Source organism: Phyllostomus discolor, chromosome 2, assembly GCF_004126475.2.
Source record: "Phyllostomus discolor isolate MPI-MPIP mPhyDis1 chromosome 2, mPhyDis1.pri.v3, whole genome shotgun sequence".
Classification (NCBI taxonomy): Eukaryota; Metazoa; Chordata; class Mammalia; order Chiroptera; family Phyllostomidae; genus Phyllostomus; species Phyllostomus discolor.
Genome location: NC_040904.2, coordinates 105401899 through 105542202, shown reverse-complemented (window position 1 = coordinate 105542202; position 140304 = coordinate 105401899). Strand labels below are relative to the sequence as shown.

General features: G+C 44.8%; 1 protein-coding gene across 4 annotated transcripts; it reads left to right on the top strand.

Moving 5' to 3' along the window:
* Window positions 1-66167: 66167 nt before the first annotated feature.
* On the top strand, window positions 66168-139462 carry MUC4 (mucin 4, cell surface associated). 4 transcript variants are annotated; one of them, XM_028504950.2, is made up of 26 exons: window positions 107381-108407; window positions 109158-110186; window positions 113634-113762; window positions 114124-114276; window positions 115590-115723; window positions 116503-116667; window positions 117422-117580; window positions 118635-118765; window positions 120393-120481; window positions 122280-122459; window positions 122613-122738; window positions 123549-123668; window positions 124063-124271; window positions 124793-124871; window positions 125279-125446; window positions 126015-126116; window positions 126500-126721; window positions 129663-129803; window positions 131188-131369; window positions 132539-132698; window positions 133620-133799; window positions 134227-134300; window positions 135434-135498; window positions 135602-135840; window positions 137727-137889; window positions 138859-139462. In XM_028504950.2, exons 1-26 carry the CDS (start codon window positions 107600-107602, stop codon window positions 139049-139051), a joined length of 5400 nt encoding a protein of 1799 aa, XP_028360751.2. In that variant the 5' UTR covers window positions 107381-107599; the 3' UTR covers window positions 139052-139462. The 4 variants fall into 4 exon arrangements, with proteins under 4 accessions (XP_035874145.1, XP_028360751.2, XP_035874143.1 ...); XM_036018250.1 differs by lacking the exon at window positions 107381-108407 and having other exon boundaries at window positions 108515-110186; XM_036018252.1 differs by lacking the exons at window positions 107381-108407; window positions 109158-110186; window positions 113634-113762 and adding an exon at window positions 66168-66353.
* Window positions 139463-140304: the final 842 nt, after the last annotated feature.

The window sequence follows — 140304 nt, the reverse complement described above, 5'->3', positions numbered from 1 at the left end:
GCTCACAAATATGCAGATAAATTATATGCTCCAAATCCCAATGATGTAGAACTAGCAGCTCGGATGGTGTCTGACCAAGAGCCCAACTGGGACTATAACAGAGCAGGAGGGCACAGAAATTAAAACACCATGACACAGTGCTTATTGGCTGGAATAAAATTATATTAAGAGACCAGCAAATTATGATAAATTCAGAGAAATAACACAGGAAAAGGAGAACCGTGCTCTATTCCGCAGTCAACTAGTAGAGGCATTCCGGATATACCCTAATCTAGATCCACCCTCTCCAGAAGGCCAAGTATCAGTGGGAACACTATTAGCCAGCCAGCTCCAGATATTCTTAGAAAGCTTCAGAAATTACAAATGGGCCCACAAACTTCTATGGCCCAGCTGATAGACACTGCCTTCTCAGTCTTTAACAATTGCGATTTGGAGGAAAAGGAAGAGCAGGCCAACCTTCTAACACTGGCTGTTAGCGCCGTTGGCAATGTCCAGCCACCTCAAGGTAGCCTGGGAAAGCCACAGAAGGACCAAGGGCAAAAAAATCAAACTTGCTTTCAGTGCAAATGCCCTGGACACTGGACAAGGGGATAGCACTAGGTTAACCCCCAGGGCCACGGCCGACGTGCAAAGCTGCAAACCCTGACCCCAGCACTGGAAGGTGGACTTCCCCCATTCCCAGAGCAGAAAGGGGTTGTCACCTAAGGCCATGGCAGCACTTTAGGACTGAGGGTGCCCAGGGAACAGGTTGGCCCCAGCCTACAGCAGCATCTTCATTTCTGCTGAGGAACCCCGGGTGACCCTTGATGTGGCAGGTAAGAAAATTAATTTTCTTGTTAATATCAGGATCCCTTACTCTGTCCTCAACACTGGAACTCTCTCCTCTAACTCAATATTGTGGAGGTTGCAGGAAAATCTCAAACTTGTTTTTTCACGTCCCTCGTCACCTGTCAATGTGAAAGCCAATTTTTAAAACATATTTTCCTAATTTTTCCACAATGCCTTTACTGTTGCTAGGATGAGACCTCTTAGGGGCTGTTTTGCAGTTTCAGGAGGTCTCAGTTAAGATCCTTAAAATTATGTTAGCCAATGAAAATAAGAAATAAAATGGCATTCCAGAGCAAATTTTACAAAAAGTGGGTCCCCTAGTTTTGGACTCTGGGGTTTCTGGAAAAGCCAAGACGGTCCAACCAGTTCAAATTCACCTAAAGACTGGGACAGCCCATCCCCATAGAAAATAATACCCTATCAATCAGGAGGCCCTGTAGTGTCTGCAGCATATCATTGAAAAATTCATAACACACAGGCTGCTGGTGTCCTGTCAGTCCCCCTGCAGTGCTCCAGTCCTCCCCGATCTAATGAGGCTGTCATTCTCCTTCATCCCCTTGTGGTCAGCTCTTACACCATGCTAACTCAAGTTCTGGACTATACTCCAGGGTATACTGTTTTAGACTTAAAAGGTGTTTTGTTTTGCATCCCTTTAGACTTAAAAGATGCCTTGTTTTGCAGGATGCAAATTCCCAATATCTGTTTGCATTTGAGTGGACAGACTCCAAAACAATGACCCATCAACAATATACCTGGACGTTACCACAGTGGGTTAGAGACAGCCCCCATCTGTTTGTAAAAGCATTAGAAAAGGACCTAAGACATTGATAACTACAAGAAGGAGAAGTCTGACCATATGTACATGATATCCTAATCTGTAGCCCCTCAAAGGGATCCTCAGGTCGTAACAGTATCCAAATTCTGAACTTCCTTGGAGACTGGGGATGCTGAGTCTCTAAGAAAAAGGCCCAAATTACCAGAGAGAAAGTGAACTATTAGCCCTGGCTGGTGTAGCTCAGTGGATTGAGCACGGGCTGGGAACCAAAGTGTCCCAGGTTCGATTCCCAGCCAGGGTACATTCCTGGGTTGCAGGCCAGAACCCCCAGCAACCGCACATTGATGTCTCTCTCTCTCTCTCTATCTCTATCTCCCTCCCTTCCCTCTCTAAAAATAAATAAATAAAAATCTTAAAAAAAAAGTTAAAGTTAAAAAAAAAAAAAGAAAGTGAACTATTTAGGAGATATCCTAACCCCAGGATCTAGACAACCGTAGCCAGAGAGAATAAAAGCAATTACTGAGCTACCACCACCCACCGCCAAACAACAACCCTACTCTGTTTTGGAATGGCTGGATTGTGCAGAATTTGGATCCCAAGCTTTGGACTAGTTGCAAAGCCTTTATATGAGGCTACTAAGGGACCAGACACTGAACCCATTATATGGGAAAAGGAACATAATTAAGGCCTTTAATAAAATCAAGCACGCCCTAGCTGAGGTCCCTGCCCCAGTCATCCCTAACTTAAACAAGCCTTTCTCTTTATACATAGCAGAGAAGCAGGGAATAGCCCTCAGGGTCTTAGGCCAGTGACTAGGAAACAAACCTTGACAGGTTTCATGTTTCTCTAAGAAGCTGGACAGTGCAGCAACCCGGGAGGCCCCATGTCTAAGAGCAGTTGCAGCTACAACCATGTTAACTGGAGAAGCTGCTAAGTTAACTCTTGGACAAAAGTTAGAGGTTCTAACTCCACATCAAGTCCAAGGTGTATTAGAAATGAAAGGCCATTTCAGGTACACAAGAGAGAGATTAACTAGATAATAGGCCTTCCTGAACAATCTTGAAGCAACTGTAAAAACCTGTAGTACCTTAAATCCAGCCTTCTTAAATACAGAATCATCTCCAGACTTAACTCATTCCTGCTCAGAGATCATTTATCTTACCTATTCCAGTAGAACTGTCTTCTTGTTAGACCAAACCTTAGAAAGCCCTGACAAAGGTGATTCATCGATGAAAGCAGCTTTGCACAGAGTGGGCAGCAAAAGACTGTATATGCAGTAGCTAGTTTATGACACCATTAGGGCATGGCCCCTTCCACCCTGAACCTGTGCCCAAAAGGCCGAAGTTACAGTCCTTACCTGAGCTCTTATTCTAGGACAAGGAAAAAGGATTAACAACTATACAGATTCTACATATACCTTCCTTGTTCTGCACACTCATGCTGCCATCTGGAAAGAAAGGCAGGCGGGGCTTCCAATCAAGATGTCAGCATAGGTAGACATGGCTTGCCTCCTTGCACAGCCACATCAAAATTACAACTAAATTATAGAACAACCATCACTCAGAAACAGCATAAGTTGAGTTGAATGGTAATATGACAACAATGGGATTAAGGAAACCACATCCATCTAGACTGGTAGGAGGGATGGAAACATGGAACAGGCTAGTCCTACATCTACATGTGGTGGGTAAAAATTCAGGATGGATATCTCAGGAGTGAGGAGTTCCAGCCCCACACTAGGCCCCCCAGCTCAGGGTTCCAGTGTCAGGAAGATAAGTCCCCACAGTTTTTGGCTGCAAAAACCAGCAGGGGATTGAGTAGGTGGAAGAAACTTCTGTAGTCCCAAGCCATTCCTCTTAAAGAACCCACACACAAACTTACTCAGACTCACTCCCTTTGAGCTCCAGCACTGGGGTAGCAGCTTGAAAGTCACCAGTGGCATACGGGGAGAAACTAAAGTGTCTGGGATCAAGGTAGGAGCTGGGGAACAGCTTTTTCCCCAATAGAAAAGTGGCCAGAGCCACAGGACCTACAGAGGGGAGCCATATGTGAGACATGTGAGACTCCATCAACCTGGTTAACACTGTTTGCCCCACCCTGGAGGTCCCCTGAGGCTCCATCCCACCCAATTTACAGCTGTTAATGGTAGCTTTGCCATATGAATGGCTGGTCTTGGCTCATGCTTCACAATTTAGTAAACCCTTTCAAACAAGCAACAGCTGGCCTCAGTGAACCCCTAGCCCCCATATCTCTTGCTAAGTGGCCCCAGGCCTGGCACTAGGAGCAGCCACCCTGATTCACAGCTTGGCTTTGCCTGGGAATCTCCAAGCCCAGTACAAGTAGCAACTATCTCAGATTGATCTATAGCTCAGGCAGAGTGGCCCCGGGAAAAACAGGTGAGGGCTGACCTTGGCCTGCACCACCCAGGAAAACCCAGGGCCTGCACACCCAATGGACAGCTACAGACCATGCTGGAGCACCACCACCTCTGCACAGCTGATCCTCCATGGAGGTTGAAGGTTGGTGGTCAGTGGTCACAGTCAATCCTTGCAGCTGACTGGCCTGGGCAAATCCCTCCCAAACCATTACCCTGCCAACAGCAACTAAGGCTCAATGACAAGAGGAGGGTGTACTGTGCCCACATAGTTGGCACACCTCGAGTACCCAGCTTGGGTGATCTGGGAGGCTGTGCCACTGGACCCAACAGGACACCTACTACATTAGGCCACCGTCCCAAGACAGGGACTCATAGCAGCTCTATCTAATACATAGAAACAAACACAGGGAGCCTGCCAAAGCAAAAAGACAAAGAAACATGGCCCAAACGAAAGAACAGATCAAAACTCCAGGAAAAAAAAAAAACTAAACAAAATGGGGATAAGCACTCTATCAGATGCAGAGTTCAAAACACTGGTTATAAGGATGTTCAAGGAACTTAGTGAGGACCTCAACAACATAAAAATGATTCAGTTAGAAATGAAGGATGCACTTATTGAAATAAAGAACAACTTACACGGAAACAACAGTAGAGTGGATGAAGCTGAGAATCAAATCAATGATTTGGAACATAAACAAAAAGCAACCATGCAGATCAACAAGAAAAAAAAAAGAATCGCCCAGAATGAGAATAGTGTTAACAGCATCTGGGACAACTTCAAAAGGTCCAACATTCACATCATAGGGGTGCCAGAAGGAGAAGAGAAAGAGCAAGAAATTGGAACTCTACTTAAAAAATAATGAAAGAATACTTCCCTAATTTGGTGAAGAAAATAGTCATGCAAATCCAGGAAGCATGGAGAGTCCCTAACAAGATGGAAGCAAAGAGGCCCACTTCAAGGCACATCATAGTTAAAATGCCAAATGTTAAAGAGAGAATCTTATAAGCAGCAAGAGAAAAGCAGTTAGTTACCTACAGGGGGGTTCCCATAAAGCTGTCAGGTGATTTCTCAAAAGAAACTTTGCAGGCTGGAAGGGACTTGCAAGAAATATTTAAAGTCATAGAAAGCAGGGACCTACAGCCAAGTTTGCCTCTGGGACAACTACCCCACAAAGCTATCAATTAGAATTGAAGGGCAGATAAAGAGCTTCCCAGAGAAGAGAAAACTAAAGGAGTTCATCATCACCAAACCATTAGTATGTGAAATGTTAAAGGGACTTACTTAAGAAAAAGATCAAAACAGTGAACAATAAAACGACAATAAATATATACCTATCAACAACTGAATCTAAAAAATGAAGTAAGCAAATAAGAACAACAGAGACAGAATCATTGTTACAGAGAGTGCTTCGATGGTTGCCAGATGGGAGGGGAGTGGGGGAGAATGGGTGAAGAGAGGAGGAGATTAAGAAGTACAAACAGGTAGATGCAGAATAACCTTGGGGATGTAAAGTACAGTATGGGAAATGAAGAAGCCAAAGAACTGAAACTCATGATGTGAACAATGGTGTGGGGATTGCCTGTGGGAGTAGAGGGTACTGGGTAGAGGAGGGCAAAGGGGGGAAAATTGGGACAACTGTAGTAGCATAACCAATAAAATATAATTTAAAAAAGAAAGGGGGACCCTTACTAGAAGGAATTCCCCCATTAAACATAGACAGGAAATTTTAAGTTTTAGGAGCAGTTAAAATCCCTGAAGAAGTAGCATTGATACATTGTAGGGCCCACCAGAAGTGTATGTCCTCTCTTACCAAAGGAAATAGCAAGGCAGGTGAAGAAGCTAAGAAGGCAGCCCAGAGGCCTATCACAGAATTAGCCTTATTCCCATCTGTAGACAATTCTAACTGGAAGCTTGAGTGCACGTTTAAACGGATCTTGGGCTAGAGAGCAAGGGGGGTGTCCAGGAAGGGCCTGGCCAGTAACTTCTCCTTTCCCAGGCCTCTCAATGAAAAATTTTAAAGGCCCTGCATGACTCCTTCCACATAGGAAGGGATGCTATAACAACATTGGTTAACAAATTATTTGCAGGCAAAGGACTAACAACTGTAAAGAATATTCGACAGGCCTTTATTCTTTGTACCTACAACAACCCTGGGCAAAAGCCATCCCTTCCCTCATTGCTAAAACCTGTTTGGTGAAGGGGGACCTACCTGGGAGAAGACTTGGCAAATTGACTTTACCCAAATGACTCCCTGTGGAGGATATAAATCTCTGCTAGTCTTGATAGACACCTCCACTGGGTAGACTGAGGCCTTTCCAACAAGGATGAAGAAGTCCTTGGACTAAAGAGGATACTTTGGACCTTCATGGCCTTGCTATTTTAAATATTACCCATAGTTCAGGGGGGAAGACCATGGCCAGGAAAAAGAAAGCCTTCGGTCTAACATTGGCCATAGCTGCTGCCGTTCCGTGGGGAGGATTCACATGTCATGAAAATACATTACAAGAGCTCAATAAATCTGCAAGGATTCACTGGGCACCTCTGTGTTAAGCCCTGAAGAGGGGATGCAGTTGAACAGATAGTCTGTGCCCCAGCAGACTGAGACACTACAGCAAGATGATTTGTGCTCTCAGGTGATTATATGCCAGGTGTCTTGAGAGCAGAGGAGGTGGCTCCCTGGAGGAGGTGACATTGTGTTGACTTGATGGGGAAGAACCAGCATATGCCAGGAAGGTGAGGAGGCCTGAAAACGCTGCCGGTGGAGAGAGCTGCATGTGCGAAGCTATGGAGGTGCAAACTGGCTGAGTGCTGATGTTCGCAAGGCTAACAACCTTCTGTTTATGTTTCGGGGGTGATCCTGGGCAAGTGAGGCAGGCCTGGACCATGAAGCCACTGGTGTGAAATGCTGAGTTCTCTGATTTTGTAGACGAAGGAAGACAGCAGAGGAGAATAAGCAGGGATATGACCTGGTCAGATCTTTGTTTTTTAAGGGAGATGAATGCTTAAAAGTGGCTCGCTGCTCCACTGTAGCTACGACTGGAGGAAAGATAATGTATGTGTCTTGCTGCACACTGGGAGCAGAAACACATTCATAATTTGAAGGAAATTAATTGTTATAGAAATTTGACATTGGAGAATGAAGGAACCACCAATTCCTGGAATCCTTGTTTAGAGTGGCAATTCCTGAAGTCCACTCTGGGGCCAGTGCTAGTTGGGTCGAATTTTCACCTTGCCCTGGCTGGTGTGGCTCAGTGGATTGAGTTCCAGCCTGTGAGCCAAAAGGCCACTGGTTTGATTCTCAATCAGGGCACATGCCTGGATTTTGGGCTAGGTCCCCAGTAGAGGGCGAGTGAGAGGCAACCACACATTGATGTTTCTCTCCCTCTTTTTCTCCATCCCTTCCTCCCTCTCTAAAAATAAATAAATAGAATGTTGGGAGGTTCTAGCCAAGATAGAGGCATAGGTAGAAATGCTTCACTTCCTCACACAACCAAAAGAAGGATAACAACCAATTTAAAACCAAAAAATAGCCAGAACTGCCAGGAAATCAAACTGTATGGAAGTCCAACAATCAAGGAGTTAAAGAAGAAATATTCATCCAGATCAGTAGGAGGGGTGGAGACAGGCAGCCAGGGTGAAGAAGACTCCCAGCAAGGTGGCGACTGGAAGACTGGGCAGGTGATGTGGCAGCTGGCAGAGCAGGTGGTCCCACATTTGCGTGCGGATAACCCAGGAGGAACAACTGGGGAGCGAGAAAGATTGTGAAACCCAGTGTTCCAGCACAGGAAAAGAAAGCCTCAAAATCTCTGAATGAAAAAACCTGTGGGGGTTGTGGCAGCAGGGGAAACTCACAGTCTCACAGGAGAGTTCATTGGAGTGATCCACAGGGTCCTAAAATGTACACAAACCCACCCACCTGGGAATCAGCACCAGAAGGGCTGCATTTGCTTGTGGGTAGCAGAGGAAGTTACTGAAAGCTGGCTGAGAGCTGAGTAAGTGGCATTGTTCCCTCTCAGAGGGCACACAATGTAGCAATACAATGTAGCAATGTGGGTTGCCCCGCCCTGGTGAATACCCAAGGTGCTACCCCTTATTATGTAACAGGCACACTGAGACAAAAAAATATGGCCCAAATGAAAGAACAGATTAAAACTCCAGAAAAAAAATACAACTAAGTGATGAAGAGATAGCCAGCCTAACAGATACAGAGTTCAAAACACTGGTGATCAGGATGCACACAGAAATGGTTGAGTATGGTTGAAAAATAGAAGAAAAGGTGAAGGCTATGCAAAGTGAAATAAAGGAAAATGTAAAGGGAAACAAAAGTGAAGGGAAGGAAACTGGGACTCAAGTCAACAGTTTGGAGCAGAAATAAACATTCCATCAGAACAGAATGAAGAAACAAGGATTCAAAAAAATGATGAGCAGCTTAGGAACCTCTGGGACAACTTTAAATGTTCCAACATCCAAATCATAGGGGTGCCAGAAGGGGAAGAGGAAGAGCAAAAAATTGGAAACCTATTTGAACAAATAATGAAGGAGAACTTCCCCAATCTGGCAAAGCAAATAGACTTCCTGGAAGTCCAGGAAGCTCAGAGAGTCCCAAAGAAGTTGGGCCCAATGAGGAACACACCAAGGCACATAATATAATAATTACATTAGCCAAGATTAAAGATAAGGAGAGAATCCTAAAAGAAGCAAGAGGGAAGGAGACAGTTACCTGCAAAGGAGTTCTCATAAGACTATCAGCTGATTTTTCAAAAGAAACCTCATGGGCAAGAAGGGCTGGAAAGAAGTATTCAAAGTCATGAAAGGCAAAGACCTACATCCGAGATTATCTAGCAAAGCTATCATTTAGAATGGAAGGGCAGGTAAATTGCTTCCCAGATAAGGTCAAGTTCAAGGAGTTCATCATCACCAAGCCATTATTATATGAAATGTTAAATGGACTTATCTAAGACATTGAAGGAGATAAAAACTATGAACAGTAAAATGACAACAAATCACAACTATCAACAACTGAACCTAAAACAAACAAACCAACCAACCAAAAAACTAAACACTAACTAAGCAAACAACTAGAACAGGAATGGAATCACAGAAATGGAGATCACTTGGAGGGTTATCAGCGGGGAGGGAGAGAGGGAGAATGGGGGAAAAGGTACAGGGAATAAGTAGCATAAATGGTAGGTACAAAATAGACAAGGGGAGGGTAAGAATAGTATAGGAAATGTAGAGGCCAAAAAACTTCTATACGACCCGGGAACATGAACTAAGGGGGGTGGGGTGCTGGAGGGCAGGGGGTTCATGTCAGAGGGGGTATTAAGGGGAGAAAAGCATTGGGACAACTGTAATAGTATAATGAACAAAATATATTTAAAATATAAATAAATAAAATCTTTTTAAAAAGAATAAGAAGTATGCAAGTTTTTCTTAAAATGAAACCTATTCAATTTATTTAAAAAATATTTATTTATTTATAGAGAGAGGAAGGGAGGAAGAAAGAGAGGGAGAGAAACATCAATGAGAAAGAGAGAAATGCTGACCGAATCAAACTGGTGACTTTTTTTCTTTTTGGTGGGATGATGCCCAATCAACTGAGCCACACTGGTCAGGGCAAAACTATTAAATTTCTAGGACTGTCTATTTTGAGACTTTTGTCCACCTACATTTTTGGTGTTGAATGGCAATAGTAGGTGGTAAATTTGTCCCCATGCCCTTATGTAGTAATGCCATGTCCAGTAGCCATGCTATGTTTAGCAATTACTATTTTATTTATTTAATTTTTGAGAGAGGGAAGAGAGGGAGAGAAAGATTGGGGACCAGACCTGCAGCCCAGGATGTGCCTTTACCTGGAGCCAAACCTACAACCTTTCGGTCTACAGGATGATTCTCCAACCAGCTGAGCCACCCAGCAAGAGGAGGGCCAGCAATTACTATTTTAATGATCCCTGAAGTCTTATCTTCAGAACCTTTCGGCAAGAGTGCTTTTGAGTTAGGCAGCACCACCTATTGGCAACATGTGACATTGCCATCTCAGCCTGTTAGGGGAGGGCTAAGGTTGTGTAGTCATTGCCTATTAAATCAATTAAGTCCAAAAGCTGCTGGCTCAGGCCATGGGTGCTTAAAGAGACTCATTCCAGGGAACCTGGGAGGGAGGGAACACTATTGAAGCCAAGCAGAGGCCAGCTAGGACCTAATGCCAGGGAAAGGGACTACTAGATGGGGGGTTCTGAGGGAGGCCACCCCTAAACCAAGGGAAGAAACCCTGGATTACCTGGGAGGATGCTACAGACTAAGAGAGAGCATGCAGTCACTCGCCAGTGAAAAGGCCTGGGATGACATAGTGCCCTTTGGGAAGTCCTGCACTGCCACTGTTTTTTTCTTTTAATGTTGTTTTTATGATTGTCATATGTATTCATTGTTGAATTGGAAGGCTTGGGAAAGCACAATGAGAAAATTAAAATTACCCAGAAAGCCACTTGAAATTTTGAAGTATTTTCTTCCAGTTTTGTTCCTGTGCAGATATATATGTTGTGTGTATTATGCTTTTATAAAAATAAAGTCACCCAGCTTCTACTGTTTTGTCACCTGCCTTTTTTACTTAATATTGTGTACCACAAGCAGTTTTCTATATCTTTAAATTCATATTTTCAAAGGATATTTAGGTGCTGCATATTTTTCATTTTATAGAAATGAAAAATTCTGTTATTTAACACATTATTTTGTTAACATTTTTATTCAGTGACAAAATATTTTAACAGGTGTTGTTAAATGACTTTCCTGAAAGATCGGCCTCCTTTATTAAAGTAAAGCATATGTGCTTTTAAAGAGAGCACTTATATTTTGGAGATATGTTTTAAAGTATTTCTGAATGATCTATTGGGAATAGTCCAGATAGTTGGAGGAAAAGGCCATGAGTTGATAATTGTTGAAGCTGGTCATTGTACTCCTCAACTTAAGAGGACGAATGCACCTTTCCACAATAAAAAGTTAAACAAAAATACTCTTCAGGTGGGGAAATTCCCTCTGGTCCAGTCTTCTCTGAAGCTGCCCCTTTGGAGGTTTCTCACTTTGTTCCTGCTGCCACCACCAGGATGGCCCCCAGGGATGCATGGCTTCCCCCTTACATCAACTTTCTCGGCTCCTGAACAAGGTGGACAGAATCCCCTTTCTTTGCTGGCCTTTGTGAGATAGAAACAAGGTACAACTTTACAAACCACTGGACCAGATTCTGAGGGAAACATCTGCAGTAGTGTCACCACAGCCTCCTGTGTGCTCACCTTTCATCCTGGCATCTTGCTGCTGCTGCTGCTGCTGCTGCTGTTTCTCCTCTTCCTCCTCCTTCCCCTCTTTCTCTCCCCCCTCCTTCCCTTCCTCCTCCTCCTCCTCTTCTTTCTTTCTTTTTTAAATCTTCACCTGAGGATATATTTAATGATTTTTAGACAGAGGAAAAAACATCTATGTGTGAGAGAAACATCAATTGGTTGTTCCTGTACACGCCCCAACTGGACCAGGGATTGAACCTGGAACCTTGTTTGTTTGGGTTTTTTTCTTTCTTTCTTTTTTTTTTTGTACACAGGATGATGCTCCAACCATCTGAGCCACCAGGCCACAGCAGGTCTTGCTTCTTAAAGGGTGGTATGAGGTCAGGCAGCATCAGCATCACCTGCAAACCTGTGATAAATGCAGAACCCAGGCTCCATCCTGGATCTACTGACTAGCATCTTCATTCTACCAAGATTCCCCCAGGATTTGTGGATGCACTAAAATGGGTAAGATCTTGTAATAAGGCAGCTCTCGTCTAAGGTCTTGGCTCCTGGGAGCCACTGAACCTCTCCAGGCAGGAGTTTTGCTCTCTACTCACCTTCCCTGATGACCCATCCTAACTATCACCCTGTTTTTTTAAATAAAAAATTAATTTAGGACTTCCAGCCAAGATGGAGGTATAGGTAGACACACTGTGCCTTCTTGCACAACCAAAAGAAGAACAACAAATTTAAAAGCAAAAAACACCCAGAACTGCCTGAAAATTGAACCCTATGTAAGTTCAGCAACCAAGGAGTTAAGAAACATTCATCCAGACCGGTAGGAAGGGTGGAGACGGGCAGCCAAGCGGAGAGGACTCGAGGCAAGGTGGCTGCTGGTGGACCCGGTGAGGTGGCAGATTGCAGACTGGGCAGTCCCACATTCACATGCAGATAAACCAGGAGGAACAACTAGGGAGTGAGACAGTCTGAGCAACCCAGCATGGGGAAATAAAGCCTCAAACCTCTGACTGAAAACATCTGTGGGGGTTGAGGTGGCAGCAGGAAAAACTCCCAGCCTCACAGGAGAGTTTGTTGGAGAGACTCACAGAGTCTAGAATGTACACAAACCCACCCACTCAGGAATTAGCACCAGAAGGGCCCAATTTGCTTGCAGATAGTGAGGGAAGTGACTGAAAACTGGCAGAGAGTGGATCAAGCGCCATTGTTCCCTCTCAAACCCCTTCCCCACAAACAGCATCACAACACAGCAACGTGGGTTGTCCTGCCCTGGTAAACATCTAAGGCTCTGCCCCTTACTACATAACAGGTGCACCCAGACAAAAAAAATAGCTCAAATGAAAGAACAGATCAAAGCTCCAGAAAAATACAACTAAGCAATGAAGAGATAGCCAGTTTATCAGATGCACAGTTCAAAACACTGGCAATCAGGATGTTCACAGAATTGGTTGAATATGGTCACAAATTAGATGAAAAAAATGAAGGCTATGCTAAGTGAAATAAAGGAAAATGTACAGGGAACCAATAGTGATGGGAAGGAAACTGGGACTCAGATCAATGGTTTGGAAAAGAAGGAAGAAATAAACATTCAACCAGGAGAGAATGAAAAAACAAGAATTCCAAAAAATGAGGAGAGGCGTAGGAACTTCCAGGACATCTTTAAATGCCCCAACATCCAAATCATAGGGGTGCCAGAAGGAGAAGGGGAAGAGCAAAAAATTGAAAACATATTTGAACAAATAATGAAGGAGAACTTTCCCAAACTGGCAAAGGAAATAGACTTCCAGGAAGTTCAGGAAGCTCAGAGAGTCCCAAAGAAGTGGGACCCAAAGAGGAACACACCAAGGCACATCATAATTACATTAGCCAAGATTAAAGATAAGGAGAGAATCCTAGAAGCAGGAAGAGATAAGGAGACAGTTACCTACAAAGGAGTTCTCATAAGACTGTCAGCTGATTTCTTAAAAGAAACCCTGCAGGCAAGAAGGGGCTGGAAAGAAGTATTCAAAGTCATGAAAGGCAAGGACCTACATCCAACATTACTCTATCCAGCAAAGCTATCATTTAGAATGGAAAGGCTGATAAAGTGCTTCTCAGATAAGGTCAAGTTAAAGGAGTTCATCATCACTAAGCCCTTATTATATGAAATGTTAAAGGAACTTATCTAAGAAAAAGAAGATAAAAAAACAGGAACAGTAAAATGATAACAAAATCGCAGTTATTAACAACTGAACCTAAAACAAAAACAAACTAAACAAATAACTAGAACAAGAACAGAATCACAGAAATGGAGATCACATGGAGGGTTATCAGTGGGGGAGTGAGAGGGGGAGAACAGGGGAAAAAGTACAGAGAATAAGCAGCATAAATGGTAGGTAGAAGATAGACAAGGGGCAGTTAAGAACAGTATAGGCAATGTAGAAGTCAAGGAACTTATATATATGACCCATGGACATGAACTAAAGGGGGGAAATGTGGGTGGGAGAGGGTGTGCAGGGTGGAGGTGAATAAAGGGGGAGAAAATGGGACAACTGTAATAGTGTAATCAATAAAACATTTAAAATAAATAAATAATTAATTTAAAAATATACATTGAACTTAATCACAACAGTGTTTATAATAGTAAATAATCAGAGACCATTAAAATGTTCAATAATAGGGGATTGTTTAAATATACTTTATTTCATCCACAGAATAGGAAATAACACAGCAATCCAATCATCCTTAAAAGAGTTAATTAAAAGTCAATTAATATTAAAATACATTATTTCTGAGTGATGGGATTGCGCCTATTGAAAAGAAAAAGTAACTTCTGTATTCTGTAATATTGCAAAATGGCCTCCTGTCATACTTTTTATTTTCAACTTTTTAAAAATAGAAGCCCCCCTAATGAGCATGAGGTGGAATCTTGTGGGTTTTTGAATTGCATCTCCCCAATCATTAGTGATGTTGAGCATCTTGTTGCTTGCTGGTCATTTGTGTGTCTTCCATTTTTTAATTGGATTTTTTGTCATTCTAACTGCCTTCTTGCTGGACCCCATGACCTGGAGCCTCATCTCCCGCCATCTCGTTCTCTGGCTTTGGGAATCCTGCTTCTGCCTCTCTCTTCTCTCCAAGCAAAGGATGTGGGCCCGGCTCTCCCTCTGTGCACACCAGCACCTTCTATCCTGGCTGTTCCTTTTTTCAGGGTATTAGTGGCCTGCTCTTGGAGGAGAAGCACCTTGCATGTGGCTCTTCTCATCCCCACTAGCCTGGCTGTATACCAGGAGTTGCTGGCAGGCAGTCCTGCTGACGACCACCACCCTTGTGAAATGCTGCCTCCCCACGGTCTTCCCAGCCCCTCCAGCCCAGGCTGCCTCTTCCGTGTGCCCATGGCCAGCAGTCCACGGGTCATTTCTCAGTGGTCCCATATAGCTGTGCCAGTTATTGGCTCCCATGGGCTCACAGTGATGAGGGGAGATGGCCACACACACAGATCCTTACATGAGACCCAGCCAAGAGCTCTGACTGGGCAGACAGAGAAGAGGATCCCTGGCCACCCAATCAAAGAAATATATGGACTTTGAAGAATGAGCAGTTGCCAGGAAAAGAAGGGGGAAATTAGAAGGAGCAAAGGTGTGTGTGTTGAGGTTGGGCAGGGTTCAGGGAGGCAGGAGAGAGGCCCAAAGAAAAAGCTGTGAAGGTGGTTTCAGGGGATGGTTTTCTCTTGGTGATTAGGTTTTAAGTTCTAGAGAACAGACCTTAATTCTTTAAAGTTCTCTAGGAAAGTGTCAATTGATTTCCTGTTTGCTTTTGTCATTTTCCTGGTCAGCATTTTAGTTTCATTCCCCTTCCTTCTTTCTTCCTACTGTCCCTCATTCCCTCCCACCCTAAGTGGCCGTGTTGTGACTGAGCAGTACCTTTGGGTACTCAGAATACAGACATTTTATTCATGTAAGATACACTGTCTATGATGGTAAATCACTGCCTCCCCAGTCCCTCCCTCCCCTGTCAGAATCAGAGAGGCCTCTCAGGACAGTGAGCTTCTCCATCAGGGGCTGGCCTCTGGCGGCACACAGCCTGCAGCAAGGGCCCGCAGGTTTCTTCTTGGCCTGCCAGCCCATCTCTCTCATTTACTTGTTTCCCCTAAGACCCTCAGGTTTGTCATGGCATGGACGTAAGCAAAAGCTGGTTGGAGAAGGATGGCAGAGGTGCAGAGCATCAACATCAGGCCTATGTCTTGTCTATGCCTTGTCTATGACAACTGTTTTGGCTGTTGATAGCCCTGGGGTTATGAGCACTGTGTCATGTCTGGTCATTACACACTGTTTAACCACAGCCTGGTCACCAGGTAAGAAGGCTAACAGTTTCCTCTAATATGCAATTATTTTTCTTTGTCTCAATTACATAGTTCCTGTTTGAAATAATTCTTTAAAAAAAAAATCCTCACCTAAGGATATGTTTACTGATTTGAGAGAGAGAGAGAGAAACATCAATCTGTTGTCCCCTGTATACACCATGACCGAGGATCAAAACCACAACCACCTAGGTATGTGCCCTGACTGGGAACGGAATCAGCAGCCTTTTGGTGTATGGGACAACACTCCAATCAACTGGGCCACCTGGCCATGGCTAGAATAATTCTGATTTTCAACTCTTTATTTCTCTACTTGGTGTTTTTAAATTTCAAGTATTAAATACTTCTAAATATGTCACTCATCCATCCATCCATCCATCCATCCATTCATTTATTCATCAACAAATATTTCTGGCATTTTGATTGTACACCTGACAGTGAACTAGGAGGTAGAGATATAGCCATGAGCAAAATAGAAATGGGTTACCAGCCATGGAGTTTGCTTAGTGAGACAAACTATTGTTCCAGCTATTGTCCTCCCACCAAAATAAAAGAGTGGCTTCCCCCACCACCCACCGCTGACAAAATAAACCACTTTTCTTTTTTGTCAAAAGACATTCTCATTATAGAATTTCGTAACATAGGAAAATATAATCTTCAGCTCATCTGTAGCCTGGTACTTGAATACAAGCACTGTTTAACATCTTGATGTTTCTGTTTTGTTGAATTAATTAATTAACACTGTATTCACTTCATCATAGATTCATAAACATAGTCCATTAAGTACACATGCCAAAATATTCTTAATCATTCCCCTTTGGGTGACTATAGAAGTAGCTCCCACTTTTCTTCTCTAATTCTTATTATCAAAGCTAATTGTGCTAAATCTATTACTATTTAATCAGCTCCTCTCAGTGCTTAGCATTTAATCTGGAGCATTCCTTTAAAAAAATACCAAGTACCCATCATGCTATTTTAGCAAAATCTTTACTTTGGACATCTAGACATAAGAAACTTTTTTCTTGAACTGTGCACATTTTGGTAGAAAAGAAAAGAAAAGAAAAAAAGAGAAAAGAAAAGAAATCCTTAATAAAACTTCTAAAAATCTTATAGTACTTAATTCTTCACAAACAAAGAAAGTTCAGGAAAGCAGATATTTCTGTCTTTGGTTGCATGACTTTAGGTAAGTTCCTCTCCCTTCTTGGGCCTGAGTTTCATAGGCCACGAAGGAGAAAGCGCGTGTTGGACGAAGGTCCTTGCTGCCTGCCTCTCACACTCTGGTTTTTGTCCCTGGAAGGAGAGGGCTGGTGCTTTAATTCCTCCCACAGCTGCCATCTGCACTCCTCTCTCTACCTTGTTTCTCTTGTCTTCCCTGTTGAAAAGGCCCAAGGTTACAGGCAGAGCCCTGGTTTCAATCCTAGATCTGCTAAGCGCTCACAGCCTCATTCTCAACTTGCAATCTCTCAGGAGCATCAGTTTCAGACTGAGCAACTGTGAGAGCTCAGTGTGTCAGGACCTCCAGCTGTAAGATCTTATTACCTATTAACTTTTGCTGCTCTCCTACAGCACTAGTTGGAGGTGAGTCCTCAATTTGCTGGATCTTCTGTGCCTTCTGCTGTGTGTACAGCAGTTCTGAGACAGAAAACCACCAGTTCCTTCCCAAGGGAGCTTAACTGCCCTGCTTACCACACACTTCCCATGACTGCAATGGCCTCTGACCAAGCAGAGAGAATGGAGAGAGAGGGAGACAAGCAGTGGGATTTCCCTCATACTGTTGGGACCATGGATCCTCTGAGCAGAGAGAAAATCCTGTGGGGCTTTAGGTGCCTGTCCAGCTGTTGTCGCCACTGCTGCCGTAGGTTTGCTGGGGAATGGGTGTGGAAGTGAATGGACAAAACTACAACAAAAAACGTAGATTTCTTCCACTCACTTTAATCCCTAGGAAGCCCCTATTTTGCTCCTTTGACTGGAAATAGAGAGCTTCTTTTGGAGCTCTTTCTGTCTGCACTCAGACCACAATTCTAGGTTTCAGCTGTTTTTGAGTTCAGGATAGGAGATAGATGCCAGAGTGGGGAAAAAAAGAAAAACTCATTTCTGGCTTGATGATACTCCAGGCTCCAGTTTTCTGCTCCACACACCTGCCACAACTTACTTCCCAGAGTCTCAAACAGCAAGCCTCAGCCTAGAACAGAGATTTGCCTCCCAGGTTACTGCTCCTGAGGTATTCATGTAGGAGAAGGCTATAGGCCAATGGAGAATTTACCCCAATGTAGAAAACTTGGCCCTGCCACTTAATCAACATCGCCCTAGTGACTCCAGTCCCACTTACCTATAAACCCTAATAGCATTGGCTCAGAGGCCAATGCTAATTTTATTGAGCACCTACTAAGCAGCTGGCACATTCACAGACCTTGCCTCATATAATAACACACAGATTAGATTTTATTGGTCCCATTTTATAGACAAGGAAACTGAGAGTCAGAAAGGTTAAGTGAGTTTCCCAAAGTCAAGGAACAAGATGGCTCTGGAATACAAATTCAGATCTGGGTGATCCCAGCACCCACATAGCTGCCTGCTGCCTAAGCACCCAGTGTGACTTCCAAACTGGATTCTGGGACCCCAGCCATGAAGAGAGTCAGAGGACACTGAAGAAACCACATGACTTTTTGGAACTTCTAGTGACCAGAGCTCACCTGCAGGATGAGCCTGTGCATTATGGCTGCTCCACACAATCCCCTAGGAGGGTTCTTTCACCACCCTCTGTCTCCAGTGAGTGGGGTGACCATCCTCCCCTCCCATTTCTCTGGCACATTTCCGTTTATGCCTATTGCTCCTGGCTATTGCTACCAGCATCCCTTTGCACTCTCAGAAGTGTCCAAGTACAGCCCTGGCTGGTGTGGCTCAGTGGACTGACTGCCAGCCTGTGAACCAAAAGGCTGCCAGTTCGATTCCCAGTCAGGGCGCCTGCCTGGGTTGTGGGCCAGGTCCCCAGTAAGGGGTGCTAGAGAGACAACCACACACTGATATTTCTCTCCCTCTTTTTCTTCCTCCCTAAAAATAAATAAAATCTTGGGGAAAAAAGTGTCCTAGTACATACCCCACAACACAGGTGGCAAACACAAGGCCTGCAGGCCGAATCCGGCCCTCCACCTTGTTTTATCCAGCCCAGCATCTTGTTTCTACCTGGAGGCCATACTGAGCTCCTTGCCCCTAGTTAAGGAGTAGTTATATTTATACAGTCCTAAAATTACATTTGGCCCTTTGAAGGCAACCATGAGGCTGATGTGGACCCCGGTGAAAATGAGTTTGACATATCTGCCTTACAATATAACAGTCACCGCACCACTGGGGGATGCTTAGCCACATGGCTGGCCATATGCTCAGCCTTGTTCCCCAGACAGGACAGGCACTGGCCCTATCAAACCTCCACATGGACAGCAGATATTTCCTGAATCTTCCTCTCACCCTCTTCTCCAGCCTGGAAGATCCCTAAGGGCTCTGGCAGGCTGTCCACTGCTGTGGAAAGGGAATGAGCTTTGAAACCCAGAGACCTGTGTTCTCTTCTCACCACTTCTAGCAAACTATTTAGACTGTTTGAGCCTGAGTTTCCTTATCCATAAAATTGGCATGATAAAACACACATTTTAAGGTGGTTATAAGGATTTGACGAGGTAAAGAATGTATAGCACTTGGCTGAAATGGCAGATTCTCCTTTTGAAGCTGGGAGAAGCTAAGGGCTAGGGATGCAGAAGAAGGTGCCAGGAGAGGCAACTCACAGCTGTGGTGGAGCCCTAATCGGTGGACAGCAGCATTGCTGGAGCACGTGTTCCTTGAACGTATGCTAAGGTCTTAATAAAAACATAGCCATGATGGTAACGGCTACTGACAGCACTTCAGAGAAGAGAACCCGGATGTCATGTACCCTGAAGTTAGCAATGCCTGACCGTGGGTGGTGAAATTGTGGGAAATATTCAGTTATTTTATTTTTATGAGATTTTCAATGTTCTAAATCATATATGTGTGTGTGGGTGTTTTATACTCAGAAGAAATCAAACATAGAAATAGACCATTGCAATAACTGTGGTTTTTAGTGTGTCAGAAAATTATTTTGGGTTAATGGATCCTGACTCCCTAAGTAGTTGATGGAAGAGCCTGTATGGAAAGTCAGAAAAATGCAGAAAAGTGTGTGAGTATCCATTTGCACAGAAAATGACCACTCTGTTCCCCTACCTGGGCCCTTACCTGGCTTTCCTTGGGGCCCTGGGGCTGGGCTGAGCCTTGAGGACCCAGACTCTTGGGCAGAGGTGAAATTGCCCCAGGAAGGGGCTGGTACAACCAGAGGAGGACAAAGTTGCCATGGAAGGGCCCCTGGGGTCTCCCACTCAGGACCCACCCCACTTCTCCTCAACTGGGCTCCAGTCTCTGCACATCTCTTCGACAAATGAGTCAGTGAGGGCCTGGGTGCAGGGTGACATGGTGGAGGGGTGGCCACAGAGGGAAAGAGGCCCAGTGTGTGTTCAAGCACTCAGTAATAATTGAATGAATGAATGAATGAATGAGTGAAAGGACGGGCAAAAAATGACCATAATTGCCACCCAACTTCTTCCTCTGCCCCATGCTGCATTTCCCAGTCCTCATTGGTGTTTTCAAGAGCACACCCTAGTTCCCCACCTGCACAGAAATCTCCCTCCTGGAGTCTGTTTCCAGGGGAACTCACCCTAAGGCAATGTCCTGTCATACAAAAGGATGGATAGAAGAAGTGTAATATATAACAAAACATGTTCTGTAAGTGTCATTGCTCAGGTGTGACTGCACTAGGACCTGGCAGCATCTAGCTCTCCTGGAGGCTGGTGAGAAAGGCGTATCTCAGGCCCCACCTCAGACCTGCTGGAATTTGAATCTCTGCCTCAGTAAGGTCCCCAGGGGATGTGTGTGCACAGACAGCTTTAGAAGTGCCTCACCAAGAGATACCGCAAGGGTCAGATGTGACGTTACGAATGTGGATTGATGCACGGTTATCTCCCCGCCACTAAGTGGCAGTAATGTCAGTGATAAGATTTTCCAAATCAGTAAACAACTCTTGGTAAGAGAAAAACATCATGAAATTCCCTCAATTTATCCAGTATTTGTGTTCCTGGAAAATTCAGTGTGTCTTAAAATTGTGGAAAAACAAAAACCCTACTTTGCCATGTAGAGCAGAGGACTTGTCTTCATTGCATCTTATTGCTCTGCATTTACATTGTAGATCTCTGGTCCCTGCCTTTCACCCCAGTGACCACTAAAAATAACCCCAGGGTTTCCCAAACTTTCCACTAGGGGTCGTTACTGTCCTTGTCGAAAACCACTGGTCCCCTAAAGAAAACCGTGAGTGTGGAACTTTGCATGTTATTTATCTAATCCTCCAATAACCTTAGGAGTTCTGGGTTGTGATTTCTCTCCTTAGCTGAAAAAAATCAAGTTCAGAGAAGTTAAATAATGTGTCACATAGCTAGTAATTAGGGGAGCAAGAAAGATTTGAACCCAATTCTTCCTGCCACCAAAGCCTATGATTACCCCTGTGGGTTTCTTTGCAGGTGTTTGTAGTTTATTAAAAGTTTCCTGGTCACCAGGGTGTGGCCAGGTTTGTTTATACAGAAAAGAATAAAGTTTGAGGGCCCACCTTCTTTGTGGACACAGGGCAACTGTAGAAACTTGAGGCTGAGAGCCGCTGGGCTTCCCTGGGAACTCCCACCTTAACGGCCTGTAACCTTGGAGCTTAGTGGGCAGATGGCCCTCTTCCTCTGGTGGCACCTCAAGTAGCTGTTCACCCCCATATATCACAAACAGACCCCCAGAGAGACCAGCAGACCCAGATTCAGGAGGCACCAGTCAGTCTCTGCAGGCCCCTCCCACGCCCCTCACCCCCACACCTGGGCCCCAGATGGAGCAAAGAGTGTTCCAATATCTAGTTCAGATGCCATGCTGCTTCACCTTGAATTAACCTGGCCTTGAGTGAGGGTTAGAAGGGCAGCTAAGTTGGCAGGTGTAAGTGGGAGCCAACAAAGACATGGAGGTAGAGGCGGAGATGGGAGGACAGGGGAGCACATTCCCACCATGTTTCCCATGCCTCCCTGGACCTCATGGTAGGAGAGCTAAGGAGCCTGCTCCCTATGCTCCTACGCCCCCTGCTGGCAGAATCCTGCTCAACTTCGTCAATAAGTTGGGTTTGGTTGGGGCTGAGGGTGTGTGAAGATTTGCAGAGCCCAATGTTAGTCCAAATCCTCCAAGGAGCAGTCACCAATTTGGGAACAGTGTCAAGGATTTTATTTGGGGAAGTGACTGTGTGAAAGAAAATGCGAGGGATCCAGAGACCCTGGGAGAGCCTTCACTACCACACAAGTCTGAACCTGAGTGAGGGAGAGAAGGAGGGAAGGTTGAGTGGAGTGTCCTAAGGCCCCTGAGTAGTCTACAGAAGGTTTGGCAAAGCCGTCAGGAGTCCTGGAGCCTGTTTCTCTCAGGAGTGGGCAATATCCCTGCCACAATCATAGTTAGGGAGCCCTGGGGATTTTCTGCGCCAACCCCAACCCTCACTGCCCCACACACATTGGGCTTTGTAGACCCTTCTGTCAGCCCAGGGTCTTGGCTCTGTCAACTCTTACAACTCCTGGAGCTGATGAGGAAACTTTAGCAGGGGAGAGGTAGAAAAAAGACAGCCCTCCATGTGGAGCCTCAGAAAGGCACATCCACCAAACCAGGAAACCTTCCTTTTGTTGCTAACGATGGCTTCACAACTTTGGTGCACAATTTTGCTAAGAGCATCTCTATTTTCCCCTCCATTTTGCTAAAGAACCCATCCAAGGAAGAGTGTGAGGTGGGGTGAATGTGGTGTCTCTTATATTGTTCATGGATTAGTGGGAGAAACACCTGGGAAGGTATGTTTCCAGCCAACCCCAGAGGCCAAGGCAAAGTGTCATGCTGTTCAGCAAGAGTGGGGCACCACAGAGGGGCTCCTAGAGTTGGGGTGATCGGGGAGGAGGCTGTTGCAGGGAGCAGGACTGGGGCCAAGCAGGAAGCATGTTGATGTGTTGTCACACTTGAAAGAGAGGGAAGAGCCAGTGCGGGACTGGACACCCAGGGAAGCCAGTTATTTCTCTCCTCTGGGCGTGCGAGCCGCTCAGGCCAGTCACTGCTGGAACCCTACACCCAGTAACACTTCAGCTGGACTCACCACGGTCTGTGCTTTCCATTCTCTCAGGCAGGCTTGCCTTGGTCATTCAGAGCAGCCCAGAGTCTGTGAGACCCCGAGCTGAGTCCTTGCTCTGCAGGCCAGAACTTCTTCCCTGTCCTCCTGGTGACCTTGTTGTCTCTGCCACTCTTTTTTCTCTGAGCCAAGGGACTCATGCACAAAAATCTCCCCAGGAAGAGCAGAGACCAGGCTGAACTCTGCTGTGGGAATCAAGCCGAAAAGGGTGTGGTTGGCAAGCCTGGCAGCAACTTATCATTGTCCATGGGTGCCAGGAGAGAGGAAGGAGGGAGGTCAAGGGAAAGAAGAGAGGCAGGTGGGGGAAGTAGATGAGAAGGGATGGGGAGAGATTTCCCAACAGACTGGGAGCTTCATGAGAGCAGGAACCAGGCTTGGATCATGTCTCCACAGCCTGGCAAGCAACTGGCACACAGTAAGCACTCAGTGAACATTTGTTGATTGACTGATTTATTGTTTGATTTTGAACAAAATCACTAAGAGAAGCTATTTTACTTCTTAGGAGAGACACAGCTTCTGGGCAAAAATGTAGAATGGCGGTTCTTTGGAGATGTCTAAGCAAGGGCATGGGAAAGGTCTAGCGTGTGCACTCCAGGGAGGGACCTCCAACAATCCTGTGGCCCATGGTCAGTCACCAGTGTCCTATGGAGCATTCAAGAGGGAAAGATGACTGAGGACACAGGATGTGCTGTGCAGTCATTTCTTGACATGTGCTTGCTATTCACATCACGTTCAAGGGGGATGCCTGCAAGGTCCAGGATGGCAGCCACTAGCCACATGTGGTTCCTGAGCACTTGCAATGCAGCTAATCCCAAGTGAGATGTCCAGTAAATATAAAGTAACCTGGACTTACCAGACTTGGAGAAAAGCATTAAATATCTCATTAATACTTTTTCATATTTGTATGTTTGAAATTATATTATTTTTAGATATATTGGGTTACATAAATATATTGTTAAAATGAATTTCATCTTTCTTTCTTTCTCTCTGTCTTTCTTTCTTTTTACTTTTTCTTTTTACTTTTAATATGGCTACTGGAACATTTAAAATTACATGTGTGGCTTGCATTATATTTCTACTGGACAACACTGCCCTGAACATCTTTTTTTACCTAACATATTATGGAAATTGTTTCAAATCAACACACATGGAACTGTCTCATTCTTTTCAATGGTTGCACAGTATACAAGTATACAATTATGTGAAGATGCTATAATGAAGTTTTGACAGGGTGAGTTCATAGTGATTACAAAATCCCCAAGAGTTCATTGTTGGGAGCTGGGAGTCTTCCATCACACAGTTGAAAGGCACAGAGGGAATTCCAAGTGGGAGGTAGTGGGTTACAGGTGGTAGGAGGACTTAGGGTCAGATGTATGGACAGGTGAGCTGTCCATATAGTGACCCAGATGTCATCAAGGGGATATATTGTATGCTGAAGGAAAGAGCTAAGACTCGGGTCTTGGAGTGAGTTCACAATTGGGAGGGGAAGAAAGAGGAAGAGGAAAGAGGAAACAAGTAGACGAAGGACCAGTCAGAGAGTCAGAGAAGAGAACCAGGAAGGCCCAGGGCCAAACAGGTCAGGGAATGACCTTTTCTTAAGGACAATGAAGTCACGGAGAGGTGGACATTGCATTGATAGGGGGGTTTTAACTTCAACAAGGAGTCTTCAGATTTGTGACTTAAAAAATCATTATGTAGTGTCCCAGGTTCGATTCCCAGCCAGGGTACATTCCTGGGTTGCAGGCCATAACCCCCAGCCACCGCACATTAATGTTTCTCTCTCTCTCTCTTTCCCTCCCTCCCTTTCCTCTCTAAAAATAAATAAATAAAATCTTTAAAAAATCATTATGTGATTAAAAATACTGTTTTCACATTAAACATATATTAGTCATTGAATATATAGTTACTGAGCCCCTTCTGCGTGCCAGGCCTGTTCTGATGTGGAGGTTCTGAGGTAAATAAGACAGGCAAGATTCCTGCTCTCAGGAAGTTTATATTTTAGTGCAAGGAAATGAATAATAAACAAGCAAACAAATTAGTAAGATTTTAGGTACTTATAAGTGCTTCAAATGAAATATGATAGAGCAACTGGGGTGAGCAGTGGCCTGGCATTATCAAGGAAGGCCTCTCTGTAGGTGACACTGTGACACTGAGTGGAGATTTGAACAAGGAGAAGGAGTCAGCCACATGACCAACTGAGAGAGAGGTATGTATGAGTGTACCTCAGTGTTCTGCCACGGGCAGGCTCGTGTGGGGTCTAGTCCACTTTGGAAGGTGGGCAAGAGATGAAGAAGAATGTCAGGGGATTCCAAGGTGGCTGTAGAGTAGGTGGAAGCTACACTTACCTGCTCCTGGCACCAAACTAGATTTGCAGCTAAATTATAGAGCAATGAACTTGAATAACCAACTGATGGCTAGCTGAACTGAAATATTATAACCAAAAATTTACAGAAGAAGCCACATAGAGACTGCTAAGAAGGGCAAAGACACAGAAGGGGCCAGCCCCTGAACTCAGGTGTGGCAGTGGCTGAGAAGCCAGAGGGCTATCTCAGCTGCAATACTCCACACAGGGATCCCCAACCCAGAGTAACAGAGACAGAAGAGGAGCCTGCATAGCATCTGGTGGTGAAAATCAGAGGAGATTCAGTCTGTCTGGGAGAGAGGAGAGACTGCTAGAGAGCCAGAGGCCACCTTCTCAGGGTCGAGCACTCCTGTTGTTACAGCACCAGCCTGGGGAGTGCCCTGCTCGGTCCTCCAACTATTGGACTTTCCTGGGTCCCTTGGAGGGGTCAGTTGGCTGCACCTGGCAGGGACTTTTTGGGTGCTCTTTTTCTGGAGATGCTCTTGGCAGAGACTCACACAGTGTTTGAACTGTGTAGCTTTGGAAAGGGGGCCATTCTTCCCCATCTGGAGTGCTCACCTGGCACCCCCTTCCTGTCAAATCACTTGACCAGACCTGCCACTCTGTGGCCGTGCTCTGCTGAGTTCAGTTGTGCAGGAAGATCGGAGTGCTGTGCAGAGCTGAGAATTTTGAGTTTGTCACCTGGGTAGGATTTTGTCTGGGAATCAAGTGGGAGCTGGGTTATGTGACAACATTGTGGGGGGCTACTCCTATCTCCTCTGTGAGCTTAGCCTGAGCTATCCTGGGAAGGAGCAGAAGTACCTGCTTCCCATCCTATAGGCTTGCTCACAACACCCCCAACAAAAGACTGGATCTTCCCTCTCAAGTCCCAGTGGCCCCGCCCTGCTGAGCTCAGTTCCACAGAAGGAAGGGTGTCCTGCTTAGAGCTGGGATACTTGGAGTGTGTCTCCTACAGATATTATCATTTGGGACTGGGATGAAGTGCTTGGCCCCCACCTCTTGGCTCAGCCAGCACTACCCCCAGCAGGAGACTATTTTGATCAGTTCTCCTGAGCCCCAGTGGCTCTGCCCTGCTGCACTTGCTCCTGTAGAGCGGATGGCTGGCTGTACCCAACCTTAACCTGTGTGCTCCTCCTGGGAGAGCTGGAGTTGGAGGCTTTGGCAGAGACTGAGTGGTTTGGCTTTGGAGTACTAGCCACTTTGCCCTCAATAAGTGCTTGACCACATATCTCCCAAGTATAGGAACCACAGGCCGCGTCCCCTGACTGTGGTCACTCTGCCCTACCAAGGTTGTAACCTGTGGAAGGGACTGTGCATTGCGGTCAGCCTGGGCCCACTCTACAGTCTTTTTAAAAATATATACTTTATTGATTATGCTATTACAGTTGTCCCATTTCCCCCCTTCATTCACCTCCACCCTGCACACCCTCTCCCACCCACATTCCCCTCCTTTAGTTCATATCCATGTGTCATAAGTTCTTTAGCTTCTACATTTCCCATACTATTCTTACCCTCCCCCTGTCTATTTTCTACCTACCATCTATGCTACTGATTCTCTGTACCTTTTCCCCCTCTCTCCTCCTCCCACTCTCCTGTTGATAACCCTCCAATGTGATCTCCATTTTTGTGGTTTTGTTCCTGTTCTAGCTGTTTGCTTAGTTTGTTTTTGTTTTTGCTTTAGCTGTGGTTGTTAATAATTGTGAGTTTGCTGTCATTTTACTGTACATGTTTTCTTTTATCTTCTTTTTCTTAGATAAATCCCTTTAACATTTCATATAATAAGGGCTTGGTGGTGATGAACTCCTTTAACTTGACCTTATCTGAGAAGCACTTTATCAGCCCTTCCATTCTAAATGAAAGCTTTGCTGGATAGAGCAATCTTGGATGTAGGTCCTTGCTTTTCATGACTTGGAATACTTCTTTCCAGCCCCTTCTTGTCTGCAAGATCTCTTTTGAGAAATCAGCTGACAGTCTGATGGGAACTCCTTTGTAGGTAACTGTCTTCTTTTCTCTTGCTGCTTCTAGGATTCTCTCCTTCATTTTTACCTTGGCTAATGTAATTATGATGTGCCTTGGTGTGTTCCTCCTTGGGTCCAACTTCTTTGGGACTCTCTGAGCTTTCTGGACTTCCTGGAAGTGTACTTCCTTTGCCAGCTTGGGGAAGTTCTCCTTTATTATTTGTTCAAATAACTTTTCCACTTGTTGCTCTTCCTCTTCCCCTTCTGGTACCCCTATAATTCGAATGTTGGAACGTTTCAAGATGTCCTGGAGGTTCCTAAGCCTCTCCTCATTTTTTTGAATTCTTGTTTCTTCATTCTTTTCTGTTTGATTGTTTCTATCTTCCTTCTGGTCCACTCCATTGATTTGAGTCCCAGTTTCCTTCCCCTCACTACTGGTTCCCTGTGCATTTTCCTTCATTTCATTTAACATAGCCTTCATTTTTTCATCTAATTTGTGACCAAATTCAACCAATACTGTGAGCATCCTGATCACCAGTGCTTTGAACTGTGTATCTGTTAGGTTGGCTATCCCTTCGTCGCTTAGTTGTATTTTTTCTGGTGCTTTGATCTGTTCTTTTGTCTGGGCCATTTTTTGTATGTGTGTGTTGACGTGCCTGTTATGTAGTAAGGGGCGGAGCCTTAGGTGTTCACCAGGGCAGGTCAACCCAGTCTCTGGGCTGTGATGCTGTATGTGGGGCAGGGGTCAGAGAGGGAACAATGGTGCCTGCTCCCCTCTCTGCCCGATTTCAGTCCCTTCTGCCACTTCCCCCAAGAAAACTGAGTCCCTCTGGTGCTGATTTCCATGTGGGTGAGCTTGTGTACATTCTAGGACCCTGTGAGTCTCTCCAAAAAACTCTCCTGTGAGGTGGGAGTCTCTCCCTGCACCTCAACTCCCACAGGTGTTTTCAATTGGTGCTTTGAGGCTTTACTTCCCTGCACTGGAGCCCTGGGTTGTGCTGTCTGTCTCGCTCCCCTGTTTTGCCTGGTTTATCTGCATGTGAATGTGGGACTGCCCAGTCCGCCAGCTGCCTTGCGTGCTGTGGCCCCTCCGCCATCTGCCGCCTCTCTGGGTCTGCCCATTGCCACCTCGTGCCCAGGTCCTCCCACTGCCGTCTTGCACACTCGGGGTCTGCCAGCCACCACTTTTTTTTGCCATGATCCCTCTCTGCTTAGCCACTCAACTCCACCCCTCCTACCAGTCTGGATGAATGTGTCTATTTTAACTCCTTGATTGTCAGACTTCTATACAGTTCAATTTTCTGTCAGTACTGGTTGTGTTGTTTTTTTTTTTGTTTCTAAATTTTTGTTGTCTTTATTTTGGTTGTGTGAGGAGGCATAGTGTGTCTACTTATGCCTCCATCTTGGCCAGAAGTACACTCTACAGTCTTTATCAAAAGGCTCTGAAGGAAGACCAGGCGACCTCAGGGGGAGGCAGAGTAGTTGATGGGTGGAAGTGGGCCTTTTATAGATCTGTCCCTAGCTCTAGGCTGGAGGAAGCCTACCCTTGTACACAGGTTGGCCCATGTACACCCAAGCCCAGTAGATTCAGACATAAACATTGAATAGTGTGGTGGCTCCACACAGGTAGCCCAAGGCCAGTTATACACAATGTCTGGTATTGACCTGTACCTGAACCCTGCCCAAGTGGACCCAGAACCAACAAAACCAGTGATGGGCTTCAGACCACACCAGAGCTAGACTCAACTAGCCACATCTGCAGCACACGCTAAGGGGCATCCCAGCAGGCACCAGGCCCTCTAGGAACAACTCCATCTTGGGGACAGCCCCTAAAGAGTGACTCTTACATGATGATGAAGGTTTATGCTTATAGTCAGCCAGCCTGAAGGGTTAAGTCCACCTATGAAAGGGCCAATAGCATTCAAGACTCAACTACAACAGTAGGATGAACACAACCCTCAAGAAACATTCCTGGAACACTGAACTCAGGTGATCCAGAAGATTATGCCACTGAGCCCAACAAAACACCTACCTCATAAAGCCATCATAACAAGCTTGTAAGTCATAAAAGATATACTTAATACACAGAAATAAAATGGGGAGACAAAGAAATATGCCTCAAATGAAAGAACAAGAGAAAACCCCAGAAAAAGAATTAAATGGAATGGAAGCAACCAAGACACCAGATGTAGAGTTTAAAACAATGGTTATAAGAACGCTCAAGGATTACAGGGGAAGAATGGATCATCTCAGTGAGAAGTTAAACAAAAAGATAGTAAGCATTAAAGAGGACATAGAAACCATGAAAATAACTGGTTAGAAATTAAGAATACAATATCTTAAATGAAGAATACACCAGAATGAATCAACAGCAGGTTAGATGAAGCAGAGGATTGAATCAGTTACTTAGGGGACTAGAAAACAGTATGCACCCAAACAGAGCATCAAAAAGAAAAGAGAATTTTAAAAAATGAGAAAAGTACAAGGGACCTCTGGAACAACTTTAAGCATAACAATATCCTCATTTCAGGGGTATAGAAGAAGAGCAAGGGATCGACCACAAGTTTGAAGAAATAATGGCTGAAAACTTTTTTAACCTGGTGAAGGAAAAAGACACAAGTCCAGGAAGCATAGATAATCCTAATGAAGATGAACCTAAAGAAGCCCACATCAAGACACATCATAATTAAAATGATAAAGGTTAAAGACAAAGAGCGAATCTTAAAAACAGTGAGAGAGACAGGTATTTACCTACAAGGAAGCTTCCACAAGACCGTCAGTTGATTTCTCAACAGAACCACCTCAGGCCGTAAGGGATGGGCATGAAATATTCAAAGTGATGAAAAGAAAGGAATGACAACCAAGATTACTCTATCCAGCAATGCTATCATTTAAAATTGAAGGACAAATAAAGAGCTCCCAGATAAAACCAATTAAAAGAGTTTGTTACCACCAAACCAATGTTGCAAGATATATTCAAGGGCCTGCCAGAGGAAGAAGAAGAAGAAGAAGAAGAAGAAGAAGAAGAAGAAGAAGAAGGAGAAGGAGAAGGAGAAGGAGAAGAAGGGGGAGGGGGAGGGAGAGGAGGGAGAGGGGAAGGAGGAGGGGGAGGAGGGGAGGGGAGGGGTGGAGAAAGGGAGAGGGACATAGGTATAAAGAACAAAATGGTGATAAATAAGTGTCTATCAATAATGACTTTATTTTTTATTATATTCTTAAAATATATTTTATTGATTATGTTATCACAGTTGTCCCATTTCCCCCCTTTATTCACCTCCACCCTGCATACCCTGTCCCTCCCACATTCCCCCCACTTTAGTTCATGTCCATGTGTCATACTTATAAGTTCTTTACCTTCTACGTTTCCCACACTATTCTTACCCTCCCCCTGTCTATTTTCTACCTACCATCTATGCTACTTATTCTCTGTACCTTTTCCCCCTCTCTCCTCTCCCCTTAATGCTGATAACCCTCCATGTGATCTCATTTCTGTGATTCTGTTCCTGTTCTAGTGGTTCGCTTAGTTTGTGTTTGTTTTGGTTTTTAGGTTTGGTTGTTGATAGTTGTGAGTTTGATGCCATTTTACTGATCATATTTTTTATTATCTTCTTTTTCTTAGAGAAGTCCCTTTAACATTTTATATAATAAGGGCTTGGTGATGATGAGCTCCTTTCACTTGACTTTATCTGGAAGGCACTTTACTGCCCTTCCATTCTAAATGAAAGCTTTGCTGGATAGAGGAATCTTGGATGCAGGTCCTTGCCTTTCATGACTTGGAATACTTCTTTCCAGCCCCTTCTTGCCTGCAAGGTCTCTTTTGAGAAATCAGCTGACAGTCTGATGGGAACTCCTTTGTAGGTAACTGTCTCCTTTTCTCTTGCTGCTTTCAAGATTCTCCCCTTATCTTTAATCTTGGCTAATGTAATTATGTGCCTTGGTGTGTGCTTCCTTGGGTCCAACTTGTTTGGGACTCTCTGAGCTTCCTGGATTTCCTGGAAGTCTATTTCCTTTGCCAGATTAGGGAAGTTCTCCTGCATTATGTTTACAAGTAAGTTTTTTTATTTCTTGTTCTTTCTCTTCTCCTTCTGGCACTCCTATGATTCAGATGTTGGAATGTTTAAAGTTATCCCAGGGATTCCTAAGCCTCTCCTCATTTTTTTGAATTCTTGTTTCCTCATTCTGTTCTGGTTGAATGTTTATTTCTTCCTTCTGGTCCAAACCATTGATCTGAGTCCCAGTTTCCTTCCCATCACTGTTGGTTCCCTGTGCATTTTCCTTTATTTCACTTTTCATAGCCTCACTTTTTCCTCTATTTTGCTACCATACTCAACCAATTCTGTGAGCATTGTGATTGCCAGTGTTTCGAACTGTGTGTTGGGTAGGTTGGCTATCTCTTTGTTGTATAATTGTATTTTTTCTAGAGTTTTGATCTGTCCTTTCACTTGGGCCATATTTTTTTTTTTGTCTTCATGCACCTGTTACGTAGTAAGAGGTGGAGCCTTAGATATTCACTAGGGCAGGGCAACTCACTTCACTTTGTTGTGGCACTGTATATAGGGGAGGGGTCTAAGACAGAACAATGGCACGTGCTCAGATCTCCACCAGCTTTCAGTCACTTCTGCCACTACTCACAAGCAAATTGGGTCCTTCTGATGCTGATTCCCGGTTGGGTGGTTTTGTGTACGTTCTAGGACCCTGTTGGTCCCTCCAACAAACCTTCCTGTGAGGATGGGAATTTCTCCTGCCTGTTCAACCCCCACAGGTTTTTTCAGTCAGAGGTTTTGAGACTTTATTTACCTTCACTGGAACCTTGGGTTGCGTGGTCTTTCTTGCCCCCCAGTTGTTCCTCCTGGTTCACCCACATGCAAATGTGGGACCACCTGCTCCTCCAGTTGTCGCCTTGCCACATGTCCTCACCACCCCTGCTGCCCATCTCTGCCCCTCCAACTAGTCTTGTTGAATGTTTCTTCCTTAAGTCCTTATTTATCAGACTTCCATACAGTTTGATTTTTTGTCAGTTCTGGTTTTTTTTTTGTTTTTAAATTTGTTGTTGTCCTTCTTTTGGTTGTGCATGGAGGTAAAGTGTATCTACCTACACCTCCATCTTGGCTGGAAGTCTCAATAATGACTTTAAATGTAATGGATTAACTGCTCCAATCAAAAGACAAGGGGTAGCTGAATGGATAGAAAACATGACCCATATGGTCTACAGAAAACCAACCTCAGAACAAAAGATATTACAAACTGAAAGTGAAGGCATGAAAAAAAAATTCCATACAAATGGAATACCCTCCCCCCTGGGATAGCAATACTTATATCAGACAAAATAGACTTTAAAACAAAGGCCATAACAAGAGTCAAAGAAAGTCTTTAAAGTGATGGATCCAATAAGAGGATACAACATATGTGTTTGTAAACATATATGCACCCAATACAGGAGTACCTAAATATATGAAGAAAACGTTGGTGGGCACTAAGGGGGAGAATGACAGCAATATGGTCATAGCAGGGTATTTTAACACCCCACTGATATCAATGGATAGATTTTTTTTTAAACAAACAAACAAAAAACAAACAAGGAAACAGTGACCTTAAATGACACACAGGATTGGATGGATTTAACTGATATTTAAAGAACCTTCATCCCAAAGCAGCAGAATATTCATTATTTTTTTAAAAACATATATATAATGTATTTAAATATAAATATATATAAAATATATGTATATTTTATCCCTCTGAGCCACACAAGCCAGGATCACTGGTTGATTCTTTTTTTAAGGTCTATTTTATTCATCTTGCTATTACAGTGGTCCTAATTTTTTCCCGTTTGCCCCCTCTACCCAGTATCCCCCTTCCCTCCAGTAATCAACCCCCTTCATGTCCATGGGTAATACATATAAGCTCTTTGGAGTCCCCATTTCCCATACTATTCTTAACACCCCCTTGTCTGTTTTGTACCTACCAATTATGCTTCTTAATTCCTGTACCTTTTACGCCTGTCTCCCCATTCCTCCTTCCTGCTGATAACCCTCCATGTGATCCCCATTTCTGTAATTCTGTTCCTGTTCTGGTTGTTTGCTTAGTTTGTGTTTGTTTTTTAGGTTCAGTTATTGATAGTTGTGAATTTGTTGTCATTTTACTGTTTATAGTTTTGATCTTTTTCTTTTTCTTAAAAAAAATCCCTTTAACATTTCATATAGTGAGGTTGTGGTAATGATGAGACCTTTAGCTTTACCTTGTCTGGGAAGCACTTTATTTGCCATTCCATTCTAAATGATAGTGTTGCTGCATAGAGAAAACTTGGTGGCAGATCCTTGCTTTCCATCACTTTGAATACTCCTTTCCAGGTGTTTCTTGCCTGCAACGTTTCTTTTGAGAAGTCAGCTGATAGTCTTATGAGAGCTCCTTGGTAGGTAACCGCCTTCTTTTCTCTTGCTGCTTTTAAGGTTCTCTCTTTATCTTTAACCTTTGGCATTTTAATTATGATGTGTCTTGGTTTTGCCCTCTTTGGGTCCAATTTGTTTGGGACTCTCTGCTTCCTAGACTTGTATGCCTATTTCCTTCCCCAAATTAGGGACATTTTCTTTCATTATTTTTTCAAATAGATTTGCAATTTCTTGCTCTTCCTCTTCTCCTTCTGCCATCCTTATAATTCAGATGTTGACACATTTGGAGATGTCCAGAGTCTTCTTATTCTCTCCTCATTTTAAAAAATTCTTGTTTCTTCATTCTGTTCTGGTTGACTGTTTATTTCTTTCTTATGTTCCAAATAATTGATTTGAACCCTGGTTTCCTTCCCTTCGCCACTGGTTCCCTGTGGATTTTTCTTTATTTCACTTAGCGTAGCCTTAATTTCTTCCCTTATGCATTTGCCCTACTCAGTGAGATCTCTAAGCATCCTTATCACCAGTGTTTGGAACTCTGCATGGGATAGGTTGGCTATCTTCATTTCACTTAGTTCTTTTTCTGGAGTTTCGATCTGTTCTTTCATTTGGACCATATTTCTTTGTCTCCTCAATTTGGCAGCCTCCCTGTATTTGCTTGTGTATTAGGTAGAGCTGCTTTGACTCCATCTTGGTGCACTTATTAAGTTGTAAAGGGTGGAGCCTTAGGTATTTTCCAGGGTAGGGCAATCTGGTTCACTGCTTTGTGGTGTTTATGAGGGGGAGAGGTCAGAGAGGGAACAATGTCTCTTGCTTGGCTCTCACCATGTTTCTAGTCACTTCCCCCATTTCCTGTAAAGGACTGGTGCCCTTCCAGCTGCTGCTGTGGTGCTGAATCCCAGAGTGGGTGGGTTTGAGTACGTTCTGGGGCCATGTGGGTCCTTTCAATGGACTCTCTTGAGAGACTGGCAGTTTATTCTGCCACCCCAACCTGCACTGGTTTTTACAGCCAGAAGTTATGAGGCTTTATATTTCTGGCGCTGGAACCCTGGGATGCATGGTCTGGCCTGGGCCTGGGCCTGGGCCTGGGCCTGGGATGGCCCACTCCCCAGTTGTCCCAGTTTTTGGATAAAAACTACAGGTTAATGTGGTATTGCTTGTTCCACTGGCTGCCACTGCTGTTGCTTTACCGCTGCTACCACACTGCATCCTCTCCTCCCCGGCTCCACCCCTCCTACCTGTCTGGATGAATATTTCTCTTTAAATCCTTGGTTGTCAGACTTCCATACAGTTTGATTTTCTGGTAGTTCTGGCTATACTTTGTTTTGAGATTAGTTTTGATCCTTCTTATGGTTGTGCAAGGAGTCGAAGTGTGTCTACCTATGCCTCCATCTTGGCCAGAATCCCCTTATTTATTTATTTTTAGAGAGAGGTGGAGGGAGAAAAACAGAGAGGGAGAGAAACATCAATGTAGGAAACATCAATTTGTTGCCTCTCATTCATGCCCAGGGGGACCAAACCTGCAACCAGTCTTGTTCCTTGACTAGGAATTGAACCAGCGATCTTGTGGTTTGTGGGACAATGCCCAATCAATCGAGCCACAATGGTCAGGGATGAATATACATTAAGTACACATGGAACATTCTCTAAGATAGACTACATGTTAGGACACAAAAAAAGTCTTAATAAATTCAAGAAGATTGAAATCATATCACGCATCTTCTCTGACCACACTAGTATGAAACTAGAAATCAATTAGAATAAAAAAATGAAAAACATTCAACTTGAACAATGATTAAAATTAAAAAAAAAACCCATTCAAACACATGAAGGCTAAATAACATGTTATTAAGCAATGAATGGGTTAACAAAGAGATCAAGGAAGAAATCAAAAGTTACCTGGAGACAAATGAAAATGAACGCACAACAACAAACAAATCAATGGGACACAATGAAAGCAGTCCTGAGAGGGAAATTAATAGCATTGCAGGCCTACCTCAAGAAGCAAAAAAACCCTCAAATAAACAATCTAATCTTACACCTAAAAGAACTAGGAAAAAGAACAACAAACAAAGCCCAGAATAAGTAGAAGGAAGGAAATTATTAATAAAAAGTAGAAGGAAATAAATGACATGGAACTGAAAAGACAGTACAAAACGTCAATGAAACCAGGAGCTGGTTCTTTGAAAAAATAAACAAGATTGACAAACCTTTTACCAGCCCCATCAAGAAAAAGAGAGGACCCAAATAAATAAAATCAGAAGGGAAGGAGGAGCCCTGACTGGTGTGGCTCAGTGAGCTGGGCATCATCCTGTGAACCAAAAGATCACCAGTTTGATTTCAAGTTAGGGCACATGCCTGGATTATAAGCCAGATTCCTGGTTGGGGGTGGGCTAGAGGCAACCTGTTGATTGATATTTGTCTCACACATTGATGTTTCTCTTTCTCTCTTTCTTCTTCCCTTCCCCTTGCTCTGAAAATAAAAACTAAAAAAAAAAAAAAAAGTGAAAAAGGAGAAGTAACCACTAACACCACAGAAATACAAAGGCTTGTAAGAAAATACTACGAACAACTATGTGCCAACAAATTGGATAACTTGGGTGAAATGGATAAATTCCTAGAAACATACAGTTTTACAAAACTGAATTAGGAAGAATCATAAAACCTGAATAGACCAATTACAACTAATCAAATTGAAGCAGTAGCAAAAAACTCTCAGCAATCAAAAGTCCTGGACCGGATGACTTCACAGGTGAATTTTACCAAACATTCAAAAAAGAACTAACACCTATCCTCAAATTATTCCCAAAAACTCAAGACAAGGGAAGACCTCCCATCTTTTTTTTTTTTTTTTTTTACAAAGCCAGCATTATGCTAATTCCAAAACCAGATAAAGACACTACAAAGAAAGAAAATTACAGGCCAATATCCCTGATGAACACAGATGCTAAAATCCTCAGCAAAATATTAGTAAACCAGATCCAGCAGTACGTTAAAAAGATTATACATCATGATCAAGTGAGATTTATTCTGGAGATGTAAGGTTGGTACAATATTCTCAAATCAATGCACGTGATACATCATACAAACAAAATGAAAGATAAAAATCACATGATCATATTAATAGATGCAGAAAAAGAATTTGATAAAATCCACCACCCATTTATGATAAAAACTCTTAGCAGATCTGGAATAGAGGGATCATACCTCAACATAATTAAGATAATGTATGACAAACCCACAGCCAACATCATACTCCATGGGAAAAACTGAAAGCATTTCCTTTAAGATCAGGAATAAGACAGGATCTCTGCTTTCACCTCTCTTATTCAACATGGTACTGGAAGTCTTAGCCACAGCAATCAGACAAGAAGAAGAAATAAAAGACATCCAAATTGGAGAGGAAGAAGTAAAACTGTTATTATTTATAGATGGCATATTGTATGTAGAAAACCCTAAATACCCCATCAAAAAATTACTAGATCTAATAAATGAATTTGGCAAAGTAGTAGGATTGAAAATTAATATTCAGAAATTGGTGGCATTTTTATGTACCAATAAAGAACTATCAGAAAGAGAAATTTAAAAATAATTTCATTTATTATTGGAACAAAAAAAATAAGGTACCTAGGAACAAATTTAAACAAGGAGGTAAAAGACCTGTACTCAGAAAAATTTAAGATAGTGAAGAAAGAAACTGAGGAAGATACAAATAAGTAGAAGTATATGTTGTATTTATGAATAGGAAAAATGAACATCATTAAAATGTTCATACTACACAAAGTGACCTACAGATTCAATGCAATTCCTATTAAAATACCAATGGCATATCTCACAGATCTAGAAAAAACATTCCAAAAATTTGTATGGAACCACAAAAGACACCGAAGAGCCATAACAATCTTGAGAAGGAAAAATAAAGTTAGAGGTTTCACACAACCTGATATCAAACTATACTATAAGGTCATAGTAATCAAAACAGTGTAGTATTGGCACAAGAGCAGGCATATAGATCAATGGAAATAAAGAACACAGAAATAAACCAATGTCTTTATTGTCAATTAATATTTGACAAAGGAGGCAAGAATATACAATGGGTAAAGACAGTCTATTCAATAAATGGTGTTGGTAAAATTGGACGGACAAATGCAAAAAAATGAAACTAGACCATCTTCTTACACCATACAAGAAAAACTTGAAATAGATTGAAGACTTAGATATAAGTTGCAACATCATAAAAATCCTGGAAGACAAAATAGGCAGTAAAATTTCAAACACTTATTATAGCAATATTTTTGCCAATATATCTCCTTGGGCAAGAGAAACAAAGGAAAAAAATAAACAAATGGGATTATATCAAACAAAAAATCTTTTGCACAACCAAAGAAACCATTAACAAAATGAAAAGGAATCCACTGAATGGGAGAACATATTGGCCAATGATATATCTGATAAGGGGTTAATTTTCAAAATATATAGAGAACTTATACTACTGAACACCAAGAAGACAACCCAGTTTAAAATTGGGCAAAGGACCCGAATAGACACTTCTCTAAAGAGGACATACAGATGGCCAATAAACATGAAAAAATGCTCAATGTCACTAGTCATCAGAGAGATACAAATTAAAACCATGCCTGTCAGAATGACTACTATCAATAAATCAACAAACACCAAATGCTGACAAGGATGTGGAGAAAGAGAACCCTTGTGTACTGCTGGTGGGAATGCAGACTGGTGCAGCCACTGTGGAAAACAGCATGGCAGTTCCTCAAAAAATTAAAAATGGAACTGCCTTTTGACTCAGTGATCCCACTTCTGGGAATATATTTGAAGAAACATGAAATGTTAATTTAAAAGAATGTATGCACCCCTATGTTCATTGAAGTGTTATTTACAATAGCTAAGATCTGGAAACAGCCCAAGTGTCCCTCAGTAGATGAATGGATAAAAAAGTGGCACATTTACCCAATGGCATACTACTCAGCTATAAAAAAAAAAAACAAAAACAAAAAGAAAAAAGAAATCTTACCTTTTGCTACAGCATGCATGGAGATTATTATGGTAAGTGAAATCAGCTGGTCAGAGAAAAACAAATACCATATGATCTCACTTATATGTGGAATCTAGTGAACAAAATAAACTGAGGAACAAAATAGAAACAGAGACATTGACATGTGGAACAGACTGTCAGCTGTCAAAGGGGAGGGTGTTGGGGGTGCTGAATGAGAGAAGGTGAAGGGATTAAGCAAAAATCATATCACACACACACACACACACACACGTATGATGCATAGACACAGACAACAGTGTCGTGACAGCCAGAGGGAAGGAGGGGTAGGTGGAAGTGGGCAAACGGGCTGAAATGAGCACATGATGCAGTGTGCAGATAATGTTTTGTTGAGTTGTACACTTGAAACCTGTATGATTTTGTGAACCAATATCACCCTCAATAAATTCAATGAGAAAATAAAAAATGAACTGTCCCCATGAGTCTTGGTGGACAAGTCCCTACTTGTCATGGGGACAGCCTGGCTGGTCCAGGACAGAGCCTTCAGTAAGCTGAAGTGTGGAATGCAAGACGAGGCTGAGAGCCAGCCAGGGCACATGTCCTGGAGGGGTTTATAAGCCATGATGAGAAATGTGGACTTTATCCTGAGGGCACTGGGCAGACATTGGAGGGAAATCAGGATAGCAGGAAATTAAGGTAGATCACTGCCACCACAAAGAAGAGAACGGATGGAAGGGACAGGGCTGGAGGAAGGGTGACAGTCCAGGGGTTGGGCAGTCATCTAGGTGAGAGAGGAGTGTGTCCTGAACTAGAGGAGGGTCCGTGATGTTAGAGGACAGAAAAAGGGTGGGGAGGAGAGATTTAGAAGAGAATAGAACTGACAATACTTTTATCTTGTCTGAGGGGATTTTGAGGGTGAATGGTAGGAAAACGTCAAGAAAGACATCCCAAGACTTGGTTTGGAACACTGGATGAAGGGTGCTGCTCAGTAGATACAGAGACAGATGCTAGAGCAGGTTCAGGATAAACAAACAGTACTCTACCCATACAAGGAATATTATTTGACCTTAAAATGGAATGAAGTACTGATACATGCTACAACATGGATGAACTTGAAAACTTATGCTATGTGAAAGATGTCAGATGCAAAAGAGCAGATACTGCATGGTTCCATTTATATGGGATATTTAATGGGTATGATGATGTTTTGGGGGTGATCAAACTGTTCAGGAATAAACGGTGATGGTCACACTACTGAATTATACATTTTAAAATGGTTAAAATGATAAATTTTATGTCATGTGAATTTTATCTGAATAAAAGTTTTCATTGAAATTAAAGAGCAGTTTCATTATTCAATGACAAGGGGAGACCTGAAGTTGAAGTGTGTGAGACATCAAGTGGAATAGTCCAGTAGGTATTTATGGCATTTGACTCAGTGAAAGAGGCCTCCAATGGAGTTCTCAGTGAATACATGGAACCACACAGATGGCACCTCAGCCCCAGGCTTTCCCTGTCTTTCTTGTCCATTCTACCTTGGGAGCCCCTACTGGCTGCTTTAGGTCCGTGCCCATGGAGACAAAGATTAGGTCACTCTTTGTGTTAATTATTAGTCTTCTTTGTGGTGCAGATTTTGGAATTTTCATGTAAGGAAATGAGGTCGGCTTCATGTGCACACTGTATGATGAAAAGAGCTACCAAGGTAGACTCAGCCCAGCAAAGACTTACACTTCTTGTCACAGAGCATGACCTCAGAGTCAGTTCTTTGGGAATAGAATCCAGCTTTTCCCAGTGTCAACACTCAGAGTCACTCACTGGTTGGTTTCTCTGGGGTCATATATGTATATAATGAAAAATAGCTGTTTAATTCTCAGAAGTGGTAAAAATGCAAATTAAAATAATAGCATAACTTTTAAACTCTGAAACTATAGAAATGATTTTTCAAATACTTCCTAGGACTTGCAAAGATTTGTTTAAAGTGGTGCTATGCTGGTTAATTTTTTCCTTCATATAACTTGGATGGGCCACGGTGCTCATATATTTGTTCAAACATTATTCTGGATGTTTCTATGAAAGTGTTTTTTGGATAAGATTTACATTGAATTTATGGACTTTACATAAATTAGATTCCTCTTTATAATGTGGTGGGCCTCATCCAATCAGTTGAAGGTATAAGTAGAACAAAATTCTGACCTTGAGCAAGAGAGAATTGTCCAGCAGACTGCCTTTTGATTTCATCTGAACACTGACTCTTCCTGGTTTTCTAGAAGACTTCCTCTGAACTTGAACTGCAACTCTTCCCTGAGTCTCCAGCCTGCCAGCCTCCTTCATCAGATTTTGGACTTACCAAGACTCCACAATTGTGAGCCAATTCTTTCAAATCAACCTCTCTGTCTCTGTCTCTGTCTCTGTCTCTGTCTCTGTCTCTGTCTCTGTCTCTCTCTTTGTTTCCCTCTTGTCTGTTTCTCTTGAGAACCCTGACTAATACAGGTACTTGTACATTGCTAGGTACAACATTTCTGAAAAACAATTTGGCAGTAGGTATTAAGAGTCAATAAAGAATTTATGCACCTTAACTCAGTAATATCACCTCTGGGAATCTATTTTTTAATATATTTTATTGATTATGCTATTACAGTTGTCCCATTTCCCCCCCTTCATTCACCCCCACCCTGCACACCCTCTCCCACCCACATTCCCTCTCTTTAGTTCATGTCCATGTGTCATACTTATAAGTTTTTTACCTTCTACATTTCCCATACTATTCTTACCCTCCTTCTGTCTATTTTCTACCTACCATCTATGCTAATTATTCTCTGTACCTTTCCCCAGTCTCTCCTCCTCTCATTCCCCTGTTGATAACCCTCCAATGTGATCTCCATTTCTGTGGTCCTGTTCCTGTTCTAGTTGTTTGCTTAGTTTGTTTTTGTTTTAGCTGTGGTTGTTAATAATTGTGCGTTTGCTGTCATTTTACTATACATGTTTTTAATCTTCTTTTTCTTAGATAAGTCCCTTTAACATTTCATAAAATAAGGGCTTGGTGGTGATGAACTCCTTTAACTTGACCTTATCTGAGAAGCACTTTATCGGCCCTTCCATTCTAAATGAAAGCTTTGCTGGATAGAGCAATCTTGGATGTAGGTCCTTGCTTTTCATGACTTGGAATACTTCTTTCCAGCCCCTTCTTGTCTGCAAGATCTCTTTTGAGAAATCAGCTGACAGTCTGATGGGAACTCCTTTGTAGGTAACTGTCTTCTTTTCTCTTGCTGCTTCTAGGATTCTCTCCTTCATTTTTACCTTGGCTAATGTAATTATGATGTGCCTTGGTGTGTTCCTCCTTGGGTCCAACTTCTTTGGGACTCTCTGAGCTTTCTGGACTTCCTGGAAGTGTACTTCCTTTGCCAGCTTGGGGAAGTTCTCCTTTATTATTTGTTCAAATAACTTTTCCACTTGTTGCCCTTCCTCTTCCCCTTCTGGTACCCCTATAATTCGAATGTTGGAACGTTTCAAGATGTCCTGGAGGTTCCTAAGCCTCTCCTCATTTTTTTGAATTCTTGTTTCTTCATTCTTTTCTGTTTGATTGTTTCTATCTTCCTTCTGGCCCCCTCCATTGATTTGAGTCCCAGTTTTCTTCCCATCACTATTGGTTCCCTGTGCATTTTCCTTCATATGACTTAGCATAACCTTCACTTTTTCATCTAATTTGTGACCAAATTCAACCAATACTATGAACATCCTGATCACCAGTGCTTTGAACTGTGCATCTGATAGGTTGGCTATCTCTTAGTTGCTTAGTTGTATTTGCTGTGGAGTTTTGATCTGTTCTTCTGTTTGAGCCATTTTTTTTTTTCTTGTTGTGCCTGTTATGTATGAGGGGCAGAGCCTTATGTGATCACTAGGGCAGGTCAACCCAGTCTCTGGGTTGTGATGCTGTATGTGGGGGCAGGGTCTAAGAGGGAACAATGGTGCTTGCTCTATTCTCGGTGGGACTTCAGTCCCTTCTGCTGCTTCCCTCAAGCAAACTGGGCCTTTCTGGTGCTAATTCCCATGTAGGTGGGCTTGTGCATGTTCTAGGACCCCGTGGGTCTCTCCAGCAAACTCTGCTGTGAGGCTGGAAGTCTCTCCCTGCACCTCAACCCTCACAGGTGTTTTCAATCAGTGCCCTGAGGCTCTATTTCCCGGAGCTGGGACCCTGAGTTGCACCGTCTGTTTTTGCCTGGTTTATCTGCCCTTGAATGTGGCACCACCCAGTCAGCCAGCCACCTTGCACACAGTGCCTCGCTTCACAATCGCTGCCTTGCTGGGTCTTCCCATTGCCACCCTGCTCCTGGGGTCTGCCAGGTGTGATCTTGCATGCCTGGGGTGCCTTATGCTCTGGATCCCACCGCTCTTTGGGCCTCGGCCCCTCTCCACTGGCTGCCCGACTCCGCCCCTCCTACCAGTCTAGATGAATGTGTCTGTTTTAACTCCTTGGTTGTCTGACTTCCATACAGTTCAATTTTCTGTCAGTTCTGGTTGTTATTATATTTCTAAATTGTTGTTGTTCCTATCTTGGTTGTGCAAGGAGGCACAGTGTATCTACCTATGACTCCATCTTGGCCAGAAGTTCTGGGAATCTATTTTAAGTATATGATAACTGGAAGGAAAAGCTATTGGCATATTTATCATAGCATTATTTATAATAGTTAAACCAACCAACGAACAAAATACCTAAATATTCAACAATAGAAGAATAGTTAATTAGATTATGGTATAACTACTTGATGAAACTTTCCACTGAAATTATAGACACTGTATAATATTGAAGATACTTAATAAAGTAAAATAAAACAACTGATGCCAAAATTATATCTACAGTGTTGCTCCAGCCATGGTAAAAAAACATATATATATGGATGAGAAATTGGAAGAAAAAAATTATTAGGTTTATTTATGAAGAAGACGGGTTATATGTGATTTTCCACCCTCTAATGCTAGGGTTTGTATAACATTTATATATTGCATTTATTATTATTTTTTAAATAAAAGGAATAAAGGAAGAGAGGAAGGGGGAAAGTGAGAGGGACAGAGGGAGAGATGGGGAGGGAGAATGATTGAGAGGATACCTCCCAGTTACAAGTATTTTGGACACTGTTTTTGGTGGTGAGCACAGTTGTGCCTCCTACCTCTACCTCCCTCACAACTCCCTCCAGGAAGGAAGTGAACATGCTGCAGCTCCTGGAGGGGAGGGAAGAGTTGTGGTCTGGGCCTCCCTGTGCCAGCCACCTTTTCTTCCACACCTGGGTTCCTCCTCCACCTACTCCAGTCCTACTATCCTTCAATGCCTGCTCACATCTAATGATTTGATTGATTAGCCAGAGTCTCTCTGTTGTTCTCCCAATGGGAACAAAGCAGGGAAGCAGGGTTAGGCCCAGACTCTCCCACCCAAAGATCGGGGAGAATGGAAACTCCTGGGTGTTTGCATATGCTTCTCCCTTTGCCTAGTTAATTGCTATAGTCTTGAAAGACAGCTAAATCATTGCTTCCTGCAGGAAGCCTTCCTGGATACATACCTCCCTATAAGCCGGCTCAGGCTGGGAATACCAGGAGGACAAAGGGTGGCTTCCCAGACTCTGGTAGAGCTGAAACTTAAAAAATATTTGTCAACTGAAAATAATTACTTGTTTGTGATTGACTTGGTCCTTGGCCTCACGTCTCCCTGGGCCCACAATACCCTGCACCACATATGCTATCTTTCGAAGAACAGCTTCTTTGATTAAATTTATGAACAATAGAGAGTGGAGAGACACTTTGGTGTTGTGACAGCCAAAATACAGTGCTCAGCTCTCCTGCTGAAGGGAGCATAATTGACTGACACCCTAGCTATAGCCCCTCTGCATCCACTACAACCTTTTCCCAGAGGCCATGCTTCCCCTGGGCTGCTCCCAGCCAATGCCTGAGCATAGTGAAGGTATAATGCAGGCACATTCCAGCAAAACATGGTACTCCTCCAATGCATGACACTGGCTTGAGGACATCTTATTGGCCCACTGGAAATCTTCTTAGACTGGGCTGCAGTCTGGGATTCTTCCTATCCAGCCCTCCTTCCTTCCTCCTTTCCTTCTCACAGGTCATTGAGGTCTGAAGGTTCTGCTCACCTTTTCGGGCTTCTTTCCTGTGGTAGCCAGTTTCCAAGACGGCTCTTAATGGCCCCATCTCTTGCATTTATGTTCTTATGTAGCCTCCTCTACCAGTATTGGTCTGCATGATCAGTAGAATATGGCACAAGTGATAGTCACCTCTGAGATTGGGTTATAAAAAATACTGCACCCTCTCTCTCCCTCTCTCTCTCTCTCTCTCTCTCTCTCCCTCTCCTTCCCTCCCTCGCTCTCTCTTGGAAGGCAGCTGCCATGCTGGTGAGCAGCTCTAGACCACATGGTGAAGAGCTGAAACCTCCATTCAGCAGCCACATGCGTGAGCTTGGGAGCCTTTAGCCGACTGCAGTCCCTGCGGACAGCTCACTGCAACCCTCTAAGAGACCCTGAGTCAGGGCTACCTAGCTAAGCCTCTCCAGATCCTGATCCTCAGCAACTGGGTGCAATAATAAATGTTTGCTGTTTTAAGCCACTAAGTTTTAGAGTAATCCGCAATGCAGCAACAGATGATTAATACACACCCCTTTTCCTTCCGAGGCACTTCCTCCTGTCTGTTTTGTGCTTGACCTTGCCACGCCAACATTTCAGAGGATGGAAACAACAAAGGTGTCAGCAGATGGCCATAAAAACAGCTAAGCTTCATTGAACTTGTAGCAGGGGTAGACACTTTTAATCACCTATTAAATTAGCTAATCCTCACAACAATCCTATGTGATACTATGACTGTCTCCATTTTATAAGATGAAGAAAAAAAAGAGAAAAGAAAAAAGAAAAAAAGAGAAAAAATAAGATGAAGAAACCAAGACACAGAGATATTAACTCTTCCGACTGCGGAGAGAGAACCTAAAAGAGCAAAAAGAGCTGTGGTTACTGCAGGGGATTCTGATTCTGGCTCAGCTGTGTGACTTTGGACAAGCCATTTCACTCCTCTGGGCCTTAGTTTCTTCCATCTACGATGAAGATATGGAAATAACCCATCTCTGAGGCCCATTTTAAGGGCAACAATAAGATATCAGTAGGATTCCAAGAGTTAGACTAGTAAAACTAACATGTAAGAGATAAGATCACACATACACATACATGTGTGTTATATACAAAACTATAAGTGACTCAAATGTTAACTGGAGTCACCCTTTCCTTGGGGTCTAAGGAGAAGGTTGGATTAGATCCCAGCCTACCTCCTTTATCAAGTCCAGAGTTCCCACTAACACTGAGAATCCTCTGGTGATGAGTGGGGACGGTGAAGCTCTGTGCCACCCTCCCCGCTCAAAGCCCCCTTTACTGTCCTGTCTCCTGGTGTCTTGAACTCCACCCTGCACAAGGCTGTTCTGCTTTTTTTTCCCTGTCCCTGTGTCAACCCAAATGTGAGACATGGCCTTTTTCTCCTCAATTGCTGCCACCATGCCCCACCCCCAGGAGGCACCCATTTGAGCAGAACTCTGACTGTGCTCTCTGGGTCACTGGCCTCATTGCACGACCAACAGCTGCCCGTCACAGAGCAGCAGGCAGTCTTTCTGTCTCTCGCTTGGCCTGCCTCTCCCCACAGTCCCCTTACTCCAGCCACCCAGGTCTCCCCTCTTGCTGCTGCATAGGGTTGCCAGATAAAAGTACAGGATGATCAGTTAAGTTAGAATTTCACATAAACAACAATTACTTTTTAGTAAAAGTATGTCTCAAATATTGTATGGAATCTGTTATTTTAAAAATTACCTATTGTTTATGTGAAATTCAAATTTTAATAGACATTCCATATTTTTATTTGTTAAATCTGGCTTCCTCTCCTTTTCCAAGGCTTCTCCTTACCTTTGCAAGGTCGCCCCTGATGCTCAGATTATGTTTGCTGTGTAAGTCAGAACAATTCTGGTCTCCCCCAGATCTCATTGCCCAACTCAGCCCAGGTTCATGCCTGCATTTCTGAATCCCTCGAGGACATCTGCTCCTGTATTAGGTAGTGTACCCACAGTTTATAGATTGTTTTCTTGAATTCTTTTATCCTGTTCTTTCTAAACAGCACTTTTCTCCTCTGCTGCTGATGAAAGTCATCTCAAACACAAAAAGGCTTCCAGGGCTGACATGAGGGTATAGAAAGTCTGCCAATTGCTTATGCAATGCAATAACACTGATAAAGAATTTGCCAGCAGCGTTAGCCAGTTGGCTCAGTTGGGTGGGTTTTCATCCCATACACCAAAAGTTTGCTGGTTCGATTCCCAGTCAGGACACATATATCAGGTGTGGGTTCATTCCTCAGTAAGGGTGCATAAGGGAGGCAACCAATTACTGTTTCTCTTTCTCTCCCTGTCTCAAATCAATAAACATATTCTCAAGTGAGGATCAAAAGTTTTTTTGACAGCAGAGGCTAGGTGGCTGAAGTATGTGGGCAGAGGCCCTGGGTGTAGGGACACAGCTGCCCACTTCCAAGAAACCATCCCTGGTAGTAGCCATTCGAGAGTGTTAGGTAATAGAAGGGAAATGGTTTTGAGGTCAAATAAATTTGGAAAATTTCTGCTAAAGCTGTGCTCACTTCAGAGGCTTGAATAGACCGACACACATTGTGAATTTTCAGGAGGAGGTGAAGTATGCAGCCTTCTCCAAACTTAGTTGGTTTTAAGAATCCTTTTCCTGTTCATGCAAGAGTGTTCTGCTTTGGGAAATGTGGCCTTTCACTCCCCTCTCCCCTGATTCTGATTCCAGGCTCACCAAACTACCTAATTGAGTCTTGAGATACCCAGAAGTTGTGAAGGGGACACCCTGTCATCTAATCTTTGCAAAGGGACAGCCCCCACTGCAGACTAGTAGACTGGAACAGGGAAGAATAAATTGATAGGCATCATGCATTCGGCCAGTTTGAGAATTCTATCTTACATTTGCAGTTAAGAAACTGCATTCTGATTTATGTATCAGCTGAACTCATGGATTTGCTTAGCAGGAGTCACTTCCTCAAAGGCTGGGGTACTGACAAGATGGGTCTCTCGGTGGCTGGGCTGAAAGGACAGGCCCAGCCACAGTGATCACCAGGCTCCTTGTTCTTCCCCACAGAGCACCTTCCAACTCTAGAATGATGGGCTTTAGGAAATGTGTGCTTTTTTTTTTACAAATTTTTATTTCTTAATTATAGCTGACATTCGATATTATTTTATATTAGTTTCAGATGTACAGTATAGTGATCAGACAGTTACATACTTCACAAAGTGTTCCCCCCTATAATTCCAGTACTCACCTGACACCATGCATAGTTATTATGCACTATATTCCCTATGCTGTACTTTACATCCCTGTGACTATTGCGTAAGTACCAATTAGTACTTCTTAATCCCTTCATCTTTTTCACTTATCCCTGCTGTGGGTCTTTCATAAACGTTAAATTTTCTGAGGGCCAAAGGGGTCGCTGTGGGTCAGCCATCTCGGCAATGGACAAGAGACCAGTTAGTGGCCTGAAGTGCACGAGGAAGGAGAGACGTGAGCGAATGGGAAGTACAAAGAAGAGGAGACATGAGTCAAGGACGTGTGAGGTCAGACACGGGCAGGTTTGGCAAGTGCCCAGTACCGGAGGGCAGAGGGGACAGGAAAGTGTGGGAAATAGGAAGGCAGAGGAACCAGGCTGCTGTGGGCCTGGCTTCAGAGCAGTTTCGGGCTGAACCAGGAGAACCAGCCAGGAGGAGAGACGTGCCCTAGCTGGGGAGACAGGGGGGCAGCTGAAGGTCCGTGCTGCCATGGTGGGTTCTGCAGGGTGACCGAGCACGGAGGCCACCCCAGGGGGAGGCCCCTCTGGGGAGTTCTCACAGCTGGGGAGAAAGGGCCCACGGATGGCGAGGGCCTGACTGGGGTTCTTGGTGACAGCAAGAAAAGTCTGGAAACAGAGGACTCAAAGCCTCCCCTGTCCCATCTTCCCGTTGGACATCCCTTTCATCAACCAGTGCCCTAGTCCTGCTCTTCTGACCTACCCTGGTTGTGAGAGGAGGGGGAGCTCCTTGTGGATCTGTGGAGAGTGGTGGGACTCCCACCCTAGGTGATCCCCCGACACACCTCTGCCAGGATACCAGGGCAGCTGATTCCATTGCCTCCTCCTGGCTTGGGGCCAGAGCTCACAGCCACCTCCTCTCTGCCTAGTACATAGGAGCTGTGACAGCACCCCCTCCCCTCACCCCATTCCCCACCCAGTTCTCAGAAAAACTCAGATTGAATCTTATTTGAAACATTTTCTTACTTCCTTGTTCCTCTTGGCACCTGGGTCACTGTCGTTCTGGCCCAAAACACTCATTGTTCCAGCACCCTCTAGAACCAGGACCCACCCAGGCAAACTGAGTGCAACAGCGTCAGAGCTGGAACGACTTCCAGATTATAGTGACTGACTAGTCCAACCTCATTTCACAGAGGAGGAAACCAAGGCACAGAGTGGGCAGTAGCTGCCAAAGGTCACACAGCGGTGAGAGTGTTCAAGCTCTGAGATCTCCATGACCTCCCTAAAGCAAAGCAGTGCCCTCCCAGAGAGCCCTGGGGATCAAAGTCCAGAGGTCACTTTGTCTTGCCTCCTGCTTCCACAGGCCCATGACAAGAGGGGCTGCTGCTGTGTCACAACTTCTGGCAGGTGCAGGGACCACCCTGTCTACCCCTTGACAAGTCCAGCCTGGCTCCCTCCCACATTTTTGTATTCTCTGACTTAACACAGGCCGTTGAGTAAATGGCTTCACTTATTTGAGCCTCGGTGTATTCATCTGGAGAAGGGGAGAGTGATACCAGTAACTCTTCTTCTTCCCAGAGGTATTGTAAAGCCAAAATGGGATTCAGATGCAAAGCCTTGTGGTGGGGATGTGTGAGGTGCCTACAAGGTGATGGGAGAAGGACACTTGCACCTCTGCCCTTTGGCTCTGAGAAGGCCAGTGGCTCTGTGGCTGCCTGGCCCCACCCACCTCTGAGCCACTTGGAACCTGGCTTCACAGACACTGTTCCCTTGTCTGCAGGGTCCCTCCTCCAGTCCTCTTTGCACCCACCTGACACCACCTTCCTTTTAGAAGAGACAGTGTCCCTGTGGTCTGGAAGTCAGACAGAGTTGGATTCAAATGTACGCCAGTCAGCCTGCTGCACAGTTTGGGTCTCAACGGCTTTCCCTCTTCTTAGGAAAAGTCCCAGATCCTTGAAATGGTGGTAAGATCTAGGTCTGTATTCCTGAAAGTGCCCTCCTCCAGCCACCTAACTCAGCATCACTTGGGGAGACAGGTAAAACTGCAGGTTCTCTGGCTGGGGCTTGGGGGAGGGGGGACTCCAGAGCCGACACTGAGATCAGCTTCCCCAGAGGTTCTTATTCTCATAGGTGGTTTTAAAAACCTGAAGGATCCACCTCCTACCCAGCTCTCTAGCCTCATTTCACTCATCCCTCCCATCAACCCCAGTCCCTCTGGCCTTCTTCAGATCCCCGGCTAGGCAAAGTTTCTGTCCACCTTGGGGGCCTTAGCACATGCCAGTCCTCTGCTCACAGCCAGTCCTCTGTCTCATCCTACCTCCACCTGCAAGGCTGACTAGTGTTCCTCCTTTAGCCCAGCTTAGCCATCCTTCAGCCTGCCCCTCCACCTGACTAAAGTAAACGCTTTGCTGTTTTTCCCTGGAACACTTCCTGCTTTTCCTTCACAGCACTTATCACAACTGTAATTATTTGCTTGCCTGACCAGACTGATGAGGTCAGAAACTGGCAGTCTTGCTCTACACCGATGTTCAAGCCCCATATCTGGCACAGATAAGTACTCAATAAACATTATTTATACAATAAAACAACCCCTGTGTTTATTTTTCTCACTTGTAAAACACCTACTTCAAAACATTCCAGTGAATGATTAAAGATAATATGTCAAAATGCCAAACCCAGTGGATGCTCGACTCCTGGCAGCTTTAAAAAACAAAACAAAACAGCAAGTCAAATGCGATAACCGTCATGAAAGAGCCAGCATAGAGGTTTGTTGTTAGTGGCAAATAAATTTTCTGTAATGAATGGTAAGCTCAATTTTCTTTTTATTTTTTAAATTTAATTTATGTATTTTTAGAGAGAGGGGAAAGGAAGGAGAAAGAGAGGGAGAGAAATATCAAAGTGTGGTTGCCTCTTGTGTGCCCCCAACTGGGGACCTGGCCCACAACTCAGGCATGTGCCCTGACTGGGAATCGAACCTGTGACTCCCCGGTTCACAGGCCAGCGCTCAATCTACTGATCCATACCAGCCAGGGCAATTTGCTCAATTTTCTTACCTGTGCATGTGGTGGCACTGGTTACCAGCCTCTGGGGGTGGGGGGTGAATGGGAGAGGTCTGTGTGGCCTGGAGGTGCCTGCTGGAGGGGCAGGGCTATCCAGGAGCTGGTTGAGGCCCAGAGGAGTTGGAGGGCATGTGGCTGGCAATACGCAGGTCACAGAGCTGGCTTCTCTCTCCCCAAGCACAAGGGATGGTTGCAGGCTGTACACAAAGCCTGAGTGGATGTGGTTCCACCAGCCTTCATGGGCAACTTAGCTTAGTGGTGACAGAGATGACTCGCATCCACTCATCCTACCCTACCAGACCAGGGGCTCCTCAAGGCAAGTGGCTCAGCCTTTTTCATTCCCCAAATTGTCTTCCCTGAACCCAGCACAGAGCCAGACACAGAGTGGGCACTCAATAATTATTGAATCAATCTATGAATGAGTTAATGAGTGACATGACCTGGTATGGTGGCCTCAGTCCTGGGTGTGGGTGTGCATATGTGTGTGTCCCACATTAATGGACCAGGGGGCAGGAGAGAGGATGACTTCAGAAGAAGCAGTAGAAGGCAAGGGTCTGGGAATCTGAGAGTGGAAGGTGGTTATAGATCTGAGTAGAAAGAAGGGAAGGTAGGCCTTGACTTGGGGATTACATGGGGACTGCCTTCAAACGTCTGATGTGCTGCCCAGGGAGGAGGGCGCTGGAGTGGCCAGCAGGGTAAGTCGGAGTTTGTTAAACTTAAAAAAATATGTCTAGCAGTTCGTGCTGTCCAGAACCAGCACAAAATGTAGTGAGTTCCCCGTCACCAGAAGGGCTCAGCCAATGCCAGGGAGTGCTTGGTGAAGCTGCTATAGGCCAGCATGTCTCAAAATTTCTTTAAAAAACTACAGCCTACATAAAAATACATTTCATGTTGCAGTCCTGGGCACGCGCACACACAGCTGGCCCACACCATTGTCAGGAGGCCCCGCGGCTAGGTGCCCGGCACCAGCCTTGGGAAAACACTGCACCTGCCGGCCTGGAAGCCCCATCGGGCCCGGGCTTCCACAGATGTCTTGAGAAGACTCAGAGATGTCTTGAGTCCCTTGAGAGGGACTCAGACTCCTTTTCTCTAGAAAAAACTCATTTAGGAAGATGAATCGTTATTTAAAAAACTCACAAAATGTTTATCCTTTTAGTATGAAATAATATTTATTTTTGGAAGTTCCAACAAGCAATCTTCTTAAAAATTTTGGGGATCACATTGCATAAATCATTTTATAAAACATTTTCCTTCAGTGTTTTATTCACTTTTTCCTGATTGCTATATATTCTTCCACACGGTCATTTAAAATGAGTGCATTATATGCGGTTGTACAACTGCATCATACGAACTGAACTGACTTCAGCAGCCGTCCGTCAGGTAGTTTCCAGTTTTCGCCACAAACACGTCTTTGTGCACCTGGCCTGTGATTTCTTCTGGATAAATTCCTAGAAGTGAATTTTGAAGCATGGAAGTAAAATCTTGAGACTTTTGTTGTATATTAACAAATTACTTTCAAGAAATGTACCAATTTTTTATCCCAAGGACAATTATAAATACATGTTTCTCCACATGCCCATCAACTCTGGGTATTACCATTTATTTCAAATCTTGACACATGTGATTTTTTTTAAAAAAATGGTACCTTGTTTTAATTTATGTTTCTTTAAATACTAGTAGGATTGAAAATACCTTCAGGGTATTGCTTTGTTTATTCATGCCCTTTGCTCCCACTTTTATTTTATTTGAAAGTGTTATTATTAGTTTGCAAGGGCTCTTTATATAATTAAAGATATTATATCTTTCAATTATGTTGCAAATATTTTTCTTGAGTAATTTAAGATCTCCTTTCAAGTTTACATGCTTTTTGTTTTTACACATAGGGTTAACCTTCTTTCCAAATATTGCCAAATGCATTCAAAAACTAAAAATGATAATGTTTGGATTTTGCATGTTATTCTTCCCTCCTCCTCACTGCCCACCCCCTGCCCCCACCCCAACTCTTCCCTTCTCACGATGCCCACTCCAGAAGCAGACACTCAAGAGTTTCTTCAGGTTTGTGAGGCTTATCTCATTTTTCCATCTCTTATTTTCTCTGCCAATGACCAGGTCATAGATTACAACCATATAGTTAGTTAAACAGAAGGCTTATGGGGAGGGGGGAACAACTATGGATATTCTACATCCTGGATTATCCTTCCACATAATCCAAAACTGCAGCAATGTTGGTGGCTCTGGCCACGCATTCCTTCCCAGACACAGTCTTCCCAAAGGCTGGCATCCCATTCTGCCCATGTGGCCTGAGCTCCCTCCCCTTGGCACCTGCGCCCCCATTTCTGATGGGCTCGTCAGGAAGACTTCGGGGAGAAAAGACCCTTCGAAGCCCTGCTTCTTGTGCCAGGCACAGCCATTCCTCACCTCAGACCGGTCCTTTCATAAGCACTGACCTCTCCACTAGCACACCCTCTTTCACTCTGTGAAGAAATCACAGGCTCTTTCAGCTCTGGGGAAATTTAAGTAACAAGAGCAAAAAAGCTGTGGAGGAAGACAGACCTGCATTCTAATTCTGGCTCAGGCCCACTGTTAGCTCCATAATCCTGGACAATTTGCTTGGTCTCTGAGTTTAACATCTGAGGTGCTGCCTAGGGAAGAGGGAGTTGGGGGTGACTGGCCAGGGCTATTTCCTCTGAAGGCTCCTTTTCCCTGAAATAACAGCTTTCAAATTCTGGTTTCCATCCATCTTCTTCTCTCTCTCACTTCCCTCCATGAACTCAAGTCCTCCATTCCAGGTGGAAAGTGGGACATCCACTCCCAGGAAGCCCCCAAACACAACAACCCTCTGTTCAAAGTGCCACCCCCACCTCCGCCGCAGGGAACTGTTCTTCATGGCGTAGGGGGATGTAGCCCAGCCCCTAACTCAGAAAATCCAGTGGGGAGTGAGGTTCGGCACCCAGGACCCCTGCCCACGGATAGGTTCTCCCGTGGGAAATCAGGCCTTCATTGTACCTAGGCTGCTATAAGGCTCGCTTTTGCTGAAACTCCCTCACCCTGAACTGATGCAGCAAATACTTACTGCGTATTTTTTAAGTAATTTCTTAAAATCTGTGCTAAACCTCCCAAGTATGGAGTGTAACCAGTTCAGCCACTTTTCCCTTTGCATTTGCAAATATCCTCCTTCAGTGATATAATTAGCAGCAGTATCTCCTTCATTATCTGTAAAAACTAACCACCTACAGTAAACTTGTGCATAGTAAATGAGGACTATCTTCAATGTAATGTACCCAGAAAAGCAATAAAAGCCTGTCCAGGCAGGGGTCAGGGTCCTCTCTCAGAGAGTGGCCATGCTGTACCTTTTTCTCCACAGGACTTCTGTAGTCCGTGTGAATTTTTTCATCGCATCCACAACACATGGACTCCATGGGCCAGAGTCCACATCAACCCACCTCCCACCACACCTGCCAGCACAGTTGCTTCTTACAAAGCAGACCCATTGGGCTCTTTTCTGCAGTCTCCCTCCTTTTTGATGCTCTTCCACTCCAGGCAGGCATTCTGCATGCCAGCCAGGTACCCAAAAGGATCTCACCCACATTTAAGGGAGTTTGGGTGAGTCAGCCTAGCAGTACTTAATCACATTTCTCATGGCACCATGCAGGTTGGCAGCATTAAACCACTAGCACTCTGACAAAGGGGCTCTGGTTTCATGGCCTCATTTATTGTTGTTAACATTCCCTCCACCCTCACACCTGGGCTTCCTTCACAGGGGTGGACCCCTGCTTTCACCTCAGTCAAAATGACTCTTCCCATGTCCCAGGGACTCTGCCCACAGCAGCATTTTCCTGTTATTCAGTAGCTCAAGGACTGGCCTGGATGCCTGGATGAACCTGTAGATTTGCTCAGCACTCCCCTCTGGCCTCCCCATTTTCTCCTTGTCTTCTCCACACTCTGTATTCACCTGATGAAATGTCATATATAAGTTAGGCCCTGAGAAGGGTAGAAGTCATTGTTTTTTTAAAAATGCATTAGTCATTTATACAAAAATACAGACTCACAGATACAGATAAAAACATGAATGAATTTTTAATTTTGCCTCTCATTCTGCCCATGGCTAGTGAGGAGGCAAGGAGAGGCTTTAATCAAAGAACAAGAAGTTGAGTTTCATGTTTTTAAGACTTTAGGCAAAGTATAGTGGTCTTTACTTTGATGGCATGGGGTGAGGGTGGGGTCGGTCTTCCCATAGCCAGGGTCCTCCAAAAGCCAGGCCCTTGCACGTGTGGGCCTGTGTCTTGGCAGATGGGCAAACTAACCAAGGACGGTGGCCTCATTGTCTCAGAGCGGAGGGGGTCTGGCCACCCAGGTGCGTTAAAGGGAGTTAGATGTTCAGAGGCTCCCAGGCAGTAACAGTCATGAACCCTTTTCAAACATTTTTACAAAACAACCTCACATTTAAATTAGGCTAATAAAATAATTATGTGTAATTTATACTATTATGTTACATATCACAATACATTCATTATTATAAAATATAGTAATTACTATAATAAGATATTGAAGTCTATGTTTGGACTTCCAGTATACAATCAGGCTGCATCTAGGGCCTGCTGGCTTTCACTACTCTGTAAGATCGTCTAGTGTTAGAATACAAAAAGCCCTCAAATCACAAAATGTCCTTCCAGGACCACCTCATCCTTCCCTTCACATTATGCTTTTTAGTAGATTGATTCAATACTATTGCTTTTGATTCTCCAAACCTCATGTTCTCAAAGAGGCTCCTCTCCCTCAGCCTCTAAACCATAGTCTTTGAAGAAGTTACCAACCTGCATAATCATTGCATAAAATGAGTTTATCTGCACATGATTAATACCTGATCTAGCCAAGTGACCATCCCCCTGTTTACAGGACTGTGGTGGGGACACTAGCCTCCTGAGCCCAATAGCCTGGCCCAGCTGCTCATCTCCCTTCCAGGGCGCTTCACTCAGCAGGAGTCATATTCTAACCCCCTCACTTCCATGAGCAAGACCCTCCACCCAGAAAAACCCCAGACTCTCGCTCCAAACAATTCTTTGGCTCTCTTTCCATGTCCATCTAACCTAGGGGGTGGGGGAGAGGATAAACTAACACTGTTGAATACCTTCTATGTGCTAAGCTAATAGGAAATATGATTATTATTTCCATTTCACAGATGGAGAGTCTATGGTTCAGCTAGGAAGCAGCTTGCCCATAGTGACTCCAAAGCCCTTGCTCTTTCCCTGGAACATTCACTCTGCCTTCCGGGACTCAACAGCTGCCCTCTCGCACCCTCCTTCCTGAAGCACAGCAGGTGATGATTCCTCCCAGGCTCATCTCCTGGACCTGGCGCCAGGTCCTGGGCAGTTTATTCTGGACCTGGGACCTCACGGCTAAAGTAGCCACAAGACCGCAGAAGCTGAACTTTCATTTCAGTGAAAACTTCATCTTGGCAGTGATTGCATCGTTTTGGGACACAGGCTTATTCATTGACATCCTCTTGCCTCCTCCTGTCACCTGCACCTCCTCTCTCTGGGGCTCCAGTGAGTGTATGTGGGAGCCCAAGGCTGGGGAGTGAGGACATTCCAAGCATACCTCAAGTAGTGACAAGGGGCTGGGGCAAGGTGAGAAGTTGCCTTTTTTTCCTGTAAAAGGGGAGTCTGGAATTGTGGAGGCAAAAACGAACGTGTCTACTTCTTATTCTTCCCACCCTTAGAGAGTTGGTGGGGTGGGGGTCAGTTTGGGAGTGGGGAGTTGGAGACAAGTTCAGCTGTGGAAAGGGTGGGGTTAGTTTATTTTGAAATACGCTGGCCTGTTCCTCTCTCCTTGCCCATCCTGTTCTCTGGGTTCAGAGGGAAACCAGAAAGTAGCATATCTTCACTCAGCTGTAGCAACTTTACCTTTGAGAGAGCAGGGCTGAAGTGTGTGTGGGTGGGGCATGGGGAGCCTCGTGGTCAGCTCCAGCTGGGCTGTTTTCCCCACTTCTCTTCAGCTCCCCTGAGCCTGCCCAGCTTCCTGCCCTGGGACGTTTGATCAGGGACTAGTCCAGCCGTTACCTTTGGTCACCCAGACTGACTTGTGACACAGTGGTGACAAGGGCAATTATTCGGGGACCAAGGCCAGCTAAGGATGAAATGGGCTCACCTGCTGGATCTCCCTGGCAAGGTCGCTGTTATTGTAATGATTCATAACTTACCTTGCTTAAACTTTTTTCGGAGACATTGTACTGAGTTGGATAAGTATCCCCCCAATATTTATGTCACCAAAACTTCAGAATGTGACCATATTAAAAATAGAGGTTTTGCACATGTATCAGTGACTGGATTACCATGGGTACAACTCCAGTGATCCATGTCCTTAGAAGAAGAGAAAGCAGACACGGACACACAGGGAGAAGGCGACCATGTGCAGACGACAGAGGCAGGGGCTGGAGTGAACAAGCTGAGGATGCCTGCAACCAGCAGCTGTTGAAGGGGCAAGGAAGGATTCCTCCCTGGAGCCTTCAGAGGGCGCATGTTCCTAACACCACCAGACTTAGGACTTCTGGCCTCTAGAACTGTGTGAGAGAGAAAAATTTCTGCTGTTTTAAGCCAACGAGTTGGTGGTACTTTGTTATAGCAGCCCTAGAAAACTAATTCATAGATCCTGTTGGATTGCCCTCAATGAGCTTCCTCCATTGCCCAACACACACCCAGACTGCAGGGCCACAGGCTGAGGGCCTGTCATTAAACGCTCTTTTCCACATGGATAGATCCCTCTAGATTGTGACCCTACGAGGGCAGGGGCTGTGTCTTGCTCGTCTCAGCATTTCCTGTGCCAGGCACACAGGTTCAGGGAGTAAGTTGGCTCTTGAAGTACCAGGCTGACCCTCCATCTGAGTTCTGGTGCTGCCACCATACACAGGGTGTTGGGGCTTGCTGGGATGCCTGGCTCTGCTCCCCTTGGCTTTCCCCTGCAGCTTCAGCTGGTTCCTCTCCCTAGAGAGCCAGCCAGGCTTTGCTCCAGGACAACTTACATTCTCTCCTTCTCTAGTCCTCTGGCTAAATGCCTCCCCTCAACCCCTTATCTCTTTCAGATTCCTTCTGGATCACTTCTCTAGGATATTCACCTGGGCTATGTATCAGGACTCAGGCATTCAAATGCAAGGCCTGCCAGTTGGTCATGGATCATGGCTGGGACCCTACCCAGGGAGGCATCCTTCAGGGGCTCCACCTGTTTCCCAGTCCACCTGCAGAGTCCTTAATCTATCCATCATTTTCAGCTTACCTGAGTAATTACCTCATTTTAATGTTGGTTTTACCTCTACCATTAGACTGTCAGCATTAGAGATTTTAAATGGACCCCAGGTGTCTAAGAATACACCCACATCCTGTAGACTTAGCTAATTCATGCTCATTGACTTCCTGCTGTAGGAGAAAAAAGGTCAGAGCAACCTAACGAAAACACACCAGGCCCTGGTTCCAGCTTAAGGAAATGAGCCTAAATACACAAGGAGCTTCAGGAGCAAAGATTCTCATCTCTGAGTTACTTATAATAGGCGCAACTGTAAATAACCCAAGTATCAAGGGTCCAATATAGTTAAATGATTTATAGTGGCAGTCTACTTAGTGGAATATTATGCAGTCTTTAAAAATATGTGAATAAAATATTTGTAATAACAGGAAAAAAGTTTAAGTTCAAAGTTATGTGATAAAGCAGGAATTCAAATCTTGTCTATGATATGATAGATTAAAACTATGTATATAAGCTATTCATGGGGAAGAAACTAGAAATCTAATAGTATATCAAGAGGGGCTTTTCTTGGGTGAAGAAACATTGAGTATGTTTTTTCTTCTCTCTACTTGTATCTTCCATAACTGCTAAAATAAGCATGTATTACTTTTATAAATGGGAAAAACAACAACAACTAGTAAACTTTATTTTAAAAGACTATGTTAGGCATGGGCTGGGCTCTCTGTCAGAACCCTGTGTGGGCAATCTCTGCCAGGGTGGCGGCCACATCCAAGAGGACAGTCTGTCATCGTTCAGTGCCCAATACTCAGTAAAGGTTGTCACGACCCACAGAGCTTTAGACTAGGGGCAGTGGTTCTTTTTTTTTTTAAAAAAAATATATTTTCCTGACTATGCTATTATCGTTGTACCACTTTTTCTCTCTTTTATTCCCCTCCACCCTTTAACCCCCCTCCCACCTTTATTTGCCCACCTTAGTTCATGTATATGGGTCGTATATATAAGTACTTTGGCTTCTCCATTTCCTATACCATTCCCAACCTCCCCTGTCTATTTTATACCTAACATTTATGCTTCTTATTCCCTGTACTTTCCCCCCATTCTTCCCCATCAACCTCCCTGATGACAACCCTCCATGTAATCTCTATTTCTGTGAATCTGTTCCTGTTCTAGCTGTTTGCTTAGTTCATTTTTCTTTTTTCTTTTTGTTTTTGTTTTAGGTTTGGTTGTTGATAGTTGTGAACTTGTCATTTTACTGTTCATATTTTTTATCTTCTTTTTCTTAGATAAGTCCCTTTAACATTTTATACAATGAGGGCTTGGTGATGATGAACTTCTTTAACTTGACCTTATCTGAGAAGCACTTTATCTGCCCTTCTATTCTGAATTATAGCTTTGCTGGGTACAGTAAACTTGGATGTAGGTCCTAGTCTTTCATGACTTCGAATATTTCTTTCTAGACCCTTCTTGCCTGTAAGGTTTCTTTTGAGAAATCAGTTGATAGTTTTACAGAAACTCCTTTTTAGGTAACTGTCTCCTTTTCTCTCGCTGCTTTTAAGATTCTTCCTTACCTTTAATCTTGGCTGATGTAATTATGATGTGTCTTTGTGTGTGCTTCCTTGGGTCCAACTTCTTTGGGACTCTCTGAGCTTCCTGGACTTCCCAGAAGTCTATATCCTTTGCCAGGTTGGGGAAATTTTCCTTCATTATTTTTTCAAATAAGTTTTCAATTTCTTGCTATTCCTCTTCTCTTTCTGGCACCCCTATGATTTTTATGCGGGGATGTTTAAAGTTGTCCCACAGGTTCCTAAGCCTCTCCACATTTTTTTGAATTTTTGTTTCTTCATTCTGTTCTGGTTGAATGTTCATTTCTTCCTTCTTCTCCAAACCATTGATTTGAGTCCCAGTTTCCTTCCCTTTACTGTTGGTTCCCTGTACATTTTTCTTTATTTCACTTTGCATAGCCTTCACCTTTTCCTCTATTTTGTGACCATACTCAGCCACTTCTGTAAGCATCCAGGTTACCACTGTTTTGAACTCTGCATTGGATAGGTTGGCTATCTCTTCATTGCTCAGTTATATTTTTTCTGGAGCTTTGATCTGTTCTTTCACTTGGATCATATTTTTTTGTGTGCACCTGTTATGTAGTAAGGGGTGGAGCTTTAGGTATACACCAGCATGGGACAACCCACTTCACTGTGTTGTGGTGCTGTATGTAGGGGAGGGGTCTGAGAGGGAACAATGCCACTTGCTCAGCTCTTCACTGGCTTTCAGTGACTTCTACCGCTACCCACAAGCAAATTGGGCCCTTCTGGTGCTGATCCCTGGGTGGGTAGTTTTGTGTACGTTCTAGGACCCTGTGAGTCTCTCCCATGGACTTTCCTGTGAGGCTGGGAGTTTCTCCTGACTCCTCAGCCCCCATGGGTTTTTCAGTCAGAGGCGTTGAGGTTTTCTTTTCTTGCCCTGGAACCCTGGGTTGCAAGGTCTTTCTCGCTCCACAGTTGTTCCTCCTGGTTTACCTGCACACAAATGTGGGACCACCTGGTCTACCAGCTGCCACCTTGCCCAGTCCACCAGCCACTGCCTGACTATGTGTCCTCTCCATCTTGGCTGCCCATCCTCACCCCTTCTACTGGTCTGGATGAATCTTTCTTCTTGGTTGTCGGACTTCCATATAATTCGATTTTCTGGCAGTTCTGTTTTTTTTTTTTAATTTGTTGGCCTTCTTTTGGTTGTGTGAGGAGGCACAGTGTGTCTACCTACTCCTCCATCTTGACTAGAAGTCTGGGTCAGGGGTTCTGATTGGGGTGCTAGGAGTATGAAAAGACAACTTAACAAACATGGGAGGCAGAGCAGCAAAGCAGAAAAAGCACTGGAGACATGGGTTCAAGGCCTGCACCTGCCACTTACCACCTGAGTGAACTTGAACACTCCCTCTCTCTTTCTTGATAGAAAGAGGTGTGTGGACTATATGATTGCCAATGTCTCTTCAAGTTCTAAAATTATGTTTAGATTCTTTTTTTTTCTTTCAGAATTTAAAGAGGGAAGCCTAGCTGTAGAACACAGCAAATCTGGGCACCTGGATTCTGGGTTTTTGGCTTAATACTGTTGCTATGTCCCTGGCCTTAGTTTTCTTCTTAAAGTTGAGTGAATGGATACATTTAGATTCCTGGGTCACAAGTCAGTGCTTCCCTTTTATCCCCACCCATGCACTCAGTATGGCCCCTTCTTCACAAGGATTCTGTGCCCAGAAGGCATCACTTGGGTAGGAATTATATTCCCATCTGTGTCAGAGGTAAAGTGAGAAGGGAAATGAGCTAATTGGTGTGAAAATGCTCTGCACTTTTAGAAAGTGGCTAAGAAACCCAATCCTGGGAGAATGGTGGGGGATCTTCTCTGGCCCAAATGCCAGGGCTCCTGATTTCACCATGGCCTGGGAGCCAAGGCCTCAGGAGTGAGGCTTCCCCTTCACCACCTCAGCGCCCTCCTCTGCAGTAGCACTGATAGCAACATACAACACACTCCTAATGCAGGTCTAGTCACTAGCCCTGGTGTCAATTTCATTGGTCTGTATCTTTGCAGTATGAGAATCTTGTTTCATCAAGCAGATCATGTACTTCTCATGGACAGGGACTGTGCATGGCCAGGTGCCAGACCCACCAGGCCCACAGACCCTGTTGCTGAACAGTTGAGCATGGAGCAGTGGAAAGAGAACTTGGAGGTGTATAGATCTAAGTTTGGATCCCAGCTCAGAGGGTCAGTTTCTATATCTGTGAAATGGGCGTCCTCTTTCAAGTGAGTACTTCACATAGGTCCTTCTAGAAGCAAACACTGAGATGGAGTGAAATGAAAGGCTTGTTGGGAATAATACTTATGTTAGGAAAAGAAAGGAGGCAGAAGTGGGTAGGGGGACCCAACAGAGCTGACAAAGTCACAGGGTCCCTGCCAGCCTTATGGGGTGCTCTGGAGTGAAGACTGCCTGTTAGAGGAATCCCGTGAGGGTGGAAATAGCCAGGACCTTGCTCTATTGCCTTGCTTGATCATTGGCCCGAGGATAACCCCAAGAAGAGCTTGATGTTGGCTTGACAGCTGAGGCCACCCTGAAGGAACTAACAGCTGGAGGCTGTCAACTAACCACTCTTTCTTGCAGCTTGAACTGAATCCTTTTTAAAGGTGCATCTCCATGTCTGCCTTCAGAAAACAACATAGTTCAGCACAGAGTGAGTACTCAGTACATATCAATTTCTTTCTTTTGCTTTGCAGCCAGACACACCTAGTCTCGAATTCCAGATTTCTGACTTACTGTGTGGCCTGGGCAAACATGATCAAGGAAATTACCATCCTCCAGCTTTACTTGATTACCCAACCTGGATCATGACTCAGTGATGCTCACGTGTGAAATGGGGAGAATGATATGCACCTCACAGGGTAATGGGGGCATACACAGGACCTGGTACTCTAGTTACAAGTCTTTTTATTCAAGACTTAGTAAATCAAACTGAATAAATGTCTGCCTTCCTGCTCTGTCTCAGTCTAAATGCTTAAGTGTGACCAGAAGTAACTTTATTAGCATCATGAGGGTCTGTCAAGTTATAAATTATATGGAGGTAAGCGATTTTAACAGGCAGAGCACTCCCAAAATTGGTTAGCTTAAAAAAGAAATCTCCCTTTAAGATCTTTTTTTTTTTTTTCAGATTTTACTTAGTTTTTTTTTAAGAGGTAGGAAAGGGAGAAAGAAAGAGGGAGAGGAACATCAATCATTTGCCTCTTGCACACCCTCAGTGGGAACCTGGCCCACAACCCAGGCATGTCCCTGATGGGGAATCAAACTGGAGACCTTTAGGTTTGCAGGCCAGCACTCAGTCCACTGATCCAAACCAACCAGGGCTCCCTTTAAGGTCTTGACTTTGCCGTGCAGAACCCAAGCCATGTTTGTTCAAACAAAACCTGTGTCTTCCTTCCATGTGAAAAAGTTATAATATTATACTTGCTCCAATTTACTTATACCCCAAGTCCAGACTGAGTTATCTTGTCCCCCCAAACCCCCACCATGGAATGTCAACTTAGACTTGATTTTGGATCCCTGCCCCTGGGTAAACCCAGTCATCTGTGTTTCTAGGAGGTCTCCCCTAGAAAGAACCCAGAGAATCTACTTGTTTCTTCCCCTCCAATTCACCTCTCTCTGTCCTTATCAGATGCCTTGAGAGTGGAGCAGGAAGGAAAAATAGATAAAAAGAGAGGTATTTATCACAGAGACCTAAAAGCTTCTCAACTCTGGAAAATTTGCCAGTTAAGATGCAGTTGGGCTCCAAGGGAAACTGAGAAGGAAAATGGAGGTAGGCAATGAGAAGATGAATTAGGTTTGTATGTGCCAATGTAATAAAACCCAAAGGGGACACAGAAAAGACCTTGGTATGCAGATAGGCCTGGACATTCTTTTCCAGACTCTTCCTCCTCCTCCCTGTCTTCCCTTGTTTGTTTCTTTTTTTTTTTCTTCCAGAACTTTACAAATCTTTTTAGTTTTAATTTTTTACTGTATTTTTCCATCACCACTTAGTCTCCTTATACCCTTGCCCTGCCCCGAAATCACCACACTGTTGTCCACATCCATGAGTCCTTTTTCCTTTTTGCTCAATCCCTCTGCTCCCTAACCCCACTCCAGCTCCTTCACTGTCACCCTGCTCTCTATCTTCCCTCACTTGTTACACCCTGTCAGAATGAAACGGAGGAGCTGAGGAGCCAAGTGCCCTCTACAGGTGTCTTAACATTTGTGAAGCACTTTAACCATTACAGACTCTTTCTCTTCTCACAACCTTTTGGGTAGGTATTATTTGGCACAGATTCTCTGCTTGGTCAAACTTTAGTCAACTTCCTGAATTTTCTTCTAGGCCCATCTGTCTACTTCTTTGTAAAATCCAGTTTTAGCAATACCCATGCTAAGTCAGTTTAGCAGGAGTGTTCCCTCCTCAATATCTGGTCATCCAGAATGTCTGATCAGGTCCTTCATGCTCCACCATTCCCCAAGTGATGCCTGATCACTCTGGCCTGCCATCAGCAAAAAATCCTGTTAGGATGGTTTATCCAGAATTCCCCTCTTCCCTAACGTGTTCTCTTATTAATATTTTCTTCAATGATCCCCTACCTGCTCCTTTGCTATGAATTCCCACTTGCCCATGCTGTACTTGGGAATTGAGCCCAGTTTTATACTAGGTCTCTTTTCTCCTATTGCAGTAGTCCTGACTAAAATTCCCCTATGGCAATAATCCTGAATAAAAAATAGTCCTAAATAGCTTTTACCATTTCAACTACTGTCCACCTCTGGCTTTCCTTTGACATATTGCCCATATTTTATAAATGAGGAAAATAAGGCTCAAAGAGGCTGTGACTAGCCTTGGATGACAGAAGCCAGGTATCCTGGGTTGGTATTTTGGCCGCCACAATGGCCTCTGGAGAGTGCTCTGCACTTCTGGCCTTCCTTGTATTGAAGAGTGAGAGGTTATTTGTGTTAGGTCAACAAAACACCCCACTCTTACTTTGGTCTAATCTGGAGTGCTTTTTACTCCTCTTCTGTAGATGTGAAACTGAAGTCAAGAGAGTGTCACCAAACAAAACACATAGCAAACAAAATACACAGCAAGTTAATAGGAAAAATTCATGAGCAAGAACTGACACACACACACACAAATAATTAAGAAGACCAAGTTAGGCCTTGGTGTCTATGAAAATTCTCTTCAGTGATATCCTCCTCCTGTCCTGTCTGGGTGCTCTAGGCCTAAAATCTCTCTTCTCTTCTGTGAGTTTCTTGCTCCCAGGAAAGAATGAAGTCAACTCTCCATGCAGAGGTGGAAGGACTAATGGGGGCACCATGCCCCTTCTCTGTGGTATCTGCATTATAACTGGAAGGTCCAGTCTTTGGGCTTCAGTTATAATTGGACTTGGAACTTCAGAAATCAAGTAGCCAACAGGGTGGGGGTTCCTCATGGTCCTCTGAGATGGCACCAGAGTGTTGGGCATCTACTTCTCCTTGGGCAAGGCTACTACTGCCAAGGAATGTGGAAATGTCGACTCCTCGTCCTGAACTGCAGTGTCTGAGAGCCTGAGCTCCCTGCTCTGGCACCAGTCACTCCATGGACCCCACACTCAGAATCAAGTCTTCAGGAACCAGAAGCGGGGATTCTCACTGTGCCAAAGGGTGGGGGGAGGTCTCCGTTGTTTTCCTTTGCAGAGCTACACCAACTGCCTTCTCTTACCTCAGAACTCTGTTTGGCATGTTCTGCCAGGAATTCCTATTCCTTTTTTGGTGCCTGTGAATCCCGAAAAGTCAAAATGAAGTGACCTAAGGTCCAACATCTCCATTATACCCTCATTTTCTTGTGCAATCACAATTACTTCTACCCAGGTTCTACCCATCCCTGACCCCTCAAGCTACTTTCCCAGGTTGCCATGGCTCTCCAGACCCTGGACCTGTGCTCCCTTGAGAAACCTACCATCTGGCTAGGGTCTACCATGTGCCTAGCACTAAGCAGATATCCTAAGCCTAACACTCCTTCCCCAAAATCACATACAGGGTATTTCTGATTCCTGCCTCTCACCCCGCATTGTTGCCCCCGCTCTCCATGTTTCTTAGGGACTTCTCAAATCTCACTCCTTTTCCTATTCATACAGCCCCTTCCTTCCACATTCTCCTCTGCCCTGCTTCTGGAACAACCCAGCTGCCTCCCACTATAACAGTCCAAAGCTCCAGCAGCATAGGGGTAGCCCTTAGGGAAGCAGAAGAGGGCCCAGGACCCCATGCCAGAGGGTGGACCACTCATTCCTAGTGTTCCCTGGTTTCTATTTCTTCAGTCCCTCCTCCTACTTGGCTCAGGCTGACCAGGAGCAGAGCAGTGAGTACATAGGTTTTTTTTCCTGGTGGGGGAAGGGGGTGGAGATTGAAGAAAGAAAAGACGGCAAGGATGATTGGTATGGGGCCCCACCTTCTTTTGTCCTCTTCCCGTGGTACTCTGGTCCCTCAGGGAAATACACCTGTTTCAGGCCAGCAGCTAGTGGGGACAGGTTCACCTCTGCTTCTCACACCACTGCTCCTGCTCAGTCCTGGGGGAACCTGAAGGGCTTTTCTGAAGCTATGAGGGGAGCAAACTGGAGCAGGGTCCCCTCAGTATTCCTGAGTTGCTTATGTTCCTGCCTCCTTTGGCCAGTGGTCCCAGGTAAGTGGTGCCCTTGGAACAACACTCTAAGGGGAAGGGAGCCCATCGGGGAAGCTGGGGCCAGTCAAAAACAAGGGGTGGAATGAGAGAGAGAGCAAAAGAGAAAGAGGTGTGAATGGATGAACAGAGAGGGGCAAGATGAGAGAGAGAGAGGGGAAGAATGCTAGAGAGAGAAAGAACAGATGGAGACTGAACTAAGCAGAGAGCTGTCTCAGAGGCAGGAGCGCCCTGGTTTGGGGAAAACCACATTGGGGAGCTAGCACTTCTTTTGAAGAGAGAAAAAGACAGGCAGAGCTATAGAAAGATGAAGAAAGGGTTGAAGAGAGAAACTGATGCCGAAAAAAACAGGAAAGCTAAGTAACAGAACCAGGAGAGAAAATTATACAAAGATGTAGAGACAGAGGAACAGATGGATGAGAAACAGATGAATCAAAACAACGTAGACACAGAGAGGAAAAAAATCAGAGGAGACAGGCAGAACTGAAAGGAAGGGGCAGCCTGGCTGGGAGAAACAAGGCGGGGAGTAGAGGGCCGCTGAGATGAGGGCAGTCAGCTTCTTGTCTCCGACATCTTCTTGGGTAATGTCTTTAGGGCAGGGCTCTTAGCCCTGGTGTTGACCTGGGCCTCCCCCACACCCCGACCTCCCCTGTGTGTGTGGAGCTAGTGTGGAAGCAAGGCCTTTTGCAGAAGCTTCCCCAGGGTCCCCCACAGTCCTCTCCTCACCACGTCCTAAGCTGCCCCTCTGGCTCTAGGGCCAGGTTTCATTCTGTATTCTGGATATCCCAGTCTTCTGAGGATCTGGGGCTCAGGGGATTGTGAGGGGTCAGGAGATCAAACCAAAGATATAATCACAGCTCCTTCGTTTTGCTCAAGAAGCCTGGAGAGGCTTCCACCCAATGAATCATTTCTTGGGGAGCAGGCCAGAAGGAACAGGCTCTCTTACAGATAGTAAGAGACACAATCCTGGTGAAGGGGAATAGTCTGCCTTTTCTGAAATGTTTAAAGGCTTAGCTAAAAACAGACATCCCCACCCATTCCCCACCAAGCCTCTTCCTCATTCAGCATACAGAAAACAGCAGCCAGAAGGAACTTTCAGAACCTAGCCACTAAGAGTCCTGTCCTAGGGGTAAAATAGATGGACGTGGAAGAAGGTGTGTCCATGGGTCATGACTATGGGTAATGGGAAGAAGGTGGCATAGAGTTAGGGGCCCTGGGACCCAGTCTGGGCTTTGCCACTAACTGATCTGGTTCCTGTGACCAGGTCCTATTGTATCTCTCTCTAGGCTTCAGTTTCCCAACATAAAAAGTGAGATGGTGATTTCCTGTGATTTAAAGTCAACACAAGAAGTGGTACCAGCTCCACACTTAGTCCTGTGTTAGAGCCATCAAGCTCAGGAGAATCCAGGAAGTCTGTGGAGAGGAGCCCAAAAGGGCAAAAACAGGAGTGGGATTGGACAGGAAACTGAGGTGGGGAGCAGTGGGGTGTGAGGGGTAGAAGGATTGTGAAAGGAGAAGGGAGTCCCTGTGATAACCCTGGAGAAGTGCGGGTATGCCCTGCAGTGCTGAGCCCTGTGCTTAGTTGAAGGGGACAAAATGGAGAAGGGCCAGAAAAGGAGGGGTTGTGAGGTGGGAGGAGGCACCCCAGGCATCTGATTGAGCACCAAGAGGATGTTGGAAGGAAAAGTAGTCTCCACAGTCTGACCAGTTAGCCGCCCATGTCTTCTAGTGGGAGCTTCTGGGAGGATAGAAAATAGTTGGTACCATTATCTTGGATCCCTGAGGGAACTTGTGGGTGATTTGACTATATTTAAGTCTAAGCTCTATCTCCACACTTACTTACCAACACCCTTGCCCAGGCCAAAGGGAGAAACCCCAGAGTTTCCACAAATGCGCCACAGTGCTAAGGGTGTCCTTAACGAAAAGCCCTGACTCTAGAATATGAAAGGAGAAAAAAGGGTGAATATAGGTGGGCTGGGCAAGTAGCCAAAGGAACTCAGTGGCTACTGGTGGCTCTCAGCAAGAATGACTCAGACAAAAGCCTGGCAACCCTGATTCCATACCCTACAGTGATAAAACTGACTCAAAATAAGCCTCAGTCTCTAATACTATCAGTGACCCAGTAACCAAGGAGCCACCACCCTATGGGGCCACTGGGAGGTTATATGGGACTGTTACAAGTATAGGACAGGGGAGATCCATGGTCATGGGGCCCCAGAGGGAAGGGTCTCCTGCTCTCCCTTTCCCAGAGAACCCCCAATCTGTCTGTTGGTCTGACAGAGGCTCACCCAACTTGCCACCAAGGCCACCAAAACCCCCCACAAGCCATCTGCAACTACCCTTCCCCAAACTGTCACTGTGCTTGGGGACACCCAAAAGGAGAGAGTTTCTGAACAAGAGATGCTCACAAGAAAACTGAGCAAATTTAGGCCAGTTGTTCAGCAAAATGTACAGCAAAGAGCAGGAACTTCAAATCAGAAAATTCCATGTCAGGGTCACCACCTACCAGCCCAGGGTACTTGAGAAAGTTCCCTTTAATTCACTGTTTCCATTGGCAAGTTGAGTCAAATGGGAAGAGGCTGTAGAGAGGATAAAACAAAGTATAAAGTGGAAGAGCCATGAAACCTAGTTTGAGAGAGGAACTGCTCCATTTTAGAGCTGGGAGATTGGGAGTGAGGAGGGTGATGGAACCAGGAATGGAATGGGCACTCTGTCAGCCCAGAGGCATTTCCATTCATCCAAGGATCCGTGAGTCTCTAAAAATGAACCCCATCTTTCCTGTGGGTTTGCAAAGGTCAGAAGGTGGCTCATTTTATGAACTGAATGAACACCAGGTCTTCCGTCAGTCAGAGGCCCTGCTCTGGCTGACACCACTGCTTCACGGTTTCTTGCCTGGCAACTCCTCCACACCCGTGGTTTCTGGGCTCAGCTCCGGAGGCAGAGGCTGTATTGTCTGTGTTTTATGTATGAGTGATTTATGTCTTCCTCGCCAGGAGAGGCCAAAAAGCAGTTGCTTTTTATGTGCTCAAACAACTGGGTTTGCTACTGTGTCTGTTCTCTGGTTTTGTGGAACTGCTGTGCTTCAGAGAGGCATATAATGTAGCCCTCAGAGCCACTTCTCTAAAGACCAGGACTGAGGGCATTATAGGCTGTCTCTCCTCCTAGTTCCAACCTTTTGCCCCTAATGTTCATCTTCCTTCCTACTAAACTGAATTCATGGCAAGCAGACACTCAGTCATTATTGTATCCCCATTCCCCAGCATGGTGGTGAGGTGTTGATTTGAAGTGAACTCAATTCATTGGCACTTTATAGAGGTTTAAATACTATGCTTTTTCCTTGAGACTCTAAACAGGTCCCAGGAACTGGGCATCTGTGTGCGTGTGGCCTCTATAACCATGGCCTTGCTCACATGGAGGGCGCTGGCTTGTGCTGTAGGTGGCTCACTACTCCACATGGACATTTTTAAGGTCTATATGACATATACTCTCTATTTAGGTACCCTCAGCCAGAGTGGCAGTTTGAGTTCTAAAAGTCCTGTTGGTGAGTTTGGGGGAATTCAGAATAGGAAAGAGTCTGGAGTTATTCATTTGCTGACCTTTTACTTGTGCCAAGTATTCTGGACACAAAAATGAATAAGTTCAGACCTCCAAATCTTGTTTAAGGTCACATAGCTCATAAAAGGGGAAACTGGGACTAGAATTCAGCCTGCTGAATCCTTATTCACTGGGTTTGCACTACAGCTCACAACCCCTTACAAACAAACCTCCAAATCAGCTCAGTCCATCAGTGGAGGAAGAACAGAAGCATTTACTACCCCTGCTGATGTATTCATTTGTTCACTCATTCATGCATTCATTCATCCATATATTTGTTTTTTAAGTATATTTTATTGATTATGCCAGTACAGTTGTTCCATTCTTTTTTTCTCCCTTTTTCCCCCTCCACCCTGCACCCCCCTCCCACTAGCATTCCCTGCCCCCCTTAGTTCATGTCCATGGGTTTTACATATAAATTCTTTGGCTTCCCCATTTCCTATACTATTCTTAACTTCCACCTATCTATTTTGTATCTACCAATTACACCTTTTATTCCCTGTGCTTTCCCCTCCATTCTTCCCCCATCCCCCTTCTCACTGATAACCTTCCATGTGATCTCCATTTCTGTGATTCTGTTCCTGGTCTAGTTGTTTGCTTAGTTTGTTTTTGTTTTCGTTTTTAGGTTCAGTTATTGATAGTTGTGAGTTTGTTGTCATTTTCCTACATTTGTTAATTAAACTACTATTTAAACAGTACCTACCATGCACCTGACATTGTTCTAGGGCAGCACTGTGTCTGTACACAGAGAGAAATGGAACAGACAAGGCCCAGCCTCTTGGATATAAGATCTACAGAGAGATATAAAATATTTACAGAAAAATTCCCACCTACAAATGTCATGTTATAAGTATTGAATAAAAATTATGACAGTAAACTAGGGAGACTTTGTTTAGATTAGTAAATCTAGGAAGGCCTCTCTGAGGAAGTGCTGTACATATGAACTGAGTCCTGAAGGCTAAGTAGTAAGCCAGATGGAGGGGTGGGGTGGAGCAGCATGAGCTAGGCAGGGGGAAGGCACCCTGAGTCAAGAAAGAGTTTGAAGCCCTGGCTGGCATAGCTCAGTGGATTGAGCGCGGGCTGGGAACCAAAGTGTCCCAGGTTCGATTCCCAGCCAGGCTACATGCCTGGGTTGCAGGCCATAACCCCCAGCAACCGCACATTGAAGTTTCTCTGTCTCTCTCTCTCTCTCTATCTCCCTCCCTTCCCTCTCTAAAAATAAATAAATAAATAAAATCTAAAAAAAAAAAAAAGAAAGAGTTTGACCCTTTGGAGGACTTGAAAGAGGTAAGCAGGTGCTAGATCATGCAGGACCTTATAAACTATGGAGTGGGTTGTGAATTTAAGGAACTAAAGTGGACAGACAGGGATGGATTTTAGGTAAAGGTAAAGCATGATTGGATTAGATCCTTGGAATAATTGCTCTGGACACGGTGGAGGGAAACGGATTGGAAGAGGGCAAGAGTGAAATGGCAGACCAGGTAGGAGATGGCTGCAGGAGTTCAGGCAGAAGATGCTGTGGTTTGGCCTTCTCGTAGCAGTGGAGATCTGGAAAGGGAATGAACACATATAAAAATAATAGTAAGTGGAAGTTCTCCCTTAATAAGGACACAGTCTCAAGGGTAGCTGCCTCTGCCAGAATCCCAGAAATTTATGAAGACCAAGATAATAGGCAGCACAGAATGCCATTTATTGAGCTTAGGTACTGAGCTAAGCACTTTACATACATTACTCCATTGGTATTACCATTATCTACTATCATCTCACTTTTATAGATAAGGATCCCAAGCCTCAGAGAGGTCAAGCAACTGGCCCCAGTTGCATGGTGAATGTTGGTCAGTTTAAATCTAGAACCCATGGCCTTGTCAGATTTTGCTGGTACTAGTCCATCTCAGACTCAGAAAGGACCTTGTTTGTTAGGTGGTGTCAGAAAGTACCATGTGTGTCAGGTATCACCAAACCACAATAGTTACTACAATACAGCTTTCCTGCTTCATTTCCTCCTCTCCCAAGTCAAGGACCAGCTGACCTGTGTTCTGAGGCAACAGGGATATCAGAAAAGTCACTGACATCATTATAGCTTTCTTGAGTATCCCCTTCCTTTTTTATTGGTAGATGGAGCCACCTCCTTTGAACTGACCTCAATAACACTGTTATTAGGTCATTGACACTGTTATTAGGTCAATAACACTGAGGAAAATAATTTAGAATCCACCCTTTACAGTTGGCTCCAAGGCAAGAATCTTATCTCTTCTTTCCAGCTATACCACTGAAATCACACCTCAAACAATAACTATCAACAAGTTTTTTCACCTTGGATATTGCCATGGGCCATTTGACTTAATTTCTCTCAGTCTCTGGTGTGACAAGCACCAAGGTTACTCCTGGAATAACCCCAGAAGCTCCAGAACCAAGCCAACAAGTGTCAAAACCCAGCTTTGACCATATGCTCACCAGCACAGCCCCAATTTTCTCTTCCCCCACACCTTTCCCTCCTCAGAAGTTCAGTCTCTAGCCTCCACCATCTTGGTTTTGGAGCTCACCTCTCCCTAGCTCCATCCAAGAGAGGCACACCCTCCTAGCCTAGGGCTGCCCACAGAAGTTTGGCTGCCTTCTGACACCATGCTGGTCACACCTCCCAGGCCACAACCATCAGGTTGGTCTCCTCCTGGCTTGGGACCACTGTGACAGGCAAAGGAAAAACAGGTACAACCTCAAATTCTCTCCAACCTCAGCTAAAGGAACCAAAGAGATGGGACATGTGACTTCACTGATTCAACAGAGGTCTATGAAGTAATTCCTGTGTGCCAGGCACTGTTCCAGGTACTGGGGATAGGGCACTTTGAGGTAGCTTCTCTTCTCATCTTGGTTTCTAAGAACAATGGAGGAAAAATGCCCCACAATCCCAACACTGGTCAGTTTCTGTTTCCACTAAGATAACAGCAGGAACACAAACCTCTGTCACCTGTCACAGTCCTCAAACCCTGACCACAAAGGGGCAGAAGCCTTAAATCACCTACAACCTCAGAACTTCTTGGAAATTTCAATATTTGGACAGAGAATCTTCATCCTTGATCCTGGGAAGTGCCAATTTGTGTATAACAGTTTCCATGGCCTGCTTCCTCCACTATGAGAGGGGCTGAGGCTGCATCCAGACACGATGTGGGGAGGGGTGTTGTGCCGATTCTAAAGCTAAGACACACACACACAAGTGGCCGTGGGCTCCCTACATGGGACAACAAGGCTGGTGGTTCTGCCTCCTTCCTCCAACTTCCTCACACCTTTCAGGGCACCCACCACCCATCTCAGAGTCAGTTTTCTCTTCAAAGCTATGCTTGCAATTCTGGGCTTTCCTGGGCTCTATACTGTCCTAGGCACAGCCTGGTGAAGAGCCTCACAAATCAGGAAATAACAGCAGGAAAGTGAAACTTTGTGAGTGAAATGGCTAATGGGTTCCTCATCTCAAGTTCCAGGAATAACTTAAGACAAACAAATCAGGCACTATAAATAAGCCTCTGCCCACAACACAGGCACACAAGACACAAGCTTTGTTTCCTCTTCAGGGAGGGACTTCATCACTCTGAGGGAATGTTATCTCCCACCATCATCACCATTTCTGCCACCACTCCTTTACCTAATAGCACACCCATCACCTCATCATCCCTGTGGGCCACACAGGAGAAATGCCTATTAATACCATCGACCTTGTCACCCCTGCAACCCTAGAAGACTAGGACAACTGCTAGACATCTCCCAGCAGACATAGTTCAAGGAGGGAAAAACCACCTTGCAGAGGTAGCAGAGAAATCCATGAGGGCTCCAGGAGTCACAGTGAGGAATGCCACATCTCAGTGCTGGCTCCAGTGCCCTCACTGTCCCATAGAGAACTTATTTAAAATGATCAATTTTAGGTGATATCACACTCATGTCTTCTGACAACAGTCTTGTTCCTCCAGGGGTCAAGAGCCATCACAGCTCACTCTGATATCATCACAGAAGAGGAGGCAATAGGAAAACTGGCAGAAATATCCTGGAATCATATCACTGGCCCCTGAAAATGTGCCAGACTCATCCCCAGGGTCAGATCACTGCACATGTGGCAGGCCAGGAACTCAGGGCAGGTAGTCATCATTTCTCCACTTCTCACATCAGCTCTTTGGAGGAAGGGTTAGAAGAGCCCAACTGTGGTGAGGCCATGCACTCAGTGACAGTCCCACTGCTGAGCCACAGATCATACCTTCCAAGTCTTTACTCTTATCTGTGAGCCCCAGCCCTGTCCCTTACAAGTTATGTAATGTTGGACAAGTCACTTAGCCTCTCCAAATCTCATTTTCCTCATCTATTATGTGGGGGTACTATTAACTAAGAGTAACTATAAAGAACTATACAAATATATGGTATGAATACAACTATACAAGTTGTAAATCCCCAGTCAGTTGATACTCAAGGACTCAAAATGAAGACACCTTCCACAGAAACTGCCTGTGGGGTGGAAATGCCTTGGAAGTGGGCATTCCTCATTACAGAAATTATTCTATAGTGCAAACAGACCCGCTGACAAGACTCTTTAAAAATTTTTTTAAAATTTATTTTTAGAGAGAGGGGAAGGGAGGGAGAAAGAGAGGAAGAAAAACATTTAACCCATAATCCAGGGATGTGCCCTGACCAGAATCGAACCGACGACCTTTCACTTTGCGGGTTCACTTTGCAGGACCTTTCACAACCCAGACATGCCAGTCAGGGCCATTGACAAGACTTGAACACCTGAACACTTCTCAGACACAATCAAAGGAAGGCTAGCCAATTCCAAATGTCCTCCCTTTGAGGACACATGCTTCAGGGCCTTGGTTTTCTTATCACGGTTGTGAGAGAACTATACTAACAATTCCAATCACCATTCTTCATGGCTCTGATAAGACACTTAGATCCTCGCCCCCAGGATCCAAGCAGCTGCTTCCTGGGCAGGCAGTACAGGCCTTTTCTAAAGTGATCTGTGCTAAGAAAATGATATAAGAAACTCTTTTTCCTGGTCCCCATAGCTGAAGATCAATTCAGCAATGATGTGATGAAAGCTAAGAGTCAAAGTAGGGAATGGAGGAGTCAGGAGGAGCAGTTAGGAGGCTGTGGCAATAGAGCCATGAGAGTGACACAGCAAAGTGAACAAGAAACCATGATGGGAGACATAATTTGGAGGAATAATAGTTGGTGCCAAACTATGATGTTGGGGACAAGGAAGAAGAAGGAACCAAAGGTGACTCAGGGGGTTCTGGCCCCAATATCTGGGAGACTGATGTTACAATTAACATAAGGAAGGAAAATAGAAGAAACAGTTCAAGGAAACGTTCAATTTAAGCATGTTGCATTTGACAGACCAGCCAGGAAACCCCTGGGAATGTGAGTCTGGAAAATGGACGTGAAGTCCGTGTAGTATTATAGATTTGTAAGGCATGAAAATAGGTGAAATTTAGCCAGAAAAAAAAAAGTGTGGAAAGAGAGGGGAAGGACTGGAGATAGCACCCAGAAGACTGACTTCATCAGGGATCTGATAAGAAGAGTAACAGCAAAGAACAGAAGGAACAGGGAAAATGTTGGGTGGAGAAGAATTGTCCAGCTTCAAGGAGGGCAAGTCTGTGCAAACACCAAGGGACACTGTTCAAGAAGGGAATGTTGAGGTAGATGTTCAATGAATATTTGTTGAATGAATGAATAAATGGATGGCACCAAATTTTACAGAAACTAATGGGAACTGAGAAGAAATTGTTTTTGGTGACTAGAAAGGAGTTTCTTGGTAACTTTTGAGGAAAGTGTTTTCAGTGAGGGGATTCAGGTGGAGGGCCCATTTTGAGAAGCAGATGATGAAAAAGAAGTGAAGCTCATGGGTGAAACAAAAGAGGGGGACAAGGAGAAAATAAGACATATGAAAGACTTTTATTTTAGGTCAAGAGAGACGTAAATGTGATTGTCAGCCAAAGAGAAGGAGCAATGCAGAAAGAGGCTCTTGGACAGAGAAATGTGATGGACTAAGCCATCCAAGGAGGGAAGAGGGGAGCAGACAGGGCTGTGTGTGTGTGTGTGTGTGTGTGTGTGTGTGTGTGTGTGTGTAGCCTTTCAGTGGAGATTTAGCCTCTCTTTTGGTTTGAGATAAGGGACCTGGTGAAGGCAGAGACATTTTCTAGTGGAGAGGGTTCTAGGACATTAAAGGAGATCAAATAAAATGGTTTTGGTCTTTTCAGTGAAGTAGAAGATAAAGTGTCATAGAGAAAGGAGGGAGAGGAGAGGAGAGGACAGACCAGGAAAGGACAGGAGAGGGGAGGAGAAACCTATTTCTCTCAGATACCGATTCTTCATAGTCAAAACCCTAGCTCTCTGTCCTGCAAATGTTATGTATTTGGCCAGGGTAAGAAAAACAGGCTTTGGCTGTCCAACACACTAATGGGAACTGAGGAGCCTGACTTGCATTCTGGTAAAAGACTAAGTCAGTTCATTCCAGCAAAGCTTGAGCAACAAGAAGTAAGTCTGGGAATGTTCTTTAGAATAAGGCTTAATCACTATATTCCTGTACCTTACAACCACAGTAAGGTGGTTTTAGTGTATAATAAATGTTAGGAGAAGATACTGTCATTTTATTTTAAGAATAATATTTCTTTTCCTTAAATTTGTTTTTGTTGTTGTTGGAGGATAGTGTTTCTTAAAATGTAGTTCATAACTGCCTATATCAGAATCACCTTAGGTGCATATTAAAGTGCAGATCCCTGGATTCTACCCCATATATAGGGCCTTGGACTCTGGTCATGGGCTCCAGAATACATTTTTACAGGCTCTCCCAGAGATTCAGATGCACCCTAACCTTTAAGAATCACTTTCTTGACAAAAAGAACTTTTCTGTAGCAACCTACCCCCGCCCCCAGCCCACTAGAATTACTAGCCTAAGAATAACCTACTCAAGTTTAGTAGATTCGGTTACCTGAAAACTGTTCTCCTAAATAGATGAATAACCCATTAAAGGAGTGGCTTAAGATTTATTGTTTAAACGGTGGTGAAAGACAAATACAACACTGTGGTTTTCATGTAACCAATGCTAATCTCTTCCTTCTAGCAACAAGCCCAAGAGATTTAGAGTCTTGTTAAGACTGCACCTCCTTCCCTCCTTAGACAATAAAACTGTCATCAACATGAAGGGGCTCACCTTGCTATATGCTAGAGAAGGAGACTCCAATCAACTCGGCCCATGACTAGCGAGTTCTTTTAATAAAGATTCAAAACACAGGCACACCCCTGTTTGATGAGATTTAAAATTGGTATTACCAAAGATTTCTTCAAAGGGAGAGGGTATTAGGCAACAGGTACCCTCTCATACACTGCTAATGAAACTAAATTGACATGACTTTTCTGCAAAGTATGTATTAATGACATGAAAATTTTATAACAGCATTAACCAATAATTTCTCCTAGAGCAATTTATGTTAAGGAAGCAAGCTGAAATAATGAAAACAAAACCAAATATTTATACGCAAAGATAGTCATCAAAACTTTACATATAAAAGCAACACACTGAAAACAGTAAGTTAATTATGTGCTACCCTTATGATGGAATATTATTTCATGTATAAAGGTAATGTCCAATGTTCCATAAGGGGCATGGACACACACACTATCACACATACATATTAACAACATGATGGAACAAACATAAAGTAAATTTTCTTTTTTAAAATATATTTTATTGATTATGCTATTACAGTTGTCCCATTCCCCCCTTCATTCGCCTCCACCCTGCACACCCTCTCCCACCCACATTCCCCATCTTTAGTTCATGTCCATGTGTCATAAGTTCTTTAGCTTCTACATTTCCCATACTATTCTTACCCTCCCCTGTCTATTTTTTATCTACCATCTATGCTACTTATTCTCTGTACCTTTCACCCCTCTCTCCTCCTCCCACTCCCCTGTTGCTAACCCTCCATGTGATCTCCATTTCTGTGGTCCTGTTCCTGTTCCAGTTGTTTGCTTAGTTTGTTTTGTTTTTGTTTTAGCTGTGGTTGTTAATAATTGTGAGTTTGGTGTCATTTTACTGTACATATTTTCTTTTATCTTCTTTTTCTTAGATAAATCCCTTTAACATTTCATATAATAAGGGCTTAGTGATGATGAGCTCCTTTAACTTGACCTTCTCTGAGAAGCACTTTATCAGCCCTTCCATTCTAAATGAAAGCTTTGCTAGATAGAGAAATTTTGGATGCAGGTCCTTGCCTTTCATGTCTTGGAATACTTCTTTCTAACCCCTTCTTGTCTGCAAGGTCTCTTTTGAGAAATCAGCTGACAGTCTGATGGGAACTCCTTTGTAGGTTACTGTCCCCTTATCTCTTGATGCTTCTAGAATTCTCTCCTTCATTTTAATCTTGGGTAATGTAATTATGATGTGCCTTGGTGTGTTCCTCCTTGGGTCCAACTTCTTTGGGACTCTCTGAGCTTTCTGGACTTCCTGGAAGTCTATTTCCTTTGCCAGATTGGAAAAGTTCTCCTTTATTATTTGTTCAAATAACTTTTCCACTTGTTGCTCTTCCTCTTCCCCTTCTTGTACCCTTAATTCGAATGTTGGAACGTTTCAAGATGTCCTGGAGGCTCCTAAGCCTCTCCTCGTTTTTTTGAATTCTTATTTCTCCATTCTTTTCTGTTTGGTTGTTTCTATCTTCCTTCTGGTCCACTCCATTGATTTGAGTCCCAGTTTCCTTCCCCTCACTACTGGTTCCCTGTGCATTTTCCTTCATTTCATTTAACATAGCCTTCATTTTTTCATCTAATTCGTGACCAAATTCAGCCAATTCTGTGAGCATCCTGATCACCAGTGCTTTGAACTGTGTATCTGTTAGGTTGGCTATCACTTTGTCATTTAAAATTATTTGCTGTGAGGCTTTGATCTGTTCTTTCATTTGGGCCATTTTTTTTTCTTTCTGCACCTGTTACGCATGAGGGGCAGAGCCTTAGGTGTTCACCAGGGTGGGTCAACCCAGTCTCTGGGTTGTGATGCTCTATGTGGGGGCTGGGTCTGAGAGAGAACAATGGCGCTTGCTCCTTTGTGTGTTGGATTTCAGTCCCTTCCACCACTTCCCCCAAGCTAACTGGCCCTTTCTGGTGCTAATTGCCGTGTTGGGGGGCGTGTGTGTACATTCTAGGACCCTGTGGGTCTCTCCAATGCACTCTCCTGTGAGGCGGGGAGTCTCTTCCTGCGCTGCAACCCCCCACAGGTGTTTTCAATCAGTGTCAGGAGGTTCTATTTCCCGGTGCTGGGACCCTGGGTTGCACGGTTTGTCTCACTGCCCAATTTCACCTGGTTTATCTGTGTGCGAATGTGGGATCGCCCCAACAGCCAGGCACCTTGTGGCGCAGTGCCTGGCTTCAAAGTTGCCGCCTCTCTGGGTCTGCAGCCACCTGTGCACCCAGGGCCCACCCACTGCATTCTTGCATTCAGGATGCCTTATGAACCTGGTGCCACCACTTTTTGTGCCTCGACCCCTCTCCACCCAGCAGCCTGACTCCGCCCCTCCTACCAGTCTGGATGAATGTGTATATTTTAACTCTTTGGTTGTCCGACTTCCATACAGTTCAATTTTCTGTAAGAGCTGGTTGTTATCTTGTTTCTAAATTGTTGCTGACCTTATTTGGTTGTGTGAGGAGGCACAGTGTGTTTACCTATGCCTCCATCTTGGCTGGAAGTCCCATAAAGTAAATTTTCTTAAGGAAAATATGACAAGAAATTGAGAAGCAATATGCTTCTCAATTTCTGAGCTCTCATCAAGTCACAGATAGGTGGGTATAGCTGGACACATTCAGGAAGTGCTCCTGGAGAGAGAAATCCACCCCTGTGCTGCTGCTATTTATAGGGAAATGGGAACAGTAACAAAGAAAAGATTCCAGGGGAGGGAATACCTTTTTTGGAAAGGGGTCCTCCAGAGCTCAGCAAAGGATGTTGATATGGAACACCTAAGATCTTGCTGTTGGGCTTAGCTGCTCAGTCCCCCTGAGCTACCTCCTCCATGCTTCCAAAAGAGGGAAGAGAAAAAAACTACCATCCAAGACATAAAATATTTGTCTATCTTCAGGCTATGTGTACAAAAAATAAAAACGTGAAGAAACTCTCATGATATCAGCTAAAGTTTAAAAACAGGATATAAGCCCTGGCTGGTTGATTGACTACTGGCCTACAAACCAAAGTGTCACTGGTTTGATTCCCAGTCAGGGCACATGCCTGGGTTGCAGGCCACCTCCCCAGTAGGGGGCACATGATGGCAACCACACTTTGATGTTTCTCTCCCTCTCTTTCTCCCTCCCTTCTCCTCTCTAAAAATAAATAAATAAAATCTTAAAATATATATACATAATTCATGCTTAAAAATAAAAAAAATAGGATATAAAGTTATAAATTCTGTAACTGAAAAAACTGTGTTTTTTTAAAGTGTAGGAAAAAATCCTGGAAAGACACATAACAATGTTGTTGTTTGGGTAGTGAAATTACAGGTTTTTGGTTTCTCAGTTATCTATATTTGGCAATTCTTATTTGATGAGTATGTTTTCTTTAATATATTTCATGCTGTATAATTCTTTTAATATGCTACAGAACTTGATTTGTGGCTATTTTATTGAATATTTTTGCATTAATGCTCATAAGGAATATGGGTCATAGCGGATATAGTATTTCTTCTTATAGGATCTGTGTCTGCGTTTGGTATTAGAATAATGCTTGTCTAAGAAAATTAGTTAGGAAGTGTTTCTTTCTCTTCAATTTATTGGACAACTTTGAGAAGGATTGGCATTAGCTCTTCTTCAAATGTTTGCTAGAATTCATCATTGAATCCATTAGGTCCAGGGTTTTTCTTTTTGGGGAACTTTTTAAATTGGTAATTCAATCTCTTTACAAGTTATGGGTTTATTCAGATTTTCTATTTATTCATCATTTTAAAAATTATTAAGAATACTTTATTTTTTACCGTTTTGATGTTTTATTTCTTTTAAAAATTATATAGTATTTTATTGTTTATGCTATTACTGTTGTCCCAATTTTTCCCCCTTTACACTCCTCTGACCAAGCCTCCCCACCCACTCCCTCAGGCAATCCCCACTCTGTTGTACATGTCCATGGGTTATACATATATGTTCTTTGGCTACTCTATTTCCAATGCTATACTTTACATCCCCATGACTATTCTATAACTACCAATTTGTACTTCTTAATCCCTTCACCACTTCACCTATTGCCCCATACCCCTTCCCATCTGGCAATCAAATATTCTCTGTGTTTATAATTCTGTTTCCACTACATTTGTTTGTTTATTTTGGGTTTTTAGATTCAATTTTTGATAGATGTACTTATTGCCAACTTATTATTCACATTTTTAATCTTCTTCTTAAGCAAGACCCTTTAACATTTCACATAATACTGGTTTGGTGGTGATGTACTCCTTTAGGTTTTTCTTGTCTGGGAAGCTCTTTATCTGTCCTTCAATTCTAAATGATAGCTTTGCTGTCTTCTGGAGGTATAGGTAGATATACTTTGCTTCCTCCCACAACCAAAAGAAGGATAACAACAAATCTAAAAACAAAAACAACCAGTACTTCCAGAAAAATCAAACTATGGAAATCCAACAACCAATGAGTTAAAAAAGAAACATTCATCCAGACTGGTAGGAGGGGTGGAGACAGGCAGCTGGGGCAGAGAGGATGAGTGGCAAGGTGGCAGCTGGCAGACTGGACAGGTGAGGCAGTGTCTGGAAGTCCCACATTCGTGTGCAGATAACCAGGAGGAACAACTGGGGAGCGAGACAGACTGTGCAACCCAGGGTTCCAGTGCAGGAAAAGAAAGCTACAAAACCTCTGGCTGTAAAAACCTGTGGGGGTAGTGGTAGTGTGAAAAACTGCCAGTCTCACAGGAGAGTCCATTGAAGGGATCTGTAGGGTCCTAAAATGTACACAAACTCACCCACCCACACAGAAATTAGCACCAGGGCAGCATCTCAAAGGGCTCAATTCAATTGTGGGTAGTAGGGGACATGACTGAAAGTGGGGAAATAGCTGAGCAAGCAGCATTGTTCCCTCTCTGACCTCTTCCTCACATACAGCACCACAATGCAGCAAAATGGGTCACACAACCCTGGCAAATACCTAAGGCTCCACTCCTTACAATATAACAGGTGTGCTGAGACAAAGAAATATGGCCCAAATGAAAGAAAGATCAAAGCTCCAGAAAAAGAGCTAAACAACCAGGAGATAGCCAAACTGTCAGATGCATAATTCAAAACACTGGTAATCAGGATGCTTACAGAAATGATTGAGTAAAAACACAAAATAGAGGAAAAAATGAAGGTTATAAAAAGTGAAGTGAAAAATATACAGGGAACTAACAGTGAAGGGAAGGAAACTGGGACTCAAACAAAGATTTTGAACAGAGGGGAAAGAAATACTTAACTAGAAGAGAATGAAGAAACCAGAATTCGAAAAAATAAGGATCGGGTTAGGAAACTCAGGACACCTTTAAGTGTTTTAACATCAAAATCATAGGTGTGCCAGAAGGAAAAGAGAAAGAACAAGAAATTGAAAAGTTATTTGAACAAATAATGAAGGAAAACTTTCCCAACCTGGTGAAGGAAATAGACATGCAAACCCAGGAAGCTCAGGGAGTCTGAAAGAAGTTGGACTCAAGGAGGAACACACCAAGACACATCATAATTAAGGTACACAAGATTAAAAATAAAGAAAGAATCTAAAAGCAGCAAGATAAAAGGAGACAGTTACCTACAAAGGAGTGCCCATAAAACTACCAGCTGATTGAATTTTCAAAAGAAGCCTTGCAGGCAAGAAGGGGCTGGAAGGAAGTATTCAAAGTCATGAAAGGCAAGGACATACATCCAAGATTACTCTGCCTAGTAAAGCTATCACTTAGAATGGAAGGGCAGATAAAGTGATTCCCAGGATAAGGTAAAATTGAAAGAGTTCATTACCACCAAGACTTTATTATATGAAATGTTAAAGGGACTTATCTAAGAAAAAGAAGACCAAAACTATGAACAGTAAAATGACAACAAACTCGCACTATCAACAACTGAACCTAAAACAAAAACAAATACAAACTAAGCAAAGAACTAGAACAGGAACAGAATCACAGAAATGAAGATCACACGGAGGATTATCAGCAGGGCAGGACAAGGGGAGAATGGGGAAAAGGTACAGGGAATAAGAAGCATAACTGGTAGCTACAAAACAGATAGGGGGAGGTTAAGAATAGTATAGGAAATGTAGAAGCCAAAGAACTTATATGTACCACCCATGGACATGAACTAAGGGGGGCAGGGAATGCTGGATAGAGTAGGGTTACAGGGTGGAGGGAGATAAAGGGGTGAAAAAATGGGGCTACTGTAATAGCATAATCAATACAATCTACTTAAAATAAAAGAAATAAATGATAATTTTTCTGGTTAGAGTAATATTGGTTGTAGGTAAACTTCTCATCACTCTGAATATTTCTTGCCAATCCCTTCTGGCCTGCAAAATTTCTTTTGAGAAGTCAACTGACTGAATTATGGGAGCTACCTTGTAGGTAACTATATGCTTTTCTTTTTTTTTTTTTAAGTATATTCTATTGACTATGTAATTACAGTTTTCCCAATTTCTCCTTCTTTATCCTCCCTCTGCCCTGAACCCCCAACCCTCTGGCATTCCCCCCACTTAGTTCATGTCCATGGGTTGTACATATAATCCATGTACAGAGTTCTTTGAATTCTCTGTTTACTATACTGTTGTTAACCTCTTCCTGTCTATTTTATGCCTTCCAATTACGTTTCTTATTCCCTGTACCTTCCCCCCATATTCCTCCCCTTCCCCGAAAACCCTCCATGTGGTGTCCATTTCTCTGATTCTGTTCCTGTTCTAGTTGTCTGCTTAGTTTTTGTTTCCATTGTTTTTCTCCTCCCTCTCCCTCTCCCTCTCCTTCTTCTTCTTTTCAGTTGTTGGTAGTTGTGATTTGTTGTCATTTACTGTTCATAGGTTTTGATTTTCTTCAATTTCTTAGATAAGTCCCTTTAACATTTCATATAATAAGGGCTTGGTGATGATGAACTCCTTGAACTTGACCTTATCTGAGAAGCACTTTATCTGCCCTTCCATTCTAAATGAAAGGTTTGCTGGGGACAGTAATCTTGGATGTAGGTCCTTGTCTTTCATGACTTCAAATACTTCTTTCCAGCCCCTTCTTGCCTGTAAGATTTCTTTTGAGAAATCAGATGATAGTCTAATTGGAACTCCTTTGTAGGTAACTGTCTCCTTTTCTCTTGCTGCTTTTAGGATTCTCTATTTATCTTTTATCTTGGGTAACTTAATGATGATGTGCCTTGGTGTGTTCCTCTTTGGGTCCAATTTATTTAGGACCCTCTGAGCTTCATGGACTTGCATGTCTAGTTCCTTCTCCAGATTGGGGAAATTTTCTTTCAATTATTTGTTCAAATAAGTTCAATTTCTTGCTCTTGTTCTTCTCCTTCTGGAACCCCTATGATTCAGATATTGGAACATTTAAAGTTGTCCCAGAGGTTCCTAAGCCTCTCTTCATTTTTTCAAATTCTTGTTTCTTCATTATGTTCCAGCTGGATATTTATTTCTTTCTTTTGTTCCAGATTGTTGATCTGAGTCCTGGTTTCCTTCCTGTCACTGTCGGTTCCCTAAATATTTTGCTTTATGTCATTTTGGGTATCCTTCATTTGTTTTTTCATCTCTCAACCAAGATCAATCAGTTCTGTGAGTATTTTGATTACCAGGGCTTTAAATTCTCCATCAGATAGGTTGACTATCTCTTCATTGCTTAGCTCTCTTTCTGGAGTTTCAAACTGTTCTTTCATTTGGACATATTTCTTTCTTGGGGCACATCTGTTGAGTTGTAAGGGGGCGGGGCCTTAGGTATTCACCAGGGTGGGCAACCCTCTTTGCTGCTTTTTGGTGCTGTCGGTGGGGTAGGGGTCAGAGAGGGAACCATGCAGCTCACCTGCTCGGCTCTAGCCCACTTTCCAATGAACTCTCATGTGAGACTGGGAGATTCTCCCACCAGGTCAACCCCCACTGTAGTCCACAGTCAGCTCTGAGTTTTAATTTCCTATTCAGTCAGCCCCACCTGTGTGGTCCACCACCTTGCCACAGGTCTTCTCCACCCATCTGGCTGCCTGACTCCTTCCTACCAGTCTGGTTGAATGTGTCTTTAATTCCTTCATTGTTGGAGTTCCATGCAGTTTGATTTTCTGGCACTTCTGGTTGTTTATTATTTTTAGATTGGTTGTTATCCTCCTTTTGGTTGTGAAAGGAAGCAAAGGGTTTCTACCTATGCTTTCATCTTGGCCTGAACCTCCTAACTGCTTTTCTTTTGCGGCTTTTAGGATTCTCTTTGTCTTTAACCTTTGGCATTTTAATTATGATTTGTCTTTGGGTGGGCCTCTTTTGGGTTCATTTTGTTTGGGACTCTATATTTTCTGAATTTCTATGTCTATTTCCTTCACCAAGTTAGAAAATTTTTGTCATTGTTTTTTTCAAAAAGGTCCCCAATTTCTTGCTCTCTCTCATCTCCTTCCAGCACTCCCCTGATGCAAATGTTGGAACACGTGAAGTTGTCCCGGAGGCTCTTTGCACTATCGTTTTTTTCTGGATTTCTTTTTCCTTTTGCTGTTCTTATTGGTTGTTTTTTCACTTCCTTACTCATTCTTGGCTTTATCCACTCTCTTGTTGATTCCCTGTAAATTTTTCTTTGTTTCAATTAGTGTATCCTTCATTTCTTACTGGATCTTTTTTATGCTGTTGAGGTTCTCATTAAGTTTAGTGAGCATCATTATAACCACTGTTTTTCAACTCTGCACCTGACAGATTGCTTGTCTCCATCTTGTTTACTTTTTCTGGGGTTTTGTTCTTTTCTTTCATTTTTGTCATGTTTCTTTGTCTCTTCATTTTGGCAGCCTCCCTGTGTTTGTTCCCATGTATTAGGTAGAGTAGCTATGTCTCCTAAGCTTGGTAGCATGGCCTAATGTAGTAGGGGTCCTATCCAGTCCAGTGGCATAGCCTCACCTCTCACCCAAGCTGGGTGCTCAAGGTGTTCACCCAAGCTTGGTGTCCACTGTATCACCTGTTATAGTTGAGCCTTGATTGATGTTGGCATGTTCAAGGTCAGCCACCACGTGTGTTCTTTCTGGGGACACACAGCATAAAGTTACAAAGTGATCTGCAGGTGGCTGGAGTCTCAGAAATGGTGCTGCCTGCCAGCTCTGGCTCTGTGGGGGGTGGGTTCAAAACAGGAACAATGACCTCTGCCAGCACTTCTGTTTGGGAGAAAGCTACCCCCAAGCTCTTGCCCTGATGCTAAACAATTCAGTTCCTATTCATATTTCTCTGATTCCTTTTAGTCTGTTGCCTCCAGGCCAGATCTCAGAGGGAGTAAGTTCAAGTAAGTCTGTGCATGGGCCCTTTAAGAGGAACTGCCTGGGACTCCAGAAGTTTCTGTCTTCCACAGCTTCATTACTTGTTGGTTTTTATTTTTTTTAATTAAAAAAAATTTTAATTGTTAAGTACAGTTTTCTGCCTTTTAGCAGCCACCCTCTCCCTGTTGGTTTTTACAACCAGAAGTTATGGAAGCTTATCTTCCTGGCACTGGAACCTTGGGTTGAGATGTCTGATGTGGGACCCCTCACTCCTGAGATACCCTCCTGATTTTTAAGCACCACATGTGGGTATGGAACCAGCCTGTTTCTCATCTTTGCCCCTCCTACCAGTCTCTATGTGTTTTCTTCTTTAATTCCATAGTTGTTAGGACTTCCATTCAGCTCAGTTTCTGACAGTTCTGAATGATTGCTGTTGTTCAAGGAGGTGAGTTGTGTTTACCAATGCTGCCATATCAATCAGAAGTCCTTCTGTTTTTCTAGAGATTTTATTTTTAGACAGAGGGGAAGGGGGTTACACCAGCTAGAGCCAGAAGTCCTTCTATCTATTCTTGGTTTAGTCTTGATAGGTTTTGTGTTTCTGATATAAACATTGACCATTTCAGCTAGGTTACCCAATATTTTGATGTATAATTATTCATTGTCCTGTCTTATAATCCTTTATATTTCAGCAGAATTTGTAGTATGTCTCCATTTTCATGTTTGATTTTAGTCTCTCTTTTTTTTCCTTATTCCATCTAGCTAAAATTTTGTCAATTTTGTTGATCTTTTCAAAGAACTGATTTTTGGTTTCATTGATTTTCTCCATTGCTTTTTCTCACCTCTATTCATTTATCTCTGCTCTAATCTTTATCTCTTTCCTTCCTTCCTTCCTTTTTTTTCCTTTCTCTCTTTTTTTAAGATTGTATTTATTTATTTTTAGAGAGGGAAGGGAAGGAGAAAGAGAGAGAGAGAGGAACATCAATGTGCGGTTGCTGGGGGCTGTGGCCTGCAACCCAGGCATGTGCCCTGACTGGGACCTGCGATGCTTTGGTTTGCAGCCCACGCTCAATCCACTGAACTACGCCAGCCAGGGCCCTTTCTCTTTTTCTTAATTAACCTTGCCAGAGCTGTCTATTTTATCTTCAAAGAACCAACTTTTGATTTTATTAATTTTATTTTCAATTGTTTTTATATTATTAACTTCAGTTCTTTTCTTAATTAGGTCCTTCATTCATCTATCTTTTTCTTATTTCTTCCTGATGTTTCTAGCTTACCTTGTCACTGAGGGTTTCAGCTTTATGCAGAAAATATTCAATTCATAGTGTTCTGGTTTAAGGTCAGTGTTTCCTTTCCCCATGTAGTCCTTAAAACTCTAAACACTAAATCTCAGAAATCTGCAAATCCTGTGAGAGCACTAACTTACCATCTTAGTTTTCAACTCCTTCAGGTCTGCATGTTTCCCTTTCTTCTTATCTCAGCTCTACATTTAGAAAACATTTGTTGTACATTATCTGGCATTTGCAGGTTTTGTAGTTAAAGGCTTATCTCTTCTCTCATATTGCCAGAAAATAGAGCTGTATTACTTTTATAAACAAACAAAAGCCTTTACTTAAAAAATTGGACTGTGCTCTCAAGAAAATTTTGCTGCTGATATAGATTTTTACAGAGTTGATGTAGGCTCTGAAAAGATGCTACTTGCCAAGAATCTATAATAGTTTAGTATATTTGGCATGTCAGTAGCTTTTGTCTGGTAACTCAAATACAGATGATAGACCATTGCTCCTATTTATCTTCTGAAGAGAATGAAATAAGGTTAATAATAATTGCATAGTGAATGTTTTCCAATCTAAACTTTATCTGGAGAAACTGTTTTGAAACTTTATTGAGTAGAGGGTAGGCCCAAAATTTGCTATCCCCTAAACAAAGCTACTCATTATTCCAAATAAAGGAAGTTCCTGTCAGGAACTGTAAAGGACACATGGACAAAAACCAAGGGAGAGGGTGGAAACAAGGGAGGGAGGTGGGTTTGGCTGGGGTTGGCGGAGAGCAGTGGAGGGAAAAAGCAGACAAGTGTAATTGAACAACAATAAAATAATTTTTTTTTAAAAAAGGAAGTTCCCTTTAAAGTTGAAACAAAGTCATTTTGGGTTAAGTAGGGACCAAGTTTCTCCTAACACACTCTGAAGCTCAAACCATGCATTTGTGCACACCAGCTGAGGAGTATGTCACCTATAGTTAGTAACTATTAATTGAGTTTGGAAGTAAGGCGAAGATCTAAGATGGCGTCGGAGTAGGAAGGAGCAGATTTGGCTTTCCTCTGCTCAGGGGAGAAAATCCTGACCAATCTATGGAGTAGAAAGGCAAGCAACCAACATATTTCAGCATTTTTGAAAACAGAGGACCAAGGATTGTGGCAGAACCGAAAGAACAAAGAACAGATCCTAAGGGGAGTGCTACAACAAGAAGAACCAGCTTCAACACAACCTGCCCTCGCCAGCACAGCAAAATACAGAAGGTGGTGGACAGAGTGACCCACATTTAACCAGCTGGCGGGAAGGAACCACCAAAGAAAGACTCAACAACAATCAAAACCCAAAGGCAAACACAAAGCCAACTTAAACGACAGCCCAAGATCAGCGAGTGTGGGGGGTCAAGGAAACAGCACCACTGAAACTCACTGCTACTCTACTAAAGAAGTTCACATCATAAACCCAGGGAGCCAGAACAGATCAATATAAGAAGCTGAGACGAACAAGAAGAGTCTCACAAACAATGGGGAGACAAAGAAATAATCCCCAAATGAAAGGAAAGGAGGAAGCCTCAAAAAGAATGCTAAATGAAACAGAGGCAATTCAACTATCAGATATTGAATTCAAAGCAGTGATTGTCAGGAAGCTCAATGAGCTCACAATGAGCTACGAGAGTCTACAGGGAAGCTACAATGAACTCAATGAAAACTACATCAGCATAAAAAAGGAAATAGAAACTCTCAACAAGGGCCAAGAGGAAATGAAGAATACAATTTCTGAACTGAAGAACACAGTAGAAGGAATGAAAAGCAGGATCGATGAAGCAGAAGATCGGATCAGCGAGCTAGAGGACAAAATAGAAGAAAACACCCAGAAAGAGCAAGAAAAGGAAAAGAGGCTCAGAAAAAATGAAGAGGGATTAAGAGAAATGCAAGACAATATGAAACGTAATAATATCCGCATAATAGGGATACCAGAAGGAGAAGAAGAAGAACAAGGGATAGAAAACCTAGTTGAACAAGTGATGATGGAAAACTTCCCTAATTTGATGAGACAAAAAGTCACACAAATACAGGAAACACAGAGAGTCCCAATCAAGAGGAACCCAAAGAGGCCCACCTCAAGACACATCATAATTAAAATGGCAAAATTTCAAGACAAAGAGAGAATCTTAAAGGCAGCAAGGGAGAAAAAGGAAGTAACATACAAGGGGGCCCCAATAAGGCTAACAGCTGACTTCTCAATGGAAACACTCCAAGCCAGAAGAGAATGGCAAGAAATAATCCAAGTAATGAGAACCAGAGGCCTGCAACCACGACTACTTTACCCAGCAAGGCTCTCAATTAAGATAGAAGGCCAAATAAGAAGCTTATCAGACAAAAGAAGTCTAAAAGAATACACCTCCACTAAACCAGCTCTGCAAGAGATGCTGAAGGGACTGCTTTAAGGAAAGAAAAGAAAAGAGAGAGTCAGAGAGGATCACACGTACATAAAAGGAATGAATAAGTACCTATCAATAATAACCTTAAATGTAAACGGATTAAACACTCCAATCAAAAGACATAGAATAGCTGATTGGATAAGAAAACATGACCCACACATATGCTGTCTACAAGAGACCCACCTCAGGATAAAAGATCTGCACAGGTTGAAAGTGAAGGGCTGGAAACAAATTTTCCAAGCAAATGGACAGGAAAAAAAAGCCGGGGTAGCAATACTCATATCTGACAAAATAGACTTCCAAAGAAGGTCCATAAAGAGAGACCCAAAAGGTCATTTCATAATACTCAAGGGAAGAATTCACCAAGAAGACATAAGTATTGTAAATATATATGCACCCAACATAGGAGCACCCAAATATATAAAGAAAATCTTAGAGGACTTCAAGAAAGATATGGACAGCAACACAATTATTGTGGGGGATTTTAACACCCCTCTATCAAAAATGGACAGATCTTCCAAACAAAATATCAACAAAGATATTGAGGCATTGAACAATACACTAGACGAACTGGGCTTTACCGATATTTACAGAACCCTCCATCCCAAAGAAGCCAAATACACATTTTTTTCAAATGTACATGGAACCTTTTCAAAGATTGACCACATGATAGGACACAAAACAAGCCTCAACAATTTCAAAAAAATTGAAATCATACCAAGCAATTTCTCGGATCACAAGGGACTGAAACTAGAAACCAACCCCAAGGAAAAAAAACCCAAAACACTCAAATTCATGGAGATTAAACAGCATGCTATTAAACAATGAATGGGTGAAGAATGATATTAGGGAAGAAATCAAACGGTTTTTGGAAACAAATGAAAATGAACTCACAACAACCCAAAACTTATGGGACACAGCCAAGGCAGTCCTGAGAGGGAAGTTCATAGCGATACAGGCCCACCTAAAAAAGTTAGAAACATTTCAAACAAACAGCCTAACCCTATGTCTACAAGAACTCGAGGAACAACAACAAAGACAGCCCAGAGCAAGCAGAAGGAAGGAAATAACCAAGATCAGAGCAGAATTAAATGACATAGAGACTAAAAGCACAATTCTAAAGATCAATGAATCCAAGAGCTGGTTCTTTGAAAAGATAAACAAAATTGACAAGCCTTTAAGCAGACTCATCAAGAAAAAAAGAGAGAAAACCCAAATAAACACAATCAGAAATGAAAGAGGAGAGATTACAACAGATACCACAGAAATACAAAGGATTGTAACAAATTACTACAAAGAGCTGTATGCCAAGAAATTTGAAAACCTAGATGAAATGGACAAATTTCTAGAAAAATATAACCTCCCAAAACTCAACAAAATGGAAGCAGAAAGCCTGAACAAACCAATAACAGCAAAAGAAATTGAAGCAGTAATCAAAAAACTCCCAACACACAAAAGCCCTGGACCAGATGGTTTCACAGGAGAATTCTACAAAGCATTTAAGGAAGAACTAACACCTATCCTTCACAGACTATTTCAAAAAATCCAAAAAGATGGAAGACTCCCAAACTCTTTTTATGAGGCCAACATCATCTTAATTCCAAAACCAGATAAAGACACAACAAAGAAAGAAAACTACAGGCCAATATCGCTGATGAACATTGACGCTAAAATCCTCAACAAGATACTGGCAAACCGCATCCAACAGTACATTAAGAAGATCATACACCATGACCAAGTGGGATTCATTCCTGGTATGCAAGGATGGTACAATATTCGCAAATCAGTAAATGTAATACATCACATAAACAAAAGCAAAGACAAAAACCACATGATCATATCAATAGATGCAGAAAATCATTTGATAAGGTACAGCACCCATTTATGATAAAAACACTCAGTAAAGTGGGAATAGAGGGAGCATTCCTCAACATAATAAAGGCCATATATGAGAAACCTACAGCCAACATTATACTCAATGGGCAAAAATTAAAATCTTTCCACTAAGAACAGGAACAAGACAAGGATGTCCACTTTCACCACTTCTATTCAATATAGTACTGGAAGTTCTAGCCACAGCAATCAGACAAGAAAAAGAAATAAAAGGAATCCAAATTGGAAAGGAGGAAACAAAACTGTCACTGTTCGCAGATGACATGATAGTGTACATAGAAAATCCTATAGACTCCACCAAAAAACTGCTTGACCTAATAAATGAATTTGGTAAAACAGCGGGATACAAAGTCAATATCCAGAAATCAAAGGCATTTCTGTACACCAACAATGAAACAGCAGAAGCAGAAATCAAGAAAAAAATTCCATTTGAAATAGCAAAAAGAAAAATAAAATACCTAGGAATAAACCTAACCAAAGAGGTAAAAGACCTGTATTCAGAAAACTACATAACACTGAGGAGAGAAATCAAGGAAGACACAAACAAATGGAAACATATACCATGTTCATGGATTGGAAGAATTAATATCATTAAAATGTCCATACTACCAAAAGCAATTTACACATCAATGCAATACCTATTAAAGTTCCAATGGCATATTTCACAGACATAGAACAAACACTTCAACAATTTATATGGAACCATAAACAGCCCCGAATAGCTGCTGCAATTTTGAGAAAGAAGAGTAAAGTAGGAGGAATCACAATACCTGACACTAAACTATACTACAAGGCCACTGTAATCAAAACAGCCTGGTACTGGCATAAAAACAGGCACATAGACCAATGGAACAGAACAGAGACCCCAGAAATAAACCCAAGCCTCTATGGTCAATTAATATTTGACAAAGGAAGCAGCAACATAAAATGGAATAAAAATAGCTCTTCAACAAATGGTGTTGGGAGAACTGGACAGCTACGTGCAAAAAAATGAAACTCGAGCACCAACTTACACCTTATACAAAAATAGATTCAAGGTGGATAAAAGACTTAAATATAAAACGTGACACCATTAAAGTCCTAGAAGAGAACATAGGTAGGAAAATCTCAGATATTTTACGCAGAAACTTTTTCACTGACTTGTCTCCTAGAGCAAGGGACATAAAGGAAAGAATAAACAAATGGGACCTCATCAAAATTAAAAGCTTTTGCACAGCTAAGGAAAACAGTATCAAAATAAAAAGAGAACCAACTGTATGGGAAAACATATTTGCCAATGATACCTCAGACAAGGGTTTAATCTCCAAAATATATAAAGAACTTACACGACTCTACTCTAAGAAGAGAAATAACCCAATTAAAAAGTGGGCAAAGGACTTGAACAGACACTTCTCCAAGGAGGACATACAGAAAATCCAAAGACACATGAAGCGATGCTCAATATCGCTAGCCATCAGAGAGATGCAGATTAAAACCACAATGAGATACCACTTCACACCAGTCAGAATGGCCATCATAAACAAAGCAACAAACAACAAGTGTTGGAGAGGATGTGGAGAAAGGGGGTCCCTAGTGCACTGTTGGTGGACTGCAGACTGGTACAACCACTATGGAAAGCAGTTTGGAACTTCCTCAGAAAACTAAAAATGGATCTGCCTTTTGACCCAGCAATTCCATTGCTGGGACTCTATCCTAAGAACACTAAAACACCAATACAAAAGAACCTTTGCACCCCGATGTTCATAGCAGCACAATTTACAATAGCTAGGTATTGGAAGCAACCTAGATGCCCATCAGTAAATGAATGGATCAAAAAACTATGGTACATTTACACAATGGAATTCTATGCAGCAGAAAGAAAGAAGGAACTCCTACCCTTTGCAACAGCATGGATGGAGCTGGAAAGCATTATGCTAAGCGAAACAAGCCAGGCAGTGAAAGACAAATACCACATGATATCACCTTTAACAGGAATCTAAACAACAAAACAAAACAAAACAAAAACTAGCAAAATATAACCAAAGACACTGAAATAGGGGATAGTCTGACAGTGGCCAGAGGGGAGAGAAGAGGGAATTTCAGTGGGGAATGGGTAGGGATTACAGGAACAAATTTGGAGGACACATGGACAAAAACTAGGGGTGGGGAGTAATGGGGGGAAGGGGGGAGGGTTGGGTGGGTGGGCTGGAATGGGAGTAGGGGGGAGAAAACTGTACTTGAACAATGATAAAAATAAAAAAAAAAGAAAGAAAAAGGAAGTAAGGCACTTATTTTTAATAAATTAGAGGTGGCTCAGGCTTTGTCTGTAGCTAGTTTGAGTGCACTCAAACATTTTAAACAAAACACGTTGGTATTTAAATATTCTGCCTGGAAAATAAATTGGAAAAAATGATCAATTAAATTAACATCATGTTATGATGTTACCAGGGCTAGAGTTTGTGTACCTACTTAGGTTTCTGCTAGATTGGGACAAATGGTAGAAATGGAAAAAAAAGAAAAGGTGGGGAGGTAGAAACTGAATTGACTTTTTTAAAAATGCTATGATTCAGGTTGAAAGAGTTAACATTTCCTCCTACCACAGAGTTTTAAATGGTCTGATCAGCTTTGTAGTCTAACCTGGACTTCTTCCTCACAAGAAAGACAACCATGAGTTGTTATATTCCTGGATTTTTTTTTTTAATTTGAAGCAACCCTGATCAGGCACCTCATGCTTTGAAAATCCTGCACTCCCACCCCTTAGTCTTTCTTTGTTGTTAATTTATTGATTCTTTTTTTAAATTTTATTTTAATTATTGTTCAAGTACAATTTTCTATCTTTTACTCCCATCTCGACCCACCCACCCAGCCCTCCCCACCTCCCTCCCATTTCCACCCACCCCTAGTTTTTGTCCATGTGTCCTTTATACTTGTTCCTGTAAACCCTTCCCCTTTTCCCCTGAAATTCCCTCCCCTCTCCCCTCTGAACACTGTCAGCCTGTTCTCTATTTCAGTGTCTTTGATTATATTTTGCTTGTTTCTTTGTTTTGCTGATTAGGTTCCTTTTAAAGGTGAGATCATATGGTATTTGTCTTTAACTGCTTGGCTTATTTCGCTTAGCATAATGCTTTCCAGTTGCATCCATGCTGTCCCAAAAGGTAGGAGCTCCTTCTTTCTTTCTGCTACATAGAATTCCATTGTGTAAATGTGTAAATTTATTGATTCTTAATGAGAGAGAGAGAGGGAAAATACTAATTTGCTGTTCCACCCACTTATGCATTCATTGGTAGATTCTTATATGTGTCCTGACCTAGGATTGAATCCACAATCTTGTTGTATCAGGATAACACTATAACCCAGAGGTATCCAACCTTTTTGGTGCCAGGGACTGGCTTCATGGAAAACAATTTTTCCCTTCATGGAATATAGAGGGTCAGAGTTTGGGGAGACAGGAGGTTATGTGAGCAAAGAATAACTCAATTGCTACTGCTCACCTCATGCTGTGCGGCCCGGTTCCTAACAGGCCAGGAACTGGTACCAGTCTGTGGCTCAGGGACTGGGTACCTTTGCTCTGACCAATTAAGCTACGTAGCCAAGGCCTAGTACTTAAAAAATTTTTTTTCAATTACAGTTGACATTCAATATTATATTAGTTTCAGGTGTACAGCATAGTGGTTAGACATTTATATAACTTAGGAAGTGATCCCCCAGATAATTCTAGTACCCACCTGACACCATACATACTTACAATATTATTGACTATATTCCCTATGCTGTACTTTACTTTCCTGTGACTATTTTGTAACTGCCAGTTTGTACTTTATAATTCCTTCACCTTTTTGACCCACCCTACCAACCCCCTCCCTCCTGGCGACCATCAGTTTGTTGTCTGTATCTATGAGTCTGTTTCTGTTTGTTCATTTATTTTGTTTCTTAGATTCCACATATGATTGAAATCATATGGTATTTGTCTTTCTCTGATTTATTTCACTTAGCATAATACCTTCTAGGTCTACCCATGTTGTCACAAATAGTAAGATTTCATTCTTTTTATGGCTGAGTGATAGTCCATTATATATACATGCCATTTTGTTTATCCAGTCATCTATCAATGGACACTTAGGTTGCTTCCATATATTGGCTACTATAAATAATGCTGCAATGAACACAAAGGAGCATATTTCTTTTTGAATTTTCCACCTCTTAGTCTTTATTGCAGAATTTTTCCTTTAGGCTTTCCTCCAGGCATGTCTAAACTTTGCACCTAGAGCAGATTTTTATTTTTTATTATCATCATTGTTATTTTTAATTCTCCCCCAAATGTATGTTTTCACTGATTTTTTAAAAAGATTTTATTCATTTATTTTTTTTAGAGAGGGAAGGGAGGGAGAAAGAGAGAGAGAGAGAAACATCAATGTGCGGTTGCTGGGGGTTATGGCCTGCAACCCAGGATTGTACCCTGGCTGGGAATCGAACCTGGGACACTTTGGTTCCCAGCCCGTGATTTTTTTTTTTATAGAGAGAGAAAGTAGAGTGGGGGAGAGAAAGAGAGAGAGACAGACAAACATCTATGTGAGAGAGGAACATCCATCAGTTGCCTCCCACACACACCCCAGATGGGAGGTTGAACCCAATCTTTTGGTGTACAGGATGATGCTCCACTAACTAGCTACCTGGCCAGGGTCACATTATAGGATATTAAAAAAATTAGAGTATGTAGTTGACAAGTTTACTTTTGAGTCCTAAATGTATGCACCAGAACCTTCAAACACCAGAGAAGCAGTTTCTACTAAATATTAACCTTATTAATGTTCTGAATATTTGAATTTGACTAATTATGAAAAATCTCCCTCTTCCATTTAAGTATTTTTAAACCTTTCAGAAAAAAAGCTGTCTTCAAAAAAAAAAAAGGAGCAGTGTCTTAGCCTTGATGTTCATAATTATTTTTTTTAATTTTAAAAGATTTTGTTCATTTATTTCTAGAGAGTGGAAAAGGGAGGGAGAGAGGGAAAGAAACATCAATGTGTGGTTGCCTATCACACAGCCCCCACAGGGGACCTGGCCCTCAACCCAGCATGTACCCCAAGTGGGAATTGAACCAGTGACCCCTTTGTTCACAGGCCCGCACTCAATCTACTGAGCTACATCAGCCATGGCTTGATGTTCATAACTCTTGAGAGAATATCTCTTGACAAGCAGAAAAAAGTTTTTAGTAAAGAACCACATATTACAAATTTCTTAAAACTGGATTCATTGCTATATTTCAATAACTGTAAGGGGGAAACTTTAGCATTGACATAAGGGGTGAGTCAAAAAATTGGCTCTGGTTTTAAATAAACCTTTTCAGAAGGTAAATATAGTTTTGGGGAAAATCAAAACAAAGTACACAAACTAATGTGAAATATAAAACAATTAGATTGTGGTCAGTGAACTTATACTGTTAAGTCTTTTTTAATTGAGCTATAATTGACACTTAATGTTATACTAGTTTCAAATGTACAATGTAATGATTTGATGTTTGTATATCTGTATCTTTATTAATGTGTCCAAACTCCTGTTTAGGCGATCTGGCAAGAGGGCTACACAATGCCTTCCATGGAACCTAGGTACTTTTGCTTTTTTAGGCCCCTTTCTTTGGTAAAAAAAAAAATTTAAATTATGTTTTATGATTGTGTTGGACTAAAGACAATGCAATCAAGGCTGGATTCATTATTACATGTTCATTATTATTACGCTATTTTTTTTCCTTCTGATTGTGAAAGAAATGAACGTAAAAACGGTTTTGTGGGATTCTAAAAGTAGCTTGGGCCACCGGCTCTGTCGGTTCTGCATATCACCTATTCATGGTTTTGCTGAAAATTGCTAGGTGGTGGTGTCCTGAGAAATTGTAACCTTGCTGAGGTTTGTAAAAAGCAGATGGTCCTGACATAAGTTCCTCAAATGATTCTGAAAAGTAAATAGAATTTACTCTTAATAAAAAGAAAAAATGACATAGGAAAGGAAAGTTCTGGATTGTAGGTAGAGGGACTACCACAGAGAAAGTCCACAGGGGAAGTAAAAAGAAATAAAAATAACTACATATCTTAATGTCAGACAAGGTATATGCCCCTCAAAGAAACCCCACATTATTCCAGAGAAAACTGATTCACTTTAATTTGAGTCCTTATAAATTTCTTGTATTATTGGGTACACCCCAAAATGCTTTAAATTGAAAACAAAGTTGATTATGACACTACAAATTGTTCATATGTACTATAAAAAATGCATGTATTTTGGTATGCTGGGCATTGAAATATACAGTTCACCACATCCCCCCTCTCTGTGTTCAGAGAAGGTCCTAATACTCTAAAAAGTTTCAGGGCATTGCAAGTGCAATAGTAGAGAGAAATTAAGGACAAAATGTCACAAGATTATCAATAGAAGTAAAAACTGGAAGATTTTGGGGAATGATATGACAAGACAAACAAAAAAAAAACCTGGCAGAAATAGAAAGTGGAATAAAGATAAGAACGAAAAATCTCTATGGAAAGAGAGAGAGAGAGAAAGCTGCTTGTCCCCATTATAGTATTAAAGAAATGTGTGTAGATGATATGTAAAATGTTTTTAATTTTCTTGATCACATGAAATACATGTGTATTATAATTTAAACACCATTCTGAGACTGAAGCATATGCTCTTGGCTATTAATGCCTTATATGGGAAAATTAGGAGATACTCTAAAAATGTTTTCGTTATTATCCTTCTAAAATAATTGGTAATGCAGACAAAAACTTACTGCAAAAATATTCACTGCAAAATTACTTATGATTAGCTCCCACTTTTGTTACTAGAAATATTAGCTTTGGTTAAATAGCTGAATCCTTACATCCATACAATCTGGAGCAAAACAATAAAGAATGATTAAGGGGCAAAATAATTGAGTCATAAACTACCCAGTTACACAAAAGTAATGTCTCATGTGTCTTTATCTCCTAATTTAAAGGAAATGGCAACTCAACACCTCAAACTACAAGGAATGTTCCTCACCACACATCTCCTTTTAGTGTGACCAATATAACTGCAGTCACAGCATATTTGTCCAATGCACCTACCTCAACAGACACCAATGAAAACAAATCAGAGAGTTTCCTCACGGCTTCTTCACAGAGCCACTTCACTGAGAGCAGAGAGACCTCCCAGAAAGCAGAAACCAGCACCGTCCCAGGAGTGAGCACATCAGCTCCTTCATCCTCACCGAGTGGAACCATTGCCAATTCCCATGGTGCTCAGGAGACACCCTATTCAGCTGCGACCACCACTTCACCCAACCCTAGTGTCAGCCACACATATCTGTCAACATCACAAATGACCACAGCCCCCCCTTCAACATCCACTGCTCTTGGGAAAAGAGAGGACAGTTCACTGTCTGGAGCTACAACTCCTACCGCAGTCACCACAGCAGTCTCACAGACAACTGAGGGAAATGGAAACACAACAGCATCCTCTTTCAGCACCTCCACTCAGGATACACCAGCTTCTTCACAGAGCCACTTCACTGAGAGCAGAGAGACCTCCCAGAAAGCAGAAACCAGCACCGTCCCAGGAGTGAGCACATCAGCTCCTTCATCCTCACCGAGTGGAACCATTGCCAATTCCCATGGTGCTCAGGAGACACCCTATTCAGCTGCGACCACCACTTCACCCAACCCTAGTGTCAGCCACACATATCTGTCAACATCACAAATGACCACAGCCCCCCCTTCAACATCCACTGCTCTTGGGAAAACAGAGGACAGTTCACTGTCTGGAGCTACAACTCCTACCGCAGTCACCACAGCAGTCTCACAGACAACTGAGGGAAATGGAAACACAACAGCATCCTCTTTCAGCACCTCCACTCAGGATACACCAGCTTCTTCACAGAGCCACTTCACTGAGAGCAGAGAGACCTCCCAGAAAGCAGAAACCAGCACCGTCCCAGGAGTGAGCACATCAGCTCCTTCATCCTCACCGAGTGGAACCATTGCCAATTCCCATGGTGCTCAGGAGACACCCTATTCAGCTGCGACCACCACTTCACCCAACCCTAGTGTCAGCCACACATATCTGTCAACATCACAAATGACCACAGCCCCCCCTTCAACATCCACTGCTCTTGGGAAAACAGAGGACAGTTCACTGTCTGGAGCTACAACTCCTACCGCAGTCACCACAGCAGTCTCACAGACAACTGAGGGAAATGGAAACACAACAGCATCCTCTTTCAGCACCTCCACTCAGGATACACCAGCTTCTTCACAGAGCCACTTCACTGAGAGCAGAGAGACCTCCCAGAAAGCAGAAACCAGCACCGTCCCAGGAGTGAGCACATCAGCTCCTTCATCCTCACCGAGTGGAACCATTGCCAATTCCCATGGTGCTCAGGAGACACCCTATTCAGCTGCGACCACCACTTCACCCAACCCTAGTGTCAGCCACACATATCTGTCAACATCACAAATGACCACAGCCCCCCCTTCAACATCCACTGCTCTTGGGAAAACAGAGGACAGTTCACTGTCTGGAGCTACAACTCCTACCGCAGTCACCACAGCAGTCTCACAGACAACTGAGGGAAATGGAAACACAACAGCATCCTCTTTCAGCACCTCCACTCAGGATACACCAGCTTCTTCACAGAGCCACTTCACTGAGAGCAGAGAGACCTCCCAGAAAGCAGAAACCAGCACCGTCCCAGGAGTGAGCACATCAGCTCCTTCATCCTCACCGAGTGGAACCATTGCCAATTCCCATGGTGCTCAGGAGACACCCTATTCAGCTGCGACCACCACTTCACCCAACCCTAGTGTCAGCCACACATATCTGTCAACATCACAAATGACCACAGCCCCCCCTTCAACATCCACTGCTCTTGGGAAAACAGAGGACAGTTCACTGTCTGGAGCTACAACTCCTACCGCAGTCACCACAGCAGTCTCACAGACAACTGAGGGAAATGGAAACACAACAGCATCCTCTTTCAGCACCTCCACTCAGGATACACCAGCTTCTTCACAGAGCCACTTCACTGAGAGCAGAGAGACCTCCCAGAAAGCAGAAACCAGCACCGTCCCAGGAGTGAGCACATCAGCTCCTTCATCCTCACCGAGTGGAACCATCATTACTTCACATGGTCCTCAGGAGACACCCTATTCAGCTGCGACCACCACTTCACCCAACCCTAGTGTCAGCCACACATATCTGTCAACATCACAAATGACCACAGCCCCCCCTTCAACATCCACTGCTCTTGGGAAACAGAGGACAGTTCACTGTCTGGAGCTACAACTCCTACCGCAGTCACCACAGCAGTCTCACAGACAACTGAGGGAAATGGAAACACAACAGCATCCTCTTTCAGCACCTCCACTCAGGATACACCAGCTTCTTCACAGAGCCACTTCACTGAGAGCAGAGAGACCTCCCAGAAAGCAGAAACCAGCACCGTCCCAGGAGTGAGCACATCAGCTCCTTCATCCTCACCGAGTGGAACCATTGCCAATTCCCATGGTGCTCAGGAGACACCCTATTCAGCTGCGACCACCACTTCACCCAACCCTAGTGTCAGCCACACATATCTGTCAACATCACAAATGACCACAGCCCCCCCCTTCAACATCCACTGCTCTTGGGAAAACAGAGGACAGTTCACTGTCTGGAGCTACAACTCCTACCGCAGTCACCACAGCAGTCTCACAGACAACTGAGGGAAATGGAAACACAACAGCATCCTCTTTCAGCACCTCCACTCAGGATACACCAGCTTCTTCACAGAGCCACTTCACTGAGAGCAGAGAGACCTCCCAGAAAGCAGAAACCAGCACCGTCCCAGGAGTGAGCACATCAGCTCCTTCATCCTCACCGAGTGGAACCATCATTACTTCACATGGTCCTCAGGAGACACCCTATTCAGCTGCGACCACCACTTCACCCAACCCTAGTGTCAGCCACACATATCTGTCAACATCACAAATGACCACAGCCCCCCCTTCAACATCCACTGCTCTTGGGAAAACAGAGGACAGTTCACTGTCTGGAGCTACAACTCCTACCGCAGTCACCACAGCAGTCTCACAGACAACTGAGGGAAATGGAAACACAACAGCATCCTCTTTCAGCACCTCCACTCAGGATACACCAGCTTCTTCACAGAGCCACTTCACTGAGAGCAGAGAGACCTCCCAGAAAGCAGAAACCAGCACCGTCCCAGGAGTGAGCACATCAGCTCCTTCATCCTCACCGAGTGGAACCATTGCCAATTCCCATGGTGCTCAGGAGACACCCTATTCAGCTGCGACCACCACTTCACCCAACCCTAGTGTCAGCCACACATATCTGTCAACATCACAAATGACCACAGCCCCCCCTTCAACATCCACTGCTCTTGGGAAAACAGAGGACAGTTCACTGTCTGGAGCTACAACTCCTACCGCAGTCACCACAGCAGTCTCACAGACAACTGAGGGAAATGGAAACACAACAGCATCCTCTTTCAGCACCTCCACTCAGGATACACCAGCTTCTTCACAGAGCCACTTCACTGAGAGCAGAGAGACCTCCCAGAAAGCAGAAACCAGCACCGTCCCAGGAGTGAGCACATCAGCTCCTTCATCCTCACCGAGTGGAACCATTGCCAATTCCCATGGTGCTCAGGAGACACCCTATTCAGCTGCGACCACCACTTCACCCAACCCTAGTGTCAGCCACACATATCTGTCAACATCACAAATGACCACAGCCCCCCCTTCAACATCCACTGCTCTTGGGAAAACAGAGGACAGTTCACTGTCTGGAGCTACAACTCCTACCGCAGTCACCACAGCAGTCTCACAGACAACTGAGGGAAATGGAAACACAACAGCATCCTCTTTCAGCACCTCCACTCAGGATACACCAGCTTCTTCACAGAGCCACTTCACTGAGAGCAGAGAGACCTCCCAGAAAGCAGAAACCAGCACCGTCCCAGGAGTGAGCACATCAGCTCCTTCATCCTCACCGAGTGGAACCATTGCCAATTCCCATGGTGCTCAGGAGACACCCTATTCAGCTGCGACCACCACTTCACCCAACCCTAGTGTCAGCCACACATATCTGTCAACATCACAAATGACCACAGCCCCCCCTTCAACATCCACTGCTCTTGGGAAAACAGAGGACAGTTCACTGTCTGGAGCTACAACTCCTACCGCAGTCACCACAGCAGTCTCACAGACAACTGAGGGAAATGGAAACACAACAGCATCCTCTTTCAGCACCTCCACTCAGGATACACCAGCTTCTTCACAGAGCCACTTCACTGAGAGCAGAGAGACCTCCCAGAAAGCAGAAACCAGCACCGTCCCAGGAGTGAGCACATCAGCTCCTTCATCCTCACCGAGTGGAACCATTGCCAATTCCCATGGTGCTCAGGAGACACCCTATTCAGCTGCGACCACCACTTCACCCAACCCTAGTGTCAGCCACACATATCTGTCAACATCACAAATGACCACAGCCCCCCCCTTCAACATCCACTGCTCTTGGGAAAACAGAGGACAGTTCACTGTCTGGAGCTACAACTCCTACCGCAGTCACCACAGCAGTCTCACAGACAACTGAGGGAAATGGAAACACAACAGCATCCTCTTTCAGCACCTCCACTCAGGATACACCAGCTTCTTCACAGAGCCACTTCACTGAGAGCAGAGAGACCTCCCAGAAAGCAGAAACCAGCACCGTCCCAGGAGTGAGCACATCAGCTCCTTCATCCTCACCGAGTGGAACCATCATTACTTCACATGGTCCTCAGGAGACACCCTATTCAGCTGCGACCACCACTTCACCCAACCCTAGTGTCAGCCACACATATCTGTCAACATCACAAATGACCACAGCCCCCCCTTCAACATCCACTGCTCTTGGGAAAACAGAGGACAGTTCACTGTCTGGAGCTACAACTCCTACCGCAGTCACCACAGCAGTCTCACAGACAACTGAGGGAAATGGAAACACAACAGCATCCTCTTTCAGCACCTCCACTCAGGATACACCAGCTTCTTCACAGAGCCACTTCACTGAGAGCAGAGAGACCTCCCAGAAAGCAGAAACCAGCACCGTCCCAGGAGTGAGCACATCAGCTCCTTCATCCTCACCGAGTGGAACCATCATTACTTCACATGGTCCTCAGGAGACACCCTATTCAGCTGCGACCACCACTTCACCCAACCCTAGTGTCAGCCACACATATCTGTCAACATCACAAATGACCACAGCCCCCCCTTCAACATCCACTGCTCTTGGGAAAACAGAGGACAGTTCACTGTCTGGAGCTACAACTCCTACCGCAGTCACCACAGCAGTCTCACAGACAACTGAGGGAAATGGAAACACAACAGCATCCTCTTTCAGCACCTCCACTCAGGATACACCAGCTTCTTCACAGAGCCACTTCACTGAGAGCAGAGAGACCTCCCAGAAAGCAGAAACCAGCACCGTCCCAGGAGTGAGCACATCAGCTCCTTCATCCTCACCGAGTGGAACCATTGCCAATTCCCATGGTGCTCAGGAGACACCCTATTCAGCTGCGACCACCACTTCACCCAACCCTAGTGTCAGCCACACATATCTGTCAACATCACAAATGACCACAGCCCCCCCTTCAACATCCACTGCTCTTGGGAAAACAGAGGACAGTTCACTGTCTGGAGCTACAACTCCTACCGCAGTCACCACAGCAGTCTCACAGACAACTGAGGGAAATGGAAACACAACAGCATCCTCTTTCAGCACCTCCACTCAGGATACACCAGCTTCTTCACAGAGCCACTTCACTGAGAGCAGAGAGACCTCCCAGAAAGCAGAAACCAGCACCGTCCCAGGAGTGAGCACATCAGCTCCTTCATCCTCACCGAGTGGAACCATCATTACTTCACATGGTCCTCAGGAGACACCCTATTCAGCTGCGACCACCACTTCACCCAACCCTAGTGTCAGCCACACATATCTGTCAACATCACAAATGACCACAGCCCCCCCTTCAACATCCACTGCTCTTGGGAAAACAGAGGACAGTTCACTGTCTGGAGCTACAACTCCTACCGCAGTCACCACAGCAGTCTCACAGACAACTGAGGGAAATGGAAACACAACAGCATCCTCTTTCAGCACCTCCACTCAGGATACACCAGCTTCTTCACAGAGCCACTTCACTGAGAGCAGAGAGACCTCCCAGAAAGCAGAAACCAGCACCGTCCCAGGAGTGAGCACATCAGCTCCTTCATCCTCACCGAGTGGAACCATTGCCAATTCCCATGGTGCTCAGGAGACACCCTATTCAGCTGCGACCACCACTTCACCCAACCCTAGTGTCAGCCACACATATCTGTCAACATCACAAATGACCACAGCCCCCCCTTCAACATCCACTGCTCTTGGGAAAACAGAGGACAGTTCACTGTCTGGAGCTACAACTCCTACCGCAGTCACCACAGCAGTCTCACAGACAACTGAGGGAAATGGAAACACAACAGCATCCTCTTTCAGCACCTCCACTCAGGATACACCAGCTTCTTCACAGAGCCACTTCACTGAGAGCAGAGAGACCTCCCAGAAAGCAGAAACCAGCACCGTCCCAGGAGTGAGCACATCAGCTCCTTCATCCTCACCGAGTGGAACCATCATTACTTCACATGGTCCTCAGGAGACACCCTATTCAGCTGCGACCACCACTTCACCCAACCCTAGTGTCAGCCACACATATCTGTCAACATCACAAATGACCACAGCCCCCCCTTCAACATCCACTGCTCTTGGGAAAACAGAGGACAGTTCACTGTCTGGAGCTACAACTCCTACCGCAGTCACCACAGCAGTCTCACAGACAACTGAGGGAAATGGAAACACAACAGCATCCTCTTTCAGCACCTCCACTCAGGATACACCAGCTTCTTCACAGAGCCACTTCACTGAGAGCAGAGAGACCTCCCAGAAAGCAGAAACCAGCACCGTCCCAGGAGTGAGCACATCAGCTCCTTCATCCTCACCGAGTGGAACCATTGCCAATTCCCATGGTGCTCAGGAGACACCCTATTCAGCTGCGACCACCACTTCACCCAACCCTAGTGTCAGCCACACATATCTGTCAACATCACAAATGACCACAGCCCCCCCTTCAACATCCACTGCTCTTGGGAAAACAGAGGACAGTTCACTGTCTGGAGCTACAACTCCTACCGCAGTCACCACAGCAGTCTCACAGACAACTGAGGGAAATGGAAACACAACAGCATCCTCTTTCAGCACCTCCACTCAGGATACACCAGCTTCTTCACAGAGCCACTTCACTGAGAGCAGAGAGACCTCCCAGAAAGCAGAAACCAGCACCGTCCCAGGAGTGAGCACATCAGCTCCTTCATCCTCACCGAGTGGAACCATTGCCAATTCCCATGGTGCTCAGGAGACACCCTATTCAGCTGCGACCACCACTTCACCCAACCCTAGTGTCAGCCACACATATCTGTCAACATCACAAATGACCACAGCCCCCCCTTCAACATCCACTGCTCTTGGAAAACAGAGGACAGTTCACTGTCTGGAGCTACAACTCCTACCGCAGTCACCACAGCAGTCTCACAGACAACTGAGGGAAATGGAAACACAACAGCATCCTCTTTCAGCACCTCCACTCAGGATACACCAGCTTCTTCACAGAGCCACTTCACTGAGAGCAGAGAGACCTCCCAGAAAGCAGAAACCAGCACCGTCCCAGGAGTGAGCACATCAGCTCCTTCATCCTCACCGAGTGGAACCATTGCCAATTCCCATGGTGCTCAGGAGACACCCTATTCAGCTGCGACCACCACTTCACCCAACCCTAGTGTCAGCCACACATATCTGTCAACATCACAAATGACCACAGCCCCCCCTTCAACATCCACTGCTCTTGGGAAAACAGAGGACAGTTCACTGTCTGGAGCTACAACTCCTACCGCAGTCACCACAGCAGTCTCACAGACAACTGAGGGAAATGGAAACACAACAGCATCCTCTTTCAGCACCTCCACTCAGGATACACCAGCTTCTTCACAGAGCCACTTCACTGAGAGCAGAGAGACCTCCCAGAAAGCAGAAACCAGCACCGTCCCAGGAGTGAGCACATCAGCTCCTTCATCCTCACCGAGTGGAACCATTGCCAATTCCCATGGTGCTCAGGAGACACCCTATTCAGCTGCGACCACCACTTCACCCAACCCTAGTGTCAGCCACACATATCTGTCAACATCACAAATGACCACAGCCCCCCCTTCAACATCCACTGCTCTTGGGAAAACAGAGGACAGTTCACTGTCTGGAGCTACAACTCCTACCGCAGTCACCACAGCAGTCTCACAGACAACTGAGGGAAATGGAAACACAACAGCATCCTCTTTCAGCACCTCCACTCAGGATACACCAGCTTCTTCACAGAGCCACTTCACTGAGAGCAGAGAGACCTCCCAGAAAGCAGAAACCAGCACCGTCCCAGGAGTGAGCACATCAGCTCCTTCATCCTCACCGAGTGGAACCATCATTACTTCACATGGTCCTCAGGAGACACCCTATTCAGCTGCGACCACCACTTCACCCAACCCTAGTGTCAGCCACACATATCTGTCAACATCACAAATGACCACAGCCCCCCCTTCAACATCCACTGCTCTTGGGAAAACAGAGGACAGTTCACTGTCTGGAGCTACAACTCCTACCGCAGTCACCACAGCAGTCTCACAGACAACTGAGGGAAATGGAAACACAACAGCATCCTCTTTCAGCACCTCCACTCAGGATACACCAGCTTCTTCACAGAGCTACTTCACTGAGAGCAGAGAGACCTCCCAGAAAGCAGAAACCAGCACCGTCCCAGGAGTGAGCACATCAGCTCCTTCATCCTCACCGAGTGGAACCATTGCCAATTCCCATGGTGCTCAGGAGACACCCTATTCAGCTGCGACCACCACTTCACCCAACCCTAGTGTCAGCCACACATATCTGTCAACATCACAAATGACCACAGCCCCCCCTTCAACATCCACTGCTCTTGGGAAAACAGAGGACAGTTCACTGTCTGGAGCTACAACTCCTACCGCAGTCACCACAGCAGTCTCACAGACAACTGAGGGAAATGGAAACACAACAGCATCCTCTTTCAGCACCTCCACTCAGGATACACCAGCTTCTTCACAGAGCCACTTCACTGAGAGCAGAGAGACCTCCCAGAAAGCAGAAACCAGCACCGTCCCAGGAGTGAGCACATCAGCTCCTTCATCCTCACCGAGTGGAACCATCATTACTTCACATGGTCCTCAGGAGACACCCTATTCAGCTGCGACCACCACTTCACCCAACCCTAGTGTCAGCCACACATATCTGTCAACATCACAAATGACCACAGCCCCCCCTTCAACATCCACTGCTCTTGGGAAAACAGAGGACAGTTCACTGTCTGGAGCTACAACTCCTACCGCAGTCACCACAGCAGTCTCACAGACAACTGAGGGAAATGGAAACACAACAGCATCCTCTTTCAGCACCTCCACTCAGGATACACCAGCTTCTTCACAGAGCCACTTCACTGAGAGCAGAGAGACCTCCCAGAAAGCAGAAACCAGCACCGTCCCAGGAGTGAGCACATCAGCTCCTTCATCCTCACCGAGTGGAACCATTGCCAATTCCCATGGTGCTCAGGAGACACCCTATTCAGCTGCGACCACCACTTCACCCAACCCTAGTGTCAGCCACACATATCTGTCAACATCACAAATGACCACAGCCCCCCCTTCAACATCCACTGCTCTTGGGAAAACAGAGGACAGTTCACTGTCTGGAGCTACAACTCCTACCGCAGTCACCACAGCAGTCTCACAGACAACTGAGGGAAATGGAAACACAACAGCATCCTCTTTCAGCACCTCCACTCAGGATACACCAGCTTCTTCACAGAGCCACTTCACTGAGAGCAGAGAGACCTCCCAGAAAGCAGAAACCAGCACCGTCCCAGGAGTGAGCACATCAGCTCCTTCATCCTCACCGAGTGGAACCATTGCCAATTCCCATGGTGCTCAGGAGACACCCTATTCAGCTGCGACCACCACTTCACCCAACCCTAGTGTCAGCCACACATATCTGTCAACATCACAAATGACCACAGCCCCCCCTTCAACATCCACTGCTCTTGGGAAAACAGAGGACAGTTCACTGTCTGGAGCTACAACTCCTACCGCAGTCACCACAGCAGTCTCACAGACAACTGAGGGAAATGGAAACACAACAGCATCCTCTTTCAGCACCTCCACTCAGGATACACCAGCTTCTTCACAGAGCCACTTCACTGAGAGCAGAGAGACCTCCCAGAAAGCAGAAACCAGCACCGTCCCAGGAGTGAGCACATCAGCTCCTTCATCCTCACCGAGTGGAACCATCATTACTTCACATGGTCCTCAGGAGACACCCTATTCAGCTGCGACCACCACTTCACCCAACCCTAGTGTCAGCCACACATATCTGTCAACATCACAAATGACCACAGCCCCCCCTTCAACATCCACTGCTCTTGGGAAAACAGAGGACAGTTCACTGTCTGGAGCTACAACCCCTACCGCAGTCACCACAGCAGTCTCACAGACAACTGAGGGAAATGGAAACACAACAGCATCCTCTTTCAGCACCTCCACTCAGGATACACCAGCTTCTTCACAGAGCCACTTCACTGAGAGCAGAGAGACCTCCCAGAAAGCAGAAGCCAGCACCGTCCCAGGAGTGAGCACATCAGCTCCTTCATCCTCACCGAGTGGAACCATCATTACTTCACATGGTCCTCAGGAGACACCCTATTCAGCTGCGACCACCACTTCACCCAACCCTAGTGTCAGCCACACATATCTGTCAACATCACAAATGACCACAGCCCCCCCTTCAACATCCACTGGTCTTGGGAAAACAGAGGACAGTTCACTGTCTGGAGCTACAACTCCTACCGCAGTCACCACAGCAGTCTCACAGACAACTGAGGGAAATGGAAACACAACAGCATCCTCTTTCAGCACCTCCACTCAGGATACCCCAGCTTCTTCACAGAGCCACTTCACTGAGAGCAGAGAGACCTCTAAGAAAGGGGACACCAGTATGGTGACAGGAGTCAGCACAATAGCCCCTTCATCCTCACCCAGCGGAAACAATGTTACTTTACCTGTTACTCAGGGGACCTCCTATTCAGGTGAGACAACATCTTCCTCCCATTTTAGTGTCAGCCACACATATCTCATATATCTGAAATGATGAAAGTCTCAAACTCAGCACACATGTGTTTTGGGAAAACAGAGGCTATGTCACTGTCTTTTTACTATGACATCTAGTTCAGTCACCCTAGCAGTGTCAGAGACAACTGAAGTAGATGGAAACCCAGCAGCACCATCTTTCAGCACTTCTGCTCAGGACGCAGCTACATTGTTGCAGATCCCCCACCATGAGCACAATGAGCCCACCAAAGAATCACAAATCAGTATCATCCCAGATATGAACACTTGAGCCTCTTCTTCTTCATCTAGTGGAAACATGTTACTCAGGTGTCATTCAATTCAGATGAGAAGATCACTGCATCCCATTCTCATGTCAGCCACACACCACTGACAACTTCTCTAATGGTGGGAACACCAGCCTCAGCACACACCAGTTTTGGCAAAACAGAGGGCACATCACTCTCTGTAGCTACAGCTTCCACTCCAGTCACCTCAGTCGTCTCAGTGAACACTGCTGTAACTGAACTAGCAACAGCATCCTCTTTCAGTGCCTCTAGTCTGTACACATCAGCATCTTTTCATGACCGTCAGACTCAGAATGGGGATCAACAGGCGATCTCCAACCAGTGGTATCTCAGCAGTTAGCACTCCTTTATTTTCCACAAGTGAACACACTTACAGAAGGCATTTCTCAGGAGAGAGTCATCATTGATCAAACAAGCACTTTATTTGTTTTCAGTGTCAGCATTCATCTCTGACATTATCAGATATTTGAACAGTGGCAATTTCAACTTATACTTCTCTAAGAAACAAAATGGGCATGCCACTACCTGAAAGTAAAAGTATTAGTACAGTCACCTTAGCAGTATCAGTGACAACTGGACTAGAGGGACAACCCAAAACTTCCTCCTTCAGTACATTTACTCAGGACACACCCGCATCTTCTCAGAACTACCAGACTGAGGTCATGGAAACCACTGTGGAACCTGAAGTCAGTGAAATCACAGTAGTGAGCACATCAACTCCTTTCTTTTTACCAAGTGAACATACTCTGTCTGGGAGCATTTCTCTGGCAACCTCCTCTTCTGGTGAAACAACTCCTTCATCTTCTTTCGGTGTCAGCAACAGCTCTGCCAACATCTGAAATGCTGACAGCACCAATCTCAAAATACACCATGGTAGGTAATACCAGGGAGACATCACTATCTGAATCTAGAAGTTTTCTTCCATTCACTTCTAAAGTTTCTACAACATGGGAGTCAGATGTACCATCAATACCACTCTCTATCAGTTCTTCAGCTCCACACCCACCAGAACAAAGGCACAAAGACAATGGTATGGCCACATAAAAGCAACTTATACTTTACAGATATTTCTCATGAAACATTCACTCCCAGTGAAACAACAACCCTAACTTCTTCATCCATTGATAGTCATGTCACTCAGTCACAAAAAGAAGTGTTGTCAACACCAATAGCTGCCACTATAGTGGTCACAGAAAACATATCTACTTCTACAGCTAGCACAGTTTCCTGGGTTACTTCTAAAATCTTAACAATAGATGAATGGGGAGATCTGACTACATACCCCTATCTGAGCATATCTCTTCAGGAAACAACCATAGCACTTTCCCAGACTCACTGGTCACAAGGCCCAGGGACAACTGCAGATACTCCTGCCAGAAGCACAAGCTCCAGAGTGACCCAAACCACCAAAACAGTCAAATCTGCATCTTCTTCATCCATACCAAGTAGACACACATCTCAACAATATGTAACAGTAGGCCCAACAAGACTGTTAGCACCACTCTCTACCACCACCTCACCTCAAGAATCATCAATTACTCCCCAGATAAATCACACTCAAGGCACACAGACCACACAAAAATCACAAACCACAAGTTTAGTCTCTCCCATGACAAACACAATCAAGACAGTCAAATCTGTAATTTCTTCATTCAAACCAACTGGACATTCATTCTCAGAAAATGTTCCTCAGGATACATCCAAGCAGGTGAAGTTACAACATTCACCCCAACACCCTTCAGGGAAAGTCACACAACTCAAGTCACTACTACTACTACTACAGAACTGTGGACAGCACCAACCAGCCCTGACACCACCCTGGGAACCTCAGGAGACATATCATTACCTATAACAAGCACCATTCCTCAGTCCACCTCTGTAGTGTCGACACTGACAAGACCAGGAGGACCATCAACATTTCCTGTTACCAGCACCTCAGCTGACACAACATCAACCATTTTCCAGACCCACCAGTCAAGACATGGTGACAATTAGGGAACTGCTCGCCAGCCCAATGGCCTCTTTGGTGATGGAAACCACCAGGCATAGCTACAGCTTCTTCCTCTATTGCAAGTAGCCAAACAACTTCAGGAAGTGCTTCTTCAGAAACATCCATCTCAGATAAGATCAAGAGTTTCTCTCCAACTTCCTCCAGAGAAAGCTACACAACTCAGTCTACAATTGAATTGTTGTCCACTGCAACCAGTCATGAGACTACTCCAGGAACCATGGGAATCACACCCACTATTGTCCCCTACACCATTTCAACTATCATCTCTGAGGTCTCAACAACAGGGAGACTAACAAGACAGTCAACCCTAACTTCTCCTCAGGGAACATCAGCTATTTCCAAGATAGCTCAGATTCAACGTACAGGAACCACTGGTGGATCTGAAACTGTCAGTTCCATCCCCCAGGTGACTAACACCTTCTCAACAGTCATATTTCCATTCACACCAAATGTGCACACATCTCCAAAAACTGTTATCCATACTCTGTAACCTTCAAGGACCAGCACAACAATCATCTCAAACCCAGTCAGAGGCAGCCACAGGACCCAAACAGCAATGCCAGCTTTGTCATCTTGGGCAACTGAAGGGCTAACTACAGTCAGTTCTACCACCCTGAGTGATGCAGCCTCTTGTTCTCCTTTTACTACTTTGTCCAGAAGTAGAGAAGTTCTGACAACAACCACAAAAACATGACCACAGTGGTCATTCCCACTGTGGATTCTGGCAGTAATTCCTTGACAAATACCATGCAAGTACTGAAATCCTCAGTGAGCAAGTCAAGCACACCCACCCCTGAGCATCCTGCAACTGTTCAAATGGTAGCCTCCACTACCGACTCTACAACAAGGCCAACATATATGAGTTCTACGAGTAATCACAATAGCATAGCTGGATCCACACTGACTTTATCATTTCCATGTACAACTTACCCTTTAACCAAGGCCACCCCGATACTTCTTCAGCATCTAAGTATTCTGAGAGTACATTGCTTACACTACAGCCATTAACAGGCTATGCTTTCTCTGACTCCACTTCTGGTAATGTGAGCAAAGCCCAGACCATACTGAGTTTCTACACTTCAACCATAATTCTTTATTCTCTCAAGCAGCCCCTGGCCCTGTAGTCACCTGGAACTCCACCACCACATTCACAGATCATCCCACACTCCTGTCTGATATCAGCACTTTCTCACCATCCACAGTACGCTCAAGCTCCACTGTGAAGACTGAGACATCAGGTAGGAGGGGACCCCAGTGTCTTGGCCTCTTACTCAGTCTGGCCCCATTTGCTCATTCTGGCCTAGAAGAGTGCTTGAGAGAGGATGGTGAGTTAACAATACCAGGTTATTGTTAACCTGGTTAGGACTGAGGTAAGGTCCACAAGAGGATAAAGTGAATGGGGATGTGGATTTGTGACAAAGTCACATTTTCTCTGCCCCACCAGACAACTGCTTACCTTCAGGAGGTGGTTTGGGTGCGATCAGAAGAGAGACAAAAGGGTTTCTAGTTTTCTCTTCCAGCTCCTTAAGTCTATGACTTTTTGACTCTGCTACTATGTGACTGTAAGACCCAATCCAGTCTTCTATCCCTGCATGCCAGGAGCAATCACAACCTCACTGAGGACAGACAGTGAGAGAAGCACAGCAACATCACTACCCTCAACAACTTCCCAGACCCTTATAACCTCAACTCCCAGCACATCCACAGGCACACACTCAACAGTTACCCCAGTCCCTATCAATTCTGAGAAAGGTAAGTGGTGCCATAGAGCTGGGACTTTTTGGCCCTGATATGGAGAGGATTTAGCTAGATGTGGAGCTTGTAGTTGTGGCAGATGGATTGGAGCTACCAATGAAGGCCCTTGTGGTAAGTTCTGTGGATATCTTCACTGCCCTTTTTGGGCCACGGAAAGTCAAGCTTCTCCCCATGTCTTCTTTATAGGATGATGTAATTGAATGCTCAGTCTCAGCCTGCTTGCTCATAGATTCTGCTCTTTCATGTCAGAAGGGCCTCACAGGGAACAATCAGACAGCATCAGAGTTGGGTGCTGAGGGCTGGCTTTGTACATGGCACAGCAGTAGGAGGTGAAGACAGAAAAATGATCAAGGTGCTGTCCAGCAAGAGACAGGTCTGCTGCCTCAGTAGGTGTAATTACAGGAATAAGCCCAGAGTATTAGGCACACACAATGAAAGGCCCCTAAGGGATGTGGGAGTGGGTTCAAGGTGATGAGGAGGCTTCCTAGAAAGAATTAATAGGAGCTGGGGGAGAGGAAAGACTCCAAGCCAGCAGGAGGGCCTGAACAGCTGGAATAAAGGTATAGATATGAAAAGCAGTCTCAGTATAGCATGGGGAGAAGATCCCCAAAGCATGGGCATGTTGCTGGAAGTAAGGTGAAGAGTATTGAGAACTGAGGCTGTGATGTAAGGGAGTCTTGTGGATAATGGGAACTAGGGAGTACGTGGCTAGATTTGCATTTACAAATGGTGCTATGGTGGCTGGGGTGGAGGATGGATTCACAGGCTAGGAGAGCAGTGTGGAGATGGCTGTGAATTCCAAGCAACACCAGGTGAGTATGGAAAGGAGACCCATTTGAGAAATGTTTAGGACAGAGTTTCTCAAACCACCCAAGGACTTCTAGAGGGTCCTAGGACAAATTCTAGGGTGTCTTCAAGTTTATCTAGAGAAATACCATCTCAGGAAATGTCTCATTCTATGAAGTGATCTTTTGAGTACTCAACTTCACTATATTGGAGGAGTTTTGTCTTTTCCCCTTTGAAACAATTATGAGCGCCATAAGAGATGCAGAATAATTTGTTGGTATTCTGATAGCAGGACTTGATTTTCTGCAAGCTGGGGAAGAATGACAATACCAGTTTAAAGGGTAAAATGAGGAGATGGGTTGAACACAAGTGGAAAAGTGGAGAGAGGACAACTTGATGGCTCCTAGTTAGGGGAACAGAAGACAGGGTAGAGGAGCAGCTGGGGAAACTCTCTGGGGATCCCTGTCAGCCTGAATAAAGTGGGAGCCCATGAGGACTTTCTGTTCTTCTTTCTTCTGGCCCAGGTGTTTCCCTCTTCCCCTATGGGCCACATGTTGGAGACCAGGAGTTTGTCAGGAGGAGAGCAGACTTCACCTCGCCGCTCTTCAAGCCCCAGATTGGCTTCCCTTTTGGCTCCTCTCTCCGAGATTTCCTCTACGTGAGTCCCCGGCTGCAGCCCAAAGGGCAGGACTTGAAACCTGTGTTCCCTGGGCTCTGGTTCACTTTCCAGAGCTCCAAGATGGCCCTGTGACTGTGACCATGATCCTGATGGAAAGGAAGGGAGAATGAAAGCAACACTTGTTGGGCACCTACTGTATCTCTGCCTCTGGCTCAGTTTGCATTCAGAGTCTTTAATATCAGAGTGTCAGCCAAGGCAGGCAGGGAGTTAGGCAAGGCTCGCCTAGCCACATGAGCAAAAGTGTCTTTACCACAGTAAAGAGATCCCGGGGCCCAGTAAGCTCTCTACCATTTCTGCAGGGCCCTTTTTATGAACAGAAAGCTCCATTTGGGAAACAACTGTTTGGTGCTGTTTACATGGTCTGTAATCCTATGAAAGTGATGGGGTGAGGGTTGCAGTCATTTAGCTCCATCTGATATGACACCAGCTTCAGGATGGGGCCGAGGGGATTTACCCAGATGAGTCTGCTCTGTGACAGTCTGGTCTATAGATGGTGCTGCTGTTGAAGCCGGACAAAACCTAGCACCTTAGGAAGGACTTGAGGAGGAATGTCCTGAGGGTAAAGCGTATTTGTGTGAGAACTAGGAAAAGGGGCTCTCCCAGAAGGCAGGGAGATGGATGATGTGACCTCCCAGAGGCTGTTGACACATCTGAAGTGCTACCCAGAGAGTCCCTTGGGGGTTGTACTTCTGAGGAGCTGTTCCTAGGCTGCTCTGCCTCCCTCCCTGAATACTAACTGGAAGAACCTTTGTGCTCAGTTCACAGATAATGGTCAGATCATTTTCCCGGAATCAGAGTACCAGATTTTCGCCTACCCCATCCCTCCCCTTAGAGGTTTCACACACAGGGACAAGCTGGCCATTGTGGCTCCATTCTGGGACGATGCTGATTTCTCCAACCACAAGGGAACCATATTTTACCAGGTGGGCCTTTCAAAGCATGGCATTCAGGATCCCCCAGAAGCTAGCAAGGAGAGACAAAGGGTTATGTGGAAGGTGGTGCACAAGTTACTGCTGTCAGAGCCGGTATTTGGGTAGGGATTGGTGCTTAAATATGAGGGTGGGGAGGAAGCAGATTAGGACTATTATACAAACTCAGGAGAAGGTCTGCAGGTGACAGGGATGGGGGTTGGCAATCCAGGGTTTTAGTTTAGAATAAGGTTGTAGGGGTCTTACCTACCAAGCCTGAGTCAAGCAGGGCCCCTGCGTGAGCTCCCGGATCGGATTCCAATCAGTGGGAGCAGGTAACAAAAAGCTCCTGCAGGGGAATGTAGGCTGTGTGCCTGCCTTAGACAAAGCACGGGAGAAGGTTCAAAGATGGAGAAACACATTCCTGTCCTCAAGGAGCCTTCAGTTGGACCTGGGCAAGTTCAAATAGGCACAGGTGGTTAGCGCTGTCAGAGCCAGTTAGTACTAAGAGATGAGTGAGTTCAGGTCCATAAGACTTGGGTTCCTGGGCTTTGACTCTCCACTCCACACACCCCAGGCTTCCCTGCTGCCCAATATGAATTGATCTTAAGGTCCAAGGAGCTACCTGAAAATGTAGGTCTGGAGGAGGGAAGGATGCCATATGTGGGTGGACTAAGGTGATCAGCATCACCATGTAGAAAGTGGGGGCCTTTGGGAGTGTTGAGCTGGGCCCCTCATTTCCTTGTCCTTATCTGCCTGCCTTTCCTAGGAATATGAGACTCTCTATGATGACTACAAACCACTTGTAGTCCAGCAGGTGGAATCTTGGATTGAAAAGTTTACAAACACCTGGAACTACAAAGCCAGGTGGACCCTAAAGGTCACATGGGTCAATGCCTCTGCCTATCCTGCCCAGTGGACCTATGGGGTGAGTGGACTGATAAACAGCTCCCTATGAAGCATCTGGAAGTCAGACAGGGCCCAGACCTCCAAAACCCTCTCTAACTCAAGGACAGATTGCTGATTATAGCACTCCTGCCCACCCCCACCTTGATGCTGAGCACTTACCATGCACCAGGCTGCCCTAACACTTTACTTTTATGAACTCAGCAGCCCAGATCACTGGATATCAGGAGGCTGAAATTTAGGAAATGGATTTTTTGTAAGTCAAAATGGTTAGCTATTGGCAATTTTATATGGCTCAACCTGATAATACTATCCATATTTTAGAGATGAGAAAGATGATATTTAGAGATGTTAAGCAACTTACACAAGGTCACCCAGCTAGCAAATAACAAAGCCAGGCCCAGAACCAAGGTTTTTCTGACCTCAAACGCTGGCTCTCAACCGTAAGCCCTCCAATGGAAATGGGCACACCACATAATCCCCCTAGTCTTCCCTCTGGGGATGCACAGCTCTTACAGTCAGAAGTTCTTCCTTGTGTCTGGTCTAAAGTCACTTGTCTCTTCACTGGTTCAACAAGTTCATTGATTACCTACTGCATACAAGCACAGTGCTTGGCATTCACCTTCAGAGAAACTTCAGAGTCTCACCTGCTGTGGTTCTCCCCACCATTCAGGTTAAGGAGACATTTGCACAATGTCCTTAAATGTCCCTGAGGAAGCCACATAGGCCGCTTCCAGCTCTCTGGTGTCTTGGCTAATCTCTCAGGTTCCTGATTCTGTCTTATACAAGTTGTCTTCCAACTGATTTCTAACCCAGAGCCTTTTATGGCCCCTTCATGGAAAGAAGTCACAAAGAAGGCAAATCTACCATGCTAGGTACTTTGACATCAAAGGTGAAAGGTGTCCTACACTCTCCCAAACTTGTCAGCATGTTAAGCCCATGCCTTTCCTCTAGGTAGGCCAGGAAAAGGTGATGTGTGCATCACGGCATGGGTGTGGGATGGATGACGGGACACCAGGGATGACATTCCAGCTCTCTCACAGGCACCTCTTTGTTTGTCTCCACCCTACCCCTAGACCAGCACCTACCAGGCCATCCTTTCCACAGATGGAAGCAGATCCTTCACCCTGTTTCTCTACCAAAGTGGTGGGATGCAGTGGGATGTGACCCAGCACCCAGGCAATTGGGTCCTCATGGGCTTCTCCAGGTAGGACAGGGGCCGTCAGCACTGATCACATAACAGGAAATGGTGCAGAGCAGTGTTTTTGCTGCAGACACATTCCCATACCCCAGGACCAGGCTGAGTCCTCATTGCTGATGCTTCTGACTCACCCTGGTGCTACTTCCCATTAAAAGATCCTATTTCTTGCTGTTTCACATGAAAAGATCTCTATTCACTGCCATTGTCTTTCCTCCCCCAGAAACTATGCAATGTAATAATTTCCAGAGCTTTGATTTCTCAGATTTCTGCTGATATTAGCTAGCATCTCTTGCCTTCTCAAATATCATGACAGCAAATATTTATTGTACTAAGTACTTAATATGTATTATTTCATTTAATTATCACAACTCCATGAAAGAGATACTATTTATTACCCATTCTACAGGGAAGGAAACTGAGGTACAAATACATTAACAATTGCCCAAAGTTACAGAGCTGGGAAGTGACAAAGCAGGAATTTGAACTCAACATGAGGCTGAAATCTGCCTTCCTAGTTTCTGGTGCCTCTGGTGGAGAATTAACTCCTCCCCCAGGGCCATCAATAGCTTGTGTAGGGGCACTGGGAAAGATGTAGAGCAGAGGGAGAGAGCTGTAGAGGAGGACACATGTTTCTGTGTGTGAAGGCAACTTAGTCTCTGACACAACAGTTCTTAACCATGGTATTTCCTGGTACTGGTGTGTGTAATCACTTGTGAACATCCTATGTAATTTGTTACTGGTAATTGCTGCAAATTATTTTCTCTTAGAGGGTGTTCAGGACTGCCCCTATAATTGTATAGCTTTTACTTGATTTTTAATGTTTGTGAAGGAGAAAGGAGTGGAATTATCCAACTACCCAGGAATTTCACACCATTCTGAGTGTGCCTGGCCCCTTGCCCAAGGTGTCACACCTGTGTGAGTCACCCATCTGTGTCAGAGAAGAGCAAAAGATCAGGAGTCACTGCTCTGAGACATGCACCTAGAGTGAGGCTGCAGGCTCCATGTAGGATTTTCTCTTTCCTGGAGCAGAGAGATTTGAACCCCTCCCCTGGGGGGCTGTGCACCTATTGCATCAGGTCCTCAGTTCTGAGGGATTTACAAATGTTACATTTTATCTTTGCAGTACTGTGAGGTAGATGCTACTGTAATCTCTTTTACACAGATGTGAAAACTAAGAATCAAAGAGGTTAAGTAACTTGCCCATGGTTACCAAGCTACTAAGGGCTGGAATCAAGAATTGAACTCATGACTGCCTAACTTCAGAGACTGGCTCTTAACCTAACCATCCCAACATACGGTCCCCACCAATCCCTAGTTGAAGGGGAACAAACCTGAAGGAGGCCTGAACTCTGCTGTTTTCACACCCCTGCCTCATGATCAGTTTCCGGCCTGTTATCGATCAGATGTGAAATGGATTAGTCTCCCTACCCACCTCTACCCCTTTCCTGCTTGGTGAGAATCAGAGATTCTGGCTGGCTGACTGACCAACTCATTGAATAATCGCCTGACCAGCCAATAACTGATGACTAGTTGGACTGAGTGAATGAGTGACTGGCTGACTGGCTGAATGGCTGAATGAATAACTTGACAACTGTGTGTGACAGAGGCCTACAATTCTTTCTTTTGTTTGCAGTGGAGATGGGTATTATAAAAACAGCCCACTGACACTCCAGCCAGCATGGGAGAAGTATCGTCCAGACCAATTCTTGAATTCCAACTCAGGTAAAAAGTGCCACCTAATCACACTTGAGCTGGACTTAAATTCTCTTCTGTCCTCCGCTTTGTGGGCTATAACAGTCCTAGAGGGGCAGCTCCCTAGCATGTCCACCATTCTATAGGGTGTCCCCAGCATAAACTGACCTCCCACCGATGTAATAAGCCCTTGGCACTGCCCAGGGAGCAGCTGGTAGCTTGGCTGGGACTTTGTCTGCTTCCTGGGATGAGCCAAACCCAGGAGGTCTCTCAGTGGGCGTCCAGATTCTGGAAGTGAGAATGGGGGTATGGCAGGGTATAGGAATGTGAATGAGTAGTTTGAACGATACTCCAAGTGTCCTGTCCCAGAAATGGAATGTGAATCTGGATGAGATCCCTTAAGGGAATGTACAAAGAGAGAGGACTGACATTCATGTAGTCATTATTTAATTGAGCACCTGCTATGTGTGGGACACTGCGTGAGAACCAGGAATATGAAACAAAAGGGAAAAGACTGACTATTTTCGTTTTCAAAGAACTCCCATTCTGGTAAGGAGGCTAGTACTTTAGTGTCAGGAAGAAGCCCATGGGGCTTCCTCCATGACTCAGTGTAGTGTCTGGGGCCCCAAAGGGAAAGAAAGTATCATTTACAAAATGAGAAAGAACAAAGAACATTTTAGCATTATAAATCAGCTTGTAAATTGTGAAGCATAAATCCCGCTCTATTTGTTCTGTGGCAAGAAATTTTGGTAAACAGAAGCTAAGTCAAAGCACAGGCGCCATCTTGTGGAGAGTGCTGTCCAGTCGAATTAGGGCCCTTCTATCAAGATGCATCAACTTGTGGCCTAAGGGGTGCACTACAATAGAGAGACACTGTATGTGCGTTTGTGTGTGTGTGTGTGTGTTTTGGGGAGAGTATCTGATGTTTTCCCTGATACCAGGTTGCTGTAGAGAAGATATATGAACAGATAATCATAAACAATGATTATTCTTTTCAGAGCCTTAACAGCTTGTAATTATCTTGACAGTTACTTCTTTTGTGTGAGAACAGGGTAAAGATCTAATGTCCTGTCATATCTTATTGGAGTCTGGAGGCCCACTTCTCACTCATGGCAGCTGGGGTGGGCAGTATGTAATTTACAGTTAATCGAAGGTCTATTTCAGTTCAAACTCCCCATCAGGGTTTCTTCTCCCACTTACTTCCCCCTTCCAAGGATAGTATCTGGGCACAGAGGATGCTTCCTCAGCCTTGTGGTGTTGGAGCAAGTCCCAGTGTCACATGCCAACTTCTCTGTGGCTCCCCAGCTGGCCTCTGAGCACCGGCCTCTTCCCTGACTGCTTTGGCCACTTACATGTCTGGGCTGGCGGAACCAGGGGTCAAGGGTGAAAGCTAAGTGTCTGAGCAGGTGGCTAGTGGCTGGTGGCATCATTTGCTGACATATAGGATGCATGTGGAGGAACTGGTTTTGGGGGCCATTGGAAGGTGCTGGAGCTTACAATGACAGACAAAAGAGTAGAGGATGGGATGAACTGAATGTCGGCACCAGGGTTTGGCTCTGAGTTGGGTACATGTGAGCCCTCCTTGCCCAGTCCTTGTCTCTGGGTTTTGCCCAAAGATCCAAGCTTTGAGGGCTTTTGGAGGTCACATCAAATGGAGTCTTTGGGGAGGAACTGCTGCCAATCTGAATTGGGTCCCCTCCTCGGAAGAGCTATCCAGAGGGGAAAAGTGGCACACAGGGCACATTTCTGAGTTTTGGTTTTCCCTAAAGCTAAAGCGGAACCTGTGGTCCAAAGCCCTGGGATAACCCCTTCTTCCTTTGTTCCTCAGGCCCCAAGGGGCTACAGGTCTATAATCTACACAGTAGAGAAAGACCCAACTACCGTCTCAGGTGCCTGCAGCGGTTGAAGATACAGCCTCAGTTGCCCAGCTTGGGCTGGGACCACATCTCCTGCCCTTGCTCTTGGCAGCAGGGACTATGGGACTTACGGTTCCAGCCCATCCACATAGGTAACACCTCCTTCCAGTTTCTTGGAGCATCTCCATTGTCTCCCACAAGCCTGCTCATCATCCCTCTGGTCACACCTAACCTGTCCCTCCCCAGAAACACACCCCCACCCAATCCTGGCATTCTGGGCCTGAGTATGTCTGGACTTTTTGCAGGTTGGTGGGGCCTCAGCAGCAGGCAGCTGTGCAGCTTCTCCTCCTGGCGTGGGGGCGTGTGTTGCAGCTACGGGCCATGGGGAGAGCTTCTCCAAAGCTGGAGAGTGCAGAGTCTTTGGCAGCTTGGTATGTGTGTCCACAGAGATCTGAGCCCTTCCTTTGGAGCTCTCTGCTCTTCTCTGTCAGAGACCAGCCCTGGGATTCACACTAAGCAATGGGACCCACAGAATGATGCCTTTTGTCCCCATTCCCTCCCAGTTCCTTCCCCTCACTGGCTGTCAATTTCCTGATCTTGTAACTTTAGGCAGCTCCCAACATCCCTTCCAGCTGACATCTTAGGGGTTTATGATTGAGTTCTTCTTGCCCCATCTCCATTTGACTCCATAGCCCCAGCTCAGAGTGGAGGCATCTTTCTAGGGAAGGAGAGGGGTCTAGTTTGACCCTGTTCCTCTGGACCCATATTAGCAGGCTGTCCAGGGGAAGACACGGAATTATCTCCCTCAGAGACTGACTCTTCAAAGGAGCTAGAGGGCACAGGTGTGGTGGGGCAGGTAATAGGTGTCCTCCCCCTGCTCCGTGTAATCGAAGCAGCCTCCACAATCCCAGACCATCAGCCATGCCCTCCCACCCCAGCACTTTGAACTCAGCGCCCCACCCTTCAAGAAAGAAAGATCCTTATCTCCGACCCTGCCCTGGCCCACCTGGGGGCTTGGCTGCAACACGCCTACAAGGGAAACAGTCGCTGGTCGATAGCCTAAGGTCACTGAGCAGGGTGGGATCTGTACAGAGGTATTCCTGATTCCCAAAGCATCCCCTTGCCACACATCTCATCTTGCCCCATGAACCTTCCATCTGGGTTCTGCCGGTCCTCCATGTCCCATCCCACCCCCACCCACCCCACCCCCACACTTCTCAACACGCTGCTCTCCTCCACAGAGCAAGAACTGGAGCTGCAGGACTGGTGCTGCCGTGGGACTGACCATTCCTCCTTCTGCACCCTGTACCACCAAAGGCAGCCCCGCATCAGCTGTGCTTGGTACCAGCCCCCAAGGCCCGGTGAGGCTGCTGGGGCCTGCCCTGGAGCCTATGTCTAGGGAAGGGTAGCTTCCTGGGGCCTGGACCAGGGCAGAACTAGATTCCTGGGTCAGGGCTGTGACCACAAGGGAAGGTGGAGATGGTTCCAGTGTTTGGTGGATGGCAAACAGAGGGATTTTGTACATGGTATTGGGGCAGGGGTGGGAACAGGGGGGTGGGGGTGGGAGTTAATGAGCAGACATAGGTAGGGTGGGGGCACAAAAATGCAAGAGGGCTTCCAGGGAGGATTCTATAAGCCACACTGAACACCTCCCCAGGCTTCAGTCTACCTGAGCACGTGCCCTGCCTGGGGGCAGTGGGGAAGCTCAGACCTTTCCCTTGTCTGCCATACCAATGTGGTATCTCCTTTTTCCAGCCTGGATGTTTGGGGACCCCCACATCACCACCTTGGATGGTGCCAATTATACCTTCAACGGGCTGGGGGACTTTCTGCTAGTCCATGCCAGGGATGGAAACTCCTCCTTCCTGCTTCAGGGCCGCACTGCCCAGACCGGCTCAGCCCGGGCTACCAACTTCATTGCCTTTGCTGCTCAATACAATACCAGCAGCCTGGCTCCCATCACGGTGAGTGAGACAGAGGGTGTTAGACACACATCCCTGCCCCCGCCCAGCACCCCCTAGAGAGCCCTCAAGGACCTCCAGCTGGAAATCAAGGCCCAGGAGGAGAAAGAGAAGGAAGAAGGGAAGGGGGCAGGAAGTAGGGAGGATGCCTCCTGCCAGTGTATATTTTGAGAGTCAACCCCGGAGACACAAGATTAGGGTCCAGACTGCACCAAATATTTGATTAAAGAGATAATTTAACTCCAAGTGCCTTAGTTTTCTTATAGAAATATAGGGATAATAATATTACCTACCCCACAGGGCTGTTGTGAGATTTTAATGAGATGACCTAAGAAATGTGCCTGGTTCAGAGCCTGGCCCATGCTAAGCACTCCATAGACATTAGGTAGAAAAACCTCATTGTCACACTCTTTATCACCTTCATCTTTGTCCAGGGCTCAGGTTCTAAGCTCTTTGCAGCCTCCTTTCTCAGCCTCTGGGACCACCTGTAGGTCAAGCTTAGTCCTCCTCCAATTTCCTTCCAGATTCAGTGGCTTCTTGAGCCCAATGACAGAGTCCACGTGTGGCTCAATAATCAGACTGTGACCTTTGAAGATGGCGAAGGTAGGCTGGGGACAGCCGTGAGGGTTCAGAGTGTGCCCCACTCCTGGAAGCAGAGTTATGGGGTGTGGAGGCAGCAGCACTGGGGCAGAGGAGGGTAGTGGCCTCCCCGTGCTTGAGCGGCTTCTTCACCCAGCAGTTGGGCATTAAACGTTCGGAAGAGGTCACTTCTCTCCTTTCAGTGCTATGACAGCTTTGATGCGGGAGCCCCTGTCTTTGGGCCCAGGTAGAATTGGTGGTGCAACCCTGAGGGGTATTCTGTATGTTTGGTTTGGGGTCCCTGCAGAAAACACCTGCAGGATATCCCAGAGCTGCCTCCAGTCTCCTCTCTGAGCCTTCATTACTGTCAAGTCTTGGGCCTGCAGGGACCCGATGCTGGTCTCTTCCTCATCTGTCTCCCAACATTCCAGACCAGGAAATCTTCAATACCACTGGAGTTGTAATGAACCGCAATGGCTCCCTGGTGTCAGCCAGCATAGATGGGACAGTGATCGTCTCAGTGATTGCTCTCTCCAACATCCTTCATGCCTCCTGCAGCCTCCCAGAAGAGTACCGAAACCATACAGAGGGCCTCCTGGGTAAGAAGCAGGCAGGACCCTGCCTCTGAGGCAGCAGCCACAACAGGAGCTCAGACCCCCAGGCCCCAGGCAGGCCCCCCTCCCACTGGCTGTGGACATCCCAGGTGGTTTCCTTTTCTCAGCCTCCTTGGAACAGAGTCTTGTGGACACACAATGGTAGGCAAGGACTGGGACCTCCTCAGCTACCTTTAAGGCCCACTTCCTGTCCTCCTAAAGCTCCACTTGGGGGACAGCTGAGGAAACATCCAGGAAGGGCTCTGAGGAGGGTGGGGCCAGCAGCCACCCTTCTTCTCACTGCCCCTCACACCCTCCCACCCCTCCCTCCATCGCCTCTATTCCCTTCCTCCTTCTCTCCTCCTCCCTCCCTGAAGCAGAGGAGTGGGTGCTGAGGTTATGGTGCATCCTCTACCCTCCTCCTGGAGGACTGAACTAAGAACAGATGCAACAGAAAGAGGCTTCCTGGGCCCCCTGCTCCTCCTCACATCTTGAGTGTGACATGCAGGATGCTCCTCAGGGAATGGGGAGAACCACAGTCCCAGAGGAGCTGACCTCCTACTCTGTCCCACAGGGGTGTGGAACGACTCTCCAGGTGATGACTTCAAGATGCCCAATGGCACTGTTATTCCCCAAGGGAGCCCTGAAGAGGAACTTTTTCACTATGGAATGACCTGTGAGTCTGGACTTCAGAGTGCTGGGGTATATGGGACGAGGCCAGGTTGTCTCCCTCGGGCCTGTGGGAACCAGACCTTTGTCCTTCATGAGGGAGGGGTGGAAAAGTGAGGAGGAGACATTGAGGATCTGGTGCCACCCCAGATTTGTCCCCTCCACCCCTTCCCACCCATGTTTCTCTACATGAAAGAGAGGATGAGGGAAGAGGGTGGCCCTCGGTCTCTAGAGCAGGGATTTCCAGACTCAGAAGTCACAAGCCAACCTGTCTTTCCATGCCCTTCTCCCCCACCCCAAGCCATATAAAGTGAGGGTAAGGGGACACTGCAAAAGTATAGCTGGAGTCCCACCTCTGGCACCACCACCATCGAATCTCATGTGTTATAGGGGAAATCAATGGAACAAGCCTCCTTGGCAAGAGGGACAACCACCTGCCTTCCAACTTCACCCCGGTCTTCTTTGACAATCTGTTCCAAAACAGCTCCTTGACCTCCGGGTGTAATGGAGACAAACAATGTATCTATGACACCCTGGCCACAGGAAACACAGAGACTGGACTGCATACTGAGATGCTCTTGAAAAGATACCAGGAGATGAACAACACCCTCAGTAAGTGGCCTGAGGCCCAGGGAGGTATTTTCAGGGTTAGGGGACAGATGAGGAGCCCTAAGCTACAAATTTTCTCATTTACAACAATTTTTGAAAAGTACATTTAATTGATTGTGCTATTACAGTTGTCCCATTTCCCCCTTTTATTTTGCTCCACCCTACACCCCCCTGCACCAGCATTCCCCCACCTTATACCACGTCCACAGCTCATACATATAAGTTCTTTGGCTTCTCCATTTCCTATACTATTCATATCCTTCCCCTGTCTACTTTGTACCTACCATTTATGCTTCTTATTTCCTGTATCTTTCCCCCCATTCTCCTCCCTCCTCCTCCCCACTGACAACCCTTCATGTGATCTCCATTTCTGTGATTCTGTTTGTTCTAGTTGTTTGCTTAGCTTGTTTTTGTTTTTATTTAGGTTCAGTTGTTGATAGTTGTGAGTCTGTTGTCATTTTACTAGTCATAGTTTTCATTTTCTTTTTCTTAAGTCCCTTTAACATTTCATACAGTGAGGGCTTGGTGACCATGAACTCCTTTAACTTGACCTTTTCTGGGAAGCACTTTATCTGCCCTTCCATTTTAAATGATATCTTTGCTGGATACAGTAACCTTGAATGTAGGTCCTTGTCTTTCATGACTTTGAATACTTCTTTCCAGGCCCCTTCTTGCCTGCAAGGTTTCCTTTGAGAAATCACCTGATAGTCTTATGGGAACTCCTTTGTAAGTGACTCTTTCCTTTCCTCTTGCTGCATTTAAGATTCTCTCCTTATCTTTAATCTTGGGGTAATGTAATTATGATATGCCTTGGTGTATGCTTCCTTGGGTCCAACTTCTTTGGGACTCTCTGAGCTTCCTGGACTTCCTGGAAGTCTATTTCCTTTGCCAGGTTGGAGAAGTTCTCCTCCATTTCTTGCTCTTCCTCTTCTGCTTCTGGCACACCTATGATTCAGATGTTGAAATGTAAAGTTGTCCCAGAGGTTCCTAAGCTTCTCCTCATTTTTTTGAATTCTTGCTTCTTCATTCTGTTCTAGTTGAATGTTTATTTCTTCCTTTTGCTTCAAATTGTTGATTTGAGTCCCAGTTCCCTTCCTTTCACTGTTAATTCCCTGTATATTTTTCTTCATTTCACTTTGCATAGCCTTCACTTTTTCCTCTATTTTGCAACCATACTCAACAACCTGTGAGCATCCTGATTACCAGTGTTTTGAACTCTGGTTTGGCTATCTCTTCATCACTTAGGTGTTTTTCTGGAGTTTTGATCTGTTCTTTCATTTGGGCCATGTTTCTTTGTCTCAGTGTACCTGTTATGTTGTAAGGGGCAGAACCTTAGGTATTCACCAGCATGGGGCAACCCACTTCACTGTGTTATGGTGCTGTATGTGGGGGAGGGACTAAGAGGGAACAATGCCACTTGCTGGGCTCTTAGATGGCTTTCAGTACTCCCTTTGCTAACCCCAAACAAATTGGGCCTTCCTGGTGCTGATTCCTGGATGGGTGATTTTGTGTATGTTCTAAGACCCCCTGGGTCACTCCAATGAACTTTCCTGTGAGACTGGGAGTTTGTCCCACTGCTGCAATCCCCACAGACTTTTACAGCCAGAGGTTTTGAGGCTTTCCTTTCCTGCACTGGAACCCTGGGTTGTGAGGTCTGTCTCACTCCCCAGTTGTTCCTCCTGGGTTAGCCAATGCAAATGTGGGACTGCCAGTCTGCCAGCCTCCACCTAACTTTCCCAGTCCTCCAGCTGCCACTTTGTCTCATGTCCTCTCTGCCCTGGCTGCCCATCTCTGCCACTCCTACCAGTCTGGATGAATGTTTCTTCTTTAACTCCTTGGTTATCAGACTTTCATACAGTTCGATTTTCTGGCAGTTCTGGTTGTTTTTTGTTTTTAAATTTGTTGTTGTCCTTCTTTTGGTTGTGCAAGGCAGCAAAGTGTATCTACCATCTTGGCTGGTAGATTTTTTTCTTTTGACTTATGTTATTCATCTGCTCAAACCCTCCCATGACTCCCCATCTCACTCTGTCCTTATAATTACCTTCAAAGCCTTATCCAATTTGCCTCTTGAAATCTTCTTCTAGTACTCCCACCTCACTCCCTTTGCTCCAGCCCCATTGGCTTCTTTGTGTTCTCCAAACACACCAAGCTAACTTTCAACTCCAAGACTCCACATATGTTGTTCTCTTTGCCTGGAATGCCCTTCCCCCAGGCAGCCACATGCTAGCCCTTCACCTCTTTGAGTCTATATTTAAATGTCACCTTTTTTGGCTAGCCTGTCTGAAATTTCACATTCATCACAGTTCCTAGTTCCTTTCTTTGTTTTATTTTTTCCTTAGCATTTATAATTATCAAGCATATTTTCTAATTTTCATAGGTATCTTTTTTATTAGTTGTTCATTGCTGTGACTTCACTATCGAGAACAGTACCAACCATATAGTAGGTGCTCAATAAATACTTGTTAAGTGACCGACTGACTTAATGAACAAAAATGAAATGGAAATAGCAACGCTCCAAAAACAGACACCATTGAGAAGGTTTAACTTCCCATTTCCTGACAAATGCAATGCCCATTGAGATATTACCCTCACAGTTTTCAGCCCTCTTCCAAAGGTAAAAGTCTGTGATGGTCTGAACAACCCTGTTTTTGGATTCAGTTCATACCAAGCCCAGCATAGTGTTCTGATCTGGAAAGAACTTGAAATGAATCTTGTTTGAGGAGAAGATAAAGGGAAAATAAAGACTTGGCCATGAGGGCAATATGACCCCAACCTGCTCTGCATAGGTCTGAGAGCAGACACACAGAATAATTCCTGTTTCTGCAGGTGAGTCACAGTCTTGTGAAAGCTGCACACAGGTGAGAAGTCTAGAGAAAGAGGAAGGAGGCCTTCAAGGCTAAAGAGTATCCTGCCTCAGGCACCAAGCCCCCTCTTTGTGTTCCAGATCAGTACCCGCCCTCTATAGATGGTTCCCAAGAGTTGAAAGCCTACATGGGGAGCACCGAGCTGATTCACTACAAAAGCAAGTCTAAGGATGTCATATTCACTCTCAGAAACAACAACACTGATGACTTCAAGCTTTTTGGTAAGGATGCTTGACTGGGGCCATAAGAGATGAGTCAGAGTCAAACTTTGGATAATTTTGCATTATTATACCCTGTGCAACTTCATGTCAGTTTTCCATTCAAATATCTGGGATCAGCATTTCTTAGGAATGACTCCTATAATCTAAATAGGAGTCATTACTCACCCCCACGGTGATGGCCGGCTAGCTAGACTGATGGTGGGCATGTACTCAAAGATCATTTCATCTCAGTCTAAAAATATGCAATCACCTTTACTCATCTCTTTGTGTAATCACCAGATTATTAGAATAGAGTATAACAACTAACAAATACTAATTTAAGACATTTTCATATCTACCTTTTAAAAGGATATAATGTGGAACAAGACTTATAGAAATACAAATACCATCATCAGTTGGACCATTTGTCACTACTTTGATGTTTGTCAACCATGTCTACCTAGCTTTGTCTCTCTGTCCGCTTTTCTGTGCTAGGACAAAGCACAGCTTCATCTCTCTTTCTCAGCAATGGTGCGGAGATCCCCATGCTGGCAGCTTGCCTTCTGCTGCCAGCACTAATTACGCTGGTGACCATTCTTTACTAAACCAAAGCCCTTAGTTATCTTATTCTGAGCACCTCTCTGCCTCATTTTCTTTCTCTGGGCATAAGAAGAAACTGCTTTGTCTGTACCCTTTTACTCCATGTGGCATCCTCCCAGGGGCTAGACAATAGCATCAGGAGATTTTCTCCTCCACTGGATTCTTCTCCTGGAGAGCGATGGCCTGGAAGTTATTCTTGTCTTTTCCTACTATCAGCTCCTCTTAACTTGCTGTTTTAAGAAGACTTTCCTATTTTCTTGAAAAATATAAGGTAGGTTTTATCAGAAGAGTCCTTATTGATATGTAGCAGTGTTTTTACTGCAGTCTGGTGTCTGAAGGGGTGGCTAGTCAAAGGCCCAGGAAGTGAGAGAAATGGGCGAGACAGCAGGGCAAGGGATGGAGCTGCTGTGAAGGAGAAGCCAGTTTGGCCTGCAGTGTAGCCTGGGGATGTGTCAGGAAGATCCTGACCTTCCTCCTCCATCCCCCCTTCCCCTGGATGTCCCATTCTGTGCAGGCCCAGGCAGGTTGCCCTTTGGGAGTTTCTTCAGGAAGCAACAGCTTTCTCTCTTATAGAGTTTCACCCTACGATCAGTTAGTTGGTCTAGTGTTACCTCCATCTTGGAGCATGTCCAGGATCATCCCAAGAAATCAGCCTTGCTCAAGGAAACTCCTGATGAGGTCTGAGAGGTGGCCTGAGAGAGGTGGCAGAAATCTAACATCGGCTCTCAGGGTGTTAGAAGCCAAGGTGGGTCAGATGGCAGACAAGAGGCTTCTTCTCTCAACAATTTCATCTTCCCGGGGGCAGAGAATGGAACATTGCTATGGACACCAAGCTTGCTGAAACCATTCACTCTGGAGATTCTAGCAAGAAGTGCCAGGGACAACTTATCATCTTTACTCCAGCCGAAGACCGTGGTCTGTGCTTGTAAGGAAAAGAAACAGTGCTTATACAACCAGACCAGATGGGTGGGCAATTCCTCCCTGGAGGTGAGTGTTGGGAGGAGTGTGGGAAGGAGGTTTTCCTTTTGAGGGGAAAAGAGGTGGGCATTGAAGGAATGTCATCAGTCCCTCTGTGGTATGTCTGTGTTGGGAGGTGGGTGGAGCTGTGGTAGGTGAGTAGAACAGATACCAATCTCAGGCCACAAGCTTCTTTGTGTGAGAAATAGAACTCTCTTTACTGCTTATAGCTCAGCTGAATTTCTGTCTCCCAGCTCCCATTCTGCCAGGCTGGCAGGAAATTTCCACCTCAGGAATTCTTAGTGGTCCCCAGCTCTATGTTTCTGGAACAAGGACTGAGGAATGGGGTAGGAAAGTGTGACCCGTGGGTACGAGTCTACACTGATCACAAACTTCATACCCACTCCTCTTCAGACCCAGGCCAGTGCTCTGCAGTTCTGTGCCTTGCTCAGACACGGGAAATCTTTATAAGGTGGCTTCATGTCCCAAAAGGCCATTTTTCTCTGGGGTCTCATCATCATGGTGCTGAGAAGAGAGGTGGGGGGAACCCAGGGGCTGGAAAATGGAAAAAAAACATACAAAGTGGGGAAAAAGAGATTAAAGTCAATATATTATTCTAGATATCCCCAAATCTCCAGTTTTGGAAAGGGAAAGTGTTGGAGAGTTGCTTTTCAGGGAGACTTCCAGAGTCATTGCAGTAGAGGGGTCAGAAAGGAGAGACCAGGGAGCTTGAGGAGGTTTCCAGAACCGTACCTTCCCTGTGCCATTGTTCTGGTTGTGCTGAGCAGTGAGGCTCTTCTTCCTGGTTTGGGAGTCAACAAGGGAAGAATGAGCAGGTAACTACATCTTACAGGGGATCCAGTTTTCAAGGGATAGTAGAATATTTATTTAGGCATTTAGCCCCCATCTTACTCTAGAAAGGATTTCAGACAAGGAGACATGATATGAGAGGGAAGAGGCTGAGGATCTGGGGTAAAAGGCCTTGGGGAAAAGAACGGCCCAGGGAGGAGAGTGGGCTAGAGGACAGTGTGCCCTTGGGCAGGGGCATGCCAGCCCAAGGTCAAGAAGGTGCTCAGTAGACACTGGCAGAATAAGACAAGCACTTGGGATCCATGGGTTCTCAGACAGGAGGAGTCAGTACTTAAATGCCCTTAATGGTTCAGCCTCCTGGCTACCCAGTGATCAGCAACCCATTTCAGGTGGCCGGTTGCAAGTGTGACAACAACAATTTTGGTCACTACTGTGAACGTTCCAAGGACCTCTGTGATGAGCAGTGCTTCCCAAATGTGAAGTGCATCCCTGGGCAGGGCTGCGAGGCTTGTCCTTCAAACCTAACTGGGGATGGACGTCACTGTGCACGTAAGCTGGGAACAGGGCCCTGGCAGAGAAAGGTTCTGGGGAGAGGTGACAGCTGGAGGGTCTAGGACAGCCAGGAGCAAACCATTTCTCTCCCTTTTCTAGCAAGTATTTAGAATTAACATAGATGGGTGTGGTAAGGAGGTAAGGTAGGCATGCTGGGGTGTGAGGCTGAAGGAGAAGAGATTGGGAGAGGCAGGGCAGAGCAGCCCTGAGACATTGATGGGGACAACCTAGGGCAAAAGATTGAAGGTGGCCTAGAGAGGAGAGGAGGCTTCTAGCAGAGAGGCAGGGTACAAGAGGCAAGCTGGGCCCTCAGATTCCTTGGGGTCTTCTGAGTTGCAAGACTAGGAGTCTCTGTACCTTCCCTCCTCCCCCTCACAAGTTAGGACCCTTGGAGGGATTGTCATAGGCATCTGACAGAAGGGGTGCCTCATTTTTCCTTTGAGTTCTCCTCCAACCATCTGTTCCTTGATCTCTGAGCCATTGGAATCATGATGAGGGCAATCACAGGAAGGCCTCCACTGAACCCAAGTGAAATCTGAGCACTGGCCAGAGTGGATAGAACCACAGCCTTATAAAGGCAGAAAAGGAGACAGAAGTGGGGAAAGCCTTCTGAATCCTTCCCTGAGTTACAGAGTCTGGTAAATAACCCTCTTCCCTCAGCAGAAGTTGGGAGATACCTGCCTAGTAAAGGAATAGGGGTTTCCAGTATAGAAGTTTTCAGTATAGAACTTGGAAAAGGGAGAAGGATAGTTAGGGGTTCAGAGTGGCCCACAAGCAGAATATAGATTGTGTAGGCTTTGGGGGAAGGAAACCAAGCCTTCTCTGGGAGCAGGTTTCCATGGTCGGTGATGGGCAGCGGAGAGGGGGGCTCCCCACTGCTGTCCAGCATGTTGTTGCTGATCTCTGCTCTCTGTGTAGCTCTGCAATACTATGAACTCTGTCAGAATACGTCCTGCCCTGTGAATTACTGCTACAACCAAGGCCACTGCTACATCTCCCAGACTCTGGGCTGCCAGCCCACCTGCACCTGCCCCCCAGCCTTTACAGATGCCCGCTGCTTCCTGGCTGGGAACAATTTCACTCCAACCCTCAAGTCAGGTATCACCAGATGCCTCCACCATCCTTGCCGCCACTCTTGGGGCTACTCTTGGGGGCAAGGGAAAAGTTCCTCAAACTCACAGGAGAGAACTCCAAGTTTTATTTGGGTGATGGTATATTGTGTGGGCCATGGGAGCGGGTGGAGGGAGCTGTCCCAGCATGAACCACAGGCCTGAGTGATCTTATGAGAAAAGACTGAAGGTGACCATATGGCTCAGTGAGAAGAGAGTCAGGGAAGTCCTGATCATAGTCCAGTGAGCTCTCAGGTGCGGGTCAGCAGACTCAGCCACTTCTTCTGATTCCTCTTGTGACCTATCAGACCTATTACTGTAGAACAGGACTGTCTCCCTGAACTGGCCCAACGGTCTTTTTGGTAAGCCTGGGTAAACCCACGAGGTGATCATGAATCTGTTTCTCCCACCTCCAGAGCTTCCATTAAGAACCATCCAGATCTTTCTCAGTGAAGAAGAAAATGCCTCTGCAGAAGAGGTCAACGCCTCGGTCAGTACCGCAGATGGCTCTGAGTGGGAAGGAGGAACCTGCTGCCCGGCAGGTTCTGGGCACGGTCTTAGCTATCACTTGTGCATTCTGTAGTTTTTTCATCCATCTAGATTCAACTACCAGGGGAGATGGGAGCCTCCTGCCTCAGGAAAGGCCAGGGTGAGGAAGGCAGGAAGTCTCAGGACAGAGACCTCTGAGGGGGCTGGAATGGCTAACTTGAGATGAGTGGAATCTAGGGTAGCCGAGTCACCCCAGCCTTTCTGTCTGAGAGTCCCTTGAGAGCTGCATTTGGGTGTTATATGGAAAAAACCAAGAAGGACTTTCACCTCCAGGAAGCCTTCTCTGACTCCCCAAAGAGAACTGGGGGCTCCTTCTTCCTGACTCCCATCCCCTGATCATTCCTCAGTCATGGGCAAAGTAGCACAGTGGTTGAGTTACTAAGGTTCTAGAATTGTGCATACCTGGGTTTTAAACCCAGGCTCTACCACCCATTAGACAAGGTACAATAATTAGACAAGGTACAATAATTAGACAAATTATTTAATGTCTCATCTATAAAAATAGAAATAATAATCATACCTGTATCCATGGGTTGTGCCAAGGTTTAAATGGTAATATATGTAAAGTATTAAGCATAGTGCCTGAAACACAAGTGTTCAAAAAAAAATAGAATAATTACTACTACTACTACTACTACTACTCAGCACTCTACAGTCTGGTAAAATCTTTGGACATTTGTTTACTGCACCACACTATGGATCTTTGAATATGGACCCTCCCCTAGGTCTGGACATAATCTGTTTAGTATACATGTGGGGAGACAATGAGTGAGTGAGCCAGGGGTCAAAGGCAAGGTGGAGGCCGTTCAGTTTAGGTTATCCCCTTGTAATAGGAGACTGGGGTGGGAGGAGGTTTGTAAAGTCCTTCACTTACCAACAAACCTTTATTTAGCAGGAACCCATGCCAGTGACAGGGCTAGGCTGGGGCATTAGGATGCAGAAATAGATGAGATGGGGTTGTGGGTCTCAAAGATGGAAACAGCCAGGGATGAGGAAATGCATTACAGTGGGAGAGGTCTCCTCTCTGAACTCAGCCTCACCACCACCCCCATTATCCCCAACCATCTGTCTCAGGTGGCCTATAGACTGGAGAGGCTGGATGTACGGGCCTTTGTACTGAACAGTGAAGTGGAAAATATGTAAGTGGAATAGTTCCTGTTGGGTCCCTGGAGGGATATACAAAGCATATCCCTCCATCTTATCCCTCACTTCTTAGCTACTCATTCTGCCTCTCCCACACAGTGGTCGTCCAGTAGCGCTGACCTCAGGAAAATCCCTTCAACAATGGAGGGTCGTATCGAAGTTCCAGTACCGCCTTTGGGGTCCTGTCATCGACTTCCTGAACACCCGGCTGCTGGATGCAGTGGTGGAGGCATTTTTACTACAGGCCCCGCGAGGGCGTTGGAAGAGAAGTGAGGGACCCAGGAACAACGTGGTCTTCAACACCATCTCCAGAAGAGATGTGCACAGTTTGAGAGCCTGTGAGTCACTACTATCTTGGGGACAGTCACAGGGATAGTTGAGGGAGGAGGTAACTGGAGGGAGCTTGTCACAGATATTCAGCCTACACAAACCCATGGTTAAAAAAAAGTATTCTACTTGCAAGAAGCAAGGGAATTTAGTTTTTTGTTTGTAGTTTTTGAGAAATTGTAAACATTTTACCTACAAGCTGTCTAGATTTAAGAGCAAAAGCAACAAACACTACTTCATGAATACTCATATGCGTAGCTTTCCAGAGCAATTATCCCAACTGCTGCCTTCCTAACCTCTGCTGCTAATGGTTTACTTTCCCTTAATAAAATTATTAGTGATTTTTCAGCATTTAAAAAAAGATTTTATTTATTTATTTTTAGAGAGAGGAAAGGGAGGGAGAAAGAAACATCAGTGCGTGGTTGCCTCTCATGCATCCTGTACTGAGGACCTGGCCAGGGACCCAGGCATGTGCCCTGACTGGGAATCAAGCTGGCAACCCTTTGGTTCACAGGCCAGTGCTCCATCCACTGAGCCACACCAGTCATGGCTGTTAGTGGTTTTGTTAAAGTACCACTGTACTTTATATACATAAACAAAGACATTCTTTGCTTTTGCCCTCCAGCTGGAGGACATTACGCTGAAGGCTGGGGACCCAGCCCAAGGGCAGAGATACCCCCTCCCTGAAAGAGTGTGTGATCCTTTGCAAAAGCCATACCAAGTCCTGCCCTCAGGTCTCCCATCAAGAAAATGAGATGGGATTTCTGAGGTCCCTTTCAGCCCTGACAGCCCTTGACTGTCCCTGAACAGGGATGAAATAAGTTGACAGCCTTGTCAGAGAAGGAAAAGAATAGCCCAACCTATTTTGGACTGAGACAGAGAACAGGACAGTGACCATGCCAAATCCAACAGAAGCCCTTGTATTACTCAGGTCCAGGACCAAGCAAGAGCTTCTTTTAGAATGTAGGTTAAGCCTCATCCACACACATTCATACTCAAATTACTATGAGTATGTGTGGTAGGGAAGTAGGGTTGGGGGTAAGGGAACAACTACCTCCAGACAAGATTACACCTTTTGTTCAAGAAAACAAACAAAACCCCATGGTTTTTATTACACAAGTACTATATGTTTATTTTATAAACTTTAGGAAATTAACAAAAAGAAGAGAAAAAAATCACCAGTATTTCCAGTCCCCAGAGACAAATACATTTTGCACATATCCTTCTGATGTTTCTTTTATGCACAGGCATCTTCACACATATCAAATTTTTTTACACTAAAGGGTTCAAATTACACCAAAATTTTCACAACCTTATTAAACAATTGTGAACACATTATATTGAATGTTGTGTGCATATTCCCATTTAAAATATTTTTATAATATATTTTAATATGGGGTGGTATAATATATTTTAAATAGAATATTATACTAATTGTGACTGTTAATTTAGTACCTACTGTGTCACGTACTATACCGAATACTCTAATATATTATCTGATTTAAACTTTCGCAGCAAGGTAGGTGCTATTAACTTTTTTTTTAAGATAAGGAAACTAAGACTGAAAGAATTAAGAAATTTCCCCAAATCACACAACTAGTTAGTAGAAGAGGTTGAATTTCTACTCAGGCCTGGCTGATGCCAAAGCATATGCTCTTAACCAATGCATTTCCTGTACTGGTGCTTAGTGGTTGCATAATATTCCTTATTTAACAAAATTTGTTAAACATTGTTACTATTTAAACCATGCTGCTCTGGACATCCATGAACGTAAGTATTTGTGCACTCTTCCAATTATTTCTAAGGATAAATAGCTAAAATGGAATTATTGGTTGACAAGGTATAGATTTGGTGTTAACCAATTGCTTTCCGTATTCATCTGTGTCCTACTTAACAGGGAACGTGAGCACACTGCGGACTTACTTAAAATGCAGTGGCTACAAGGGCTACAAACTGGTCTACAGCCCGCAGGGCGGCTTCACCTGCATGTCCCCCTGCAGCGAGGGCTACTGTGAGCACGGAGGCCAGTGCCAGCACCTGCCGGATGGGCCCCACTGCAGGTGAGTGGTGCATGAGGCAGAGGGCAGTGCAGGGGAATCCAAGCTGAGCAAAGACACTGCAAGGGGTCCAGAGAAGTCATGGCACCTGAAAGTTATGATGGTTCCCTCTGTAACTGAGAGAACGGGGATGTAAGAGAATAGGGGACAATGGAAAGGAAAAGGTGTGAGCGCCTACTCTGCGTGGAGAATAAAGGTGCTATATTTCCTCTGAAACTCAAATTGGCTACTAGGTAAGTATTATGACTTTTAAAGATGAGAAAACTGCAGTTCAGAGATGAGGGCCCTGCCAAGGTACCCAGTAAAGCTAAGTAGCAGGATATGTGTTCCAAAGTCAAATTCTTCCACCTGATTTTCCTTCTTGGGTGGACATCCTGCTGTCTTCTTGTGGAAAAAAGGAACCCTTTATCTTGTGCCCCTTCTTCAGAGCACCAGGCATCGGAGGCCCTCTCAGACTGGTGCCTTAAGCCCTGTTGCTCCATCAACAGTCTGAGGGGCTCCAGGTGAGGAAAATGCACTAAGTCTGTAGGCCTGGTAAGGAGAAGGGCAGCGCCACCTAGGCGCTCTTGTCACAGCAGTGTCCTCTGCCTACCCTCACTCCACTGCAGCAGCGGACCAGCTTGCCCTCTCTCAAGGAGGCGGGGGATAGAGCCGGGGCATAGGGTAGAGGATGGAGCGCAGAGCCAAGCTCTCCCCGGGCGAGAGGGGTTTGTGACTGCGCGCGCCCACCTGTGGCCAGCCCCTCACCTTCCCGTACTTGACTGACGCTGACCCCGAGTGAATGGGCACCGCATCTGCTTTGTTTGCACGGTGGCCGCTCTTCAGCCCCATCTCAGGGCTAACCGGGCCTCTTTCCATAATGGGGAGCCCAACTTCAGGAATTGAAAACCTCAGGCTCCGCCGCAGGAGAGGGTGGCAAAGCTGAGCGCCGGCCTCCCCACCACTGACCGTGTCCCCTCTCTCTGTCCCCAGCTGTGTGCCCTTCTCCATCTACATGCCCTGGGGCGAGCACTGTGAGCAGCTGAGCATGAAACTCGGCGCCTTCTTCGGGATTCTCTTTGGGGCCCTGGGCGCCCTCTTACTACTTGGGGCCGTAGCATTTGTGGTCCTGCACTTCTGGCGCTCCCGGATCCAGTACTCCTACCCCCTGGACTCAGAAAGCTGAAGCCTCGCCCCCCAGGGGGATAACTGTGCCTTAAGATACCTCAAGACCCTCCCCAGCCTCACCTGCATACTTCCAGGAGCCTTTCCTTTGGACAGATTGGAAAAACGAAGATGACTGAAGGTCATTAAGGATTCTTCAAGGAGAATGAATAATGGGAATGAATAATGATAAAGAGGAGCACAGCTTATCAGTAGACACAGAGGTGAACTGGAAGAGACTGTAAAGATCTACATAAACCAATGGATTCTCACAAGAACACTGATACACACACACACACACACACACACACACACACGAGTTAATAATGGGGTGATGGCTCCAACTTAAAAACCAAAATGCATTTGCACATAAAACTCTCCAGTTTACATCTAAGTAAAGTCTATTTAAATAAAATCTCTCTGACTTACTGTGTTTGCAGAGCCATGGGTTCCATTTGTTGTTTTCCTCCACTGGCTAACGGGCCAGGCACAGGGGGTGGAGGAGCAGAGGTGGGTTAGACCTAGTCCTGCTTCTGCCCTCAGTACTCCACATTCCTCCAGCCCAGTTTTGGATCCTTGCTTCTCCCTCCACATCACTTTCTTCCCCTCACCCTGACACAAGCCAAAGCCTGGCCCTCTGAAGGACCGTAGCGATACCTCCCATACTTTGTCCTTTCCTGGACTCCAGGCAGAGTCTTCTGAGCTGCTCCACCCCACAGTCGCTCTGTCTGCTTGTTCCCAGCAACCAGATCTGTTTCCACCTTATCCTCCTCTCTTTGCAGACAGAACTTTACACCTCCCTCACGTAACAACTCCAACAACTGGTCCGAAACTCCTGTGTCTCCCGAACCTTAGTTCCAACTTAGTTCCAATGCAGAAACTGGGTAACTGCCTCTTGGTCCTAAACACCAAATCCCTGAAGAGATAATGATTGGTCCAATCTCTGGTCCAATCTAGTGTGGCCCTAAGGTAGGACAGGAGGTCACATGTTACAAACCTGGTGCTCAGGTTCACTCTTGTAGATGAGTGAGTAGTGGCTTGGGAGGAAGTTCCCACAGAAACTTGGTCTTTGATCTGAGCAGTGCTCCAAACTATCTGCTTTAGATAGAGAGTGGCTTCTCCCAGCAGGTGAAGCCCCTCTCATGTGTACAAAGCTGTAGCTTTAACCCCAAATGCCCCAAAATGTAATCATGTCTCCATATAAAACCACATTCATTTAACCCCAGTATTCACTTATCAGTTAAGCACAGAGCCCAAATGGGCTCACTGTGAAGC

What these genes read in the sequence shown, in the direction of transcription:
- MUC4 (XM_028504950.2), top strand. Translation starts at nt 107,600, where the DNA reads ATGACCACAGCCCCCCCTTCAACATCCACTGCTCTTGGGAAAACAGAG. An exon ending in TGTGAAGACTGAGACATCAG is followed by an intron (nt 113,763 to 114,123) that starts GTAGGAGGGGAC and finishes CCTGCATGCCAG; the next exon opens with GAGCAATCACAACCTCACTG. An exon ending in TTTTCACTATGGAATGACCT is followed by an intron (nt 126,117 to 126,499) that starts GTGAGTCTGGAC and finishes CATGTGTTATAG; the next exon opens with GGGAAATCAATGGAACAAGC.